General features: G+C 37.6%; 12 protein-coding genes, 2 long non-coding RNA genes and 2 pseudogenes across 16 annotated transcripts; 13 read left to right on the plus strand and 3 right to left on the minus strand.

Moving 5' to 3' along the window:
* The first annotated feature begins 4,122 nt into the window (after positions 1-4,122).
* Positions 4,123-7,985, plus strand: LOC125192022 (bicyclo-germacrene synthase-like). 2 transcript variants are annotated; one of them, XM_089069671.1, is made up of 8 exons: positions 4,123-4,134; positions 5,672-5,755; positions 5,836-6,112; positions 6,183-6,561; positions 6,654-6,869; positions 6,963-7,104; positions 7,275-7,523; positions 7,707-7,985. In XM_089069671.1, the coding sequence occupies exons 3-8, from the start codon at positions 5,893-5,895 to the stop codon at positions 7,983-7,985; spliced, it is 1,485 nt and encodes a 494-aa protein (XP_088925797.1). In that variant the 5' UTR covers positions 4,123-4,134; positions 5,672-5,755; positions 5,836-5,892. The 2 variants fall into 2 exon arrangements, with proteins under 2 accessions (XP_088925797.1, XP_088925796.1); XM_089069670.1 differs by lacking the exon at positions 4,123-4,134 and having other exon boundaries at positions 5,630-5,755.
* A 6,667-nt stretch (positions 7,986-14,652) lies between these two features.
* Positions 14,653-17,852, plus strand: LOC148929765 (putative disease resistance RPP13-like protein 3). The gene is made up of 2 exons (XM_089069669.1): positions 14,653-15,393; positions 15,856-17,852. Exons 1-2 carry the CDS (start codon positions 14,886-14,888, stop codon positions 17,610-17,612), a joined length of 2,265 nt encoding a protein of 754 aa, XP_088925795.1. The 5' UTR covers positions 14,653-14,885; the 3' UTR covers positions 17,613-17,852.
* A 4,084-nt stretch (positions 17,853-21,936) lies between these two features.
* On the plus strand, positions 21,937-28,508 carry LOC148929766 (uncharacterized; annotated as a pseudogene).
* Positions 28,509-28,554: 46 nt separating this feature from the next.
* On the plus strand, positions 28,555-31,518 carry LOC148929767 (disease resistance protein RPP8-like). The gene is made up of 2 exons (XM_089056215.1): positions 28,555-29,054; positions 29,476-31,518. Exons 1-2 carry the CDS (start codon positions 28,562-28,564, stop codon positions 31,233-31,235), a joined length of 2,253 nt encoding a protein of 750 aa, XP_088912341.1. The 5' UTR covers positions 28,555-28,561; the 3' UTR covers positions 31,236-31,518.
* Positions 31,519-40,664: 9,146 nt separating this feature from the next.
* On the plus strand, positions 40,665-43,507 carry LOC148929768 (putative disease resistance RPP13-like protein 3). The gene is made up of 3 exons (XM_089057017.1): positions 40,665-41,230; positions 41,307-41,465; positions 41,836-43,507. The coding sequence occupies exons 1-3, from the start codon at positions 40,665-40,667 to the stop codon at positions 43,505-43,507; spliced, it is 2,397 nt and encodes a 798-aa protein (XP_088913143.1).
* A 1,389-nt stretch (positions 43,508-44,896) lies between these two features.
* LOC148929769 (bicyclo-germacrene synthase-like) lies at positions 44,897-46,318 on the plus strand. The gene is made up of 5 exons (XM_089057018.1): positions 44,897-44,904; positions 45,008-45,202; positions 45,296-45,437; positions 45,608-45,856; positions 46,040-46,318. The coding sequence occupies exons 1-5, from the start codon at positions 44,897-44,899 to the stop codon at positions 46,316-46,318; spliced, it is 873 nt and encodes a 290-aa protein (XP_088913144.1).
* Positions 46,319-48,937: 2,619 nt separating this feature from the next.
* Positions 48,938-51,889, plus strand: LOC125193438 (putative disease resistance RPP13-like protein 3). Its single transcript, XM_089057019.1, has 2 exons — positions 48,938-49,730; positions 50,194-51,889. Exons 1-2 carry the CDS (start codon positions 48,938-48,940, stop codon positions 51,534-51,536), a joined length of 2,136 nt encoding a protein of 711 aa, XP_088913145.1. The 3' UTR covers positions 51,537-51,889.
* Positions 51,890-55,282: 3,393 nt separating this feature from the next.
* On the minus strand, positions 55,283-56,968 carry LOC125192905 (uncharacterized). Its single transcript, XR_007171493.2, has 2 exons — positions 55,648-56,968; positions 55,283-55,561 (listed from the first exon to the last, which is right to left on the minus strand). It is a non-coding gene; the product is annotated as an uncharacterized LOC125192905 (long non-coding RNA).
* A 3,797-nt stretch (positions 56,969-60,765) lies between these two features.
* On the plus strand, positions 60,766-64,977 carry LOC148929770 (uncharacterized; annotated as a pseudogene).
* Positions 64,978-65,227: 250 nt separating this feature from the next.
* Positions 65,228-66,869, minus strand: LOC148929771 (uncharacterized). The gene is made up of 2 exons (XR_016137818.1): positions 65,593-66,869; positions 65,228-65,506 (listed from the first exon to the last, which is right to left on the minus strand). It is a non-coding gene; the product is annotated as an uncharacterized LOC148929771 (long non-coding RNA).
* Positions 66,870-72,419: 5,550 nt separating this feature from the next.
* Positions 72,420-76,176, plus strand: LOC148929772 (bicyclo-germacrene synthase-like). Of its 2 annotated transcripts, XM_089069583.1 has the most exons (8): positions 72,420-72,431; positions 73,878-73,961; positions 74,042-74,318; positions 74,389-74,767; positions 74,860-75,075; positions 75,174-75,315; positions 75,477-75,725; positions 75,898-76,176. In XM_089069583.1, exons 3-8 carry the CDS (start codon positions 74,099-74,101, stop codon positions 76,174-76,176), a joined length of 1,485 nt encoding a protein of 494 aa, XP_088925709.1. In that variant the 5' UTR covers positions 72,420-72,431; positions 73,878-73,961; positions 74,042-74,098. The 2 variants fall into 2 exon arrangements, with proteins under 2 accessions (XP_088925709.1, XP_088925708.1); XM_089069582.1 differs by lacking the exon at positions 72,420-72,431 and having other exon boundaries at positions 73,836-73,961.
* A 6,238-nt stretch (positions 76,177-82,414) lies between these two features.
* Positions 82,415-86,875, plus strand: LOC148929773 (putative inactive disease susceptibility protein LOV1). The gene is made up of 2 exons (XM_089069595.1): positions 82,415-83,201; positions 85,102-86,875. The coding sequence occupies exons 1-2, from the start codon at positions 82,424-82,426 to the stop codon at positions 86,832-86,834; spliced, it is 2,511 nt and encodes an 836-aa protein (XP_088925721.1). The 5' UTR covers positions 82,415-82,423; the 3' UTR covers positions 86,835-86,875.
* Positions 86,876-91,337: 4,462 nt separating this feature from the next.
* LOC148929774 (putative inactive disease susceptibility protein LOV1) lies at positions 91,338-96,417 on the plus strand. Its single transcript, XM_089057020.1, has 6 exons — positions 91,338-91,550; positions 92,685-92,689; positions 93,189-93,993; positions 94,059-94,089; positions 94,369-95,064; positions 95,131-96,417. The coding sequence occupies exons 1-6, from the start codon at positions 91,338-91,340 to the stop codon at positions 96,168-96,170; spliced, it is 2,790 nt and encodes a 929-aa protein (XP_088913146.1). The 3' UTR covers positions 96,171-96,417.
* Positions 96,418-101,044: 4,627 nt separating this feature from the next.
* LOC148929775 (bicyclo-germacrene synthase-like) lies at positions 101,045-103,403 on the plus strand. Its single transcript, XM_089057310.1, has 7 exons — positions 101,045-101,170; positions 101,251-101,527; positions 101,601-101,979; positions 102,072-102,287; positions 102,386-102,527; positions 102,691-102,939; positions 103,125-103,403. The coding sequence occupies exons 1-7, from the start codon at positions 101,045-101,047 to the stop codon at positions 103,401-103,403; spliced, it is 1,668 nt and encodes a 555-aa protein (XP_088913436.1).
* A 2,385-nt stretch (positions 103,404-105,788) lies between these two features.
* On the minus strand, positions 105,789-106,776 carry LOC148929776 (uncharacterized). Its single transcript, XM_089057312.1, has one exon. It carries the CDS (start codon positions 106,691-106,693, stop codon positions 105,848-105,850), a length of 846 nt encoding a protein of 281 aa, XP_088913438.1. The 5' UTR covers positions 106,694-106,776; the 3' UTR covers positions 105,789-105,847.
* An 11,265-nt stretch (positions 106,777-118,041) lies between these two features.
* LOC148929777 (bicyclo-germacrene synthase-like) lies at positions 118,042-120,397 on the plus strand. The gene is made up of 7 exons (XM_089057311.1): positions 118,042-118,167; positions 118,248-118,524; positions 118,595-118,973; positions 119,066-119,281; positions 119,375-119,516; positions 119,687-119,935; positions 120,119-120,397. Exons 1-7 carry the CDS (start codon positions 118,042-118,044, stop codon positions 120,395-120,397), a joined length of 1,668 nt encoding a protein of 555 aa, XP_088913437.1.
* The last annotated feature ends 2,050 nt before the right edge of the window (positions 120,398-122,447 follow it).

The following is a 122,447-nucleotide window of genomic DNA, read 5'->3' on the forward strand; positions in this document are numbered from 1 at the left end:
TCAATGAAAAGTAGGAAATAATTATTTTTACCGAGGGAGCTTGGCTTGATTGGTCCACACACGTCTGCATGGATTAACTCCAATGGCTTTTGAGCTCTCGAACTTGACTCCTTTGGGAACGGCTTTCTGAAGTGCTTCCCAATTAAGCATCCTTCACAGAGTTGATCGGGGTGCTCAATGGGTGGTAATCCTCGTACCATTTCTTTATTTGATAGCAATTTCAAGCTACCAAAATTCAGGTGCCCAAATCGAAGATGCCATAGCCAAGACTTATCTTTATAACATGCTTGAAGGCACTTCACCACATCATTTTGAACATTTAATAAAAACATCCTATTCTTGGACATAGGCACTTTGGCAATTAATTCATTTTTGCCATCTCTTATTGAAAGGCTATAATCTTTCATGTGAATGTTATAACCTTTCTCTAAGAGTTGTCCAAGACTCAGTATATTGTTTCTCATGTTGGGCACGTAATATACGTTAGAAATAAAATCATGAGCTCCATTCTTCAAACGAATTAGAATCTTGCCTTTTCCTTTAACAGGAATTTTAGATTCATCACCAAAGGAGACGTTGCCACTTACTGATTCATCAAGCTCCACGAACATGCTCTGTTCCCGCACATATGATTGCTCGCTCCCGTGTCGAGGTACCACATATCATCTTTTCTTCCAGCATCTCCTTTATAAGCTAGAAGAACACATCCATTTTCTTCATTCGTATTCTCCACATAATTGGCATTCTCTTCAACTTTTGATTTTGTGTCTCTGCACTCGGAAGCATAGTGCCCATATCTATGACAATTATAACACTCTATAGAAGATTTATCGTATCTCGACTATGGATTGCTCCTTCCTCGTCCCATATTTGGGAACTCCTTTCTTTCTTCATTGTTTGAAAAATATCCTCGTCCACGTCCACGTCCACGTCCACGAGCATATCCTCGACCACGACCACGGCCTCGATCTTGTCTTTGTCCACGACCTCTTCCTTGTGGGCCACCACCATTGCTCGAGCTTTCTTCGTTCTCCTTTGGGCTTATTTGCAACTTCAAAAGTTGCTCCAATTTCTTGTTTCTTCTTTTGTTTCTCCTCATATGCTTGTAGCGAACCCAATAAGTGATCGATGGTCATTTCCTCCAAATCTTTTGTTTCTTCTATTGTAACTACTATGTGCTCAAAATTAGGGGTTAGAGAGCGCAATATTTTCTCCATGATTCTAACATCCTCCAATTTTTCACCATTTCTTTTCATTTGATTTGACACCGCCATGACTCTTGAAAAATAATCCGAAATTGATTCGGACTCTTTCACATGTAAAGATTCAAATTCCCCTCTTAAAGTTTGGAGGCGTACCTTCTTTACTCGCTCCGCACCAACACACGAGATTTGAAGCTTCTTCCACGCTTCTTTGGCGGTGCTTGCACTCGAGATCTTCTCAAAATCGTCGTCCCCTAGAGCTTGGTAGATGAGATAGAGAGCCTTCTTGTCTCTCTTTCTCGCATCTCGCAATCTATCCCTTTGTTGTTGGGATAGATCGGTTTCGTCTTGTGGTTCCTCGTAGCCATTCTCCACGATCTCCCTAACGTCGTGGGCTTCTAATAACGCTTTCATCTTGATACTCCAATTATCGAAACTGCTCTTATTGAGCATGGGGACTTGGAACGACGGCAAGTTAGCCATACTACAGGTAGGAACTTATGGCTCTGGTACCACTTTGTTGGAAATATATAGGATATATGTTGGAGGAATAATTTAGTTTGGAGGAAATATTTGAGAGGATGATGGGTGGAATATGTAGGAAATGGTTTAGGAGATGTTTTGATGTGGGGAAGGAAAGAACACTCAATATCTCAAACTTTCTCAACTTCACAACTTCTCAACTTATCCAAAATGTTACAACTCTCCCCTATTTATAGGGATTGATAAACACGGGATTTGCATGATTTTAAGGCCTAGATTTGGCTCGTTTTAAATGTCAATCTTGCAAATTATGTTCTTAAATTGCATATATTATATATTTTGGTATTTTGATGTGTTTGTTGATAAATGATAGAAAAAGATAGAAAAAATGGTGCAAAAAGGCCAAGGTACAACAGCCTCTGTTCGAGACCATCTGCCAACGAGTTTGAAGTCCAATCAGTACTTAATACATACCATTCTCTTTATCTTCGAAAGAGCTTCGCGTGGGTACCTTGAACATCTAAATCGAAGTTTTATGGAGAAAGTTATGGCCATTTTACGAACGTTGCGCAGTGCAGTCAAAATTAGGCGGAAATTAAGGAAGGAAAGAAATTGTTGCCAAATCTCTCCTATTAATTGGAGAATTCGAATTTACCATCTTTTCCATTACTTGGAGGATACTTTTTACCAATTATAAATCCTTTTCTAGCCTCTATATACCTCATAACCTAATTCATAATATTCATATCAGAACCTCCAATCTTTTCCCCTCTACACATTCTTCCATCTCATATTCCACATATTATTCTTCCATCTTCCATTGGAGCGGAGCTCTGCAGATCCAGGCAAGAGAAGACTGAAGACTGCATAATTCAACCTTGGGTTTTGTTTTGTTTTTCTTCATGTCTAGTATTCACTTCATGTTCTAGAATTCTCTATAATATTTTATATCTAGATTTTTTCTCCATAAAAATCTAGATATTTTCCTAACATTCTAGGAAATTCTACTAAAATATCTAAATATTTTAATACATCCTAATTCTAGAGAATTCTACAAAATATCTATAATCTAGAGAATTCTCTTAAAATATCTAGATATTTTAATACCCACTAATATCTAGATAATCGGGTGCGGGCTTATCGGGTTTTATTTTTACCGGGCTAGAAATTTTCGACCCTAACCCTATAAATTTAGCGGGCTATTCGGCCAGCCCACGGGTTGCGGGCTATATTGACATCCCTACTAATCACAATGAAACTTATTGAATCATCAAACGATGGCGGGCAGCGTGGCGGCGTCCAGGTGGTAAGCGGTGGCGTCTTTATCAATTAAAAACATTATACTGCATATCATTATAGAGAGGTATGATTTGTTGCTAACTTTTTTAAATTGCTAACTCTGTTAACTTAGTTCACATTTAAATACACTGTGTTAACATCGATATTTAAAATATTAACATAGTATATTAAAATGTCAACACAAAATTGTGTTAAGACATTTTAATGTCAACATGTTGATATATTAATACACTGCGTTGATGAATTAACAAAGTTAGCAATTTAAGAAAGTTAGCAATACAACGGTTTCCTTATTACAGATATACTAAAATAACATTTTTGGTGCAAATTTCTTCGTCCGGACGTATGCTATATAGATTTTGTTAGAATCCTTGTAAATATATATGGAATGTGAAAAAATAATTTGAATTGAGAAAGTTATATTCTTTCCGTTTGCTTAAAAATAGAAACTTTTGATACAACATGAGTTTTAATGCAAAATTAATGCAAAAGTAAGAGAGATAGAAACAAATTTGTTGGTGGAAAATGAGCCTCTTCTCATTAGATATTAAGAAGTTTTCTATAATGGAAAATTCTATTTTTAAGAGACGCATAGAAAAATAAATAATTTTTATTTTTAAAAGATGCATGGAGTATAAATTATACTCCCTCTGTCCCTTATAATTTTTCACCATTTGACCCGACACGGGTTTTAAGGAATGTAATAAAAAGTGAATTGAAAAAGTTAGTAGTATGTGGGTCCTACTTTTATATATTAGTTTTATAATAAAATGTGAATGAGAATGAGTTAGTGGAGTATGAGACCCACTATAAAAATGGTAAAAGCGAAAGGTGACAAATTTTTAGAAACGAACGGAAATGAAAATAAGTGGCAAATTTTCAGGGATGGAGGGTAAGTTTTTGAGAATTTTATGAATTGTCATTGAAAGTGATATGTGGCATTAAAGATTCAAAAATCATCAACATTATACTCAAAAGATTGATTCCCTAATTTTACTACTCCCTCCGTGCGCTATTAAATGTTCCATTTTTCCTTTTTCGTCAATCCGCCAATAAATGTCTTATTTTACTTTTACTATATTTGGTAAGTGGACCCTACGCTCCACTAACCCATAGCACCCATATTTTATTATTGAACCAATATATAAAAGTATGTCTCAGTCCGCTAACTTTAGGCCGTAAGTGGATTAAAAACACGAAGTTCAGATTGGGCTACAAGAATAAAAAACACATGTACATACGATTTATCAAGTCAATCCATCATTGAAGTCCTGGACCAGTACCAAGTAACCAAAGAAGTGAAAAGGTGTCGCATGAATATGATTACATGCTACAACCACACCTTTAATTTCTCGTTGAGAAATATGATTTCTAACTAGTTTACTTCAACAGATGTGTTTTGCAAATTCACTGACAGTGAAGGAAATTCTCTCCCCCTCACTATAAATCACACCTTTCCATGTATCGTATCTAGGTGTGCCAGATTCTATGGCACATTTAATGGATGATTTGATGAATGTTATAAGTGATCTCCCGACGGAAGGACATTCAATAGATTGAAATCCGAGTTCATGAATTGTGAGAATATGGATTCAACTGCAAAAGAGTTAGGATCGTCGACGGCAACATTAGTTTGATATTGTCTGCTTTGACGAATTTGCTTTTGGATCACTACAAAAAGGGATCAAACTAATTGGGGTTGGACATGAATTATATACACCTTCCAACTTTCCTCCAACACCCGATGTGAGATGAGTTTGTAACCCAACAGTTATCAGGCACGACTGCTTATGTCTCATTGCAAGAAGCAGTCCTTAGTAGAGAGATCTCATGTCAGAAAGAAGACAGTTTCTCCACCTTGATCATTCTCAAAATTATCGAAGAAAAGCTTCTTACTGATTTCACTCAATCAGATGATGCAATTTTGGTAGCAAATGGAGATCAAAATAGTTTAGAAAAGAAGACAACGTGTATTTATACATCATTAAAACAATAATTACATTGAATGTACATCATTATGGAAATGACCATAAAATAACTAACAAAATATTTTATTGTCCATTAGATTACAAGATCTCGTGGTTAAATTTGATCTTTGTTATACATCTAAATTCGGTTGAGACAAGAACAAGAATGACACATAATAATTTAGATAGTAATAAAACAGTCAATAAGATGGTGCTGGACCCCAAATAAACACCTGACAATGTAGTAATACTATAATGCTCCGACAGAGAGACGTGAACATATAAAAATTAAGGCATGGAACGCCAAAATAAACAGGTTTTTTTTTATCTAAACAATAATATCTTTACACATGCACCTAATTTATTGATAAATTAATAAGAAAGAACAATTCATCTGTTTTTTTTTTATCTAAACAATCATATCTTTTACACATGCACCTAATTTATTGATAAATTAATAAGAAAGAACGCCACAAAACTACCGCTAGCCAAGAAAGAAACACTATGAAAATAAGAATCTATTGAAGCAATAAAAAAAGTTAATTTGAGTAGAGTTTACACCGACGAAGACCTATAAATACCTTCACATTCTTCAAATGAAACACCAAATCATCGGCTATCTATCTATCTCTCTCACTCACACACACAAGCATTTTCTTAGAAACAAAGAGTAACACGATGGAAATGTGTTCACCACTTGTTCCAATCAAGAACGGCAAGAGCTTAGATGAAATTCGCAAATCTGCGACATTTCATCCTTCCATTTGGGGAGACTTCTTTCTTAAATATGATTCCGATAACACGGTATATATCTAAATACAAAACAATTGTTATTTCATATAGTGTGTTATAGTATAATTCTAATGTACTTATTATTTTTGTAGAAAATCACTGATGCTGAAAAAGAAGAGCTCGCAAAGCAGAAAGAACTGGTCAGAAAAATGCTAACTCAAACTCCAAATGATTCATCGTCTAAACTGGAACTCATCGATGAGATCCAGCGCTTGGGAGTGGAATATCATTTCGAAAAAGAAATTGAAGAATCCTTGAAATATATTCATGACAGTTACATGCAGCAAAATAGCAAAGACAATGATGATCTATGCATTGTGGCTCTTCGCTTTCGTTTGCTTAGACAACAAGGTTACAACGTCCCATGTGGTAAGATTCTTACATGCTACAACCACACCTTTCGTTGTGAAATATGATTACTGACAGTTTACTTCAACAGATGTGTTTCGCAAATTCACTGATGGTGAAGGAATTTATGGGGCGTCATTGAAAAACAACGTTGAAGGTTTGTTGAGCTTATACGAGGCGGCTCATCTTCTCAAACACGACGAGGAAATTCTGGACAAAGCAATAGGGTTTTGTTCGTCTCATCTTCATGCTTCACTCCAAAATATGGAGGCTGATGTGTCTCTCTCCAAACGTATTCACGAAGCTCTGAGGATGCCAAACCCCTTGAGTGTCACAAGATTAGGTGCCAGAAAGTTCATTTCCGTGTACCAAGAAGACGAGTCACATAATGAAATACTACTGAATTTTGCGAAATTGGATTTCAACCTAGTGCAGAAGATGCACCAGAGAGAGCTCAGTGATGCTACAAGGTACTTATATTTAATTATTGTGATTTCATTTTATTATAATTCTATAATTTGATTGCAGTTATTTAAATTTATATTCCATTTAATTGAAATAGGTGGTGGAAGAAATTGGACGTGAAGAATAAAATGCCTTATGCAAGAGATAGGGTTACAGAATTGTACCTGTGGATGGTAGGAGTCTTCTTTGAGCCAAGCTATGCTGAAGCAAGAAGAATATTACTGAAAGCCATTTGTATGGCTTCGATTCTTGACGACACATATGAATATGCAACGCTAGATGAACTACAGATTCTAACAGACAGTGTTCAATGGTTGGATGCAAATTTTCAGTTAGTTTTTACTTACTATTACAATTGTTTTGAATAAATTTGACCTAACAAATGTGTTTTATTTTCTTGTTTCAGTTGGGATGCTAATGAGACGTTGGAGGATTCACCACCATACATCCAAATGTGCTACCGAAGCCTTATTGATACTTATACTGAGATAGAAGATGAAATGGAGAAAATCGACGAATCATACCGCGTCCAATATGCAATACAAGAAGTATTCATCTTTCCATAGTAAACTAAACTGTCAAAAAGTCATGAAGTTTGGTCAAAATTTAACGAATCCCGCAACATTAATATTAAAAACAATATTCGTGACCAAATTTCATGGTTTTTCTGACAATTTACCCACATTTTATTTAACGAGTTTTTTGAATTTGTTTGCAGATGAAAAAGTTAGCAATGGCATATTTTGAGGAGGCGAAATGGTTGTATAACGATTATATTCCAACACTAGACGAGTATATGAAGGTGTCCCTCGAGTCCGCTGGTTACATGATGGCATCAACAACTTCTTTGGTGGGTATGGGAGATCAAGTTAGTCAAAGAGATTTCGATTGGATTACAACGGAACCTATGATAGTCCGAGCATCATCCGTAGTTGGTCGATTAATGGATGACTTAGTTGGAGACGAGGTATGTCGTACATATATATGTGTGTGTGTATCGTATATAAAATCAAAAAATTCTTATAGGTTGTGTTAAGCATGTGTGTGCGCGCTTTAGTGCTTAGGCGCTAAGCACGTACTATAACATATGCACGTGTTATGCATATGATACATTTGCATTGTCTCTTATTTATGGATTTAATTCATGTAGTATGAGGAGAAACCCTCAGCAATACATTGCTACATGAAACAATATGGCGTGTCGGAGGATGATGCTCGTGCTCAACTTAAACAACGAGTGAAGAACGCATGGAAAGATATGAATCAAGAATGCCTTGAGCCAACACCGGCATCCATGCCACTCCTCACGCGTGTTGTCAATCTTGCTCGTGTCGTACATCTTCTCTATTCGGACGCGGATTGCTATTCCGATCCCAACAAATGCAAAGAATGGGTAAAGATGGTGCTTGTCAAGGCCGTGACAATTTGAAGACATGAATCTTGGAGTTATTATGTAACCGCTTTCAATAAAAGATTATACAATTAAATGTACTACTGTGATTGGGGTTAATTTCATATATGGTTATCAAAGTATGACTCATGTATCATGTAGGGATCAAATCACTCGGGATTCACTAATTACCGTGACCTCTTTTATTGATATTGATCTGAGATGACTAATCTCAGAAATGCAAGCCAAGATACAAAGGGAAAACACGAATACAAGTCTACTTATTATAGAGCTGACTAATCGAAACCCTAGCTATTCTCAAGTCTTCTACCAGATTTGAGGCTCCAGCTCCTTCGACTATCTGCACACTAAGTAGAAGTATTAGTAAACCAAAAACAAGATCCTCTCGGATCTAAACAAGAGAAATAGACAACCAGTAACCAAGAAAGAACAAGTAAGGATATAGCTTAGGTCACAACAGTGACTACCAGGCCAAGGTGTGTTGGGGTTTGGAGCCCCTTGCACAGCGGAAGACTTGTGCAAAACAAATAAATCAGATAAGGATCCATTTGACCGATTATGGGATCAATCAATTCACATGTTAAACAGATAATTGCATGCTAGAACGCAAATAATTCATGCTCAAAGAAAGTAAATCCTAAACATGAATTCTACGGTTTAGAGTTACCGATTTGATTCTCCAAATAATCGATGATTGCTTGCGCCTTCTCCACGTGATGATTTTCAATACTAGACCACGGATCTTCTCTCTGGTTCCCAAACTGTGTTCCAATATTAGTGTGGGCTGATCTCACTAGAATACTAGGACTTAAATAAAGAAGACAGAAGAAATCCTTTTGGGAATAGGAGTAGAATTCGAAATCTCCTTCAGCTGGAGAGTTCAAAATTTTCGAAAATTTTGAGAATCAAAATTGTGATCATTCTGTCTCCTTTATTCTCCTATTTATATTAAGTTCCTTTTGGGCCCAGACAGGGATCTATGGAAGGTTTTGGATATAGGCTTGCCCAATTAGCTTTTTACTAATTAAATTGAACCCACAATTTAATACAAGCTTATATTGGAATATTACGAGCAGCCACTACAGAAGTAATATTGCACTCCCCATCCAAATCCGAAATTACAAGTAATCCGGGTTTCCATTATTTATATTATTTATTTCCCGCGCTTAAAATATAAATGTCCATTAATTAATTAATGTCTGCTATGGACTTAATTAATTAACATCTTATTAATTTCCAAGAGTGGACTTAGCAAGAAACACTTATTTATTATTCATAGAGTAATAAAACTCCAACTGGCCAGTTTTCCGAATAATAAAACCTTATTCAAGCTCCTCTTGAGGACATTATCAAATGAGACTCACCTCACGCACGATTCAACATAATAGCAATCCTAGCACCGCTACATATTAATCACCACTACCCAATATATCAGGATTATTGGGTTGCGAAAAACCCGCACCATTTGATAAGTCAAAGTAGTGCATAATCAATACCGTATGCTCAATGCTAACGTATGTAGATTAAGAAATAGTCATTTATCAAGACCTAGTCTTTCAGTAGATAACATAAAGACATGTCTTGCTGTTAGATCCATTCAGTGCTATACCACACCAACGTCATCTTATTTCAGAAAGGCTTAGAAATAATCGGACTGACATTGCAACCTTTCACGATAGGTAGTCTAAGCCTATCTGGGTTGTGAAATTCTTCTTTTTCTTTTGCAAAGTGATGAGTCTCGTTCTAGGCCTTGGTTACTGGTCAGTATAACGTGCTTTATTTGATAATATATGCAAAATAGTTGCTAAAGTGTGCAGGTTGAGGTACTAAATCAGGAGGAAAGGATCAGAAGGAATTGGCGTGAAAAAGCAGCAAAAAGTGTGCAACTGGCCAGTATGAGCAAAAAAAGTGCAAACTGGCAATTATGGGCAGAACAGGTGCAAACTGGCCAGGACGGATGCTACAGAACTGGACACGAGAAAGAAGGACTTGCTTGGAATAATCAACTACTAAAGAGGGGCAAAATTGTCATTTTGCATGAAGAGGCAGCCCTAGAAATTAGGGCAAGCCACCCTATAAATAGGAGTTGAACATAAGGAGGAATCACTTTTTTAAACTTTGGACTTGATCATCACTTTTGACTTATCACTTTGAAATCACTTTTTGGGAGAATAGCTCCATTAGCTCTAAGTTTCACTCTCTAAATCCAGCAGCCTGCCATGAAGATTCCGGCCACCAGCCGGCGGGGAGTCATCATGCCTGAATCATTCCAGCCGCCGTAGTCCAGTTCCAGTCTCAGAAGAAGCCATCAGCCATTTACATGCTTTCTTTAAATGCTTTCTTAGTTTAAGAACTTGTTTTACTTACATTTGTCTTAGATTTCAGTAGTTAATCTGTTTAAAGCATCTTTTGGTTTGAAAGTTTGAATGAAGTTAAGTTTTTATGGTTTTATTTGAGTTTCAGCTTTATTATTGCTTTAAATCTCTCTAGTTAGCTAGATCTGATAGTTTTATGTTGTTTAAGTGCTTGAATCTGCCTAGCTTAGTTAGATATAGTATTTCCAAAAGTGTTTACAAGTTTTAATATGGTTAAGTTTCTCAAAAATGCATGGAATTCGTTTCTGCTTGTTTCTGTCACTCTGTCCTGTTGACCAGTATGCGTAAATTTCAGTTTTTCTTGCTTTCGTTCTTAATTTCAAGTTAAATATTGCATTTACGAATTTTTGAGCTCGAGCATTCATCAATGGAGTTTGTTAGATCTGGTTAGTTTAGCTTGGTGAAGAAGAAAATGTCACAATCAAAGATATGTTGCTTTTGTTACTTTTTGCTTTTGTACTTGCACTTTTTCAGCTTTTCTGCAACCCAGCAGCCAGTCTGCCAGCATGTCCTTGATTCCCTTTACCTTTTGTCTAGCCATTTTTAGTAAGTTTTGTCTAGTAGCTTCTCATATGCACAACTAGGTGTCTAGCTTTCACAATCACGTACACATCCAGTAGCATTAAGCATTTAGTTACCTACTGGTCAGTATAGGTAGAGTCTCATTTTAATTTTACGCCTAGGTAGAACTCAACCCCAAAAGCGTGGTAGCTAACCAACCCTTCCAAAATGTCTTTGCAATTGCACTTCGTCTACATCCATCTCTGTGGGATCGACCCTTACTCGACTATATTAGCCAGTAGAAGTGGGTTGAGGTATTTTTGTTGACAAGAGGTTTTAGGCACAGACCCAACGACACAGCTAGGTCTAGGTACCCTCCTGGCCAGTTGACGCACACACATAGAGTCGCCGCCCCTAATAATATAGAACCTCTTCCGTCACAAAGCATTGCATAGAACCGACTGTGTTACCTTAAAGTGGACGACGCCCACAACCAGTCTACTAAGCAAAAGACTTAGACTTTGTTTGCTTCTTATATATTCAAATGTTTATAAAACATCTTCTAAATGCACAAGCAAACACAATGTAATAATATATTGATTCTATTCGTGCGAAACTGCTCGAATAATACTGAATCGGGTTAAAAGTGGATTATAGAGTTTTACGTATACAAGCAAGATTCTATTCGAGCGAAACTTGCTCGAAACATGCTTTTCAGTATACCAAACCTAACAAGGACCTCCCCACACGCTTCTACCACAAGTCACAAGATAGGAAACCGTCAAACTCTAGGTCAGAAACCCTAGCTACACCGACTGCCACCAAACCGCCTATTCAGCTCACAACCACCAGAATCTATCCGCCTATTCAGCTCACAACCCTAAACTCACAGAACTCACAAGGTCTTCACAAGTTCTCACTTCCTCAACACCAAACTTCGTCAGATTCCAACCCTAGGTTAGAATTGACCGAACACTCCGAAGGAAACTGAGAAAGTCTCCAAACTCAAGATCTATATCGATAGATCCTACTAAAACAAGGATTAATCGGAGGAAACTGAAGATTTGAGGAGTTCACCGGCGAAATAGCCTGATAAGTGAAGAGAGAGAACGAAGAGAGAATGCAGAGAGAGTCTCAGGAACGAGAGAGAGAGAGAGAAGTGTCTAGAATAAGTGACTGAAGTGAGGCGATGCTCACTTAATACACAACCCTGGATCCAACGGCCCCAACTCAAGATCCGGGTGAAACATCCATGTGGCAGCCATCGGTGCAGCTAGGTAAGTGATGGACCTCAAACATTGGGCCTCTGCATTAAATCAATCAGGGTCAGCCCAACTGAATAAATACACAAATCCAACAAAATATAGTCCACCAATATTCAACATCATAATGGCAGCAAAAGTTTAATTTGTATCAAAATTTGGACTTTATATCAATTTGGGATTTAATTTGATTACACATTATAAAATTATAAATCTATCTACTAATAACAATAGCAAGTGGCTGAATCTACTTGTCTAAGCCACCCATTTAACACTCCTTCCATCCCTTAAAAATAAAGCATATTTGTCATTTTAGAATGTCCCTTAAAAATAAATCAATTTTATTTTAAAAAATATTCTCCAATAATACTACAACCACTTTTTTTTCTATTTCTCTCTTACTTTATCAATTGTGCATTAAAACTCACATCTTTTCAAATATTGTCTCTTTTTTAGGAACAGATGGCATATTATTTTTGTATGCTAAACAATTAATAAAGCATATGAGGAAGTTAAAGATGGTAACAACCAAACTTAGCAAAAAGTTCATAATGTGATTTGAATTACAAGGTAGTAATATTTATATATACTCAACTTTCAAAACGAAGGCATCTTTAGAATTAATATTTGACATTTTTTTAATAATAGTACCCCTTTTATCCATCTCCTAAAAATAGAAATTTTCTTTTTTTATTCATCATAAAAATAAAAAAATTCTATTTTAAAATTTTCTCTCTCTAATAAGACATGAACCCATAATCTATTTTTCTTTTCTTCTATCAATCTCTTATTTGAATAATTTTATAATTTTAAAATTTTTGTCATTTCAAATTTTTTTTTTTTTTTTTGCGTGGAGTGAGTAATATTTTGTTTGAAAATATCTTCATCGAGATTATTCTTCTTGAAAGTTGGAGAGACAGGCATGCACCTTGATTCTGCATAGGAGTTTAAGATGATTGATACTCCAAGCTCCTCCCCTTCACACTTAATCCACCATAGTTATTATTTCGAGGCGACATTAGATTAAATTATGCCATCGAAAACCCCAATATAAGCTTACTAAACTTTTTTTTATTATTAGTTTATTGTTCTTTGTCAGTTAGTGGTTGATTGATTAATTTTTTATTGCTCCCAATTAATTAAATTATGCTGGGTTAGGTGTGGCTGAGTCATCTTAATTTGTTAATTTACGTAAAGTTAAAGAGACTAATTTATGTAAAGTCTGTGCCAATCAATTTTTTTTAATTTTCTTCCCAATCAATTTGACCATAAGTCCACGAATTTGAACTTGAAATCCCATCCAGAATCTGAAAGACCTCTCACACTTTCCCATTCAATTCACAGTCGCCGACGAAGATATTAATTTGACCAATCAATTTGACCAATATTAAGTCCACGAATTTGTAGTTGAAATCCCATCCAGATCTCAGACGAAGATAAGAAGAAATAATCGCAAAAGGTATTTTCTCTTCTTTGAATTGATTCATAATTAATTATATGTTGTTTTAAACAGATTTTTGAAATCCTTTCCTTCATATATTTGTGCTACATGATTGGGTGAAATGAGTTGAGGAGATTTACTATATTACATAGCATATAAATTTCAATCAAAAGCCTTTCAAGTTTGAGAACTTGCTTTATATTCTTAAGGTTTGTTATTTGTTGCTTCACTTTTAGGACCAAATTCAAATATGATTTGGATCTTGATTATAATTTTTGAGATCCAGATCCATTTAAATTTAGATTATATTTTTAATGTTGATTTGATTTGGAAGTAGAGTTATACCAAGGAATATGAGTGTATTAAAATATCTAATAAAATTAAAGGGAAAACTCTTAGATCAGTGCTTGGTTTGGAACATCATTTAATTTCGTTCACATCAACTGCTGTTTCTTAGATCACTGTCTTGTTACACCACTTTAAGTTTACTTATTCAATTTCAGTTTTATTCTAAGTAGATTATATGCTTTTGTGTTTCATTTCATGGTTGGAGTTTATATCATCAGTTTTCATTTTATGACATATTTTGGATTATGTAATTTGTATTGAATATAGTGTTAATAATGATCTAGTAACTGATAATTAATTAATTATGATATTATGCATATTTGTGTAAGATTAATTTTGAAATAGAAATAATCCGGATCTAGATCTGGATCTAATATATTCGTAGACCTTACATATTCATAAATTGTGTTCAAAAGTAGGAGAGATGGAGAGGGAGTAAATTAAAAGGTGAAATATAGTAGAATGATTGGATTTATTTTTATTTTTTTTTGTTAAATAAAGATATGATTCATTTTAGTTAGAACATCTCAAAAAGGATACGACTATCTTAGTTAGGACATCACATGTAGTACTAGTTTTGAATTTCTGTTTTAAATTTTTTGATTTTAGCTTCCTACATAATAGAATTGTTTTCGAATTTATCTTAGTGCTTTTCTTCAGAGTTAATATTACTAAAATATCCATTTGGTAAAAATGAAGCAAAATCTGAGATAACCATTTACATAGTAAATATTGTCAATTTTCGTACGTGCAGTTTGCCTATAAGCATGTCAGAGGCCATCATCTTAGGGGCGATAGGGGAACTGGAGAGCTTTCTGATTGAGTTACCGAGGACTGATGACTTTATTGATTACGAGCCTGAAACACTAGTAGCCCTGAAAGAGGTAATAGAAGAGCTCGGAATGATGTTGGACTTCTTCAGAGACAATAAATCTGAAGAGATGAGCCGGCTAAAAAATTTGCTAGCTGACTTTGCTGAGACACAAATCGCATGAGGGAGATAAAAAAGCGCATGATGGAGTTTGGAGTTGGTAAGGCGGTGAGTAGTTCACAAAGTGGTGGAGAAGAAGGAGACGAAGGTGTCGTGGTGGGCTTGGAGAAAGACGTGCAACAGCTTGTGTTTAAACTGATTCTTAGTGAAGAGGAGTGGCTTATTCATATGCCTATTCTTATCAAAGGCATGGTTGGTATGGGAAAGACAACTCTTGCGAGACAAGTATACAAGCATGCGGCCGTCATTGAAAAATTCAAGCGCGGCCGTGCTTGGGTAAGCCTTTCTAGTTACACAAGTAAACATGAGGTGCTTGTGGAACTGATACGCCAGTTGGTGACACTTGATGAAGATTCGTTGTTTCTGGAGGAGATGGACAACCAGAGTCTCCAACAGATGCTTCTCCGGCACCTGGAAGAAATGCCGCCATGGTTTATAGTTCTCGACAACGTGCGGCCAGAAATGCTCTACGAATCCTTGCTAGACCTTGCACGCCTCTCAAAGCCAAGTATGCTTCTTTACTTTTTATGTTAGAATTAATTCTGCATGCTTAAACTTATTCACCTTTATAGATAGAAATAGATTTTGAAATGCTTTTACAAGGCATAGAAATCTTTCAAACTAGATTATAATTTATGTTGTTTTAATATAATTCTACCTGTCACCCACAAAACTTATCATATTAGACATATAATTGGTTGAACTAATATATCAAAGACTAAACTCCAAAATTGGTCTCGTACAATTGCATAAAAAACCATTTTGGTCCTACACATTTAAAGTGTGTTAGCTTTTGGTTCTGACAATATGTTTCGGCCCATATTTAACTCAGTCAAAATACGTTACGAAACAAAAACTAATTCTTCAGAAGTATATGTACACGCTCAATGTAGGATTTCCTAATTTCACACTTCAACATCCTTCTTTGTCTCCCTTATTGCATTAAGTTCTTAACATGGTATATAATCAGGGCATGAATGTAGATTGTTGATCACCAGTTGCCATCAGATTGACTATGAAGAGATTTACACTCATGAGATGAATGCTTTGGATTATGATAAGAGCTGGCAATTGTTTTTGAAAACAGTTGATAAAATTACAAGTGTTGGGAACAAATTCACAAAGGAGTTGGAGAGGAAGGGCAAGGAGATGTTGAAAAAATGTGGGGGTTTGCCGCTTGCTATAATAGATGTTGGAAGGGAGAAAGCAAAGCAAAGAATTTTAGGGATTGAATGGGAAGAACTTTTTGATTCAATTGATTTGAGTAAAACAATGGAGAAATTGGAACCGATGTATCATGAATTAAATGAAGAACTGAAGGCATGTTTCTTGCATATGTCCTTTTTTAAGGAAAATGCAATAATGAGAGAAAAGAAGTTGCACCATATTTGGGCTGCAAATGGTGTAGAAACATATTTTGCACCATGTTCCAGATTAGCTGATCAATCCATTATTGAAGTTGTCCACCCGTACCCAGAAACTTATAGAGTGAAAAGGTGTCGCATGAATCCTCTACTACACATGCTATCCATCAAAAAAGCAGAGGAGGAAATAGGCCTTGAGATCTTAAGGAACAATGGAAATAATCGACCCTTAGAGAGCCCTCGTCATCGTGTTATTCAGTGTGGCAGAGCCATGTTTAATCACTCTACGAATCAAGACAAATTTTATCACTCTACGAATCAAGACAAGTATCTTGTTTCTCTCATCTTCCATGGAGGTGGTCGATACTTGGACGATGTAGGCCAGTCTTATTGGAAGAGTTTTGAACTCCTCAAAATACTCGACATGGAAGATTTTGGGGCGAAGACTTTATCAGAATCTATCGGGGCATTGACCGAGTTAAGGTATTTGGGATTGAGAAACAATTATGTGGAAGAGATCCCACACTCGTTGGGGGGCTTGAAAAGGCTTGAGGTTCTGGATATAGCTTTAAACTTTATGGTGGAGGTGCCGGATATTATCAAGGATATGAGCAGCCTTCGTCATCTCTACATGTCTGATGTGATTTACTGGAAGCCTTTGGAAGTAGATGCACTACAAAATCTTGAGACCCTGACCTTCATGTCTATATATTCTTGGACATATGAAGCCTTGAACTTGGAGAAGATGACTAGTCTATATAAATTGGGTATTGAAGAAATTGATGAAAACTCGGATGTAAGCGAGCTCTTTCCAGCACTAGATAAGTTGAGGGAACTTACTCACCTTATTTTGAGAGGGTTTCGCTTCAGAATGATGGCTTGTTTGGACGGGATTCGTGGTATATGTATGCTTACAAGGATACGCACTCTGAGGCTTGATGGATGCATAGCTACGCTACGAAGTACTGACAGTTTCCCTCGTTGGATAGAGTACTTGGCATTGGTAAATACTTGTCTTGATGAGGACCCCATGCCAATGCTAATGGAGTTGCCCAACCTAAGGCGCCTCAAACTGCGGAATGCATACAATGGTCGAGAATTGGTGTTCAATATGAGAAAACTTGAAATCTTGTGCATCAGTGAGTTGTGGAATCTGAGAAAAGTACGATTTGAAGGATATGAAATTGATTACCTCGAGCAACTGGAAATCATGAATTGTCCACATCTGGAGACACTCCCGCAAGAAATTCAGTCGATGCGTCGTCTGCAAAAGTTTAAGATGGTAACAACCAAACACATTGCAACAAAGATCAAAAATTCAGGCTTGCTCTCCAAAATAGTGGAAGTGGATATCAGTCCATAATTTGAAGTGGATATTTGTGTTAAAATGGAGGTCACTTCGCTTACACCACATCCAACAACCACAATCTCGCTCATCAGCTCTCACATCATGCCAGCAAATTCGACCCCAACGTCAAGCAAGAAGGCCGCTTTATCTTTCACAATTATGTTTAGCTGAAGCCAGTCCTTATTAGCTTAGGTTGGAGTCTGTTTTAGTTTCCTTATTTCATTTGTTAATCCTTTTCCTATTCCGGATTTTCTTTGTCGTTTTTTTTTTTGGATCTTGCTGTTTTAGGAAGCAAGAGACAAATAGATTCATACACGAGTAAAGGTCATATGACCAAAATATGAATTTGGTCAAATTAATTTACTTTTTGAAAAACAGGTTCACAACAAATGAAATCCTTGTCGAAGTGGTCCTTTTTCGATGATTCCGTAAAAAAACTAACTGTCATGCCTATGTGCAGTTAGCGTTGCCCATTAGTTTTTTGACGGAATCGTAAAAAAGAGGTTCTGCGACATTTTCATTTGTTATGGACCCGTTTTTAAAAAAAGTGAATGTTCTGTGCTAAATTTGTATTTTGGTCATATCTCCAACTTTATTTCATCTCTCTTATTTTTCAACACAATTTTATGAATGTCTGTGCCCAAAAGTTTTGACTCAATTTAATTGGATCGAGTGAGTATTTAAAAACCAAATTCTATTTGGGTCAGATGTAGATCTACTCTTGCAAAACTCAATCTAATACAATCTCAACCAAGAAACTTTCATTGTGCTTAAAGCAGAGTTCGATCTTAGAGAAACTTTATCAATGTGCTTAAAGCCTGCAACCAAGAATTTCATCTGAACTTGTGAAAATGGATACTCCCTCCGTCCACGAATAGGAGTCCCGGTTGGCCATTTTCATCCGTCCGCCATTAGGAGTCCCGGTTAGACATTTTATCTTGGGAGTATAAGAAATGACTCCACTTTTCCCTTAATTTACTTCCTCTCTCTTAATGTTAGATTTCATTATTCCAAAGAATAAAACAAATAATAATATAAATGGGTCCCACATTTCACTATCACACACTTAAATTATTACACTCAAACTTTTCTTAAAACCCGCACCCAACTCAACCGGGACTCCTATTCGCGGACGGAGGGAGTACAGACTTATTTTATTTTGTGGATGTTTGAACAAAAATACAAATTGACTTATCTCTTCCAAGCCAATTTCCATCTCCAATTCCATCACATCAGATACTGTTGATCGAGACCGCAAAGGATCGAAGACATATAGAATGCATTACAGCTAAATCATCCACCACTGGATAAGTTCTTGGTCCCTTCGCATGTCTCGATCCCATATTTCGAAAAGTCAGCTAATTTGATCCCTTAAAATCTCTCTAATTAGTAGGAGACGAGGGAGCATTAATTAACTCCTTTAGTTGGGCATTAATATACCCTTACGAGAAGCATAATATGAATTGATTCATTCATTGTTTCACAACAATAAATTAATTTACGATTTTCGAGAGCATTACAAAACTCTCCTCTAAATTATAATCATGCTGGATTAGGTGTGACAATCAATCTTATTTTATGACCATAAATTTGACTTTGATTATATGCACCGTCGAAATTCGTAAAAAGATTGTGGACACTAATTAATTGCTTGTTGGAAACGATGATTTAATTATATTATCACTATTTTCTAAGCCAGCCAGCTGCACTATTTAAAATTATTTCTCCATGTAATCCTAATTGGTTGACCATATTAAGTCTATGAATTAGTTTTTCAAAATTCCTACATATCTTTAAACTCACACTCATATGCGAAGACAAGGAAAAGAATTAAATCGGAAAATTGAATCCAGACCGCAAAGATAAGAAGAATAATTTACAAAAGGTATTTTCTTCTCTGTATATTTTCATAATTGTGTTGTTTTATTTGAATTCATTTGCTTCATAAAATTGAGCTTTCAAATTAAAGACTGTACAAAGAGCTTGGGTGAAACGAGTTAAGAAGATTTACCAACTTCAATAACATAGGAATCTTAACTACAATAGATAAATTAAAGGTTAAAAGCTTTTTAGATTTGGGAACTTTTTCTTCTTTTCTTTTTTCCTTCCCCATTATTTTTTTAGATTTTGATCCAGTTTCATTAATTGTTTAGAATTTGATTCTTCAAAAATTTGGACTATGATCAGATCTATGTAACTCTCCTTAAATTTTAGATTTTGAGTATTAATGGATCTTGGATATAGTACAAATCTGTGGATCCAGATTCATTATTAGAGCCAAATTAGATTTGATCTGATGCAGGATCGGAATCAGTATAAATATTTTGGTCCAGATTCCGATTATTTGGATCGGAATCTGGATCCATTCAGAGTCAATTTTTGTCCTAAATATATGAACAAAATTCGAATTTGGTAAAAAAACATTCACTTTTTGGAAAACAGGTACATAACAAATGAAATCCTTGACGTAGTGGTCTTTTTTTATGGTTCCGTCAAAAAACTAACGGTCATGCCATTGTGCAATTAGCGTTGACCGTTAGTTTTTTCACGGAACCATAAAAAATTGACTACTTTAGCCTTTTGGCCAAAAATTGACCCGTAAAAAACCGACATTTTCATGTGTTATGGACACGTTTTTTAAAAAGTAATATTTTTTGGCCAAATTCGTATTTTGGTCATATGTTTATGACCAAAATTAACCTTTCGTCTTTATTTTTTGACATATTGGATATGGATTATTGTAATGTTGCATTTGAGGATTCTATTGTTAAAAAGTTTTTCTGAAGATTGGATTTTTGGGGTGTTTCTTAAGGCCAAACAAATACATATTTCAGTGCTATTTCAAATTGTTCTATGTTTCGGTTCGCACATTGATGATCATTACATACATGGTAATAATGATCTATGGTTCTATGATTTGGTGTGCTGAAATAATGGTTATCATTTACCACAGTTTGTGTAATTGAATTTTATGGAAGTGTTGATCATTTAGGTACTTCAAATATTTTTTTCCCATATTTGTTAGCTTTTCTCAAAAGATTCTAACTCCTTATTCAACAATCCTCTGCACAGAGTCAAAAAACCGTATCCTCGCTCCTGCGGCGTAGTTTTCCAAACTCGAATGCCGAAATCAGTGCATCATAACCCAAGTCAATGGGTTGTGATCGGCGTTGGTGTTTGCGTTGCGGGAGTATTAATCGCTGCAGATGTCTATCGACGTCAGCTCAGAGCTAGGAGCACTGTCAAAAAAGATTGTGGACCGATGAATGTTGAGGACATCGCCACAGATGTCCATCCACGTGGAGATAGGAGCACTGTCAAAGAAGATCGTGGCGCGATGAATATCAAGTACGGTATATTACTATCATTATTTACCTACTGTATTCTCTTTTTATTTAACTGACAAAACAACATTGCAAAAATTCTCGTGCAATGTTAAATTTAATTAGGGCTTGTTTATTAGGAATGACTGTTTGAATGATAAGATGGTGAAGCTCAAAATTGATTAATTCTATCAAAGTAAACTAGTGGATTAATAGATTAGATCAATCTATTTGTCTACATATGCTAATTCTGAATTCTATGCAAATTCTTACAATTTTAATACGTACAGTTTGTCCCGAAACATGTCAGAGTCCATAATCTTAGTGGCGATACAGAAATTGGAGCGTGGTCTGGATGATGGTGGGTTGTATTATAATATGAGTTTAACATAAGACTTCTTTCTCTCCCCTTCAAAACTACTATTACAAACTACTATTTCATTTGGATCAAAGTCCACATTCATGGGGACACATGGTCATGGATATTTTGGATCTCGACCCGAGTCTTATTTTTTAAGACCCGGTAAATCTTAACCAAAACATAAAAGAGTTGTATTAGATTGAGTTTTGCAAGAGTAGATCTACATCTGACCCATTGTCATCCTGAGACTAATGGAGAGCTTGAGCACCCCAACGGAATTTGAGTCAAAACTTTTGGGCATAGATATTCAAGATATTCATAAATTGTGTTCAAAAGTAGGAGTGATGGAGAGGGAAAAGTAAATAATGAAATACAATAGAAGTGATTGGATGATTATTTTTTGTTAAAAAAAGAAATGATTCAGTTTAGTTAGAACATCTCAAAAAGGATATGACTATCTTAGTTGGGACGAAGACATGGAGTACTATTTTTTATTTTTTGTTTTAAAATATTTGATTTTAGCTTCCTACTTAGTAGAGTTGTTTTCGAATTTATCTTAGTGCTTTTGTACAATTCGGTAAAAATGAAGCAAAATCTGAGATAACCATTACAGAGTAAATATTTGTCAATTTTCGTACGTGCAGTTTGTATATAAGCATGTCAGAGCCCATCATCTTTGAGGTGATAGGGGAACTGCAGAGCTTTCTGATTGAGTTGCCAAGGACGGGTGACTTTATTGATTACGACCCTAGAACACTAGAAGCCCTGAAAGAGGTAATAAAAGAGCTCAGAATGATGTTGGACTTCTTCAGAGACAGTAAATCTGAAGAGATGAGCTGGTTTAAAAGTTTGCTAGCTGACTTTGCTGAGGTGGCTCAAGTTTCAGCGGAACACAAATCGTGGCTGGGCCCTTATGTTATCTCCGAGAACCTATATGCACTGAGGATGATAAAAAAGCGCATGATGGAGTTTGGAGTTGGTAAGGCGGCGGTGAGTAGCTCACAAAATGGTGGAGAAGGAGACGAAGATGTTGTGGTGGGCTTGGAGAAAGACGTGCAACAGCTTGTATTTAAAGTGATACTTAGTGAAGAGATGCGGCTTATTCATAAACCTATTCTTATCAAAGGGATGGTTGGTATGGGAAAGACAACTCTTGCAAGACAAGTATACAAGCATGCGGCCGTCTTTGAAGAATTCAAGCGCTGCCGCGCATGGGTAAGCCTTTCTAGTTTAACAAGTAGACGTGAGGTGCTTGTGGAACTGATACGCCAGTTGGGAACACTTGATGGAGATTCGTTGTGGCTAGAGGAGGAGGACAACCAGAGTCTCCAACAGATGCTTTTCTGGAAGCTGGAAGAAATGCCACCATGGTTTATAGTTCTCGACAACGTGATGCCAGAAATGCTCTTCGAATCCTTCTTGCTAGACCTTGCACGCCTCTCAAAGCCAAGTATGCTTCTTTATTTCTTATGTTAGAATCAATTCAGCATGCTTAAACTTATTTACCTTTTTAGATTGAAATTTATTTTAAAAGAGTAATGGTCAATTTTGGTCCTAAACATATGAACAAAATACGAATTTGGTCCAAAACATTGACTTTTTGAAAAACAGGTCTATAACAAATGAAATCCTTGTCAGAGTGGTCCTTTTTTGACGGTTACGTCAAAAAACTAATGGTCATGCCACTGTGCAATTAGCGTTGACCGTTAGTTTTTCGACGGAACCATAAATAAAAGGACTGCTTCGTCGACATTTTCATTTGTTATGGACCTATTTTTTAAAAATTGAATATTTTGGACCAAATTCGTATTTTGGTCATATATTTAGGACCTAAATTGACCTTTACACATTTTAAAATGCTATTACAAGGCATAGAAATCTTTCAAACTAGATTATAATTTAAGTTGTTTTAATTTAGTTCTACTTGTCACCCACAAAACTTATCATATCAGATAGTATATAATTGGTTGAACTAATATATCAAAGACTAAAGTTTAAAATTGGTACCGTGCAATTGAATATAAAACCATTTTGGTCCTATACATTTTAAATGTGTTAGCTTTTGATCCTGACAATATGTTACAATCCATATTTAACTCTATCAAAATACGTTGCGAAACAAAAACTAATTCTTTTGAAGTATATATACACGCACAATGTAGGACTTCCTAAGTTCACACCTCAATATCCTTCTATCTCCCTTATTGCACTAAGTTCTTAACCTGGTATATAATCAGGGCGTAGATGTAGATTGTTGATCACCAGTTGCCATCAGATTGACGAATTTTTTTACACTCATGAGATGAAAGCTTTGGATTCTGATAAGAGCTGGCAATTGTTTTTGAAAATAGTTGATAACTTCACAAGTAATGAGAACAAATTCTCAAAGGACTTGGAGAGGAAGGGCAGGGAGATGTTAAAAAAATGTGGGGGTTTGCCGGTTGCTATAGTAGATGTTGGAAGGGAGAAAGCAATGCAAAGACTTTCAGGGATTGAATGGGAAGAACTTTTTGATTCAATTGATTTGAGTAAAACATTGAAGTTGTTGGGACCGATGTATAATAGCTTGGATGAACAACTCAAGTCACAGTCGCCGACGAAGATAAGAAGAAATAATCGCAAAAGGTATTTTCTCTTCTTTGAATTGTTTCATAATTCAACATGTTTATGATTATATGTTGTTTTACATAGATTTTTAAAATCCTTTCCTTCATAAATTTGTGCTACATGATTGGGTGAAATGAGTTGAGGAGATTTACTATATTACATAGCATATAAATATCAATCAAAAGCCCTTCAAGTTTGGGAACTTGCTTTATATTCTTAAGGTTTTTTATTTGTTGCTTCATTTTTAGGACCAAAATCAAATATGATTCAGATCTTGATTATAATTTTTGAGATCCAGATCCATTTAAATTTAGATTATATTTTTAATGTTGAATTGATTTGGAAGTAGAGTTATACCAAGGATCATGAGTATATTAAAATATCTAACAAAATTAAAAGAAAAACTCTTAAATCTTAATTCAGTAAAGATAAGTGCTTGGTTTGGAACTTCATTCAATTTCGTTCACATCAAGTGCTGTTTCTTAGATCACTGTATTGTTACACTGTCTTTATTCAATTTCAATTTTATTTTAAGTAGATTATTTCATTTCATGGTTGGAGTTTATATCATCCGTTTTCATTTTATGACATATTTTGGATTATGTAATTTGAATGGAATATAGTGTTAATAATGATCTAACTGATAATTAATTAATTATGATATTATGTAGATTTGTGTAAGATTAATTTTGAAATAGAAATAATTAGGGGTGAGAATACGGATATCGTGTACTGGGTTTACCCGTACCCAACCGATATCTGCTGGATATCGGATACCCAAGATCCAATTTTATGGGATATGGGATTTGGTATTGAAATTTAAGATAAATCGGGTATTGGGTAACCCGAATGGGTATCGGGTATTATCCGAATATCCAATTTATTATTTAAAAGCATTTCTTTGGAATAATTATTTCGATTTTTGAGTTATATTATTGGTTGCTTCTACAATTTAATTAAATGTGTAACTTTTATTATTTTACTTACATATTGCATAACCAATTCCCATAAATATAATTGTATACATTGAAATAAAATTGAACCTTTTTTTTGTAGTTTTATACTATAAAATAAATTCCACATTAAAGATATTAGTCAATTTAAATATTTTTATATTTATATTAATATATAAAATTTTAATTTTTTTTATTACTCCCTCTGTCCCCGAAAGTTTGTCACACTTCTTTAGTTAGAGTGGAGAGAGGGTAAAGTAAGAGAAAAAATAATTTAGAAGTCTTTTCTCTACATTATTCTCTCTTATTTTACACTCCCTTCACTTTAAATATTTATTATTCCCTCCATTCCATGTTAATAGAGTCATTTTTCTATTTAGGGAAGTTCCAAGTTAATTGACTAATTTCTATTTTTGGCAAAAAGTGATTCTCCTTTTTTACTTTATTCTCTCATACTTTTTTCACCAACCATTTAACACATTATTCTTAAACTCCGTGCTGAAAAGAAATGTCTCTATTAACAAGGAACGAATGGATATTATTTTTACAAAACGAGTGCAAAAAAGAATATGACAAACTTTCAGGACAGCAGGAGTAGTTATTAAGACGAGACTGCATTGAGACGGCGAAGCAAAAATTTCCTCCCGTCTCGTTGCATCCCGTGTCTCGCCCGGGAGATGCAGTTGGCGAGCTCTAGCGCGAGGCGTGCGCCCACTCGCCGGCCCGCGAGTGGGCGTCGTCATGCTGGCGCAATAAATACTCCCATCCTCTTTCATTCTACACACAAACACACATCTCTTATCTATTTTTCTTCTCAAATCATCTCTCTTCCCTCTCCAATTTCTGTAAAAATGTCTGTGACGGAAACTCTGGCGGTTTCGACTTGAAGGCGTTTGGCGATTGGGGGGGGGCATGTACAATGTTTTGGGTGCTTACGGTTCCGGTTCGTCGCCAGCCACCCAAGGCTCGTCAACGCTGGCGGCGTACTAAACGCCATATTTTGATCTGGATGCATACTATCTTCCCTCCGCCCCGAGGTATGGGCAAATGCAAGGATTATCCCAAATTAGGTAGAATATTCCGGATGAACACACTTCGAAAAACCTTCCGACAGGAGCTAGAAGAGGAGGAGACGGAGGAGGACGAGGATCTGGGCCGTCATCCATACAGCTCCAAGGAGACGATGACTCTATTCAACGCTTGGGTCAACATATCGTACGATCCCATTGTCGGGAATCAACAAACCTGCAAGTGTTTTTGGGAAAAGGTCACCGACGCATACAACAAACAAAAGTCGATGGGGGGGCGCCGCCGCAACTTGAAGATGCTTCGCAGTAATTTTGACCGAACTGACAGAGATGTCAAAAAATTTTGCGGGATCTACAAGAATGAAGCGGTGAATTACCAAAGCGGAGCCAGTGGTGCCGACATTCTGAGAGCGGCTTTGCGAGTCATTAAAGACACAACAAAAAATAATTCAAACATGTCGATGTTTGGGAATCGGTCAAAGATGTTGAAAGGTGGCTGGCGGTGTCCAGTCCTACACGGGGTCAAGCTTGAAACGTACGAAGCACACGGCGGCGGGGCCAATACTCGTTTAGTGAGGGCGGCGAAGGCAACGCCTCAGAAGAGGTTAGGGGCCCGACAGCCGATGCAGGAGGCTCCTTCGATACACAACGTCGGCCGCAAGGGAACAAGGCGGCGAGGGCGGCTAGAGGGAGGGGTAGGGGCCGAGGCGAATCAAGCCAGACGGGCTCCCAAGGGTTGCCGTCCACCCTAATGTCCATGTACTTCACCGCCACGATGGCGGACACTTCCCGCATGACGCCTACCCAATTTCAAGCCCATCATGCCGGCATTGCGTATCTGGCGGCACAACTTGGTATTCCGCCACCACCACCGCCCACGGGGATGATTCGCCCGCGGAGTAGTTTTTTTTTATTTTTATAGGATCTTAAATTGTATTTTAAATTATATCTTTTTATTTTTTTTTTAGATTTTAATTATGTGTTTTTTGCTTTTTTTAAGATTTTAAATTGTAATTTTCTTTTATTTAATGAGGTGTGTTTTTATTAATTGAATTTGTTGGAAATAAAAATAAAAAATGAAATTTAATGAATAGTTAAGGGAAGAGATGGTTAAGAGATGGAGGGATACATGTGTTGTCTCTTAGTTAAGAGATAGAGTGAAAAGTACAATGGGGTCCATGAGTAGTGAAGGGATGAGACGATATTGAGATAGGGATGCGGATGACCTAACATATAAAGAGTCGGGTATTTGGGTACCCGATACGTTGGGTATGGATACCCTGGGCGGGTATTGGAGTACCTGAAAATATATCGGGTCGGGTTTCGAGTAGACATTTTAGATGATTTTTGGGTTTGGATACCCTATTTTTTCGACCGAGTATCCACCGATACCCGTATTCCCACCCCTAGAAATAATCCGAATCTAGATCTGGATCTGGATCTAATATATTCGTAGACCTTACAATCTTATGAGTCGGGATCTAATATAATTGAAACTTATAACTATAGTATTACAATACTTCATCCGTCCATGAAATGTTGTCCAGTTTTTTTTTTCAGTATTTGTAAATGTATCCCACTTTCCACTAACTCATTACACTCACATTTTATTAAAAAACCAATATATAAACATGGGTCCTACCTTCCACTAACTTTTTCCACCCACTTTTCTTCATATTTCTTAAAACTTGTGCCGAATCAAATATGGACAATATTTCGTGGACGGGGGGGAGTATGACTTTAACGTAAGAATTCTTTCTGTCCCCTTCAAAACTACTAGTACAAACTATTTCATTTGGATCCAAGTCCACATTCATGGGGACACATTGATATTTTGTATCTCGATCTGAATCTTATTTTTTAAGACCCGGTAAATCTTAACGAAAACATAAAAGACTTGTATTAGATTTTGTTTTGCAAGAGTAGATCTACATCTGACCCAAGTAGAGAGCTTGAGCACCTAAACGGAATTTGGTTTTTAAATACTTCCTCCGTCCCAACTAATTTGAGTCAAAACTTTTGGCACAAATATTCAAGATATTCATAAATTGTGTTGAAAAGTGGGAGTAGAATAAATGATGAAATACAGTAGAAGTGATTGAATGTTTTTTTTTTTGTTAAATAAAGAAATGATTCATTTTAGTTAGGACATCTCAAATAGGAATACGACTAACTTAGTTGGAACAGAGACATGGAGTACTAGTTTTGATTTTTTGTTTTAAAATTTTTTATTTTAGCTTCCTACTTAATAGAATTGTTTTCGAATTTATCTTAGTGCTTTTCTTCAGAGTTAATATTACTAAAATATCCATTTGGTAAAAATTGAAGCAAAATCTGAGATAACCCTTACAGAGTAAATATTGCCAAGTTTCGTACGTGCAGTTTGCCTACAAGCATGTCAGAGGCCATCATATTTGGGGTAATAGGGGAACTGGAGAGCTTTCGGATTAAGTTGCCGTGGATAGATCCTGGAACACGAGAAGCCATGAAAGAGGTAATAAAAGAGGTCATAAAAGAGATCGGAATGATGTTGGACTTCTTCAGAGACAATAAATCTGAAGAGACGAGCAGGCTAAAAAATTTGCTAGCTGACTTTGCTGAGATGGCTCAAGTTTCAGCGAGACATAAATCGCGGCTGAGGCCTTACGATATCTCTGAGGACCTACGTGCGCTGAGGGAGATAAAAAAGCGCATGATGAAGTTTGGAGTTGGTAAGGCGGCGGTGAGTAGCTCACAAAATGGTGGAGAAGAAGGAGACGAAGGAGTTGTGGTGGGCTTGGAGAAAGACGTGCAACAGCTTGTGTTTAAAGTGATTCTTAGTGAAGAAATGTGGCTTATTCATAAACCTATTCTTATCAAAGGGATGGTTGGTATGGGAAAGACAACTCTTGCAAGACAAGTATACAAGCATGCGACCGTCATTGAAAAATTCAAGCGCTGCCGCGCATGGGTAAGCCTTTCTAGTTACACAAGTAAACATGAGGTGCTTGTGGAACTGATACGCCAGTTGGTGACACTTGATGGAGATTCGTTGTTGCTAGAGGAGATGGACAACAAAAGTCTCGAACAGATGCTTCTCCGGCACCTGAAAGAAATGCCGCCATGGTTTATAGTTCTTGACAACGTGCGGCCAGAAATGCTCTTCGAATCCTTCTTGCTAGACCTTGCAGACCTCTCAATCCCAAGTATGCTTCTTTACTTTTTATGTTAGAATCAATTCTGCATGCTTAAACTTATTCACTTTTTTAGATAAGAAATAGATTTTAAAATGCTTTTACAATGCATAAATCTTTCAAACTAGATTATAATTTATGTTGTTTTAATATAATTCTACTTGTCACCCACAAAACTTATCATATTAGATATATAATTGATTGAACTAATATATCAAAGATTAAAGTTCAAAATTGGTCTCGTATAATTGCATAAAAACCATTTTGGTCCTACACATTTTAAGTGTGTTAGCTTTTGGTGTAACTCTATGAAATAAAAACTAATTCTTCACAAGTATATATACACGCACAATGTAGGACTTCCTAATTTCACACTTCAATATCCTTTTTGTCTCCCTTATTGCATTAAGTTCTTAACATGGTTTATAATCAGGGCATAGATGTAGATTGTTGATCACCAGTTGCCATCAGATTGAACAACTACGGTTTTACACTCATGAGATGAAAGCTTTGGATTCTGATAAGAGCTGGCAATTGTTTTTGAAAACAGTTGATAAATTTACAAGTGTTGAGAACAAATTCACAAAGGAGTTGGAGAGGAAGGGCAGGGAGATGTTAAAAAAATGTGGGGGTTTGCCGCTTGCTATAATAGATGCTGGAAGGGAGAAAGCAAAGAAAAGACTTTTAGGGTTTGAATGGGAAGAACTTTTTGATTCAATTGATTTGAGTAAAACATTGAAGTTTTTGGAACCGATGTATCTTGAATTGGATGAAGATCTGAAGCCTTGTTTCTTGCATATGTCCTTTTTTAAGGAAAATGCAATAATGAGAGAAGAGAAGTTGCACCATATTTGGGATGCAATTGGAGTAAGAACAGGAAGAATTACACCATGTGTCAGTTTAGCTGATCAATCCATTATTGAAGTCGTCCACCCGTACCCAGAATGGTATAGAGTGAAAAGGTGTCGCATGAATCCTCTACTACACATGCTATCCATAAAAAAAGCAGAGGAGGAAATAGGCCTTGAGATCTTAAGGAACAATGGAAATAATCGAACCTTAGAGAGCCCTCGTCATCGTGTTATTCATTGTGGCAGAGCCAAGTTTAATCACTCCATAAATCAAGACAAATTTTATCACTCTACGAATCAAGACAAGTATCTTGTTTCTCTCATCTTCCATGGAGGTGGTCGATACTTGGACGACGCACGCAAGTCTTATTGGAAGAGTTTTGAACTCCTCAAAATACTCGACGTGGAAGATTTTGGGGCGAAGACTTTATCTGAATCTATTGGGACATTGACCGAGTTAAGGTATTTGGGATTGAGAAACAATTATGCGGAAGAGATCCCACACTCGTTGGGGGGCTTGAAAAGGCTTGAGGTTCTCGATATAGCTTTAAACTTTATGGTGGAGGTGCCGGATATTATCAAGGATATGAGCAGCCTTCGTCATCTCTACATGTCTGATGTGATTTGCAGAAAGCCTTTGAAAGTAGATGCACTACAAAATCTTGAGACCCTGACCTTCATGTCTATATATTCTTGGAAATATAAAGCCTCGAACTTGAAGAAGATGACTAGTCTGAATAAATTGGGTATTGAAGAAATTGATGAAAACTCAGATGTAAACGAGCTCTTTCCATCACTAGCTAAGTTGGAGGAACTTAATCACCTTATTCTGAAAGGGTTTCGCTTCAGAATGATGTCTTGTTTGGACGAGATTCGTGTTCTACATAGGTGTAAAAAGATATGCACTCTGAGGCTTGATGGATGCATAGCTAGGCTACCAAGTGGCGATAGTTTCCCTCTAGAGATAGAGTACTTGGCTTTGGTAAATACTTGTCTTGATGAGGACCCTATGCCAATACTAATGGGGTTGCCCTACCTAAGGCGCCTCAAACTGCGGAATGCATACAATGGTCCAGAATTGTTGTTTAGGATGAGTGAACTTCAAATCTTGTGCATTAGTGAGTTGTGGAATCTGAGAAAAGTACGATTTGAAGAATGTAAAATTGCTCGCCTCAAGCAACTAGTAATCACGAATTGTCCACATCTGGAGACACTACCACAAGAAATTCAGTCGATGAGTTATCTGCAAAAGTTTAAGATGGTAACAACCAAACACATTGCAACAAAGATAAAAAATTCAGGCTTGCTCTCCAAAATAGTGGAAGTGGATATCAGTCCATAATTCAGTCGAAGTGCGCTGACACCACATCCAACAACCACAAGCTCTCTCATCAGCTCTCACATCAACTGCCAGAAAATTCGACCCCAACGTCAAGCAAGAAGGCCGCTTTATCTTTCAGAATTATGTTTACGTGAAGCAAGTCTTATTAGCTTAGGATGGAGTCTGTTTTAGTTTCCTTATTTCATTTGTTAATCCTTTTCCTGTTCTGGATTTTCTTTGTCGGTATTATTCCCTGCATCTTGTTGTTTTTTTCCCTCTACTTCGAAATTTACTTTAGAACTAGTATAACACTTAAAATACTACTCCCTCCGTTCTATAATAATAGAGTCATTTTGTCATTTTGGTACGTTCCATAATAATAAAATCATTTCCCTTTTTAGTAAAGGTCAACATTTTTTTCCACACCTACTTTACTCTCTCTTACTCTTTTTCTCTTCATCTTTCTACCTTTTTCATTTTCCACTTTATTCTCACTTTACTTAACTCACCTAACACAATTTTTCTTAATCTCCGTGCCAAAAAATTACTATGGAAAGGCGGGAGTATGAAAGTTGAAAGGGAACCTTTGATTGTTTGCTTAATAAGCAATTCAGTAGACCTTTGGCCAAAGCAGAATTTGATGTTAGAGAAACTTTCAATGTGCTTAAAGCCTGCAACCAAGAATTTCATCTTAACTTGTGATCACTGATACAAACTCATTTATTTTGTGGATGAATGGAACAAAAATACAAATTGACTTACCTCATTCAAGCCAATTTCCATCTCCAATGCCATCACATCAGATACAGGAATCATCTGTTTATCGAGACTGCAAAGGATCGAGGAAATATAGAATGTATTACAGCTATATCATCCATCACGTGATACGTTCTTGGTCCCTTGATAAAATTTCCCTGGCCTTCAGGAAAATCATCCGAAGAAGACGACGTTTGATAGGAACCAGCTGGTAAGTTTTCCTCAGTGTGAGGTAGAATCTGATTCATGGACAAATAACCAAGAGTAAGTGTAGTGTCAAGCTCATAATCAACCTCTATAGAGTTCATCTGTCTTGTTTTATTGAGTAAGATATCTGACAACGGAGTCTGGGAAATAATAGATGCCCTAAGCAAATCCATAATCTAACAAGAAACACTTATGAACAAGTAACCACAAAATTGATGGAAATTGAGATTGAGGCCCAAGAGAAACCTGTTTAAAGCTCCATAGTGTTTCTCCAAAACCTTCACGATTCACCCTAATGGCAATGTCAATAAGCTTAACAAAACATCTACGAAATCGCCATTGTGGATTCGGCAAATAGCACCCTAGTTTTCTCTTATTTATCATCACTTTCAGTGAGATCTTTGCTTCTTCAACATCAGACATTTTTGGTGATTCTACACATCTAAGAATCTTTTAGCAAAGCTAGGGTTGTAATATGAAAAGTAATACTTGGAGAATCGAATCGTTGTTAGTCTTCCTCTATCTAAGTTGTCTTGATGTTTTGGATCTTTAAAATAGATACTCCCTCCGCAAATTAATCCATAATCTAACAAGAAACACTAATGAACAAGTAACCACAAAATTGATGGAAATTGTCAAATGAAAGATTAAGATTCACCTCACCGAAACGTTCACGATTCGCCCTAATGGCAATGTCAAGAAGCTTAACAAAATATGTACGAAATCGCCATTGGATTCGGCAAATAGCACCTTTGTTTTCTCCTTATTTATCATCACTTTCATTGAGATCTTTACTTCTTCAACATTAGACATTTTTGGTGATTCTACACATCCAAGAATCTTTTAACAAAGCTAGGATTATAAAATGTAAAAGTAATAGTTAGAAATTTCATATGAATAACTAAGGGGGTGAATGCAATAAGGAAACCACTCATATCTTGAGCCATTTTTCACAAATGAAGCCATAAACATAAACGGATTATGATCACAATCATAATTATCAAAACAAGTACAATTGTGTATGGTTATTGTTGGTTAATTATGCTTAAAATATCTGAATCAGGATGTATCGATCAATTAATGATGTAGAACAAAGACTTACCTTATCACAATGAAATTTATTGTTTCCACAGATGATGCCGGAGTTCTGGTGGTGGTGCCTCCCCAAATAAGAATTATACTGTAAATTCCTTCATGTTTCTTCAAATAAAGCACCAATAATCTACTATCCTCTCTATGTCTCACACACAAGCACATTTGCTTAGAAGCTCTGAGTAAGATGGAAAGATGTTCACCATCGGTTCCGGTCAAGAATGGCAAGAGCTTAGATGAATTCGGGAATCCGCAAAAGTTCATCCATCCATTTGGGGAGACTTATTTCTCAATAATTCAGATATAACCGTGGATGTTTGGTACTTTGCTGTAGTTTTTGGTTTGTCGTGTGTTCCTTTTGGGCTGGCTTTGTTGCGGCGGTTGTTGGTTGTGATTGGTATGTTGTTTTGTGGCGTTTCTTTGCTTTTGGGGAGTTGTAGTTTTGTTCAAGTTTTGTACTCTTTTGCTCACCATGTTGAATGGTTTGAGCCTTTCTATTTATAAAAAAAAAAAAAAAATTTGTCATTCGTTACATTCTTAATTCTAAAGTTTTTGCATCATAATGTACGATATTTTGATAAAGAAAAAAAAAAAAAGAATTGAATGTAGAAAATAAAAGACACCTAAATACTAGTATTGTACCAACTTTGTTACATCCAATTCTCTTTATACTCACATTAAAGGGAAAGTAACTAATCTCTAATTGTAGTCTTGAATATTTCCTTCAATCATATCTATCTCTTCATTCCATTGTAGAAAATCACAGATGCTGAAAAAGAAGAGCTCACAAAGCAGAAAGAGCTTGTCAGAAAAATGCTAGCTCAAACTCCAGATGATTCAACGTATAAATTGGAACTCATCGATGTGATCCAGCGCATGGGAGTGGAATATCATTTCGAAAAAGAAATTGAAGAATCCTTGAAATATATTCATAACACTTACTTGCAACAAAATAGCAAAGACAATGATGATCTCCACATCGTGGCTCTTTGCTTTCATTTGCTTAGACAACAAGGTTACAACATCCCATGTGGTAAGATTCTTACATGCTACTATTGAGGAAAAGACTCCATCGACTTTGGTGAACATTGTGGTGAAATCAAGAAATATTAAAATATGTTAACTAGCTTTAAATATGACCGACTTAGTTAGAATTAGCTAGAATAATCTAGTTTTTGAAAGTCGGCAAAATAAACCGACTTGTAATCCTATATAAAGGCACTAAGCCTATTTTGTTAATGTACACAAGAGATGAGAAAAGTGTGTGTGTGAGTACACAAGAGAGTGAGTGAGTGCACTAGCTAAGTGTCATGAGTGTGTACGAGAGTTAGTGTGCGAGGTGTGTCCTCGTAGAGCTAGAGGTGTGTCCTCGGGTGTCTTGGTGAGGTGTGTCCTCCAAGAGTGTATTTTGGGGTGTGTCCTCAAAAGTGTTGTAATGTTGTGTTGGTGTTGTGTACACCATCGTGTTGTGTATCAGTGTTTCATACACCGACAGTGTCGGGTTTAATAAAATTCCGTTTGTGTGTTGATCCTGGAGTACTGCAACCACACCTTTCTCGCTGAGAAATACGATTACTAACTAGTTTACTTCAATAGATGTGTTTTGCAAATTCACCGACAGTGAAGGAAATTCTCTCCCTCTCACTATAAATCACACCTTTCCATGCATCGTATCTAGGTGTGCCAGATTCTATGGCACACTTAATGGATGATTTGATGAACTTTATATGTGATCTCCCGACGGAAGGACATACAATAGATTAAAATCCGAGTTCATATATTGTGAGAACTGCAACATTAGTTTGATATTGTCCGCTTTGACGAATTTGTTTTTGGGTCACTACAAAAAGGGATCAAACTAATTGGGGTTGGACAGGAATTATATACACCTTCCAACTTTCCTCCAACACCCGATGTGGGATGAGTTTGTAACCCGACAGTTATTTGGCACGACAATGAGTTGTCGCAAATGCTCATCAAGGCAATAGCCGATAACAGTATGGTGACTGTTTATGCCTCATTGCAAGAACCACTATTTCATGCTGTCGTTAGTATAGAGATCTCATGTAAGAAAGAAGACAACGTGTATTTCAACTATGGGAAGTTGATACGAATATATTTCAACAGATTCGAATTCGAAAATATATATCATTATAACATTGGCGGTACTTCATCAATTATTACATTGAATGTACATCATTATGGAAATGAGCACAAAATAACTAACAAAATATTTTAAACCGACAGACACTCCAATGGTTCAAAACCATGGACTGCAGATGAAAGAACAGGCAAAACAAACGGACAGAGGGAGAAACCAGAGGTTAGTAGGGAAGCTGATCTACCTATCCCATACCAGACCAGACCAGACATTGCGTGTGTTGTGGGAGTTGTAAGTCAGTTTATGCATGCACCGCAAGAAGATCACTGGGAGGCGGTTTTGCGCATAGTCTGAAGGGAACGGCCGAGCATGGACTACTTTTTGAGAAACATGGGCACTTGGAGATACATGGATTTACTGATGCGGATTGGGCTGGGAACCCAACTGACAGGATGTCAACTTCCGGGTACTTTACCTTCATAGGAGGCAACCTTGTGACATGGAGGAGTAAAAAATAGAAAGTGGTGGCGCTGTAAAGTGCAGAAGCAGAATTTCGAGGAATTAAGAGTGGGATGACTGAGATACTTTGGCTAAGGAAGCTTATGAAGGAGTTGGATTTGTATTCTTCTCAGACTTGCAAGCTATTTTGTGACAACAAGGCAGCGATTAGCATATCTGAGAACCCAGAACGAAGCATGTGGAAGTTAATAGACACTTCATAAAGGAGAACATTGAAGCAAAGATTGTTGAAATGCCATATGTCAAGTCCGAGGACCAGCTGGCTGATATACTGACAAAGGCGGTGAACTCGAAATCATTTCAAGGTGTACTATGCAAGTTGAGTATCGGGAATTCCGTTACTTAACTTGAGGGGGAGTGTTGAAAGAATATCACAAGAGATCTGGAGAAAGATTAGGAGTGATTATATCTTGCCAAGAAGATTTGGAATCAATGTAATTAATGTAAAATAAGTTTACCTTGTATAATATCTCCTAGTACCTATATAATGGTGCTGATTGTACAATTATCATATGAATGAAAATACATCCCCTTTTTACCTATCAGTTTAACAGTCTATACACATGGACTGCGACGTGTGACAAATTATATCAGTAGCCAAATCAGCAAAGGAAATCATGGTGAAGAGGATTGAAGATATCATGGTGCAGATTTGAACGAGACATTCTGGTGATTCTACACATGCAATAATCTTTTAGCAAAGCTAGCGTTGTACGAATTTTTGTACAATTGAAACCATAAGCATAAACGGATTATGATCATAATTATCTAAAAACATCTAACTTTAGAGGTATCATCGATCAATAAATGGTGTAGAATAAAGATTTACCTAATCACAATGAAATTTACTGTTTGATGAATTTATTCATGGTCGATGCCTCGATGGTATAATTATAATTATGTTGGCTTAGGTGTGGCTGAGTCATCTTGATTTGTTAATTTTAAAAGTCAAGGACTAATTAATGCACTCGATATTAGTTAATAAATATCGGTGGCTGCATTTATTTTCTTCCTTACACATGGTTTATAATATTATACTAATTGTCTGGTGTTGAATATTAATGGACCAATTGTGTATTGGCTTGTTACTTGAATTAAATTGGGCTTGTCCTGATTAAATTAATTCAATGGCCCAATTTTATTGCTGGCCCGTTATTTACCTGTTTACCCCGATGGCCGCCACGTGTGTAGTTCTACGCGGATCCTCAGTCTCAGCCGTTGGACTAGAAGTGTGTCTGTTAAGTGAGAGGTTGACCTCTCACCTCTCTCATTCTGTTCATTCGCTCTAGACTCTCTCTCTATCTTCGAACTTGCTCCAACTTCTCTCTAGATTTTCAGCGACTCTAGCTGGAGTTTTCCTTCAAGCTTGTGTTTCCACCGATGATTCTCAGTTCCTAAGAGATCTATCGGTTTAGTTTAAGTGTTAGGCAACTTCTTCGGTTTCCTTCTCAAACCCTAGTGTTTGGTCTTCCTTCTGTGACCGATCTCCTGAGCTTGGAGGTGTTGTGGTGAGAGATCCATGTGTGTAGTGAGGGATTTGTGGTGATCTGCGTGTTGAGCAGGCTCTCTGTGGTGGTAACCGGTGAAACCAAGGGTTTCTGGTGTCCTTATTCAGTGGTTCTTCCTTGTGATGGTTGGTTGAAGCTTTGGGGAGTTTCTTGGCCCGGTGTAGTCGCCTGTTGCGACCTGAGCCATATTCCAGTGCTTGTAACCTTGTCTTGGGTTGGTTCTTTGTGTGTTTAGATCCTACGAGATCATTTCTTGTGTTACTAACATCTCTAAGTGTGCAAGGTTATTGAAGAAGATGAAGACTCAAGTTATGTGTTACACTTGAACTTAGTCTAGGGTTCTTCAATTGTAATCTCTTGTACCAGATTAGTGTGTAATCTTAGTATCACACTTGTATTGGCTTGTACCTCTGAGATTAGCCATATCAGACCCAATCAATAAAAAGAGGTCCCGGTAATTAGTGAATCCTAAGTGATCTGATCCCTACACTGGTATCAGAGCCCTGGTTTAGGGGCTGGGCATGTGTGGCTCGGGGTTCGATGGTTGCGCTTGCAAGTTCTCCGATGTCTCTGCGTGAGCTCGACCAAGACCTGTGGTGACCTGTAACATGTGGTCTTGGTCTCGGGTCTTGGTTTGAGGGGGAGGATTGAGAGGGAGCAAACCCTATCCCACATCGGAGAATGAACAAGAGTTACAAGCATATATAAGGGCTACCCCAACTCTATTAGTACGAGGCCTTTTTGGAAGTACCCCAAGAGCAAAACCGTGAGGGCTTTGCCCAAAGAAGACAATATCATACTAATGTGGAGTTCGAGTGTACACCACCGGTACCCAACTGGGATCAATATCCTTAGGGATAGGAAGTCCTCTTCTCTAGTTCTTCATCGGGAACCTTATGTGCAAAAAATCCTTGAAAAATTTAATATGCTTGGTGGTAAAATTGTTTCTATTCCCTTAGCTGCTCATTTTATGCTGAGTAATGAACTTTGTCCTACAACTAAACATAAACAGATTATGATCATAATTATCTAAAATCTAAGTTTAGAGGTATCATCGATCAATAAATGGTGTAGAATAAAGATTTACCTAATCACAATTAAATTTACTGTTTGATGAATTAATTCATGGTCGATGGTATAATTATAATTATGCTGGCTTAGGTGTGGCTGAATTATCTTCATTTGTTAATATTTAAAGTCAAGGACTAATTAATGCACTCGATATTAGTTAATAAATAATGGTGCCTGCATTTATTTTCTTCCTTTCACATGGTTTATAATATTATACTTCTGAGATAATCAATTTTTTTTTATTCCCAATCAATTTGACCATATTAAGTCCACGAATTTGTAGTTGAAATCCCATCCAGAATCTCACAAACTTTTCCATTCAATTCACAGTCGCCGACGAAGATAAGAAGTAATAATCGCAAAAGGTATTTTCTCTTCTTTGAATTGTTTCATAATTCACCATGTTTATGATTATATATATGTTGTTTTACATAGATTTTTTAAATCCTTTCCTTCATATATTTGTACTATGTTTATGATTATATGTTGTTTTACATAGACTTTTTAAATCCTTTCCTTCATATATTTGTGCTGCATATAAAAAATCTCAATCAAAAGCCCTTCAAGTTTGGGAACTTGCTTTATATTCTTAAGGTTTTTTTTTTGTTGCTTCATTTTAAGGACCAAATTCAGGATACGGTTTGGATCCATATAGTTTAGATTATATTTTTAATGTTGATTTTATTTGGAAGTAGAGTTATACCAAGGAATATGGATCACAAAGCTTTTGATTAAGTGTATTAAAGTATCCAAAAAAATTAAAGGGAAACTCTAGAATCTTAATTCAGTAAAAAAATTATCAGTTTTATTTTAAGTAGATTATATGCTTTTGTGTTTCATTTCATAATTGGAGACTTGGAGTTTATATCATGAGTTTCATTTTATGACATATTTTGGATTATGTAATTTGTATGGAATATAGTGTTAATAATGATCTAACTGATAATTAATTAATTAATTATGATATTATGCATATTTGTGTAAGATTACTTTTGAAATAGAAATAATCCGGATCTAGATCTAGATCTGGATCTAATATATTCGTAGACCCTACAAATCTTATGAATCGGGATCTAATATATTTGAAACTTATAACTATAGTATTATAATACTCCCTCCGTCCTCGATTAAGAGCCACACTTGCGTTTTTGCTCTCGTTTTATAAAAATGATAATAAATAGTTAAAGTCAATAAATAGCAAAATAAGAGAAAGAATAAGGTAGAGAAGAGTCTCTTTTACATTATTCTCTCTCTTACTTTACTATTTTTACACTTTAACTATTTATTATCATTTTTAGAAGACGAATGCAAAAATAAGTGTGACACTTAATCGGGGGGACGGAGGGAGTATGACTTTAACGTAAGACTTCAAAACTACTAGTACAAACTATTTCATTGGGATCCATGTCCACATTTAGGGGGACACATGGATAAATTGGATCTCGACCCGAGTCTTATTTTTTAAGATCCGGTAAATCTTAACGAAAACATAAAAGACTTGTATTAGATTGAGTTTTGCAAGAGTAGATCTACATCTGACCCATTGTCATCCTGAGCCTAGTGGAGAGCTTGAGCACCCCAACCGAATTTGGTTTTTAAATACTCTTTTCATCCCAATTAATTTGAGTCAAAATTTTTGGGCATAGATATTCAAGATATTCATAATTTGTGTTGAATAGTAGGAGAGATGGAGAGGGAGTAAAGTAAATGATGAAATACAGTAGAAGTAGAAGTGATTGGATGTATCTTTTTTGTTTGTTAAAAAAGAAATGATTCAGTTTAGTTAGGATATCTCAAACAAGTATACAACCAACTTAGTTGGGACAGAGACATGGAGCAATAGTTTTGATTTTTTATTTTAAAATTTTTTATGTTAGCTGACAAAACAACATTGCAAAAATTCTCGTGCAATGTTAAATTTAATTAGGGCTCGTTTATTAGGAGTGAAGCTCAAAATTGATTAATTCTATCAAAGTAAACTAGTGGATTAATAGATTTAGATCAATCCATTTGTCTAGATATGCTAGTTCTGAATTCATTTCTATGCAAAATAGAGTAGTTTTCTAATTTATCTTAGTGCTTTTCTTCAGAGTTAATATCACTAAAATATCCAATTGGTAAAAATGAAGCAAAATCTGAGTTAACCACTGCAGAGTAAATGTTGTCAATTTTCGTACGTGCAGTTTGCCTATAAGCATGTCAGAGGCCATCATCTTAGGGGTGATAGGGGAACTGGAGAGCTTTCGGATTGAATTGTCGAGGACCGATGACTTAAATGATTACGAGACTAGAAGACTAGAAGCCCTGCAAGAGGTAATGAAAGAGCTCCGAATGATGTTGGACTTCTTCAGAGACAATAAATCTGAAGAGATGAGCCGGCTAAAAAATTTGCTAGCTGACTTTGCTGAGATAGCTCAAGATTCAGCGAATCACGGATACCAGCAGAGGCCTTATGCTATCTCCGGGGACCTAAGTGCACTGAGGATGATAAAAAAGCGCATGATGGAGTTTGGAGTTGGTAAGGCGGTGAGCAGTTCAGAAAGTGCTGGAGAAGGAGACGAAGGTGTCGTGGTGGACTTGGAGAAAGACGTGCAACAGCTTGTGTATAAAGTGATTCTTAGTGAAGAATCAAATGAGAGGAATATTAATATACATATTCTTATCATGCGGCCGTCATGGTTGGTGTGGGAAAGACAACTCTGGCTAGACAAGTATACAACCATGCGGCCGTCATTGAAAAATTCAAGGGCTGTCGCGCATGGGTAAGCATTTCTAGTTTTACAAGTAGACGTGAGGTGCTTGTGGAACTGATGCGCCAGTTGGTGACACTTGATGGAGATTCGTTGTTGCTGGAGGAGATGGACAACCAGAGTCTCCAAAAGATGCTTCTCCGGCACCTGGAAGAAATGCCGCCATGGTTTATAGTTCTCGACAACGTGATGCCAGATATGCGCTTCAAATCCTTCTTGCTAGACCTTGCACGCCTCTCAAAGCCAAGTATGCTTCTTTACTTTTTATGTTAGAATCAATTCTGCATGCTTAAACTTATTCACCCACAAAACTTATCATTTTAGATAGTACTATATAATTGGTTGAACTAATATAAAGTACAAAATTGGTCTCGTACAATTGCATTAAAAACCATGTTGGTCCTACACATTTTTAAGTGAGTTAGCTTTTGATTCTGACAATATGTTTCGGTCCATATATACACAATCAAGATACGTTATGAAACAAAAACTAATTCTTCAGAAGTATATATACACGCACAATGTAGAACTTCCTAATTTCAGACTTCAACATCCTTTGTTGTCTCCATTATTGCATTAAGTTCTTAACATGGTATATAATCAAGGCATAAATGTAGATTGTTGATCACCAGTTGCCATCAGATTCAACGGTATCTGTTTTACACTCATGAGATGAAAGTTTTGGATTCTGATAAGAGCTGGCAATTGTTTTTGCAAACAATTAACAAATTTACAAGTGATGACAACAAATTCTCAAAGGAGTTGGAGAAGAAGGCGAAAGAGATGTTGAAAAAATGTGGGGGTTTGCCGCTTGCTATAATAGATGTTGGAAGGGAGAAAGCAAAGCAAAGACTTTTAGGGATTGAATGGGAAGAACTTTTTGATTCAATTGATTTGAGTAAAACATTGAAGTTGTTGGAACCGATGTATAATGGCTTGGATGAACAACTCAAGTCGTGTTTCTTGCATATGTCCTTTTTTAAGGAAAATGCAATAATGAGAGAAGAGAAGTTGCACCATGTTTGGGCTGCAAATGGAGTAAGAACAGGAACTACACCATGTTCCAGTTTAGCTGATCGATCCATTATTGAAGTCGTCCACCCGTACCCAGAAAGGTATAGATTGAAAAGGTGTCGCATGAATCCTCTACTACATATGATATCCATCAAAAAAGCAGAGGAGGAAATAGGCCTTGAGATCTTAAGGAACAATGGAAATAATCGACCCTTAGAGAGCCCTCGTCATCGTGTTATTCATTGTGGCAGAGCCAAGTTTAATCACTCCCCAAACCAAGACAAATTTTATCACTCTACGAATCAAGACAAGTATCTTGTTTCTCTCATCTTCCATGGAGGTGGTCGATACATGGACGACGCAAGCCAGTCCTATTGGAAGAGTTTTGAACTCCTCAAAATACTCGACATGGAAGATTTTGGGGCGAAGACTTTATCAGAATCTATCGGGACATTGACCGAGTTAAGGTATTTGGGATTGAGAAACAATTATGTGGAAGAGATCCCACACTCGTTGGGGGGCTTGAAAAGGCTTGAGGTTCTCGATATAACTTTAAACTTTATGGTGGAGGTGCCGGATATTATCAAGGATATGAGCAGCCTTCGTCATCTCTACATGTCTGATGTGATTTATTGGAATCCTTTGGAAGTAGATGCACTACAAAATCTTGAGACCCTGACCTTCATGTCTATATATTCCTGGACATATGAAGCCTCGAACTTGGAGAAGATGACTAGTCTGTATAAATTGGGTGTTGAAGAAATTGATGAAAACTCGAATGTAAGTGAGCTCTTTCCATCACTAGCTAACTTGAAGAAACTTAAGCACCTTATTCTGAGAGGGTTTCAATTCAGAATGATGTCTTGTTTGGAAGAGATTCGTGTTCTACATATTCGTGAAGAGATACGCACTCTGAGGCTTGAAGGATGCATAGCTATGCTACCAAGTGCCGATAGTTTCCCTCTTAAGATAGAGTACTTGGCTTTGGTAAACACTTGTCTTGATGAAAACCCCATGCCAATACTAATGAAGTTGTATAGCCTAAGGCGCCTCAAACTACGGAATGCATACAATGGTCGAGAATTGGTGTTCAAGATGAGTAAACTTGAAATCTTGTGCATCAGTGAGTTGTGGAATCTGGAGACACTCCCACAAGAAATTCAGTCGATGAGTCTTCTGCAAAAGTTTAAGATGGTAACAACTAAACACATTGCAACAGATATAAAAAATTCAGGCTTGCTCTCCAAAATAGTGGAAGTGGATATCAGTCCATAATTTGAAGTTGATATTCGTGTTAATACGGAGGTCACTTCGCTCATCAACTACCAGCAAATTCGACCCCAACGTCAAGCATGAAGGCTGCTTTATCTTTCACAATTATGTTCAGCTGAGGCAAGTCCTTGTTAGCTTAGTATGGAGTCTGGTTTAGTTTCCTTATTGCATTTGTTAATCTTTTCCTATTCCGGATTTTCTTTGTCGGTTTTATTCCCTGGATCTTGTTTTTTTCCCTCTACTTCGAAATTTGCTTTAGAACTGGTATAACACTTGAAATACTATGAAAGTCGAAAGGGAACCTTTGTTTGTTTGCTTGGTAAGCAATTCAGTAGACCTTTGGTCAAAGCAGAATTTGATGTTAGAGAAACTTTCAATATGCTTAAAGCCTGCAACCAAGAATTTCATCTTAACTTGTGATCATAGATACAAACTCATTTTATTTTGTGGATTAATGTAACAATAGTACAAAATAAGCTTAACAAAATATCTATGAAATAGCCATTGGATTCGGCAAATAGCACCCTAGTTTTGTCCTTATTTAGCATCACATTCAGTGAGATCTTTACTTCTTCAACATCAGACATTTTTGGTGATTCTACGCATCCAAGAATCATTTAGCAAAGCTAGGATTGTAAAATGTAAAAGTAATAGTTAGAAATTTCATATGAATAACTAAGGGGGGTGAATGCATTAAGGAAACCACTCATTTCTTTAGCCATTTTTTACAAATGAAGCCATAAACATAAACGGTTTATGATCATAAACATAATTATCTAAACAAATACAATTGTGTATGCTTATTGTTGGTATAATTCTAGCTAGTTGGGCTTAGGCCATGATATAGGCCTAACCTGTTATGGATGGATTGCATAATAGTTAGAAATTAGAGAAACTTTCAATATGCTTAAAGCCTGCAACCAAGAATTTCATCTCCAATTCCATCACATCTATTTATTTTGTGGATGAATGGAACAAGAATACAAATTGACTTACCTCTTCCAAGCCAATTTCCATCTCCAATTCCATCACATCAGATACAGGAATCATCTGTTGATCAAGACTGCAAAGGATCGAGGAAACATAGAATGTATTACGGTTAAATCATCAATCACCTGAAACGTTCTTGGTCCCTTGACAAAATTTCCCTGCTCTTCAGGAAAATCATCCAAAGAAAACGACGTTTGATAGGACCAGCTGGTAAGTTTTCCTCAGTGTGAGGTAGAATCTGATTCATGGACAGATAACCAAGAGCAAGTGTAGTCTCAAGCTCATATTCTACTCTGTAGAGTTCATCTGTCTTGTTTTATTTTATTGAGTAAGACATCTGACAACGGAGTCTGGGATATCATAGATGCTCTGAGCAAATCCATAATCTAACAATAAACACTAATGAACAAGTAACCACAAAATTGATGGAAACTGTCAAATGAAAGATTGAGATTGATGGAAATTGACAAAGATTGAAATTGTCAAATGAAAGATTGAGAAATCCTATAACAGGTGTTCTCTTATGCCTTATGCAAGAGATAGGGTTACTGAATTGTACCTGTGGATGGTAGGAGTCTTCTTTGAGCCAAGATATGCTGAAGCAAGAACATTACTACTGAAAGCCATTTGTATGGCTTCGATTCTTGACGACACAAATGAATATGCAACGCTAGATGAACTACAGATTCTAACAGACAGTGTTCAATGGTTGGATGCAAAATTTCAGTTAGTTTTTACTTACTATTACAATTGTTTTGAATAAATTTGACCTAACAAATGTGTTTTCTTTTCTTGTTTCAGTTGGGATGCTAATGAGACGTTGGAGGATTCACCACCATACATCCAAATGTGCTACCGAAGCCTTATTGATACTTATACTGAGATAGAAGATGAAATGGAGAAAATCGAAGAATCATACCGCGTCCAATATGCAATACAAGAAGTATTCATCTTTCCATAGTAAACTAAACTGTCAAAAAGTCATGAAGTTTGGTCAAAATTTAACGAATCCCGCAACATTAATATTAAAAACAATATTCGTGACCAAATTTCATGGTTTTTCTGACAATTTACCCACATTTTATTTAACGAGTTTTTTGAATTTGTTTGCAGATGAAAAAGTTAGCAATGGCATATTTTGAGGAGGCGAAATGGTTGTATAACGATTATATTCCAACACTAGACGAGTATATGAAGGTGTCCCTCGAGTCCGCTGGTTACATGATGGCATCAACAACTTCTTTGGTGGGTATGGGAGATCAAGTTAGTCAAAGAGATTTCGATTGGATTACAACGGAACCTCTGATAGTCCGAGCATCATCCGTAGTTGGTCGATTAATGGATGACTTAGTTGGAGACGAGGTATGTCGTACATATATATGTGTGTGTGTATCGTATATAAAATCAAAAAATTCTTATAGGTTGTGTTAAGCATGTGTGTGCGCGCTTTAGTGCTTAGGCGCTAAGCACGTACTATAACATATGCACGTGTTATGCATATGTTACATTTGCATTGTCTCTTATTTATGGATTTAATTCATGTAGTATGAGGAGAAACCCTCAGCAATACATTGTTACATGAAACAATATGGCGTGTTGGAGGATGATGCTCGTGCCCAGCTTAAACAACGAGTGAAGAACGCATGGAAAGATATGAATCAAGAATGCCTTGAGCCAACACCGGTATCCATGCCAATCCTCACGCGCGTTGTCAATCTTGCTCGTGTCGTACACCTTCTTTATTCGGATGCGGATTGCTATTCCGATCCCAACAAAAGCAAAGAATGGGTAAAGATGGTGCTTGTCGAGGCGGTGACAATTTGAAGACATGAATCTTTGAGTTATTATGTAACCACTTTCAATAAAAGATTACACAAATAAATGTACTACTCTGATTGGGGTTAATTTCATAAATGGTTATCAAAGTATGACTCATGTATCGTAATGGTAACTAAAGTTTAATTTGTATCAAAATGAATTCCAAACTTTGTACTTTATATCAATTTGAGATTTAATTTGATTTTATGTTTAATTTTATTACTTGTATTCTCTTTTTCTTAAAGGAGAATGTTAATGATAATATCGACAAAATAATACGTGTATAAATAAAATTAATAATACTCGTAAAAATAAAACTCAAATGAATTGGGCTTGGGCTTGGCCATGATATAAGAAGGCCTAACCTGTTTTGTTGTATTTGGTATAATAAAACAACTCATGTGCCAATATACACCCAAAACATTTTTTAATAAAACTAGCTCTGTTGTAGTCCACCCTTTTCACCAACTAGGCCATAAATTGAGGCACATACCCTAAACCCTAAACCCTAGTAATGAGTATACCACTAAAAAAAGGAGTAGGATTTGCAACTTTAGCTCACTGCATTTCATTGCACCATTGTCTTCTTAATTTAAGAGCTATGAAAGTCAAAAGAATTTAGATAATAGTATGATTTGAATTAAAAGCTAGTAATATACTTATATCTACTCAACTTTCAAAACGAAGGAATCTTTGGAATTAATATTTGACACTTTTTTATAATAATAGTACCCCATAATAGTACCCCCATCGATCAATCTTCCTATTTTCTTTTCAGTTTGTCTCCTAAAAATAAATTATTTTTTTTTTTAATTTTTTTTTTCTCTAATGAAGTAGGACCTATAATCTACTATCCCACTTTTCTTTTTCTTGTCAGCTTATTTTATAAATTTTGTATTAAAATCTTTATTATTTCAAAAATCTTTATTTTTAGAGGCCGGAGTGAGTAATATTTTGTTTGAAAATATCTTCATTGAGATTCTTCTTGGAAGTTGAAGAGACTTGATCAAATCCTATTAGTGGTAATTAACTAGGATAAAATAATTAACAAAATAGCTGGCATACACCTTGATGCTGCATATACTTCATTAAGATGATTGATACTTCATACTTAATCCACAATAATTATTATTTCGAGGAGACTTTAGGTTAAATTATGCCATCGAAAACACCAATATAAGTTCACTAAACTTTTTATAATATTAGTTTATTGTTCTTCGTCAGGTAGTGGTTGATAGATTAATTTTTTATTACTCCCAATTAATTACTACTTGCTAAAACTCAACTATATTGTGTTTCAATCTCTTTCAACTCTAGAAAGATATACACTCTACCATTCAATTGCTCGAAGATAAGAAGAAAATTCGCAAAAAAGGTATTATCTTTTCCATTCAATTCACCATGTTTATGATTATGTTGTTTTACTTAGATTTGAAATCCTTTCCTTCATAAATTTGTGCTACAATTGGGTGAAATGTGTTGAGGAGATTTATTATTTTACATAGCATATAAATCTCAATCAAAAGCCCTTTTTAAGTTTGGGAACTTGCTTTATATTCTTAAGGTTTTTTATTTGTTGTTTCATTTTTAGGACCAAATTCAAATATGATTTGGATCTTCATTATCATTTTTGAGATCCAGATCCATTTAAATTTAGATTACATTTTTACTGTTGATTTGACTCCAAGTAGAGTTATACCAATGAATATGAGTGTATTAAAATATCTAACAAAATTAAAGGGAAAACTCTTAAATCTTAATTCAGTAAATTAAGATCAGTGCTTGGTTTGGAACTTCATTTAGTTTCGTTCACATCAACTGCTGTTAATTATGATATTATGCAGATTTGTGTAAGATTAATTTTGAAATATAAATAATCCGGATCTAGATCTGGATCTAATATATTCATAGACTCTACAAAATCTTATGAATCGGAATCTAATATATTTGAAACTTATACTCCCTCCCAAAGAATATGCACTTTGGGTTTGACACGAGTTTTAATGCAAAATTGGTAAAGTAAGAGAGAAGTAGAGAGAAAAAGTAAATAAAGTATTGTTAGTAGAGAATTGTTCTCACTTCATTAGAGAGAAAAGAGTTTCTAAATTAGAAAGTGCATATTCTTGTGGAAAGGACTAAAAAGGAAATAGTGCATATTCTTGTGGGGCGGAGGGAGTAAGTTATAGCTATAGTATTATAATATGAGTTTAACATAAGACTTCTTTCTCTCCCCTTCAAAACTACTAGTACAAACTATTTCATTTGGGCACAGATATTCAAGATATTCATAAAATTTGTTGTAAAGTAGGAGAGATGGAGAGGGAGTAAAGTAAATGATGAAATACAGTAGAAGTGATTGCATGTTTTTTTTGTTAAATAAAGAAATGATTCATTTTAGTTAGAACATCTCGAAAAGGATACGGCTATCTTAGTTGGGACGGAGACATGGAGTACTAGTTTTGATTTTTTTTTTAAAATTTTTTTATTTTAGATTCCTACTTAATAGAGTTGTTTTCGAATTGATCTTAGTGCTTTTCTTCCATTTGGTAAAAATGAAGCAAAATCTTAGATAACCATTACAGAGTAAATGTTGTCAATTTTCGTACGTGCAGTTTGCCTATAAGCATGTCAGAGGCCATCATCTTAGGGGTGATAGGGAAACTGGAGAGCTTTCTGATTGAGTTGCCGACGACCGATGAGTTTATTGATTACCATCCTGAAACACTAGAAGTCCTGAAAGAGGTTATAAAAGAGCTCAGAATGATGTTGGACTTCTTCAGAGACAATAAATCTGAAGAGATGAGCAGGCTAAAAAATTTGCTAGCTGACTTTGCTGAGATGGCTCAAGTTTCAGCGGAACACAAATCGGAGCCAAGGCCTTATTTTATCTCCAAGGACCTAGATGCGCTGAGGAAGATAAAAAAGCGCATGATGGAGATTGGAGCTGATAAGGCGGTGAGTAGTTCACAAGTTGCTGGAGAAGAAGTAGATGAAGGTGTCGTGGTGGGCTTGGAGAAAGACGTACAAAAGCTTGTGTTTAAAGTGACTCTTAGTGAAGAGACATGGCTTATTTTAAGAGTTACTCTTATCAAAGGGATGGTTGGTATGGGAAAGACAACTCTTGCGAGACAAGTATACAAGCATGCGGCCGTCGTTGAAAAATTCAAGCGCTGCCGCGCATGGGTAAGCCTTTCTAGTTTTACAAGTAGACATGAGGTGCTTGTGGAACTGATACGACAGTTGGTGACACTTGATGGAGATTCTATGTTGTTGGAGGAGATGGACAACCAGAGTCTCCGACAGATGCTTCTCCGGCACCTGGAAGAAATGCCGCCATGGTTTATAGTTCTCGACAACGTGTCTCCAGAAATGCGCTTCAGATCCTTCGTGGCAGACCTTGCATGCCTCTCATACATAAGTATGTTTCTTTATTTCTTATGTTGGAATCAATTCTGCATGCTTTAAACTTATTCACCTTTTTAGATAGAAATAGATTTTAATATGCTTTTACAATGCATAGAAATCTTTTAAACTAGATTATAATTTAAGTTGTTTTAATATAATTCTACTTGTCACCCACAAAACTTATCATATTAGATATATAATTGGTTGAACTAATATATCAAAGACGAAAGTTCAAAATTGGTCTTGTACAATTGCACAAAATACCATTTTGGTCCTACACATTTTAAGTGTGTTAGCTTTTGGTTCTGACAATATGTTTCGGCCCATATTTAACTCAATCAAAATACGTTACGAAACAAAAACTAATTCTTCAGAAGTATATGTACACGCACAATGTAGCACTTCCTAACTTCACACTTCAGTATCCTTCATTGTCTCCCTTATTGCATTAAGTTCTTAACATGGTATATAATCAGGGCATAAATGTAGATTGTTGATCACCAGTTGCCATCAGATTAAACAACAGTATTACACTCATGAGATGAAAGCTTTGGATTCTGATAAGAGCTGGCAATTGTTTTTGCAAACAATTAATAAATTTACAAGTGATGACAACAAATTCTCAAAGGAGTTGGAGAGGAAGGCGAAAGAGATGCTGAAGAAATGTGGGGGTTTGCCAATAGCTATAATAGATGTTGGAAAGGAGAAAGCAAAGCAAAGACTTTTAGGGATTGAATGGGAAGAACTTTTTGATTCAATTGATTTGAGTAAAACATTGAAATTGTTGGAACCGGTGTATCTTGAATTGGATGAAGAACTGAAGGCATGTTTCTTGCATATGTCCTTTTTTAAGGAAAATGCAATAATGAGAGAAGAGAAGTTGCACCATATTTGGGCTGCAAATGGACTAAGAACCGGAGATACACTATGTGCCATGTTAGCTGGTCAATCCATTATTGAAGTCGTCCACCCGTACCCAGAAATCTATAGAGTGAAAAGGTGTCGCATGAATCCTCTACTACACATGCTATCCATCAAAAAAGCAGAGGAGGAAATAGGCCTTGAGATCTTAAGGAACAATGGAAATAATCGACCCTTAGAGAGACCTTGCCATCGTGTTATTCATTGTGGCAGAGCCAAGTTTAATCACTCCACAAATCAAGACAAATTTAATCACTCTACGAATCAAGACAAGTATCTTGTTTCTCTCATCTTCCATGGAGGTGGTCGATACTTGGACGACGCAGGCCAGTCTTATTGGAAGAGTTTTGAACTCCTCAAAATACTCGACATGGAAGATTTTGGGGCGAAGACTTTATCAGAATCTATCGGGGCATTGACCGAGTTAAGGTATTTGGGATTGAGAAACAATTATGTGGAAGAGATCCCACACTCGTTGGGGGGCTTGAAAAGGCTTGAGGTTCTGGATATAGCTTTAAACTTTATGGTGGAGGTGCCGGATATTATCAAGGATATGAGCAGCCTTCGTCATCTCTACATGTCTGATGTAATTTACTGGAAGCCTTTGGAAGTAGATGCACTACAAAATCTTGAGACCCTGACCTTCATGTCTATATATTCTTGGACATATGAAGCCTCGAACTTGGAGAAGATGACTAGGCTGTATAAACTGGGTATTGAAGAAATTGATGAAAACTCGGATGTAAGCGAGCTCTTTCCAGCACTAGATAAGTTAAAGGAACTTACTCACCTTATTTTGAGAGGGTTTCGCTTCAGAATGATGTCTTGTTTGGACGAGATTCGTGTTCTACGTAGGCATTACAGCATGTGTGTGCGCGCTTTAGTGCTTAGGCGCTAAGCACGTACTATATAACATATGCACGTGTTATGCATATGTTACATTTGCATTGTCTCTTATTTATCGAATTAATTCATGTAGTATGAGGAGAAACCCTCAGCAATACATTGCTACATGAAACAATATGGCGTGTTGGAGGATGATGCTCGTGCTCAGCTTAAACAACGAGTGAAGAACGCATGGAAGGATATGAATCAAGAATGCCTTGAGCCAACACCGGCATCCATGCCAATCCTCACACGCGTTGTCAATCTTGCTCGTGTCGTACACCTTCTCTATTCGGACGCGGATTGCTATTCCGATCCCAACAAAAGCAAAGAATGGGTGAAGATGGTGCTTGTCGAGGCCGTGACAATTTGAAGACATGAATCTTGAAGTTATTATGTAACTGCTTTTCAATAAAAGATTACACAAATAAATGTACTACTATGATTGTGGTTAATTTCATAAATGGTTATCAAAGTATGACTCATGTATCATAATGGCAGCTGGAGTTTAATTTATATCAAAATGAATACCAAACTTTGGACTGTATATCAATTTGAGATTTAATTTGATTTTATGTTTAATTTTATTACTTGTATTCTCTTTTTCTTAAAGGAGAATGTTAATGATATATCGACTTACCTAACTATGTTAGGCTTCATCGTCTCTATGAACAATGTAATGTTTTAGACAACAAACCAAAACATGTCTCTATCTTTCTAACGACATACCTAATCACTAGGGATGTCAATCGGGCTGGCCCATCGGGTTTCGGGCCACCCCTACTCGGGTTGCGGGTCAATCGGGTGCGGGCTTGCCGGGTTGTGATTTCTTTCGGGTTGTAATAGTTCGGCCCTAACCCAAAAAGCTCGGGTTTCGGGCTAGCCCGACGGGTTAATCGGGTTGCTACCGATAAGGTTAAGGCTCGAACAATCCAATAAATCATGATGAAAATTAGTGATATTTATAAAATATAAAATATTTAATTATGATAAATTTGATATATATGCTTAAACTCAATCATAAAATACTAATATTTTTGATATTTCGTGAAATTTTAATGCATGTTAAAAATTTAAATATTCTTTTAGTGAGATTAATTTATTTAACAATTATTATATTAATAAAAATTCAATATATAATTTATATATTTACCATAAAATTGAAAGTTATCTTTTTTTAGTTATCTATGTCATACAATTAGTCAACGAAGTGTTGAATTAGGAGTAAAAAATTGAAAAATATAAATTTTAGCGGGTTATCGGGCCAGCCCATCGGGTTTTCGGGCCTGGCCCTAACGGGTCGCGGGTTAATCGGGTGCGGGCTTATCGGGTTTTATTTTTACCGGGCTAGAAATTTTCGACCCTAACCCTATAAATTTAGCGGGCTATTCGGGCCAGCCCACGGGTTGCGGGCTACATTGACATCTGTTGGAAATATATAGGATATATGTTGGAGGAATAATTTAGTTTGGAGGAAATATTTGAGAGGAGGATGGATGGAATATGTAGGAAATGGTTTAGGAGATGTTTTGATGTGGGGAAGGAAAGAACACTCAATTTTTCAAACTTTCTCAACTTCACAACTTCTCAACTTATCCAAAATGTTACAACTCTCCCCTATTTATAGGGATTCACTTCATATTCTAGAATTCTCTATAATATTTTATATCTAGATTTTTTCTCCATGAAAAAATCTAGATATTTTCCTAACATTCTAGGAAATTCTACTAAAATATCTAAATATTTTAATACATCCTAATTCTAGAGAATTCTACAAAATATCTATAATCTAGAGAATTCTCTTAAAATATCTAGATATTTTAATACTTACTAATATCTAGATAATTCTACTACAAAGTCAAGTTTAATTATTTATTCCAACACCCCCCTTAAACTTGATTTGTCATTCCGAGCAACGTCCTGATCTTGATAAAGTCTTCGTACTTGAGGGGCTTTGTGAAAATATCGGCAACTTGATCTTGTGATTTCACATACTCGACTTGGATCTCCTGATTTGCAACGCAGTCTCTGATGTAGTGGTAGCGGGTGTCGATGTGCTTGCTTCGGTTGTGGAACACTGGATTTTTGGATAGCGCAATCGCCGACTTGTTACCCACACAAATAGTTGTTGGCTCCTTTTGTGGCCACCCGAGCTCCGATAATAAACTTCTGAGCCATACTGTATGACAAACACTGAAGGTGGCTGCCACATATTCGGCTTCGCATGTTGATAATGTGACAATGGGCTGCTTCTTAGACATCCAAGTGAAGGTTGTGTCTCACATGTAAAACACATATCCACTTGTACTCTTTCGGTCATCGTTGTCTCCAGCCCAATCACTATCACTGTAGCCAACAAGTCTACAATCGTTAGCAGCTGAATATAATAGGCCATAGTCGATCGTACCTTTGAGATATCGGAGTTAAGTAGCGACTTATGAGTCCTGTAGCGTACAATATATCTGGCCTTGTGCAAGTTAAGTACCGTAGGCTTCCAACCAAGCTCTTGTATAGCGTCGGATCCACCTTTTCTTCTTTATCGTTCTTTGATAGCTTGATCCCGCATTCCACCGGTGTATTGATTGGTTTGCAGTCCTCCATTTTGGACTTCTTCAGGATCTCCTTTGCGTAGTGTTCTTGTGTAATGAATATTCCATCTTCTCGTTGCTTTACCTCCACTCCGAGGTAGTATGCCATCAGCCCGATGTCTGTCATCTTAAATTCTTTAGTCATGGCCTTCTTGAATTCCTCGAACATTTTTGGATTGTTTCCTGTAAAAATGAGATCATCCACATACAAGCACACTATTAAGATATTATTTCCTTTACTTTTCACATAGAGCGCGTGCTCATGTGGGCATTTGGTGAAGCCGTTATCTTCAAGATATTTGTCGATCCTGGTATTCCACGCTCTCGGTGCTTGCTTTAGCCCGTACAAGGCTTTCTTCAACCTCAACACTTTGTCTTCTTGGCCTTTCACCACATAACCATCAGGTTGCTTGATGTAGACTTCTTTATCAAGAAATCCATTCAAGAAAGCCGACTTTACATCCATTTGATAAATCTTCCATCTATTCTGGGCTGCAAGAGATAGTATTAGTCTAATAGTTTCTAAGCGAGCGACAGGAGCAAATACCTCGTCATAATCGATTCCAGCTCTTTGGCTATATCCTTTTGCGACGAGTCTAGCTTTATATCTTTCAACTTCACCATTAGAATTCTTCTTGATTTTATACACCCACTTGACTCCAATGGACTTGTGTCCCTTTGGTAGTGACACTAGCTCCCATGTGTCATTCTTCTCGATGGTTTTGATATCTTCATCCATCGCGACTCGTCAATTTTCACTTGTTGTAGCTTCTTCAAAGCTAACTGGTTCACAATTAGCAAATAGACAAAGTAAGGTGAGATCTTCTAACCTTTCTGTGTCGTCATACACTCCATCCAAACTTCGTGTGCGTTCTGTGGCTCTTTAATTCAAGAAAGATGGTGGCGAGTCTCTGACAGCTGATGTGGGAGATGTAGGTGGAGTTGTTTGTCTTGGTTCTCCTCTCCTGTAATATCCGCTCGTTGATTTTCGTTTCGGCTTAAGTTGTAAGGGTTCACCAACATGGAAATGTGTCACTCTCTTGTTACGATGAAATAAATAAGAACTCGTTACTTTGTGTTTACTTAAGTGCCGATTAGTTACAAAAAAAATAGTAAATAAATAGAGTTGGAATGAACCAAAACTACTCCATTTTTATTTACGAGCCATAACTAACGAGAAAGAAGATGAAGAGTTCGTTTTCTAGCTAAGAAAGTGCAACTACTATCAAAATACACTCTAGCTTACATAATGAAACACATGGGAAGTAAGAGTTTAAGAAAAAGGAAATTTGAATACTTATACAAAATATACAAGTATGGGCCTAAAGCTTAGAAGAGAAACTATATAGTGTAGCTTCTACTGTTGGACTTCCTCCTCAGGCCCCAAACCCTTCTCTCGGCCCCTTGGGTTGAAGTAAGTCAAGATCGAGCTAACACCTATTTTGAGCACCTGTAACATGAAGGAACAAGATCAAATAAGGACCCTGCAAATGCTGAGACTGACCGTCTCCTAAGTAAAGGGAAGGGAGCAGCAACCTTTCCAAAATAGACCAAATTTTCTTGCCAAAAAGGGCAAGGGCAGCTGCAGCTCCTGATTCCCCATTAAGCCTCTGCAAAAAGAAAAAGGAAAACAACAAATAACATGAATGCACAGTCCTTATACCCTTAGTATACCACCAAATTTCAGTTAAAGTTGCTGCAAAAGATCAAAGAAAAGGGAGATATTCTGCAGCATAACAACAAGAGTTTCAGCAGCCTCATTTAAGGCTCACGAGTACACCACAACCAATCTATAAAAATCCCCTCCACAACACATTCAACTCCCTTCTGCATACCATCAAAATTCAGCAAAAACAGAGAGTTAGAGGGTAGAGCAAGTAGTGAGCAGCAGCAAGTCAGCCACTCCTTCGAATTTCAGAGGTAATACACCTCCATCCTTTTCTCCCAATCAAATTCTCATGTCATCATATAGAGGCACCACAAATTAAGAACCACAATCAATATAACACAAGCACACCCTCTGCCCTTGTTAGAACATCATGCTAGCTCAAGAACATAGAACCATGGCTATAGGAATCTCATAACAGTAGTAGCCTTGTTAGAGCTTTAACACATAAATGGAACAAGAAGTACAATAGGCTGCCTTTATGCTCGAAACCAGTAGCACACATATGTAGAAATTCGTTCCAGGGAGCTAGTGTTCCCTCCAAAAATCAACTCAATTAAACACAACCAATCGAACAAACCAGATTGAACACCCCCACGGCGGTTAATTGAAAATACAGAAAAGAACGCAACTTGGAGTAGAGAACTTATCTTCGGGGTGAGTCGGGGCTGTTCGGAGTTGTTTTGGGGACTGCCGTGGCGGTTCGAGAGTGTCTCGGCGAAGGACGGTGGCTGCCGGCTTCGTACGGGCAGCAGGGGCTGACCACGCGATGGAGGCAGCAACCGTGGCTGGAACTGTGACGTCGATTGGACGCGACGATGGCAGAAGTAGACGCCCTATCTGGGGCGTTGAGATCCCGGCAGCGAGGCCTCGCGAAGCAGTGGCGGCGGCGCTCTTCTTCAAGGCGGACCAAGCAGCGTCTGCCTCAGCCGGAGATGCCGGCGACGACGCTGAGTCGCCGAGAACGAACGAGGGATGAACGGAGAGGGAATTGCGGAGGCGCTATTTTCCCCAAGTTCTCGCGCGACGACAGCAGCAAGGGCTCGCCGCCGGTCAATAATTGACGGCGAGACAGCGGCGTTGACAGCGAGACAGCGGCGACCCGACGAAGAGGCGGCGAACGGTGCTCCAGCGACCTGGTGGAGCGGCGATACCGCCGAGAGAGAAGAGGGAGAAGGTCTAGGGTTGTGTGTGTTGATTTGGGGATTGTGTTAGAGGGAGAGGCCGATGGTTTTGAGAAGAGGGAGTATTTGGGCCTCCCTTATTTTGTTTTTGTTGGGCCTCTTTAGTAATAGGTTGAGCCACTGATTAAAATAAAGTGTGGGCTAAGAATTTAAATCTTGGACTCTCCCATGTTATGGATTAAATAATAGTCCGCTAATTAATTCCACGAAGATAAGTCTAATTTTTCCGGAAAGTAGCAAGAGTGCTCAAATGATTAAATTTAAGAAAAAAAAAACGATACGCTAACGGTGAATAGACCTCGAGCTTAACTTAGTACCTTAAATGAATGGCTTAGGAGGTAGCACCCTCTAGTTAAGCAATTGTTTTAAATTAATTAAATCTACTGATTTAATTAATATTCAAGAATTCTAGAACTCTTCTAGAAAATTTTTAGAGGAAGAATAAAATGATCACGCACTTAGGATGCATTCATGTTTAAGCTTAACGGATATCTCAAAATCTAATTAAGTATCATTTTATTTCCTAAAGGGATGTCTTCGAACGTCATCCAAGACCAAGTTAAGGAAATTTCGAAAGGAGCTTTAGCTTTTGAGGTGGGCATTCTTTCAAAACGTGATTTTAGTATGAAAATGTGAATCTTTGCTCAAGTATGTTGTCATGCCATTTTTGTTTTATGATTACCTATCTGCTTGGCTATGCCAATTTAAGTTAAATCGAATTCGGGTCCAGTAGGGCCGCAAACCCTACTCGGACTAGTGTACACATAAGGGGATCGTGAGCTAACAAAGGAGTTGGCCGGTCCAGTGACCGTCGTGGAATGTGGCCACATTCCCGGTTCACATCAGTTTCAGATATGGTATATCTATGTTATGTGATTGCGCAATCAAATCTTTACTCAAGGAAAAGTATTTTAGTGACTCGGGTCTTTTAAGTAAAACCCCGTGATCACTCAACTGTGGCATTGACAATTAAAGATAGAACCATTTTTGGCAATGTGCCCACTGAGTATTTCAAATACTCAGCCCTGCATGTTATTTTCAAATGTGCAGGTTGAACGTGGACGAGCAGGCGAAGGTGTTGGGACAAGCTTTTCTTTTAAATAAGTAGTTAGGTAGCCCAAAGTAGCATGTCTTCATACGTGCTATTTTGTCTTGGACTCTTCCGCTGCAAATCTAGAATTTTGTGCTAGAAAGCTATGAACTTAGTCTTGATACTCTGAACACGTTTTGACTATGTACCCATATGCCTTTGATACTTTTGTTTTAAGTGATTTCATCCTTTTATTGTTGTCCCTTGATTATTGAGAATCGTTTAGTCGCGAAATAGCTACGCTCACTAGCACTAGGGAGTTGTGGTCGTGACAGAGTGGTATCAGAGCAACGTTCTTTCGCTCTGGACCCAAGAACCTTCTTTCAAGCCTTAGTCTAGAATGATAGCACTAGGCCAGAACATGACTTAAATGGAATGTTAAAGGACCCAACACCTCGACTCGTCACGTTCAACCACAGCAAAGCAAAGGAGGTAAATACCTATATTTCTTGATGAAGTTTCAAAAAAAAAAATGTATAGTAATGTTTTAGTCATGCAAAAGCTGTGCAATCTCTTTGAAAAAGATGTGTTTTTCATGAAACGTTATGAGTTGCTTTTGGACACTAAGTGTAATGAGCTACGCATGACCAGCTATGTGATCTTTGGACTTATGGTAATAGTGTTAATAGCTCACATCTGGGACTATGCATGCAAACCTAAAGCGCCTAAGGAGGTACATTAGGCTAGAGTATCTATGAACGAATAGTCGTGAATGACAACTCTTGCACCGCTTCCAAGAGCGATGAAATCAACGAAAAGATGCAAGATAGGGCGAACCCCTAACTTTTCTTGAAATATGGAACTTTAAATGCGAACTACGGCGTACTGTATTACGACCTTTACGTTTAAAAAGGAGAAAGAACGTCCAAAATTATGAGGGCCCACGTGTCACTCAAAACGAATACTAATACGATCTACCCCTATCAGGGAAAACCCTAACGGCTTATCGATACGATGGCTAGTACTATATAGTTCACTATGCATATTACTTCTACGTTATTTTCTCTTTTCGCGTTTTTGAGAGCCCATTCTTTCGTACAGATGGCACGACAGCGCTACACCCATCGTAGGCCGCTCCGAGCTGGCGCGGATTCCGAGGCAGTGGTTCGCTATTTCCGGTCCTACCGCCGCTGCCATGGGGATACGCTGGCAGAGTTCGTGGCACACTACGCAAAGTTATGGGACGAGGCCAACTGTCATGGGGTGAAGCCCTACGAGGGTATCATGAGGCTCGTCGGTTTGTTTCCCGAGGAGTGGCAGAGTTGGATGACGGCCACTGCCGAGTTGTACACGTCGTCCCCGCCTCCCACGTATGAGCCTATTGGGGATATGCCTGGTTTCCTGAGCGCGGTCTCAGCAGGGTGCTTCCACTTCGGTGATGGGCCCCCACCAGAGACACAAGCGCCCGGGAGCGAGAGATTTCGCAGGTTGCCACCCTTGGCCCTCATGCGGGGTGCAGGCGGAGTATTCGAGGAGGGGCAGTCGTCTCGAGCTCCCGCCCGTGAGAGGGGCCTTGTAGAGGTTACGCCCGACTCGAGTGATGAGACCGGGTCTATGGGGAGCAGCGCGGCGGTTGAGGATGACGACAAGGACTCAGAGGAGGAGGGCGCAGACGACGATGAGGTCAGTGAGGAGGACTCCGAGGGAGAGGACACGGATGAGGAGCCCGAGGAGGTTTTGGAGTGGAGCGAGATGAGGGAGGATGGTCCCGCTGAGGAGGAGCCACAGATTGGCGGCCTCGCTGATTTGGGGTTGGAGTTCGTTCCCCCACCACCGGCCGGACCACCACCAGAGATACCTCCACCCCCAGTGGAGCCCCACCCGGAGGTACTACAGCTGTTCCTCCACCCGGTGGACTTGGCTTCCTTCAATGAGCTGTACAACCGTACATGGCGGTTGCGCAGGGATTTGGCCGCTGGGACCGACATTCCCATTGCACCAGTAGCAGCCCCGGGGCCACCAGAGCCTGTGGCAGTGCCGGAGCACCCCGAGGAGCCGGTGCCTCCGACCGAGGCATTCCATCAGGGGACTAGTCATGGCGACCCGATGTGGATCAGCAGCGACTCTGAGTAGGGTTGATATGACGGGCCTCAGGCGTGTTTATCGTAGTAGCTTAGCATCATGTTTTCTCTTCTCATGTATCGAACCTTTTTAGGAGCTTTCTTATTTCCCTTATTGCCCTCACATGTATCAGATATTAAGTCCTCTCTAGAGGCAATTTTTCCCTTGACTTATGACATGTGATGTTTCTTGGCTATGTTATTCGATATTTGTTATTTTACTCCTTATGTTCAAAAGAATGGTGCATTTAATGAAGCTAGTGGGTACGATCATGACATTCGATGAGTATAAATCCATGTTAACCTTGTTATCCTTAGAACAGAATGCCACCAAGGAGACGTGCCGGACGGCCAAGAAGGAATGGCGAGGCGCCACAAAATGTACCACGAGGAAATGGAGCGGGAAGAGGGATGACCCCACCACCTCCTCCGCCGCCTCCACCTCCACAGGAGCGGCGAGTAGAGGAACTTTTTCTGAGACAGAACCCCCCAGTGTTCAATGGCTTAGGGGATCCGGCTACGGCCGAGAACTGGATACGTGCCATGGAGCGTATCTTCAACTTCCTGCACTGCAATGACCAGGAACGCTTGACTTGTGTGACCTTCCAACTGACAGGATCAGCTGATTTCTGGTGGGAAGCACGGAAGAAAACTATGACCCCGGAGCAGCTGGCTCAGATGACTTGGAATGAATTCAAGACTGGAATGTATGACAAGTACATCCCGAAGAGTTACCGAAAGAGCAAGGAAGTGGAGTTCTATAACCTGAAACAAGGATGGATGTCCGTTACTAAGTATGACCGAATGTTCTGTGACATGTCTCGCTATGCACCTGATCAAGTTGATACTGATGAAAAGATGGCTGATAAATTTTGTGCCGGTCTGAGGTCCGAAATAAGGATGGCCTTGGCAAGCCTTGGAGGGTTATCATACCCCGAATCACTGAGTCGAGCTTTGGATATTGAGGCAGCCATGCCCAAAGAGAGGTCAATTGTGCCTGTTGCCGCAACACCACCTCAACAACAGCACAACTTCCGAGAGAAAAGGAAGTGGGATGGAGATCGTGCCCCAAATGAGACTAAAAGGCAGCAAGTTGCTCTGAGGCCACCACAGAATGGTGGAAAGCAAGCCGCTCCGAACCAGGTGGTAGAGTACCGAACTAGAGCCCCTCCCTGTGCTAAGTGCTCAAGGAATCATCATGGGGAGTGCAAGGCTGGGACGGATAGGTGCATTCTACTGTGGCAAGGGTGGACATTTCTCCAGAGAATGCCCGGATAGGAACGCTGGAGTCAGAGGGGGACAGAACTATCAGGGGCAGCGTCCGCAACTGCGGGCACTTCAAGCTGAGCCGAAAGGAAAAGCGGCCCTACCCCAAGCTCCACAACACCAGCGGCAGTTACGGCAAAGGCTTCCCACTCAGGCCAGAGCTTTTGCACTGAGACAGAGGCAGCCTAAGACGGAGCCAGGGAACCAGGAGCAGGGCAATCTGGCAGGTATGGGAACTCTCCTCAACATACCTATTGCCATTTTGTTTGATACTGGTGCATCACACTCGTTCATATCAGCACCTTGCGTGGATACTTTAGAACTACCTACTGATGCAATCGAACATAAGATGAGGGTGTCCTCACCCGTAGGAGGCCTTATAGACATCACACGAACTTGCTCAAACGTAGAGTTCACTATGGGAAACCTTAAGTTAGTGGCTCACAATTTGCATGTGATGTTGATGTGGAGCGTCGACATCATATTGGGAATGGATTGGTTAGCCGAAAACTACGCTACCATTCTTTGTAAGGAAAGGCAGATCTCCCTGCAATACCCAGGGAAGGAACCCACAATCTTCCACGGAATCTTCATGAGGCGACGAAAGTCCATAATTTCTGCACTACAAGCAACCACTATGATAAGAAAAGGATACCCTGCATACCTCGTGTACCTGAATGGAGAAGAGAAAGAGGACCGTAAGATTGAAGATGTAGCAGTGGTACGAGAATTTCCAGATGTCTTCCCAGACGCACTACCTGGATTGCCGCCAGACAGGCAATTAGAATTCACAATCGATCTCGAACCAGGATCGGCCCCAGTATCGAAGGCACCATACAGAATGACGCCTAAAGAGTTAGAAGAACTCAAGATACAGTTACAGGAACTACTAGACCTAGGCTTCATCCGACCCAGTGTGTCACCATGGGGCGCACCAGTGCTCTTCGTAAAGAAGAAGGATGGAACACTGAGAATGTGTATCGACTACCGGAAGTTGAACAAGCTGACGCTCAAGAACAAGTATCCTCTACCGAGGATTGATGACCTTTTTGACCAACTTCGAGGGGCCGGTGTATTCTCAAAAATGGACTTGAGATCAGGCTATCACCAACTGAAGGTCCGACATGACGATGTACCCAAGACAGCATTCCGCACCAGATACGGCCATTACGAATTCACAGTGATGCCTTTCGGGCTCACAAATGCCCCGGCAGTGTTCATGGACTTAATGAACCGCGTGTTCCACCCATACTTGGACAAGTTCGTCCTAGTCTTTATTGATGTACTCATCTACTCGAAGAACGAGAAGGAACACGAGGAACATCTGAGAACCACCTTAGAGACGTTGAGAGCCGAGAAGCTCTATGCTAAGTTTAGCAAATGTGAGTTCTGGCTCAACGAGGTGAACTTCCTAGGACACATAGTAACGGCAGAAGGGATCCGAGTGGACCCTGCAAAAGTGGAAGCAGTACAACGTTGGCAGTCACCGACAACACCGAGTGAAATTCGAAGTTTCTTAGGTTTGGCTGGATACCATCGGAGGTTCATTGAAGGATTTTCTAAAATAGCCAGACCATTGACTCAGCAGCTCAAGAAAGGAGTTAAGGTCAATTGGACGCCGGAGTGCGAAGCAAGTTTCCAACTATTAAAAGAAAAGCTGACCATCGCACCAGTCCTAGCCGTGCCAGCACCAGAAGCAGGCTATGTAGTGTACACCGATGCTTCAAAAGTCGGACTTGGATGCGTATTGATGCAGAATGGCAAGGTGATCGCATACGCGTCACGCCAACTCAGGCCACACGAGTTAAACTACCCCACTCATGATTTGGAACTAGCGGCAGTGGTACATGCCTTGAAGATTTGGAGACATCACCTCTACGGAGTTCGATGTGAGATCTTCACGGACCACAAGAGCCTTAAGTACTTTTTCGAGCAGAAGGATTTAAATATGCGACAACGCAGATGGCTCGAGTTAGTCAAGGATTACGACTGTGGTATAAATTACCACCCAGGCAAGGTGAATGTAGTGGCAGATGCCTTGAGCAGGAAAACTACACCCCAAGTGGCCACCTTCCTTACACAAAATGAGGAACTCATACGGGAATTCGCTAAGATGCGATTGGAGGTAGTAAGAGCACCAGAGACGGTGGAAAGTAGAATCGCCACTCTAGTGATTGAGCCAGACTTAAGAGCCAGAATTGTTGAGGCTCAGAGGAGTGATGAAGCATTAGAGAAAATTCGACTTAAAGTGAGGACGGGAAAAGAGGTGAGTTACCGCGAAGAAGCGGATAACGCCCTCACTTTTGAAGGAAGATTATGTGTGCCCAATGACAAGGCTCTCAGAAATGAGATCATGAGTGAAGCACATGAGACACCCTATACCGCCCACCCAGGAGGTACGAAAATGTATCAAGATATGAAGAAGCATTTTTGGTGGGATGGCATGAAGAGGAGCATAGCGTCGTTTGTAGAAAGGTGCCTAGCATGTCAACAAGTGAAGGCTCTACATCAACGACCCTATGGGAAATTGCAACCCTGGAAATTCCCGAGTGGAAATGGGAGCACATTGCAATGGATTTCGTGACAGGATTGCCAAAGTCACAACGAGGGAATACTGCTATTTGGGTGATTATAGATCGCCTCACCAAGAGCGCCCACTTTGTACCAGTTCGTATCACTTACGGATCGGACAAGTTAGCTCAGATCTATGTGCAAGAGATCATACGGTTACATGGAATACCGGTGACGATCACATCAGACAGGGATCCAAAATTTACTTCCAGATTTTGGATAAGCCTGCAGCAAGAGCTAGGCACTAGATTGAATTTCAGTACTGCATTCCATCCACAGACAGATGGGCAGTCTGAGAGGACAATCCAAACCTTAGAAGATATGTTGAGGGCCGTAGTGCTCGACCGCGGAGGAAAATGGGAGCCAGTATTGCCACTTATAGAGTTTGCTTACAATAACAGTTATCAGGCGACTATAAACATGGCCCCATATGAAGCACTGTATGGGAGGAAATGTAGATCACCACTTTATTGGGATGAGGTCGGTGAGAGAAAGATGCTTGGACCGGATTCTGTAGAGGAAATGATAGAGATCGTTCGCCAGATCAAGGAAGCTCAAGACAGGCAGAAGTCTTACGCGGATGCTCGCTGAACCGACCTGCAGTTCAAGGCGGGAGACAAAGTTTTTCTAAAAGTATCTCCATCTAAAGGAATTACGAGATTTGGCGTCAAGGGCAAGCTAAGACCACGTTTCATCGGACCCTACGAAATTCTAGAAGAAGTGGGTCCTGTGGCGTACAGATTGGCACTCCCACCGAGTTTTGGGAACGTGCACAACGTTTTTCACGTGTCTCAATTGAGGAAATATGTGTTCGACCCAAAACACATAGTTCACCAAGAGGAGATGGTTTTGGAATCAGACTTAAGCTATGAAGAGAAGCCAGAGGCAATCTTGGATAGGAAGGTCAAGGAATTGAGGAATAAGTCCGTTGTAACAGTGAAAGTTTTATGGAAGCATCATGGTCACGAGGAAGCTACGTGGGAATTGGAAGACAAAATGAAGGAAAAGTACCCAGAACTGTTTGAGTAACATAAGCAAAATTTCGGGACGAAATTTTCGTTAAGGATGGTAGAATGTAATACCCGCTCGTTGATTTTCGTTTCGGCTTAAGTTGTAAGGGTTCACCAACATGGAAATGTGTCACTCTCTTGTTACGATGAAATAAATAAGAACTCGTTACTTTGTGTTTATTTAAGTGCCGATTAGTTACAAAAAAAATAGTAAATAAATAGAGTTGGAATGAACCAAAACTACTCCATTTTTATTTACGAGCCATAACTAACGAGAAAGAAGATGAAGAGTTCGTTTTCTAGCTAAGAAAGTGCAACTACTATCAAAATACACTCTAGCTTACATAATGAAACACATGGGAAGTAAGAGTTTAAGAAAAAGGAAATTTGAATACTTATACAAAATATACAAGTATGGGCCTAAAGCTTAGAAGAGAAACTATATAGTGTAGCTTCTACTGTTGGACTTCCTCCTCAGGCCCCAAACCCTTCTCTCGGCCCCTTGGGTTGAAGTAAGTCAAGATCGAGCTAACACCTATTTTGAGCACCTGTAACATGAAGGAACAAGATCAAATAAGGACCCTGCAAATGCTGAGACTGACCGTCTCCTAAGTAAAGGGAAGGGAGCAGCAACCTTTCCAAAATAGACCAAATTTTCTTGCCAAAAAGGGCAAGGGCAGCTGCAGCTCCTGATTCCCCATTAAGCCTCTGCAAAAAGAAAAGGGAAAACAACAAATAACATGAATGCACAGTCCTTATACCCTTAGTATACCACCAAATTTCAGTTAAAGTTGCTGCAAAAGATCAAAGAAAAGGGAGATATTCTGCAGCATAACAACAAGAGTTTCAGCAGCCTCATTTAACGCTCACGAGTACACCACAACCAATCTATAAAAATCCCCTCCACAACACATTCAACTCCCTTCTGCATACCATCAAAATTAAGCAAAAACAGAGAGTTAGAGGGTAGAGCAAGTAGTGAGCAGCAGCAAGTCAGCCACTCCTTCGAATTTCAGAGATAATACACCTCCATCCTTTTCTCCCAATCAAATTCTCATGTCATCATATAGAGGCACCACAAATTAAGAACCACAATCAATATAACACAAGCACACCCTCTGCCCTTGTTAGAACATCATGCTAGCTCAAGAACATAGAACCATGGCTATAGGAATCTCATAACAGTAGTAGCCTTGTTAGAGCTTTAACACATAAATGGAACAAGAAGTACAATAGGCTGCCTTTATGCTCGAAACCAGTAGCACACATATGTAGAAATTCGTTCCAGGGAGCTAGTGTTCCCTCCAAAAATCAACTCAATTAACCAATCGAACAAACCAGATTGAACACCCCCACGGCGGTTAATTGAAAATACAGAAAAGAACGCAACTTGGAGTAGAGAACTTATCTTCGGGGTTAGTCGGGGCTGTTTGGAGTTGTTTTGGGGACTGCCGTGGCGGTTCAAGAGTGTCTCGGCGAAGGACGGTGGCTGCCGGCTTCGTACGGGCAGCAGGGGCTGACCACGCGATGGAGGCAGCAACCGTGGCTGGAACTGTGACGTCGATTGGACGCGACGATGGCAGAAGTAGACGCCCTCTCTGGGGCGTTGAGATCCCGGCAGCGAGGCCTCGCGAAGCGGTGGCAGCGGCGCTGGTCTTCAAGGCGGACCAAGCAGCGTCTGCCTCAGCCGGAGATGCCGGCGACGACGCTGAGTCGCCGAGAACGAACGAGGGATGAACGGAGAGGGAATTGCGGAGGCGCTATTTTCCCCAAGTTCTCGCGCGACGACAGCAGCAAGGGCTCGCCGCCGGTCAATAATTGACGGCGAGACAGCAGCGTTGACAGCGAGACAGCGGCGACCCGACGAAGAGGCGGCGAACGGTGCTCCGGAGCGGCGATACCGCCGAGAGAGAAGAGGGAGAAGGTCTAGGGTTGTGTGTGTTGATTTGGGGATTGTGTTAGAGGGAGAGGCCGATGGTTTTGAGAAGAGGGAGTATTTGGGCCTCCCTTATTTTGTTTTTGTTGGGCCTCTTTAGTAATAGGTTGGGCCACTGATTAAAATAAAGTATGGGCTAAGAATTTAAATCTTGGACTCTCCCATGTTATGGATTAAATAATAGTCCGCTAATTAATTCCACGAAGATAAGTCTAATTTTTCCGGAAAGTAGCAAGAGTGCTCAAATGATTAAATTTAAGAAAAAAAAAACGATACGCTAACGGTGAATAGACCTCGAGCTTAACTTAGTACCTTAAATGAATGGCTTAGGAGGTAGCACCCTCTACTTAAGCAATTGTTTTAAATTAATTAAATCTACTGATTTAATTAATATTCAAGAATTCTAGAACTCTTCTAGAAAATTTTTAGAGGAAGAATAAAATGATCACGCACTTAGGATGCATTCATGTTTAAGCTTAACGGATATCTCAAAATCTAATTAAGTATCATTTTATTTCCTAAAGGGACGTCTTCGAACGTCATCTAAGACCAAGTTAAGGAAATTTCGAAAGGAGCTTTAGCTTTTGAGGTGGGCATTCTTTCAAAACGTGATTTTAGTATGAAAATGTGAATCTTTGCTCAAGTATGTTGTCATGCCATTTTTGTTTTATGATTACCTATCTGCTTGGCTATGCCAATTTAAGTTAAATCGAATTCGGGTCCCAGTAGGGCCGCAAACCCTACTCGGACTAGTGTACACATAAGGGGATCGTGAGCTAACAAAGGAGTTGGCCGGTCCAGTGACCGTCGTGGAATGTGGCCACATTCCCGGTTCACATCAGTTTCAGATATGGTATATCTATGTTATGTGATTGCGCAATCAAATCTTTACTCAAGGAAAAGTATTTTAGTGACTTGGGTCTTTTAAGTAAAACCCCGTGATCACTCAACTGTGGCATTGACAATTAAAGATAGAACCATTTTTGGCAATGTGCCCACTGAGTATATCAAATACTCAGCCCTGCATGTTATTTTCAAATGTGCAGGTTGAACGTGGACAAGCAGGCGAAGGTGTTGGGACAAGCTTTTCTTTTAAATAAGTAGTTAGGTAGCCCAAAGTAGCATGTCTTCATACGTGCTATTTTTTCTTGGACTCTTCCGCTGCAAATCTAGAATTTTGTGCTAGAAAGCTATGAACTTAGTCTTGATACTCTGAACACGTTTTGACTATGTACCCATATGCCTTTGATACTTTTGTTTTAAGTGATTTCATCCTTTTATTGTTGTCCCTTGATTATTGAGAATCGTTTAGTCGCGAAATAGCTACGCTCACTAGCACTAGGGAGTTGTGGTCGTGACATCTCCGGTCTGCTCACCTGTTCTTTGCTCTCCAAATGGTGGTATGAAGGTGAAGTCACTGTCTGAGCCGAAATCCCATACTCCTTCTTCATCGAACTCCACATCTCGGCTAATCATGGTTTTCTGCGAAGTTGGATCATATAACTTATAGCCTTTAGTGTTAGAGTCGTACCCGATGAAGATGAATGGCTTGCTTTTATCATCGAGTTTACTCCTCGTTTGATCCGGTACATGTGCATAAGCTTTGCTCCCGAACACTCTCAAGTGGGCGATCCCTGATTTTCTCCCGCTCCAAGCTTCTTGAGGAGTCATTCCCTAGACACTTTTTGTTGGAGACCTGTTAGACAGGTATACGGCGCACGCCACTGCTTCTGCCCATAGCTCTTTTGGCAAATTCTTCGTCTTCAGCATACTTCGAGTCATCTCGACGATAGTCCTGTTCTTTCGTTCGGCAACTCCATTCTGCTGGGGGATCTTGGAACCGTCAATAGCCGCCGAATTTTGTTTTCTTTGCAAAACTCTTGAAACTCCCTAGATGTGAATTCTCCACCTCGGTCGGTTCTCATTGCTTTGATTTGTAGACCGCTTTCTTTCTCGACGGCAGCCTTGAACTTCTTGAATGCGTCAAATGCTTCTGCTTCAAGAAGTATACCCACGTTTTTCTTGAAAAATCATCAATGAAAAGCAGGAAATAGTTATTTTTACCGAGGGAGGTTGGCTTGATTGGTCCACACACGTCTGCATGAATTAACTCTAATGGCTTCTGTGCTCTCGAACTTGACTCCTTTGGGAACGACTTTCTGAATTGCTTCCCAACTAAGCATCCTTCACAGAGTTGATCGGGGTGCTCGATGGGTGGTAATCCTCGTACCATTTCTTTATTTGATAGCAATTTCAAGCTACCAAAATTTAGGTGCCCAAATCGAAGATGCCATAGCCAAGACTTATCTTTATAACATGCTTCAAGGCACTTCACCACATCATTTTGAACATTTAATAGAAACATCCTATTCTTGGACATTGGCACTTTGACAATTAAATCATTTTTGCCATCTCTTATTGAAAGGCTATAATCTTTCATGTGAATGTTATAACCTTTCTCTAAGAGTTGTCCAAGACTCAATATATTGTTTCTCATATTGGGCACGTAATATACGTTTGAAATAAAATCATGAGCTCCATTTTTTAAACGAATTAGAATCTTGCCTTTTCCTTTAACTGGAATTTTAGATTCATCACCAAAGGAGACGTTGCCACTTACTGATTCATCAAGCTCCACGAACATGCTCTTGTTCCCGCACATATGATTGCTCGCTCCCGTGTCGAGGTACGACATATCATCTTTTCTTCCAGCATCTCCTTTATAAGCTAGAAGAACACATCCATTTTCTTCATTCGTATTCTCCACATAATTGGCCTTCTCTTCAACTTTTGATTTTGTGTCTCTGCACTCGGAAGCATAGTGCCCATATCTATGACAATTATAACACTCTATAGAAGATTTATCGTACCTCGACTGTGGATTGCTCCTTCCTCGTCCCATATTTGGGAACTCCTTTCTTTCTTCATTGTTTGAAAAATATCCTGGTCCTGGTCCTGGTCCACGTCCACGTCCACGTCCACGTCCACGAGCATATCCTCGACCACGACCACGGCCTCGATCTTGTCTTTGTCCACGACCTCTTCCTTGTGGGCCACCACCATTGCTCGAGCTTTCTTCGTTCTCCTTTGGGCTTACTTGCAACTTCAAAAGTTGCTCCACAATTTCTTGTTTCTTCTTTTGTTTCTCCTCATATGCTTATAGCGAACCCAATAAGTGATCGATGGTCATTTCCTCCAAATCTTTTGTTTCTTCTATTGTAACTACTATGTGCTCAAAATTAGGGGTTAGAGAGCGCAATATTTTCTCCATGATTTTAACATCCTCCAATTTTTCACCATTTCTTTTCATTTGATTTGACACCGCCATGACTCTTGAAAAATAATCCGAAATTGATTCGGACTCTTTCATATGTAAAGATTCAAATTCCCCTCTTAAAGTTTGGAGGCGTACCTTCTTTACTCGCTCCGCACCAACACACGAGATTTGAAGCTTCTTCCACGCTTCTTTGGCGGTGCTTGCACTCGAGATCTTCTCGAAATCGTCGTCTCCTAGAGCTTGGTAGATGAGATAGAGAGCCTTCTTGTCTCTCTTTCTCGCATCTCGCAATCTATCCCTTTGTTGTTGGGATAGATCGGTCTCGTTTTGTGGCTCCTCGTAGCCATTCTCCACGATCTCCCAAACGTCGTGGGCTCCTAATAACGCTTTCATCTTGATACTCCAATTATCGAAACTGCTCTTATTGAGCATGGGGACTTGGAACGACGGCAAGTTAGCCATACTATAGGTAGGAACTTATGGCTCTGGTACCACTTTGTTGGAAATATATAGGATATATATTGGAGGAATAATTTAGTTTGGAGGAAATATTTGAGAGGAGGATGGGTGGAATATGTAGGAAATGGTTTAGGAGATGTTTTGATGTGGGGAAGGAAAGAACACTCAATATCTCAAACTTTCTCAACTTCACAACTTCTCAACTTATCCAAAATGTTACAACTCTCCCCTATTTATAGGGATTCACTTCATATTCTAGAATTCTCTATAATATTTTATATCTAGATTTTTTCTCCATAAAAATCTAGATATTTTCCTAACATTCTAGGAAATTCTACTAAAATATCTAAATATTTTAATACATCCTAATTCTAGAGAATTATACAAAATATCTATAATCTAGAGAATTCTCTTAAAATATCTAGATATTTTAATACCTACTAATATCTAGATAATTGGGTGCGGGCTTATCGGGTTTTATTTTTACCGGGCTAGAAATTTTCGACCCTAACCCTATAAATTTAGCGGGCTATTCGGGCCAGCCCGCGGGTTGTGGGCTACATTGACATCCCTACTAATCACAATGAAACTTATTGAATCATCAAACGATGGTGGGCAGCGTGGCGGCGTCCAGGTGGTAAGCGGTGGCGTCTTTATCAATTAAAAACATTATACTGCATATCATTATAGAGAGGTATGATTTGTTGCTAACTTTTTTAAATTGCTAACTCTGTTAACTTAGTTCACATTTAAATACACTGTGTTAACATCGATATTTAAAATATTAACATAGTATATTAATATGTCAACACAAAATTGTGTTAAGACATTTTAATGTCAACACAAAATTGTGTTAAGACATTTTAATGTCAACATGTTCATATATTAATACACTGCGTTGATGAATTAACAAAGTTAGCAATTTAAGAAAGTTAGCAATACAACGCATTCCTTATTACAGATATACTAAAATAACATTTTTTGTGCAAATTTCTTCGTCCGGACGTATGCTATATAGATTTTGTTAGAATCCTTGTAAATATATATGGAATGTGAAAAAATAATTTGAATTGAGAAAGTTATATTCTTTCCGTTTGCTTAAAAATAGAAACTTTTGATGCAACATGAGTTTTAATGCAAAAGTAAGAGAGATAGAAACAAATGTGTTGGTGGAAAATGAGCCTCTTCTCATTAGATATTAAGAAGTTTTCTATAATGGAAAATTCTATTTTTAAGAGACGCATAGAAAAATAAATAATTTTTATTTTTAAAAGATGCATGGAGTATAAATTATACTCCCTCTGTCCCTTATAATTTTTCACCATTCGACCCGACACGGGTTTTAAGGAATGTAATAAAAAGTGAATTGAAAAAGTTAGTAGTATGCGGCTCCTACTTTTATATATTAATTTTATAATAAAATGTGAATGAGAATGAGTTAGTGGAGTATGAGACCCACTATAAAAATGGTAAAAGTGAAAGGTGACAAATTTTTAGGGACGAGCGGAAATGAAAATAAGTGGCAAATTTTCAGGGATGGAGGGTAAGTTTTTGAGAATTTTATGAATTGTCATTGAAAGTGATATGTGGCATTAAAGATTCAAAAATCATCAACATTATACTCAAAAGATTGATTCCCTAATTTTACTACTCCCTCCGTGCGCTATTAAATGTTCCATTTTTCCTTTTTCGTCCGTCCGCCAATAAATGTCTTATTTCACTTTTACTATATTTGGTAAGTGGACCCTACGCTCCACTAACCCATAGCACTCATATTTTATTATTAAACCAATATATAAAAGTAGGTTTCAGTCTGCTAACTTTAGGCCGTAAGTGGATTAAAAACACGAAGTTCAGATTGGGCTACAAGGGTTAAAAACACATGTAAATACGATTTATCAAGTCAATCCATCATTGAAGTCCTGGACCAGTACCAAGTAACCAAAGAAGTGCAAAGGTGTCGCATGAATATGATTACATGCTACAACCACACCTTTAATTTCTCGTTGAGAAATATGATTACTAACTAGTTTACTTCAACATATGTGCTTTGCAAATTCACTGACAGTGAAGGAAATTCTCTCCCCCTCACTATAAATTACACCTTTACATGTATCGTATCTAGGTGTGCCAGATTCTATGGCACATTTAATGGATGATTTAATGAACGTTATAAGTGATCTCCCGACGGAAGGACATACAACAGATTGAAATCCGAGTTCATGAATTGTGAGAATGTGGATTCAACTGCAAAAGAGTTAGTTGTTTCCTTGTTTCAACAACAAGGATGTTATTGTTAGGATCGTCGATATCAACATTAGTTTGATATTGTCCGCTTTGACGAATTTGTTTTTGGGTTACCACAAAAAGGGGATCAAACTAATTGGGGTTAGATAGGTATCATATACAACTTCACATTCTTCAAATGAAACACCAAATCAGATGATGCAATTTTGGTTGCAAATGGAGATCAAAATAGTTTAGAAAAGAAGACAACGTGTATTTATACATCATTATAACATTGACGGTACTTCATCATGCATTTGCATTACAACAATTATTACATTGAATGTACATCATTATGGAAATGAGCATAAAATAACTAACAAAATATTTTATTGTCCATTAGATTACAAGATCTTGTTGTTAAATTTGGTCTTTGTTATACATTTAAATTCGGTTGAGACAAGAATAAGAGAGACATATATAATAATTTAGATAGTAATAAAACAGTCAATAAGATGGTGCTGGACCCCAAATAAACACCTGACAATGTAGTAATACTATAATGCTCCGACAGGGACGTGAACATATAAAAATTAAGGCATGGAACGCCAAAAATCATCTGTTTTTTTTATCTAAACAATCATATCTTTACACATGCACCTAATTTATTGATAAATTAATAAGAAAGAACAAATCATCTGTTTTTTTTTTTTATCTAAACAATCATATCTTTTACACATGCACCTAATTTATTGATAAATTAATAAGAAAGAACGCCACAAAACTACCGCTAGCCAAGAAAGAAACACTATGAAAATAAGCATCTATTAAAGCAATAAAAAAAGTTATTTTGAGTAGAGTTTACACCAACGAAGACATATAAATACCTTCACATTCTTCTAATGAAACACCAAATCTATCTATCTATCTATCTCACTCACACACACACACATTTTCTTAGAAACATATATACAGTAAGATGGAAATGTGTTCACCACTTGTTCCAATCAAGAACGGCAAGAGCTTAGATGAAATTCGCAAATCTGCGACATTTCATCCTTCTATTTGGGGAGACTTCTTTCTTAAATATGATTCCGATAACACGGTATATATCTGATTACAAAACAATTGTTATTTCGTACAGTGTGTTATAGTATAATTCTAATGTACTTATTATTTTTGTAGAAAATCACTGATGCTGAAAAAGAAAAGCTCGCAAAGCAGAAAGAACTGGTCAGAAAAATGCTAACTCAAACTCCAAACGATTCATCGTCTAAACTGGAACTCATTGATGTGATCCAGCGCTTGGGAGTGGAATATCATTTTGAAAAAGAAATTGAAGAATCCTTGAAATATATTACTGACAGTCACATGCAGCAAAATAGCAAAGACAATGATGATCTACGCATTGTGGCTCTTCGCTTTCGTTTGCTTAGACAACAAGGTTACAACGTCCCATGTGGTAAGATTCTTACATGCTACAACCACACCTTTCGTTGAGAAATACAATTACTAACATTTTACTTCAACAGATGTGTTTTGCAAATTCACTGACGGTGAAGGAAATTATGGGGCGTCACTGAAAAACAACGTTGAAGATTTGTTGAGCTTATACGAGGCGGCTCATCTTCTCAAACACGACGAGGAAATTCTGGAAAAAGCAATAGGGTTTTGTTCGTCTTATCTTCATGCTTCACTACAAAATATGGAGGCTGATGTGTCTCTCTCCAAACGTATTAACGAAGCTCTAAGGATGCCAAACCGCTTGAGTGTCACAAGACTAGGTGCCAGAAAGTTCATTTCCGTGTACCAAGAAGACGAGTCACATAATGAAATACTTCTGAATTTCGCGAAATTGGATTTCAACCTAGTGCAAAAGATGCACCAGAGAGAGCTTAGTGATGCTACAAGGTACATATATTTAATTATTGTGATTTCATTTTATTATAATTCTATAATTTGATTTCAGTTATTTAAATTTATATTCCATTTAATTGAAATAGGTGGTGGAAGAAATTGGACGTGAAGAATAAAATGCCTTATGCAAGAGATAGGGTTACAGAATTGTACCTGTGGATGGTAGGAGTCTTCTTTGAGCCAAGCTATGCTAAAGCAAGAAGAATATTACTGAAAGCCATATGTATGGCTTCGATTCTTGACGACACATATGAATATGCAACGCTAGATGAACTACAGATTCTAACAGACAGTGTTCAATGGTTGGATGCAAATTTTCAGTTAGTTTTTACTTACTAGTACAATTGTTTTGAATAAATTTTACCTAATTAACAAATGTGTTTTTATTGTCTTCTTTCAGTTGGGATGTTAATGAGACCTTGGAGGGTTCACCACCATGCATCCAAATGTGCTACCGAAGCCTTATTGATACTTATACTGAAATAGAAGATGAAATGGAGAAAATCGAAGAATCATACCGCGTCCAATATGCGACACAAGAAGTATTCATCTTTCCATAGTAAACGAAACTGTCAAAAAAATCATGAAGTTTGGTCAAATTTTAACTAATCCCAAACCCTAAACAATATTCATGACCAAATTTCAGGTTTTTCGGACAATTTGCCCACATCTTATTTAACGAGTTTTTTGAATTTGTTTGCAGATGAAAAAGTTAGCAATGTCATATTTTGAGGAGGCAAAATGGTTGTATAATGATTATATTCCAACACTAGACGAGTATATGAAGGTGTCCCTCGAGTCTGCTGGTTACATGATGGCATCAACAACTTCTTTGGTGGGTATGGGAGATCAAGTTAGTCAAAAAGATTTCGATTGGATTACAAAGGAACCTCTAATAGTACGAGCATCATCCGTAGTTGGTCGACTAATGGATGACTTAGTTGGAGACGAGGTATATCGTGTATATATATATGAATTAAATCAAAATTTTCTTATTGGTTGTGTTAAGCATGTGTGTGCGCGCTTTAGTGCTTAGGCGCTAAGCACGTACTATATAACATATGCACGTGTTATGCATATGTTACATTTGCATTGTCTCTTATTTATCGAATTAATTCATGTAGTATGAGGAGAAACCCTCAGCAATACATTGCTACATGAAACAATATGGCGTGTTGGAGGATGATGCTCGTGCTCAGCTTAAACAACGAGTGAAGAACACATGGAAGGATATGAATCAAGAATGCCTTGAGCCAACACCGGCATCCATGCCAATCCTCACACGCGTTGTCAATCTTGCTCGTGTCGTGCACCTTCTCTATTCCGATGCGGATTGCTATTCCGATCCCAACAAAAGCAAAGAATGGGTAAAGATGGTGCTTGTTGAGGCCGTGCCAATTTGAAGACATGAATCTTGGAGTTATTATGTAACCGCTTTCAATAAAAGATTATACAATTAAATGTAATACTACGATTGGGGTTAATTTCATATATGGTTATCAAAGTATGACTCATGTATCATATAGGGATCAGATCACTCGGGATTCACTAATTACTGTAACCTCTTTTATTGATATTGATCTGAGGTGGCTAATCTCAGAAATGCAAGCCAAGATACAAAGGGAAAACACGAATACAAGTCTACTTATTACAGAGCTGACTAATCGAAACCCTAGCTATTCTCAAGTCTTCTACCAGATTTGAGGCTCCAGCTCATTCGACTATCTGCACACTAAGTAGAAGTATTAGTAAACCCAAAACAAGATCCTCTCGGATCTAAACAAGAGCAATAGACGACCAGTAACCAAGAAAGAACAAGTAAGGATATAACTTAGGTCACAACAGTGACTACCAGGCCAAGGACCTCCCCACACGCTTCTGCCACAAGTCAGAAGATGGGAAACCGTCGAACTCTAAGTCAGAAAACCTAGCTACACCGACTACCACCAAACCGCCTATTCAGCTCACAACCACTAGAAACTCACAGAACTCACAAGGTCTTCACAAGTTCTCACTTCTTCAACACCAAACTTCGTCAGATTCCAACGACCCTGGATCCAACGACCCCAACTCAAGGTCTTCACAAGGCGGAGAGAGTCTCAGGAATGAGAGAGAGATAGAAGTGTCTAGAATAAGTGACTAAAGTGAGGCGATGCTCACTTAATAAACAACCCTGGGTCCAACGACCCCAACTCAAGATCCGGGTGAAACATCTATGTGGCAGCCATCGGTGCAGCTAGGTAAGTGATGGACCTCAAACATTGGGCCTCTGCATTTAATCAATCAGGGTCAGCCCAACTGAATAAATACACAAGTCCAACAAAATATAGTCCACCAATATTCAACATATCATAATGGCAGCTAAAGTTTAATTTGTATCAAAATGAATACCAAACTTTGGACTTTATATCAATTTGGGATTTAATTTGATAACACATTATAAAATTATAAATCTATCTACTAATAACAATAGCAAGTGGCTGCATCTACTTGTCTAAGCCACCCATTTAACACTCCTTCCGTCCCTTAAAAGTAAAGCACATTTGTCATTTTAGAACGTCCCTTAAAAAATAAATCAATTTTATTTTAAAAAATATTTTTCTCTTTAATGAGATGGGTTCCATTCTCCAATAATACTCCAACCACTTTTTTTTCTATTTCTCTCTTACTTTATCAATTGTGCATTAAAACTCATATCGTGTTAAATGTTGTCTCTTTTTTAGGAACAGATGAAATATTATTTTTGTATGCTAAACAATTAATGAAGCATATGAGGAAGTTAAAGATGGTAACAACCAAACTTAGCAAAAAGTTAATAATGTGATTTGAATTACAAGGTAGTAATATTTATTTCCATTTTGCAACTTTAGCTCACTGCATTTCGTTGTACCATTGACTTCTTATTCAAAGAGCTGTGAAAGCCAAAGAATTTAGATAATAATAAGTCAACTTTCAAAATGAAGGAATCTTTAGAACTAATATTTGACACTTCTTATGTTAATAATAGTACTCCTTCGATTCGTCTATTAAAAATAGATATCTTTTCCTTTTTAATTTATCATAAAAAACTTTCTATTTTAAGAAAAAATTCTCTCCTATAAAGTAGAATCAATAATCTTTTAATACACTTTTCTTGCTATTAATTTTTTTTAATCGATTTACATTAAAATTACTGTCATTTTAAAATATTTCATTTTTAGAGGCTGGAGTGAGTAATATTTTGTTTGAAAATATCTTTATTGAGTGAGATTCTTCTTCGAAGTTGGAGAGACTTGATCAAATCCTACTAGTAGTACTTAATTAGGATAAAAGAATTAACAAAATAGCTGGCATGCAACTTGATGCCGCATATTTCATTAAGTTGATTAATCCTTCACACTTAATTCATTATAATTATTATTATTTCGAGGAGACTTTAGATTAAATTATGCCATCGAAAACCACAATATAAGCTGACTAAACTTTTTTTGTTATATTAGTTTATTGTTCTTCGTCAGGTAGTGGTTGATTGATTAAATTTTTATTACTCTCAAATAATTAACTTGCTAAAACTTGTCTAAATTGAGTTTAAATCTCTTTCAACTCTAGAAAGATTTACACTCTACCATTCAATTGAGTATATTTTCCTTGGAATTATTTGATCCATAATTTGAAGTTGTTGCTTGTATTTTATGCTTCTTTTTCCAATGTTGTGCGTCTTCAAATAACTCCTTTTTATTGCCGGGTCTTTCCTGAGTCGTATTAAGAGATGATTTCTTCCTCCACAGGTTTTTATAGCAATCAACCTTGGAAAGTCTATACAAATTATATCAGTAGCCAAATCAGCAAAGGATTGAGGAAATCATGGTGAAGAGGATTGAAGATATCATGGTACAAAGCTAGCGTTGTACAATGCAAAAGTAAAAGAGAGAAATTTTATGTAACAATCTAAGGAGAATGAACGCAATTATAAGGAAACTACTGATTTTCGAGCCAAGAATTCTTGTACAATTGAAACCATACACATAAACGGATTATGATCGTAATTATCTAAAAATATCTAAGTTTAGAGGTATCATCGATCAATTAATGGTGTAGAATAAAGATTTACCTAATCACAATTAAATTTACTGTTTGATGAATTAATTCATGGTCGATGGTATAATTATAATTATGCTGGCTTAGGTGTGGCTGAGTCATCTTCATTTGTTAATATTTAAAGTCAAGGACTGATTAATGCACTCGATATTAGTTAATAAATAATGGTGCCTGCATTTATTTTCTTCCTTTCACATGGTTTATAATATTATACTTCTGAGATAATCAATTTTTTTTTATTCCCAATCAATTTGACCATATTAAGCCCACGATTTTGTAGTTGAAATCCCATCCAGAATCTCACACACTTCTCCATTCAATTCACAGTCGCCGACGAAGATAAGAAGAAATAATCGCAAAAGGTAATTTCTCTTCTTTGAATTTGATGCAGTTTCAACATAGAAATCGAGCAAAAACCTACGGTGTCAGAATGATTTGAAATTCGCACGGTACATGCGGAACGCAATTTGGGATCGAACTAGTCGCGATGATGGACGATGGATTTTGGCCATCTGACATCGTTTAGGGGGCGAAAACTGCAATTTACTGTTTTTTCGGGTTTAATTTTAATTTTTAATTTTCTGTTTTATTTCCTTTTGAACTTCTAGGGTTTTTTAGACGCTTATAAATAGCGCTGCTTTTGTTTTGGGCCGCAGTTGAATTTTGATAATAATATTTCGTTTTTCATTGAAACTAGGGTTTCTCTGAATTTCTTCTCCGTTCAGTCAATTTTCTCTACACGTTTTGCATCAGAATTGTTTCATAATTCACCATGTTTATGATTTTATATGTTGTTTTACATAGATTTTTGAAATCCTTTCCTTCATAAATTTGTGCTGCATGATTGGGTGAAATGAGTTGAGGAGATTTACTATATTACATAGCATATAAATCTCAATCAAAGAACTTGGTTTATATTCTTAATGTTTTTTATTTGTTGCTTCATTTTTAGGACCAGATTCATTATATGGTTTGGATCTTGATTATAATTTTTTAGATCCCGATTCATATAGTTTAGATTATATTTTTTATGTTGATTTGATTTGGAAGTAGAGATACCAAGGAATATGGATCACAATGCTTTTAATTAAGTGTATTAAAGTATCTAATAAAATTAAAGGGAAACGGGTTACCCGCGGGTATCCGCACCCGACAAGTCGGGTACGCATACTCGATTTTAGCCAAATTTGTTGTCCCAATACCCGCCCCGAGACATACCGGGATTTCCCGATACCCGTGTAGGGTATCCCGTACCCGACCCTATATCCTAATAAAAAATTTAAAAACCATAATAGCCGTCAATGTTCTCTAATCTACTTTATTAATATCGATGGTAAGCTTTAAATAGATTGAGAATAAAAGTGAGGGGATATAGCTAGTTTCGCTGAGTTTTTAATTGTATGTTCGTTGGAATATAAAAACGTTTAAAAGAACTCTTAGATTATATAAAGTACTCCCACTGTTCTGTCTTAATAGAAGCGTTTCATTTTCTTTATTCATTTTGGAAAAATAATAATATAAATACTCTTTTCTACGTCATTATCTCTCTTACTTTACTTTTTCTCCATTTTAACTATTTATTTTTAATTTTCAAAATGAATGCGTATATGGCTTATTATTATTTAACTATTTATTTTTTTTCTCTACTTTAACTATTTGAAACGCCTCTATTAATATGGAACAGAGGTTGTATTAAAAGATGGTATATGACTAATACTAATAATAACGGGTATTATTGGGATTAACGGGTATATCCGGGCGGGTAACGGATATACCCGCTACCCGCAAAACTCTAAAACACACTATCCGATCCCGCTCCATTTCCCGTTATCATCGGGTACCTGCTACCCGATACCCGATGGGTAGCGGGTCGAGATGGGAATTACCCATTACCCGCTACCCATTTTACCACCCCTAGATTATATGCTTTTGTGTTTCATTTCATGGTTGGAGTTTATATCTATCAGTTTTCATTTTATGACTTATTTTAAATTATGTAATTTGTATGGAATACAGTGTAAATAATGATCTAACTGAATTAATTATGATATTATGCAGATTTGTATAAGATTAATTTTGAAATAGAAATATTCAGGATCTAGATCTGGATCTAATATATTCGTAGACCCTAAAATTCTTATGAATCGGGATCTAATATATCTGAAACTTATAACTAGGGGTGTGATCAATTGCTAACTTTCTTAAGTTGCTAACTTGCTAACTCATCAATGAAATGTATTAAAAATGTCAATACGATGACATTAAAATGTCAACACATAATTTTGTTGAACTTCAATATAATATGTTGATATTATGTGTTGACATTTTAATGTCACCGTGTTGACATTTTTAAAACACAACATTGATGAGTTAGCAGAGTTAGCAATTTAAATAGTTAGCAATATAATGTCACCCCTTATAACTATAGTATTATAATATGAGTTTAACATAAGACTTCTTTCTCTCCCCTTCAAGACTACTACTCCCTCCATCCCTGAAAATTTGTCACCTACTACCTTCGTCCCTAAAGGTTTGACACAGTTTACCATTTCGATCCGTCTCTGAAAGTTTGACACACTTCACTTTTTACCATTTTTGGTAGTAGATCTCATATTCCACTAACTATTTCTACTCATATTTTATTATAAAACTAATACTTAGGACCCACATCCCACCAACTTTTTCAACTCAATATTTGTCACCTTTCACTTTTTCAAAGTGTGTCAATATTTGGGGGACGGAGGTAGTATTTCCATTTTCGTCCGTCCCTAAAAATTTGTCACCTTTCACTTTTACCATTTTTGGTAGTGGTCATTACATTCCACTAACTCATTCACACTTACATTTTATTACAAAACATATAATAGTAGGACTCACATGCCACCAACTTTTTCAACTCATTTTCTATTACATTTCTTAAAACTCGTGCTGGGTCAAATGGTGATTAATTATTAGAGACGGAGGGAGTAGTACAAACTATTTCATTTGGATCCAAGTCCACATTCATGGGGACACGTGGATATTTTGGATCTCGATCCGAGTCTTATTTTTTAAGACCCCGTAGATCTTAATGAAAATATAAAAGATTGAGTTTTGCAAGAGTAGATCTACATCTGATCCATTGGCATCCTAAGCCTAGTGGAGAGCTTGAGCACCCCAATGCAATTCGATTTTTAAATGCTTCCTTCTTCTCAACTAATTTGAGTTAAAATTTTTGGGCACATATATTCAAGATATTCATAGATTGTATTGAAAAGTAGGAGAGATAGAGAGGAAGTAAAGTAAATGATGAAATATAGTTGAGATGATTGGATGTTTTTTTTTTTAAAAAAAGAAATGATTCAGTTTAGTTAGGACATCTCAAATCGGAATACGAGTACTAGTTTTGATTTTTGTTCAAATTTTTTTTATTTTAGCTTCCAACTTAATATAGTTGTTTTCAAATTTATCTTATTGCTTTTCTTCAGAGTTAATATTACTAAAATATCCAATTGGAAAAATTGAAGCAAAATCTGAGATAACCATTAAAGAGTAAATATTGTCAATTTTCGTACGTGCAGTTTGCCTATAAGCATGTCAGAGGCCATCATCTTAGGGGTGATAGGGGAAATGGAGAGCTTTCTGATTGAGTTGCCGAAGACCGATGACTTTATGGATTACAAGCCTGAAACACTAGAAGCCCTGAAAGAGGTAATAAAAGAGCTCAGAATGATGTCGGACTTCTTCAGAGACAATAAATCTGAAGAGATGAGCAGGCTAAAAAATTTGCTAGCTGACTTTGCTGAGATGGCTCGAGTTTCAGCGATACACGTGTGGCTGAAGAGCCCTTATGCTATCTCCAAGGACCTACGTGCTTTGAGGAATATAAAAAAGCGCATGATGGAGTTTAGTGTTGGTAAGGTGGGGAGTAGTTCACAAAGTGGTGGAGAAGAAGGAGATGAAGGTGTCGTGGTGGGCTTGGAGAAAGACGTGCAACAGCTTGTGTTTAAAGTGATTCTCAGTGAAGAGATGTGGCTTATTTATAAACCTATTCTTATCAAAGGGATGGTTGGTGTGGGAAAGACAACTCTCGCTAGACAAGCATACAAGCATCCGACCGTCATTGAAAAATTCAAGCGCTGCCGTGCATGGGTAAGCCTTTCTAGTTTTACAAGTAAACATGAGGTGCTTGTGGAATTGATACGCCAAATGGTGACACTTGATGGAGATTCGTTGTTGCTCGAGGAGATGGACAACCAGAGTCTCGAACAGATGCTTCTCCGGCACCTGGAAGAAATGCCGCCATGGTTTATAGTTCTCGACAACGTGATGCCAGAAATACACTTCAAATCCTTCTTGCTAGACCTTGCACGCTGCTCAAAGCCAAGTATGCTTCTTTACTTCTTATGTTTGAATCAATTTTGCATGTTTAAACTTTTTCAACTTTATAGATAGAAATAGATATTAAAATGCTTTTACAAGGCATAGAAATCTTTCAAACTAGATACCCCCGCAACAGTTGTTCTCACAACCGATGTGGGAATTGAGTCTGTAACATTGGACTCTCCTTTAAGGGCCAACGTCCTCGTTGGTCATGGCTGGTTCTTTCTCAGGCCACCACTCCGAGTCGGCCCCAAACGTACTCGTTGGTCACGGCGAGTTCGTTGCCCGGAAACCACTCCGAGCCATTTGGGCTCTCAATGAAAGCACCAATTGATACGGACCAAACATGAGAACTCAGCCCAAAAGACTAGCCTGTTAGGTGAGAGAGCCAATTTAGTCTATATACCCCACACCAGTTGTTCTCACAATCGATGTGGGAATTGAGTCCGTAACACTGGTGTAGCAATAAACAAGTAAGAGTATCGCATCCCACATAGACAAATTGTGCAAACTCAAGTACCACAAACCGACTTTAACTACTACCTAGACAATCCGGAAAGTTAGGTTTGATTTTGGAAAACAATTAAACATAAACAAGCTAAAAGCACGCACAAAAGATGAGTTTCAAATAAGAGAACAAGGTAGAGCCTTGGATCCAACTACAACAAACACAATGCGAACAATTCAACAACTTCGATTACCCAATTGAAGTCTCCAGGATTACTAGGAAAGCCGCTAGTCTAGGCTAAGCCCTCTCTTGAGTGCACTCAACCCGTTGATTAACCATTAATATTGAAGTCTCCTTCTAATACTTCACAAGTAACTCCGTAAAACAAAAGGCTCAAGCCCTCACGCTAGAATTCCTTCTCTCGAATGCAAATTATATAGATATTGTTTATTTTTTTATCAATCATAATTAGGTATCTCTCGATTACTCATAGGTCAACAAACCAAATTGGTAGCTAAGCAATTGAATTGAAAAAGCTCAAGAATGAAACAAAGAAATCACAAGAGCATAGGTAATCAAAAGTCCTTGAATTAATCAAAAGCGTTCATTGTAGTCTTCACCAAAACTCTACAAAAGATTTAGCTACTCATATTCAATGCAAATTCACAAGAAAAATCCATAGAAGATGAATTAAACATAGGAAAACTAATGAAGATACACCCAAGGGTGAATTGAATGGCAAATCGTCTTCATCTTCAAACCGTTGATGATTCCAACTCTTCGTCGCTTCAATTTTCTCTCAAATTGTCAAGACGGCTTCTGGGGCATGCGGAAAGTATGCTGAAGTCGAACCCTAGGTCCTATTTATACCCGGGGCGAAAAATAGGAAAACAACAGCGAATAGGTAAATTGCCTGGCCGGGCGATTTTAAGTGACAAAACGCCGGGCCCGGGCGTTTTCCCCGCCTCACGATCATGCTGCAAACGCCCGGTCTTCTGTACTGCAAACACCTGATCAAAGGTTTTTGGTGCCGTTTTCGTCCGTTTTCACCTATTGTGACTACAAAACTCGACAAAACTTATCAAAACACTAAAATAGGGGATAACAGATGAAAACTCAAGTAATGTGCTATAAAACACTAGAATATGTACTTTTAAACATCCAAAACACTTGCTAAACTAAGAGTTTATCACTACTAAAGTTCAAAATTGGACTCGTACAATTGCATAAAAAACCATTTTGGTCCTACACATTTTAAGTGTGTTAGCTTTTGGTTCTAAAAATATGTTTCGGTCCATATTTAACTCAATCAAAATACGTTACGAAACAATAACTAATTCTTCAGTAGTATATATACACGCACAATGTAGGACTTCCTAATTTCACACTTCAATATCCATTTTTGTTTCCCTTATTGCATTAAGTTCTTAACATGGTATATAATCAGGGCATAAATGTGGATTGTTGATCACCAGTTGCCATCAGATTCAACATCAACAGTTTTACACTCATGAGATAAAAGCTTTGGATTCTGATAAGAGCTGGCAATTGTTTTTGAAAATAGTTGATAAATTTACAAGTGAGGAGAACAAATTCACAAAGGAGTTGGAGAGGAAGGGCAGGGAGATGTTAAAAAAATGTGGGGGTTTGCCGCTTGCTATAATAGATGTTGGAAGGGAGAAAGCAAAGCAAAGACTTTCGGGGATTGGATGGGAAGAACTTTTTGATTCAATTGATTTGAGTAAAACATTGAAGTTGTTGGAACCGATGTATCTTGAATTGGATAAAGATATGAAGTCTTGTTTCTTGCATATGTCCTTTTTTAAGGAAAATGCAATAATGAGAGAAGATAAGTTGCACCATATTTGGGCTGTAAATGAATTAAAAACCGGAATGTCACCATGTGCCAGTTTAGCTGATCAATCCATTATTGAAGTCGTCCACCCGTACCCAGAAACTTATAGAGTGAAAAGGTGTCGCATGAATCCTCTACTACACATGCTATCCATCAAAAAAGCAGAGGAGGAAATAGGCCTTGAGATCTTAAGGAACAATGGAAATAATCGACCCTTAGAGAGCCCTCGTCATCGTGTTATTCATTGTGGCAGAGCCAAGTTTAGTCACTCTACGAATCAAGACAAGTATCTTATTTCTCTCATCTTCCATGGAGGTGGTCGATACTTGGACAACGCAGGCCAGTCTTATTGGAAGAGTTTTGAACTCCTCAAAATACTTGACATGGAAGATTTTGGGGCGAAGACTTTATCAGAATCTATCGGGACATTGACCGAGTTAAGGTATTTAGGATTGAGAAACAATTATGTGGAAGAGATCCCACACTCGTTGGGGGACATGAAAAGGCTTGAGGTTCTCGATATAGCTTTAAACTTTATGGTGGAGGTGCCAGATATTATCAAGGAAATGGGTGGCCTTCGTGTTCTCAACATGTCCGACGTGATTTGCAGAAAGCCTTTAAAAGTAGATGCACTACAAAATCTTGAGACCCTGACCTTCATGTCTATATATTCTTGGACATATGAAGCCTCGAACTTGGAGAAGATGACTAGACTGTATAAATTGGGTGTTGAAGAAATTGATGAAAACTCGGATGTAAGCGAGCTCTTTCCATCACTAGCTAACTTGATGAAACTTGATCACCTTATTCTGAGAGGGTTTCGGTTCAGAATGATGTCTTCTTTGGACGGGATTCGTGGTATATGTAGGCTTAAAAGGATACGCACTCTGAGGCTTGATGGATGCATAGCTACGCTACCAAGTGCTGATAGTTTCCCTCGTTGGATAGAGTGCTTGGCTTTGGTAAATACTTGTCTTGATGAGGACCCCATGCCAATACTAATGGAGTTGTCCAACCTAAGGCGCCTCAAACTGCGGAATGCATACAATGGTCGAGAATTGGTGTTCAAGATGAGAAAACTTAAAATCTTGTGCATCAGTGGGTTGTGGAATCTGAGAAGAGTACGATTTGAAGAATGTGAAATAGCTGACCTCGGGCATCTAGAAATCATGAATTGTCCACATGTGGAGACACTCCCACAAGAAATTCGGTCGATGAGTCTGCGAAAGTTTAAGATGGTAACAACCAAACACATTGCAACACAGATAAAAAATTCAGGCTTGCTCTCCAAAATAGTGGAAGTGGATATCAGTCCATAATTTGAAGTTGATATTCGTGTTAATACGGAGGTCACTTCGCTCATCAGCTCTCACATCAACTACCAGCAAATTCGACCCCAACGTCAAGCAAGAAGGCTGCTTTATCTTTCACAATTATGTTTAGCTGAAGCAAGTCCTTGTTAGCTTAGGATGGAGTCTGTTTTAGTTTCCTTATTGCATTTGTTAATCTTTTACATGTTCCGGATTTTCTTTGTCGGTTGTTTTATCTAGATCTAGTTGTTTCAGGAAGCAAGAGACAAATAGATTCATACACGAGTAAAGGTTAATTTTAGCCTAAACATATGAACAAACTAAGAATTTGGTCCAAAACACACTTTTTTAAAAACAGGTCCATAACAAATGAAATACTTGTCAGAGTGGTCCTATTTTTATGGTTCCGTCAAAAAACTAACGGTCATGCCACTGTGCAATTAGCGTTGACCGTTAGTTTTAAGACGTAACGGTAAAAAAAGGACTACTTCGACGATATTTTCATTTGTTATGGACCCGTTTTTTTCAAAAAGTGAATGTTTTTGGTCAAATTCATATTTTGGTCATATGTGTAATACCAAAATTGACTTTTACTCTTCATACAATCTTAACAATGTCTATCAATTTCACCATATTAGAAGATCCTGTTCACACTGTTCAACTCCAAGTAAGTAACTGTACAACATAAACCCAATTCAAATTAACTAATCTGAATTTAACAAGCTGAAGTACATGTCATCATCACTTTTCTCCTTCTCCTGAAAAGATTATAAAACACAATATAATTCGGCCTCAATTTACACAAAGAAGCACATTTATCTACAAATAAAGGGTAAAACAAACTAGAATCTACTTCGAAATTTGCTTTAGAACTAGTATAAGGCTTAAAATAATATGAAAGTCGATAGGAACCTTTGATTGTTTGCTTGGTAAGCAATTCAGTAGACCTTTGGTCAAAGCAATGTTCGATGTTAGAGAAACTTTCAATATGCTTAATGCCTGCAACCAAGAATTTCATCTTAACTTGTTATCATCGATACAAACTCATTTTAAAGGAAATAATCCGTTGCTACGATCCGCTTGAGATAGCATAGTAGTGATATAGGCCCAACCTGATATGGGTGGATTGCATAGAAGTGATAATTAGAGATCTTCATTAGATGGGCCCCATTTGAAATCAATCAGCCCTATTCGAATTGGGGCACAATCAAATTGAAATTTTATCGGGTTAAAAATTGTAATTCTATTACTATAATCACTTTAGTTTGAATTAAAATTATTGATTGCCAGCATATTCTTTAATATTTCCTAGTTTGTCACCTAGTTTTCGGGGTGATGTAATTCTATTAATAACACTGACAAAAATGACAATTGTGTTGGAATGACTATAAAATTGCATGTGTTTGCGAAATGGGTTGACAAGTCAAACTCATGGTTTTGACCGTTTGACATCATTTTAAGAGGCTCATCATTTTCTTGACTTTTTTCCATAATTTTCATAATTTTGTTATATTTTAAGTTCTTTTTCGTTGTATTTTTCTGTGAGTGAATAATCTATTGAGGACTGTACTAATGAATTTGATTGCCTATAGATGCGTTGTGATGTCGAGGAGAAAGAGGAGCACACGGTTGCTTGCTATTTTGGGGTGTTTTAAACTGAAATATAATTCCTTACATTGTCTAGTTGCATTAATATTCGAATTATGATGATGTGTGTTAGCTTGCTCTGAAAGTTGAGAGGCAATTGAAAGGAAAGAAAGACCAGTTGTATGAGAAAATATGTAACCATAACCTTGTGGCAGGCATTAATTAATTAGGTAATTTTGATTGTTCAATTATTTCATGCGAGTTGCAAAATTTTATTTGAGGGACAATAGTATATATAGTGATCCAATTGATGTTTGTCCTTTTCCAATTGATGCAACATAACATTTCAAACCTAGGTTGTTAAGACTACTAGTTTTAATCAATGTGGCAATTATTTTACACAATCACTTAGTCTACAACTTGTCGTTGGAAAGAGCCAAATGTTAACTGCAACTTTGCAAGAGTGCAAAGTAACACTTATACTCAAATCCAAGTAGACTTTAATTAGGATAGAACAATATTTTGGAACTCTTTATTCATGTTGTAAGTTTTTTTGAAAAAATGAGAATATAGTACTACTACTTCTCTTTATCACAAAATAGGTCTAGCTCTATCTTTCTAAAAAAATATTTTGGAACTCTTTATTCATGTTGTAAGTTTTTTTGAAAAAATGAGAATATAGTACTACTACTTCTCTTTATCACAAAATAGGTCTAGCTCTATCTTTCTAAAATGTTTTGGAAATTAATGGGGACGAATGAAGTATTAATTAAGTGATTTAGTTGGGCTTTAATATACCCTTATGAGAAGCATAATATGAATTGATTCATTCATCGTTGAGTAAAGGCCAAATGTGGTCCCTAACATATGACTATTTTATCAATTTGGTCCTTAATATTATCATTTTGATTATTTGGTCCCTCACAAATAAGCTCGGACCCGAATCGGTACTCACTTAACAGAACCGTCAAAAAATAGACGATAATTGCAATTTGACTATATTAAATTACTAATGGTAATTAATTATACTTAATTATAATTCTTAATTCCTATTAAATTATAAATTATTCATTTCATTTTGCAACTGATACTATCTTTTTTCCAATTTTTATAATAGGAAAAGAATTATAATTAGGTATAATTAATTACCATTAGTAATTTAATATAGTCAAATTTTGGTCATCGTCTATTTTTTGACGGTTCTGTTAAGTGAGGACCGATTCAGGTCCGAATTTATTTGTTAGGGACAAAATAATCAAAAAGTTAATGTTAAGGACCAAATTGATAAAACGACCATATGTTAGGGACCACATCTGACCTTTACTCTTTCTTTATTGTTTCACATCAACAAATTAATTTAAGATTTTCGAGAGCATTTCAAAACTCTCCTCTAAATTATAACTATGCTGGATTAGGTGTGACAATCAATCTTATTTTATGATCATAAAATTTGACTTTAATTAAATTGCCCCGTCGAAATTCGTAAAAGGATGCTATTAATGTGGACACTAATTAATTGCTTGTTGGAAACGATGATTTAATTATATTATCACTATTTTCTAAGCCAGCCAGCTGCACTATTTAAAATTATTTCTCCATGTAATCCTAATTGGGTTGACCATATTAAATCTATGAATTAGTTTTTCAAAATTCCTACATATCTTTAAACTCAAACTCATATGCGAAGACAAGGAAAAGAATTAAATCGGAAAATTGAATCCAGACCGCAAAGATAAGAAGAATAATTTACAAAAGGTACTTCTCTGTATATTTTCATAATTGTGTTGTTTTATTTGAATTCATTTGCTTCATAAAATTGAGCTTTCAACACAAAAAGCTTGGGTGAAATGAGTTAAGAAGATTTACCAACTTCAATAACATAGAAATCTTAACTACAATAAACCAAAAAAGGTTAAAAGCTTTTTATATTTGGGAACTTTTCTTCTTTACTGTTTTTCCCATTGTTTTTTTAGAATTTGATCCAGTTTCATTAATTGTTTAGAATTTGATTCTTCAAAAATTTGGACTATGATCAGATGATTCAGATCTAAGCACTCTCCTTAAATTTTAGATTTTGAGTATTAATGGATCTTGGATCTAGTACAAATAAGTGGATCCAGATTCATTATTAGAGCCAAATTAGATTTGATCTGCATTAGGATCGGAATCAGTATAAATATATAGGTCTAGATTCAGATTTTGATTGGAATCTGGATTAGATTTTGGATCCAAATTCATTGTTAGAGTCAATTTAGGTCCTAAATATATGAACAAAATACGAATTTGATCCAAAACATTCACTTGTCAGAGTGGTCTTTTTTTACGGTTCTGTCAAAGAACTAACGGTCATGCCATTGTGCAATTAGCGTTGCCCTTTAGTTTTTTGACGGAACTGTAAAAAAAGGACTATTTTGGCAACATTTTAATATGTTATGGACCCATTTTTTAAAATGTGTATTTTCAGCTAAATTCATATTTTGGTCATATGTTTATGACCAAAATTGACCTTTTTAACTATTTACTTTATGACATATTTTGGATATGGATTATTGTAATGTCGCCTTTTGAGGATCCTATTGTTAAAAGATTGTGTGAAGATTGGGTTTTTGGGGTGATTTTAAGGCCAAACTAATGCATACTCCTATTTCGAATTGTTCTATGTTTCATTTCACACATTGATGACTGGGACATACATGGTAATAATGATTTATGGTTGTATGACTTTGTGTGGTGAAATAATGGTTATCATTTACCACAGTTTGTGTAATTGAATTTTATTTAAGAGCTGATCATTTAGGTACTACAAATATTCTATTCCCATATTTTGTCGCTTTTCTTAAAAGGTTCTCACTCCTTACTTAACAATCCTCTGCACAGAGTCAAAAACTGTTTCCTCGCTCCTGCGGCGTAGTTTTCCAAACTCGAATGCCGATATCAGTGCATCTTAACGCTGAGAGCCCAAATCAATGGGTTGTGATCGGCGTTGGTGTTGGCGTTGCGGGAGTATTGATAGCCACATACTATGTACTTAAATTTATGCTTCTATGGGTGGTGATTGGAATCTGCATCGCCGCAGATGTCTATCGACGTCGTCTCAGAGCTAGGAGGACTGTCGAAGAAGATTGTGGAGCGATGAATGTTGAGGACATCACCACAGATGTCCATCCACTCCGAGCTAGGAGCACTGTCAACGAAGATTGTGGAGCGATGAATATCAAGTACGGTATATTACTATCATTATTCACCTATTTTATTCTCTTTTTATTTAACTGACAAGACAACATTGCAAAAATTCTCGTGCAGTGTTAAATTTAATTAGGGCTTGATTTATGATCATGTGGATATTTGATGTTGACACCACTACAAAAATACAAGATTGACTATTTGAATCTTTATTACATATATGTAGGGATCGTTTATTAGGAGTGATATGATAGATTGATAAAATATAAGATTTGACTGTTTGAATGACACTAAAAAAATGCTTAGTGACGGAATTAGTGACAACAGCGAAAATTTCAAGAAGTAGTGACGGCTAAGTGACTGAAAAGCGTTAATCACTAATTGGTGACAGAATAGTTCGTCACTGTCTTGTTACACCACTTAAAGTTTATTTATTCCATTTCAGTTTTGTTTTAAGTAGATTATATGCTTTTGTGTTTCATTTCGGTTGGAGATTATATCATCAGTTTTCTTTTATTACATATTTTGGATTATGTAATTTGTATGGAATATAGTGTTAATAATGATCTAACTGATAATTAATTAATTAATTATGATATTATGGAGATTTGTGTAAGATTAATTTTGAAATATAAATAATCCGGATCTAGATCTGGATCTAATATATTCGTAGACCCTACAAATCTTATGAATCAGAATCTAATATATTTGAAGCTTATATAAGTTATAACTATAGTACTCCCTCCGTCCAAAGATATTAGACCCCTTTCTTTTTGGGCACAAGAATTTAGGTGATAGTTGTTTAGTGGTTGGTAGTAGAGTAAATTTTTACTATAAATAGAAATGGTTCAAGTGTATTGGGACATCCCAAAGTGGAATAGGGGTCTAATATCTAGGGACGGAGGGAGTATAATAATATGAGTTTAACATAAGACTTCTTTCTCTCCCCTTCAAAACTACTAGTACAAACTATTTCATTAGGATCCAAGTCCACATTCATGGGGACACATGGATATTTTGGATCTCGACCCGACTCTTATTTTTTAAGACCCGGTAAATCTTAACAAAAACATAAAAGACTTGTATTAGATTGAGTTTTGCAAGAGTAGATCTACATCTGACCCATTGTCATCCTTAGCCTAGTGGAGAGCTTGAGCACCCCAACGGAATTTGGTTTTTAAATATTTCCTTTGTCCCAACTAATTTGAGTCAAAACTTTTGAACATAGATATTCAAGATATTCATAAATTGTGTTGAAAAGTAGGAGAGATAGAGAGGGAGTAAATTAAATGATGAAATACAGTAGAATTGATTGGATGTTTTTTTTTTGTTAAATAAAGAAATGATTCATTTTAGTTTGAACATCTCAAAAAGGATATGACTATCTTAGTTGGGACGGAGACATGGAGTACTATTTTTTATTTTTTGTTTTATAATTTTTTATTTTAGCTTCCTAGTTAATAGAGTTGTTTTCGAATTTATCTTAGTGCTTTTCTTCAGAGTTAATATTACTGAAATATCCATTAGGTAAAAATGAAGCAAAATCTGAGATAACCATTACAGAGTAAATGTTGTCAATTTTCGTACGTGCAGTTTGCCTATAAGCATGTCAGAGGCCATCATCTTAGGGGTGATAGGGGAACTGGAGAGCTTTCTGATTGAGTTGCCGAGGACCGATAATTTTATTCGTTACAAGCCTGAAACACTAGAAACCCTGAAAGAGTTAATAAAAGAGCTCAGAATGATGTCGGACTTCTTCAGAGACAATAAATCTGAAGAGACGAGCAGGCTAAAATATTTGCTAGCTGACTTTGCTGAGATAGCTCAAGGTTCCGCGAAACACAAATCGCGGATGGGGCCTTATGATATCTCCGAGAACCTCTATGCGCTGAGGATGATAAAAAAGCGCATGATGGAGTTTGGAGTTGGTAAGGCGGTGAGTAGTTCAGAAAGTGCTGGAGAAGAAGAAGACAAAGGTGTCGTGGTGGGCTTGGAGAAAGACGTGCAACAGCTGGTGTTTAAAGTGATTCTTACTGAAGAGATATGGCTTATTATGAAACTAATTCTTATCAAAGGCATGATTGGTATAGGAAAGACAACTCTTGCGAGACAAGCATACAACCATCCAGCCATCATTGAAAAATTCAAGCGCGGCCGTGCTTGGGTAAGCCTTTCTAGTGACACAAGTAAACATGAGGTGCTTGTGGAACTGATACGCCAGTTGGTGACACTTGATGGAGATTTGTTGTGGCTGGAGGAGATGGACAACCAGAGTCTCCAACAGATGCTTCTCCGGCACCTGGAACAAATGCCGCCATGGTTTATAGTTCTCGACAACGTGCGGCAGAAATGCGCTTCACATCCTTCTTGGAAGACCTTGCAATACTCTCAGCCACAAGTATGCTTCTTTAACTTTTTATGTTAGAATCAATTCTGCATGCTTAAACTTATTCAACTTTATAGATAGAAATAGATGTTAATATGCTTTTACAAGGCATAGAAATCTTTCAAACTAGATTATATGGAGTATAATCTTGGTCTCTTACAATTGCATAAAAAACCATTTAGGTCCTACACATTTAAAGTGTGTTAGATTTTGGTTTGAACAATATGTTTCGGCCCATATTTAACTCAGTCAAAATACATTACGAAACAAAAACTAATTCTTCAGAAGTATATGTACACGCACAATGTAGGACTTCCTAATTTCACACTTTAATATCCTTCTTTGTCTCCCTTATTGCATTAAGTCCTTAACATGGTATATAATCAGGGCATGGATGTAGATCGTTGATCACCAGTTGCCATCAGATTCAACATGGACAGTTTTACACTCATGAGATGAAAGCTTTGGATTCTGATAAGAGCTGGCAATTGTTTTTGAAAACAGTTGATAAAATTACAAGTGTTGAAAACAAATTCACAAAGGAGTTGGAGAGGAAGGGCAGAGAGATGTTAAAAAAATGTGGGGGTTTGCCGCTTGCTATAATAGATGTTGGAAAGGAGAAAGCAAAGCAAAGACTTTTAGGGATTGAATGGGAAGAACTTTTTGATTCAATTGATTTGAGTAAATCATTGAAGTTGTTGGAACCGATGTATAATGGCTTGGATGAACAACTTAAGTCTTGTTTCTTGCATATGTCCTTTTTTAAGGAAAATGCAATAATGAGAGAAGATAAGTTGCATCATATTTGGGCTGCCAATGGAGTAAATACAGGATTTACACCATGTGCCAGTTTAGTTGATCAATCCATTATTGAAGTCGTCCACCCGTACCCAGAAATGTATAGAGTGAAAAGGTGTCGCATGAATCCTCTACTACACATGCTATCCATCAAAAAAGCAGAGGAGGAAATAGGCCTTGAGATCTTAAGGAACAATGGAAATGATCGACCCATAGAGAGTCCTCGTCATCGTGTTATTCAATGTGGCAGAGCCAAGTTTAATCACTCCACAAATCAAGACAAAAGTCTTATTTCTCAAATCTTACACCTCATTTGTGGCATAGACAAATTTAATCACTCTACGAATCAAGACAAGTATCTTGTTTCTCTCATCTTCCATGGAGGTGGTCGATACTTGGACGACGCAGGCCAGTCTTTTTGGAGGAGTTTTGAACTCCTCAAAATACTTGACATGGAAGATTTTGGGGTGAAGACTTTATCAAAATCTATCGGGACATTGACTGAGTTAAGGTATTTGGGATTGAGAAACAATTATGTGGAAGAGATCCCACACTCATTGGGGGGCTTGAAAAGACTTGAGGTTCTCGATATAGGTTTAAACTTTATGGTGGAGGTCCCGGATATTATCAAGAAAATTGGTGGCCTTCGTCTTCTCAACATGTCTGATGTGATTTGCAGAAAGCCTTTAAAAGTAGATGCACTACAAAATCTTGAGACCCTGACCTTCATGTCTATATATTCTTGGACATATGAAGCCTCGAACTTGGAGAAGATGACTAGTCTATATAAATTGGGTATTGAAGAAATTGATGAATACTCGGATGTAAGCAAGCTCTTTCCAGCACTAGCTAACTTGAAGAAACTTGATCACCTTATTCTGAGAGGGTTTCGCTTCAGAATGATGTCTTGTTTGAACGAGATTCGTGTTCTACGTAGGCGTAACGAGATACGCACACTGAGGCTTGATGGATGCATAGCTAGGCTACCAAGTGCCGATAGTTTCCCTCGTGAGATAGAGTACTTGGCTTTGGTAAATACTTGTCTTGACGAGGACCCCATGCCAATACTAATGGAGTTGCCCAACCTAAGTCGCCTCAAACTGCGTAATGCATACAATGGTCGAAAATTGGTGTTCAAGATGAGTGAACTTGAAATCTTGTGCATCAGTGAGATGTGGAATCTGAGAAAAGTACGATTTGAAGACCTTACAACGGGTTACCTCAAGCAACTAGAAATCATGAATTGTCCACATCTAGAGACCCTCCCACAAGAAATTCGGTCGATGCATCGTCTGAAAAAGTTTAAGATGGTAACAACCAAACACATTGCAACAAAGATAAAAAATTCAGGCTTGGTCTCCAAAATAGTGGAAGTGGATATCAGTCCATAATTCGGTCGAAGTTCGCTGACATCACATCCAACAACCACGAGCTCTCTCATCAGCTCTCACATCAACTGCCAGCAAATTCGACCCCAACGTCAAGCAAGAAGGCCGCTTTATCTTTCACAGTTATGTTTAGCTGAAGCAAGTCCTTTTTAGCTTAGGATGGAGTCTGTTTTGGTTTCCTTATTTCATTTGTTAATCCTTTTCCTATTCCGGATTTTCTTTGTCGGTTTTATTCCCTGGATCTTGTTTATTTCCCTCTACTTTGAAATTTTCTTTAGAACTAGTATAAGGCTTAAAACACTATGAAAGTCGAAAGGGAACCTTAGATTGTTTGCTTGGAAAGCAATTCAGTAGACCTTTGGTCAAAGCAGAATTCGATGTTAGAGAAACTTTCAATATGCTTAAAGCCTGCAACCTAGAATTTCATCTCCAATTCCATCACATCTATTTATTTTTTGGATGAATGGAACAAAAATACAAATTGACATACCTCTTCCAAGCCGATTTCCATCTCCAATTCCATCACATCAGATACAGGTTGATCGAGACTGCAGAGGATCGAGGAAATATAGAATGTATTTATTGAGTAAGACATCTGACAACGGAGTCTGGGAATCATAGATGCCCTGAGCAAATCCAAATCTAACGAGAAACACTTATGAACAAGTAACCAAAAGAGAATTATACTGTAAATAAAAAATCAAGCAATGAGAACTACACGTGTATAATTCTAGTTGTAATATGGAGTGGGAGGCGGAAGTAAAACAAGAACTGGAATTCAATATAAAAGAAGAACAATCCTTCGAAGAGGCCAAGATAATCTTACAAAGAGGCCTTCGGTTGATACCGTCCTAATACACTTAATTTCCCGAGATATCTAGCTCTTTTAAAGAAGAGCTGTTTATAGGACTCATACGCACTCTAATCTAGGAAAGTGAATCAGCATACAACTAAACAAGGAAACAAATTGATAGGATTTGAATCCTATCGAAGCGATTCGAGCACACGAAATTGTGAAGAAAACGACAAAGAAACCTAGTTGCGTCAACTAGCGTTTCGAAACTTGGGTTTCAAGAAAAGATTTTTATTTCTTTGTTCTTGAATGATTTTCTGACTCTCTAATGGACTCTTTATTTATAGAGTCCGGACCCTGCTTAATTCGACTCTACGATTCGGGAAAGAATCAAGAAGAAAACCCGAAAAGATTTATATAAATCCTATGCTAAAATACGGTAGATATCTTGCTTGAGGAGCAAGGTTTGTGTTCCAAAAATACTATAGCTAGACAAGGAAATAAATAATAAGCTAACAATAAAAGATGTCGGGCCACGGCTTAGTTGGTCGTTTGGGCTTGGGGCTCGAGGTCCCTATCACAAATCCTCAACATTTAAAGTAATCTTTCATCAATCTCCACAACAATGAAAATGATCTCAAGAGATTATGGAGATCATGATCTCTATCTGGTTGGTTGGGCTTGGGCCATTATATAGGCCTAACCTGTTATGGGTGGATTGCATAGTAATGGTAGAAATTATTGATGTCAATTGGGATGGCCCATTTAAAATAGAGTCAGTCCTATTCGAATTGGGGCATAATCAGATTGGGACTTTACCAAGTCAAAAAATTAAATTCATCTCAAAATAAGTATAATCACTTTGTTTAAAATTAAAATAGTTAAATAGACAGTATATTCTTTAGTATTTCCTACATTGTCACCAAGTATAAGGGGGTGATACAAGTCCATCCATCGACACCGCCCAAAATGCAATTGTGTGGGAATGAATAAAAATTTGTACGGTGCTTGGAAAACGGGTTGACAAGCCAAACTCATGGTTTTGATCACCTGGCATCGTTTAACAACTCGTCATTTTTTCGAGTTTTTTTAATAATTTCCGTAATTTCACTATAGTATTTCTTTTTAATTTCTATTTCATTATATCTAATTTATCTGTTGAGGACTTTACGATATGCATTGTGATGTCGAGGAAAAAGAGGAGCAAACGATTTCTTGCTATTTGAGGCGTTTTGTACTGAAATTCCTTACATTGTCTAGCATGTAACAGTATTGGATTTATGAAGATGATCGTTAGCCTATACCATCACCTTGTTGCATGTTTGAATTAGGTAAATTTGATGGTTCAATTAATTCATGCGAGTTGCAAAATTATATATTGAGGGACAGTAGTTTATAAGTGATCCAATTGATGTACGTCACTTTCCAATTGATGGAATAACCTAATGGGAACCATTTCAAAACTAGGTTGTTACATAAAAGACTACTAATATTAATAAGGGTTTTTGGCTTTTTAAACCAAAACCTTTCCCCGAATTCCGGTTTTTCCCATGAACTATGAGATTTGTTTTTAAAACCACGAACTTTCATTTCGTTAGGATTTTCCCCGGGCGGGTCAACGACGAAACCCGGGTTGTCTACATGTCAATTTTAATCCTATTTGTCACTAAATTGTTTACTTGGATCCTATTTGACACAATAATACATACAGTCACAATTATTACATAACAAATGACAACTTTTGAATAAACAAAACACAACTTTAACATTTTGAATTATGCTATTCGGGTCGAAAATGTGCTATTCGGGTCGGGTTGGGAAAATCCTAACGAAATGAAAGTTCGTAGTTTTAAAAACAAATCTCATAGTTCATGGGAAAAACCGGAATTCGGGGAAAGGTTTTGATTTAAAAAGCCAAAAACCCTATTAATAAATGTAGCAATTTATTTTACACAATCAAGAGGAAAATTAAAAATAAAAGTCGCTATCTTCACTTAGTCAAAACTGAAGTTGCGCTACAACTTGTCGTTGGAAAGATTCCAATGGTTATAATGCTAATGTTCAAACCTTGTTTATTAATGCAAGTATGTTACATATTCAATTAACAATATATTGGAAGAACTATTGCAACTTAATATTATTTTTGCCGAAAATTCAAGTTTATGGATATTGCATCATGAAGCATTTGATAAATATTTGTTGGAAAACTCTGTTTATTTTTTGTTATATATTGAGAGAGTTTCTTTATATGATACTCTAATAGTCAAATCCAAATAGACTTTAATTAGTATAGAATAAATATTAAAAAAATAGTTAGCCTGCAATAAATAAACTCATTGTTTTCAATGAGAAGCAACGTCCGTTTTAGGAATTTCGATAACACACTTAATTGAATGTCAATTCAAATGCTAATGACCAAATAATTTATTGAGAAAATGGGATACATGCATAATTAACGTCCAAATAATTATCTTATTTAGGGTTATCTCGTGCTATACAATGTGATATTAATGATAATTTTGTTATAAGTGATTCACTTATGCATGTGGCATATTCCTTCCCAAGGATACTATGAGATGGAAATACGACAAACTAAGCATATGGATTTCGTGTTTTGGAATATTGTTAAGAGTGTTGAAAAAAAGTAGAGTTTGGGACAACAAAATCTTATAAATTTCTTCATGTTTTCTTCAAATAAAGCACCAATCATCTACTCTCCTCTCTATCTCTCACACACAAGCACATTTGCTTAGAAGCTCTGAGTAAGATGGAAAGATGTTCACCACCGGTTCCGGTCAAGAATGGCAAGAGCTTAGATGAAATTCGGAAATCCAACATTTGGGGAGAATTCTTTCTCAAATATAATTCAGATATAACGGTTGGTATATTCTTAAGAAAATTTGTCATTCGTTACATTCTTAATTCTAAAGTTTTTGCATCATAAGAAAAAGACACCTGAATACTACTATATTTTAATAAGAAAAAGAATTGAATGTAGAAAGTAAAAGACACCTAAATACTACTTCCTCCGTTGCATAGTAATAGAGTCATTTTGTCATTTTGGTACATTCCATAGTAATAAAATCATTTTCCTTTTTAGTAAAAGTCAACACATTTTTCCACACCAACAAGGATATTATTGTTAGGATCGTTGACTGTAACATTAGTTTGATACTGTCCGCTTTGACGAATTTGTTTTTAGGTCACTACAAAAAGGGATAAAAAGGGGACATGAATTATATACACCTTCTAACTTTCCTCCAACACCCTATGTGAGATCAAAATAGTTTAGAAAAGAAGACAACGTGTATTTCAACATTGGGAAGTTGATACGGATATATTTCAACAGATTCGAATTAATTCGAAGATATATAACATTGACAGTACTTCATCTTGCATTTGCATTACAACAATTATAACATTGAATGTACATCATTATGGAAATGACCATAAAATAACTAACAAAATATTTTATTGTCCATTAGATTACAAGATCTTGTGGTTAAATTTGGTCTTTGTTATACATCTAAATTCGGTTGAGACAAGAACAAGAAAGACACATAATAATTTAGATAGTAATAAAACAGTCAATAAGATGGTGCTGGACCCCAAATAAACACCTGACAATGTAGTAATACTATAATGCTCCGACAGAGAGACGTGAACATATAAAAATTAAGGCATGGAACGCCAAAATAAACAGGTTTTTTTTTATCTAAACAATAATATCATTACACATGCACCTAATTTATTGATAAATTAATAAGAAAGAACAAATCTTCTGTTTTTTATTTTATCTAAACAATCATATCTTTACACATGCACCTAATATATTGATAAATTAATAAGAAAGAACGCCACAAAACTACCGCTATCCAAGAAAGAAACACGATGAATATAAGCATCTATTGAGAAGGAGAACTAAGCAATAAAAAAAGTTATTTTGAGTAGAGTTTACACCAACGAAGACCTATAAATACCTTCACATTCTTCAAATGAAACACCAAATCATCGGCAATCTATCTATTTCTCTCTCTCTCACTCACACACACAAACATTTTCTTAGAAACATATATACAGTAAGATGGAAATGTGTTCACCACTTGTTCCAATCAAGAACGGCAAGAGCTTAGATGAAATTCGCAAATCTGCGACATTTCATCCTTCCATTTGGGGAGACTTCTTTCTTAAATATGATTCCGATAACACGGTATATATCTAATTACAAAACAATTGTTATTTCATACAGTTTGTTATAGTATAATTCTAATGTACTTATTATTTTTGTAGAAAATCACTGATGCTGAAAAAGAAGAGCTCGCAAAGCAGAAAGAACTGGTCAGAAAAATGCTAACTCAAACTCCAAACGATTCATCGTCTAAACTGGAACTCATCGATGAGATCCAGCGCCTGGGTGTGGAATACCATTTTGAAAAAGAAGTCGCGGAATCCTTGAAATATATTCATGACAGTTACATGCAGCAAAATAGCAAAGACAATGATGATCTACGCATTGTGGCACTTCGCTTTCGTTTGCTTAGACAACAAGGTTACAACAACCCATGTGGTAAGATTCTTACATGCTACAACCACACCTTTCTCGTTGAGAAATATGATTACTAACTAGTTTACTTCAACAGATGTGTTTTGCAAATTCATTGATGGAGAAGGAAATTATGGGGCGTCACTGAAAAACAACGTTGAAGGTTTGTTGAGCTTATACGAGGCGGCTCATCTTCTCAAACACGACGAGGAAATTCTGGACAAAGCAATAGGGTTTTGTTCGTCTCATCTTCATGCTTCACTCCAAAATATGGAGGCTGATGTGTCTCTCTCCAAACGTATTAACGAAGCTCTGAGGATGCCAAACCGCTTGAGTGTCACAAGACTAGGTGCCAGAAAGTTCATTTCCGTGTACCAAGAAGACGAGTCACATAATGAAATACTACTGAATTTCGCGAAATTGGATTTCAATCTAGTGCAAAAGATGCACCAGAGAGAGCTTAGTGATGCTACAAGGTACACATATTTAATTATTGTGATTTCATTTTATTATAATTCTATAATTTGATTGCAGTTATTTAAATTTATATTCCATTTAATTGAAATAGGTGGTGGAAGAAATTGGACGTGAAGAATAAAATGCCTTATGCAAGAGATAGGGTTACAGAATTGTACCTGTGGATGGTAGGAGTCTTCTTTGAGCCAAGCTATGCTAAAGCAAGAAGAATATTACTGAAAGCCATTTGTATGGCTTCGATTCTTGACGACACGTATGAATATGCAACGCTAGATGAACTACAGATTCTAACAGACAGTGTTCAATGGTTGGATGCAAATTTTCAGTTAGTTTTTACATACTAGTACAATTGTTTTGAATAAATTTGACCTAATTAACAAATGTGTTTTTATTATCTTCTTTCAGTTGGGATGTTAATGAGACCTTGGAGGGTTCACCACCATACATCCAAATGTGCTACCGAAGCCTTATTGATACTTATACTGAAATAGAAGATGAAATGGAGAAAATCGAAGAATCATACCGCGTCCAATATGCGTCACAAGAAGTATTCATCTTTCCATAGTAAACGAAACTGTCAAAAAAATCATGAAGTTTGGTCAAAATTTAACTAATCCCTAAACCCTAAACAATATTCATGACCAAATTTCATGGTTTTTCTGACAATTTGCCAACATTTTATTTAACGAGGTTTTTGAATTTGTTTGTAGATGAAAAAGTTAGCAATGGCATATTTTGAGGAGGCGAAATGGTTGTATAATAATTATATTCCAACACTAGACGAGTATATGAAAGTGTCCCTCGAGTCTGCTGGTTACATGATGGCATCAACAACTTCTTTGGTGGGTATGGGAGATCAAGTTAGTCAAAAAGATTTCGATTGGATTACAAAGGAACCTCTAATAGTGCGAGCATCATCCGTAGTTGGTCGATTAATGGATGACTTAGTTGGAGACGAGGTATGTCGTGTATATATATGTGTGTGTGTAGTATATAAACTAAACCAAAAATTTCTTATTGGTTGTGTTAAGCATGTGTGTGCGCGCTTTAGTGCTTAGGCGCTAAGCACGTACTATAACATATGCATGTGTTATGCATATGTTACATTTGCATTGTGTCTTATTTATGGATTTAATTCATGTAGTATGAGGAGAAACCCTCAGCAATACATTGCTACATGAAACAATATGGCGTGTCGGAGGATGATGCTCGTGCTCAGCTTAAACAACGAGTGAAGAACGCATGGAAAGATATGAATCAAGAATTCCTTGAGCCAACACCGGCATCCATTCCAATCCTCACGCGCGTTGTCAATCTTGCTCGTGTCGTACACCTTCTCTATTCGGACGCGGATTGCTATTCCGATCCCAACAAATGCAAAGAATGGGTAAAGCTAGTGCTTGTCGAGGCCGTGACAATTTGAAGACATGAATCTTGGAGTTATTATGTAACTGCTTTTCAATAAAAGATTACACAAATAAATGTACTACTATGATTGTGGTTAATTTCATAAATGGTTATCAAAGTATGACTCATGTATCATAATGGCAGCTGAAGTTTAATTTATATCAAAATGAATACCAAACTTTGGACTGTATATCAATTTGAGATTTAATTTGATTTTATGTTTAATTTTATTACTTGTATTCTCTTTTTCTTAAAGGAGAATGTTAATGATATATCGACCTACCTAACTATGTTAGGCTTCATCGTCTCTATGAACGATGTAATGTTTTAGACAACAAACCAAAACATGTCTCTATCTTTCTAACGACATACCTAATCACTAGGGATGTCAATCGGGCTGGCCCATCGGGTTTAGGGCCAACGCTACTCGGGTTGCAGGTCAATCGGTGCGGGCTTGCCGGGTTGTGATTTCTTTCGGGTTGTAAAAGTTCGGCCCTAACCCTAAAAGCTCGGGTTTCGGCTAGCCCGACGGGTTAATCGGGTTGCTACCGATAAGGTTAAGGCTCGAACAATCCAATAAATCATGATGAAAATTAGTTATATTTATAAAATATAAAATATTTAATTATGATAAATTTGATATATATGCTTAAACTCAATCATAAAATACTAATATTTTTGATATTTCGTGAAATTTTAATGCATGTTAAAAATTTAAATATTCTTTTAGTGAGATTAATTTATTTAACAATTATTATATTAATAAAAATTTAATATATAATTTATATATTTACCATAAAATTGAAAGTTATCTTTTTTTAGTTATCTATGTCATAAAATTAGTCAACGAAGTGTTGAATTAGGAGTAAAAAATTGAAAAATATAAATTTTAGCGGGTTATCAGGCCAGCCCATCGGGTTTTCAGGCCTGGCCCTAACGTGTTGCGGGTTAATCGGGTGCGGGCTTATCGGATTTTATTTTTACCGGGCTAAAAATTTTCGACCATAACCCTATAAATTTAGCGGGCTATTCGGGCCAGCCCACTGGTTGCGGGCTACATTGACATCTATTGGAAATATATAGGATATATGTTGGAGGAATAATTTAGTTTGGAGGAAATATTTGGGAGGAGGATGGGTGGAATATTTAGGAAATGGTTTAGGAGATGTTTTGATGTGGGGAAGGAAAGAACACTCAATTTCTCAAACTTTCTCAACTTCACAACTTCTCAACTTATCCAAAATGTTACAACTCTCCCCTATTTATAGGGATTCACTTCATATTCTAGAATTCTCTATAATATTTTATATCTAGATTTTTTCTCCATGAAAAATCCTAGATATTTTCCTAACATTCTAGGAAATTCTACTAAAATATCTAAATATTTTAATACATCCTAATTCTAGAGAATTCTACAAAATATCTATAATCTAGAGAATTCTCTTAAAATATCTAGATATTTTAATACTTACTAATATCTAGATAATTCTACTACAAAGTCAAGTTTAATTATTTATTCCAACACCCCCCTTAAACTTGATTTGTCATTCCGAGCAACGTCCTGATCTTGATAAAGTCTTCGTACTTGAGGGGCTTTGTGAAAATATCGGCAACTTGATCTTGCGATTTCACATACTCGACTTGGATCTCCTGATTTGCAACGCAGTCTCTGATGTAGTGGTAGCGGGTGTCGATGTGCTTGCTTCGGTTGTGGAATACTGGATTTTTGGATAGCGCAATCGCCGACTTGTTATCCACACAAATAGTTGTTGGCTCCTTTTGTGGCTACCCGAGCTCCGATAATAAACTTCTGAGCCATACTGCATGACAAACACTGAAGGTGGCTGCCACATATTCGGCTTCGCATGTTGATAATGTGACAATGGGCTGCTTCTTAGACATCCAAGTGAAGGCACTTCACCACATCATTTTGAACATTTAATAGAAACATCCTATTCTTGGACATTGGCACTTTGGCAATTAAATCATTTTTGTCATCTCTTATTGAAAGGCTATAATCTTTCATGTGAATGTTATAACCTTTCTCTAAGAGTTGTCCAAGACTCAATATATTGTTTCTCATATTGGGCACGTAATATACGTTTGAAATAAAATCATGAGCTCCATTTTTTAAACGAATTAGAATCTTGCCTTTTCCTTTAACAGGAATTTTAGATTCATCACCAAAGGAGACGTTGCCACTTACTGATTCATCAAGCTCCACGAACATGCTATGTTCCCGCACATATGATTGCTCGCTCCCGTGTCGAGGTACCACATATCATCTTTTCTTCCAGCATCTCCTTTATAAGCTAGAAGAATACATCCATTTTCTTCATCCGTATTCTCCACATAATTGGCATTCTCTTCAACTTTTGATTTTGTGTCTCTGCACTCGGAAGCATAGTGCCCATATCTATGACAATTATAACACTCTATAGAAGATTTATCGTACCTCGACTATGGATTGCTCCTTCCTCGTCCCATATTTGGGAACTCCTTTCTTTCTTCATTGTTTGAAAAATATCCTCGTCCTCGTCCACGTCCACGTCCACGAGCATATCCTCGACCACGACCACGGCCTCGATCTTGTCTTTGTCCACGACCTCTTCCTTGTGGGCCACCACCATTGCTCGAGCTTTCTTCGTTCTCCTTTGGGCTTACTTGCAACTTCAAAAGTTGCTCCACAATTTCTTGTTTCTTCTTTTGTTTCTCCTCATATGCTTGTAGCGAACCCAATAAGTGATCGATGGTCATTTCCTCCAAATCTTTTGTTTCTTCTATTGTAACTACTATGTGCTCAAAATTAGGGGTTAGAGAGCGCAATATTTTCTCCATGATTCTAACATCCTCCAATTTTTCACCATTTCTTTTCATTTGATTTGACACCGCCATGACTCTTGAAAAATAATCCGAAATTGATTCGGACTCTTTCACATGTAAAGATTCAAATTCCCCTCTTAAAGTTTGGAGGCGTACCTTCTTTACTCGCTCCGCACGAACACACGAGATTTGAAGCTTCTTCCACGCTTCTTTGGCGGTGCTTGCACTCGAGATCTTCTCGAAATCGTCGTCCCCTAGAGCTTGGTAGATGAGATAGAGAGCCTTCTTGTCTCTCTTTCTCGCATCTCGCAATCTATCCCTTTGTTGTTGGGATAGATCGGTCTCGTCTTGTGGCTCCTCGTAGCCATTCTCCACGATCTCCCAAACGTCGTGGGCTTCTAATAACGCTTTCATCTTGATACTCCAATTATCGAAACTGCTCTTATTGAGCATGGGGACTTGGAACGACCGCAAGTTAGCCATACTACAGGTAGGAACTTATGGCTCTGGTACCACTTTGTTGGAAATATGTAGGATATATGTTGGAGGAATAATTTAGTTTGGAGGAAATATTTGAGAGGAGGATGGGTGGAATATGTAGGAAATGGTTTAGGAGATGTTTTGATGTGGGGAAGGAAAGAACACTCAATATCTCAAACTTTCTCAACTTCACAACTTCTCAACTTATCCAAAATGTTACAACTCTCCCCTATTTATAGGGATTGATAAACACGGGATTTGCATGATTTTAAGGCCTAGATTTGGCTCGTTTTAAATGTCAATCTTGCAAATTATGTTCTTAAATTGCATATATTATATATTTTGGTATTTTAATGTGTTTGTTGATAAATGATAGAAAAAGATAGAAAAAGGGGTACAAAAAGGCCAAGGTACAACAGCCTCTGTTCGAGACCATCTGCCAACGAGTTTGAGGTCCAATCAGTACTTAATACATACCATTCTCTTCATCTTCGAAAGAGCTTCGCGTGGGTACCTTGAACATCTAAATCGAAGTTTTGTAGAGAAAGTTATGGCCATTTTACGAGCGTTGCGCAGTGCAGTCAAAATTAGGCGGAAATTAAGGAAGGAAAGAAATTGTTGCCAAATCTCTCCTATTAATTGGAGAATTCGAATTTACCATCTTTTCCATTACTTGGAGGATACTTTTTACCAATTATAAATCCTTTTCTAGCCTCTATATACCCCATAACCTAATTCATAATATTCATCTCAGAACCTCCAATCTTTTCCCCTCTACACATTCTTCCATCTCATATTCCACATACTATTCTTCCATCTTCCATTGGAGCGGAGCTCTGCAGATTCAGGCAAGAGAAGACTGAAGACTGCATAATTCAACCTTGGGTTTTGTTTTGTTTTTCTTCATGTCTAGTATTCACTTCATGTTCTAGAATTCTCTATAATATTTTATATCTAGATTTTTTCTCCATAAAAATCTAGATATTTTCCTAACATTCTAGGAAATTCTACTAAAATATCTAAATATTTTAATACATCCTAATTCTAGAGAATTCTACAAAATATCTATAATCTAGAGAATTCTCTTAAAATATCTAGATATTTTAATACCTACTAATATCTAGATAATTGGGTGCGGGCTTATCGGGTTTTATTTTTACCGGGCTAGAAATTTTCAACCCTAACCCTATAAATTAGCGGGCTATTCAGGCCAACCCACGGGTTGCGGGCTACATTGACATCCCTACTAATCACAATGAAACTTATTGAATCATCAAACGATGGCGGGCAGCGTCCAGGTGGTAAGCGGTGGCGTCTTTATCAATTAAAAACATTATACTGCATATCATTATAGAGAGGTATGATTTGTTGCTAACTTTTTTAAATTGCTAACTCTGTTAACTTAGTTCACATTTAAATACACTGTGTTAACATCGATATTTAAAATATTAACATAGTATATTAAAATGTCAACACAAAATTGTGTTAAGACATTTTAATGTCAACATGTTGATATATTAATACACTGCGTTGATGAATTAACAAAGTTAGCAATTTAAGAAAGTTAGCAATACAACGCATTCCTTATTACAGATATACTAAAATAACATTTTTCGTGCAAATTTCTTCGTCCGGACGTATGCTATATAGATTTTGTTAGAATCCTTGTAAATATATATGGAATGTGAAAAAATAATTTGAATTGAGAAAGTTATATTCTTTCCGTTTGCTTAAAAATAGAAACTTTTGATACAACATGAGTTTTAATGCAAAATTAATGCAAAAGTAAGAGAGATAGAAACAAATGTGTTGGTGGAAAATGAGCCTCTTCTCATTAGATATTAAGAAGTTTTCTATAATGGAAAATTCTATTTTTAAGAGACGCATAGAAAAATAAATAATTTTTATTTTTAAAAGATGCATGGAGTATAAATTATACTCCCTCTGTCCCTTATAATTTTTCACCATTTGACCCGACACGGGTTTTAAGGAATGTAATAAAAAGTGAATTGAAAAAGTTAGTAGTATGTGGGTCCTACTTTTATATATTAGTTTTATAATAAAATGTGAATGAGAATGAGTTAGTGGAGTATGAGACCCACTATAAAAATGGTAAAAGCGAAAGGTGACAAATTTTTAGGAACGAACGGAAATGAAAATAAGTGGCAAATTTTCAGGGATGGAGGGTAAGTTTTTGAGAATTTTATGAATTGTCATTGAAAGTGATATGTGGCATTAAAGATTCAAAAATCATCAACATTATACTCAAAAGATTGATTCCCTAATTTTACTACTCCCTCCGTGCGCTATTAAATGTTCCATTTTTCCTTTTTTATCCGTCCGCCAATAAATGTCTTATTTCACTTTTACTATATTTGGTAAGTGGACCCTACGCTCCACTAACCCATAGCACTCATATTTTATTATTGAACCAATATATAAAAGTATGTCTCAGTCCGCTAACTTTAGGCCGTAAGTGGATTAAAAACACGAAGTTCAGATTGGGCTACAAGAATAAGAAACACATGTACATACGATTTATCAAGTCAATCCATCATTGAAGTCCTGGACCAGTACCAAGTAACCAAAGAAGTGAAAAGGTGTCGCATGAATATGATTACATGCTACAACCACACCTTTAATTTCTCGTTGAGAAATATGATTTCTAACTAGTTTACTTCAACAGATGTGTTTTGCAAATTCACTGACAGTGAAGGAAATTCTCTCCCCCTCACTATAAATCACACCTTTCCATGTATCGTATCTAGGTGTGCCAGATTCTATGGCACATTTAATGGATGATTTGATGAATGTTATAAGTGATCTCCCGACGGAAGGACATTCAATAGATTGAAATCCGAGTTCATGAATTGTGAGAATATGGATTCAACTGCAAAAGAGTTAGGATCGTCGACGGCAACATTAGTTTGATATTGTCTGCTTTGACGAATTTGCTTTTGGATCACTACAAAAAGGGATCAAACTAATTGGGGTTGGATATGAATTATATACACCTTCCAACTTTCCTCCAACACCCGATGTGAGATGAGTTTGTAACCCAACAGTTAACAGGCACGACTGCTTATGTCTCATTGCAAGAAGCAGTCCTTAGTAGAGAGATCTCATGTCAGAAAGAAGACAGTTTCTCCACCTTGATCATTCTCAAAATTTTCGAAGAAAAGCTTCTTACTGATTTCACTCAATCAGATGATGCAATTTTGGTAGCAAATGGAGATCAAAATAGTTTAGAAAAGAAGACAACGTGTATTTATACATCAGTAAAACAATAATTACATTGAATGTACATCATTATGGAAATGACCATAAAATAACTAACAAAATATTTTATTGTCCATTAGATTACAAAATCTTGTGGTTAAATTTGTGTTGGAATCTATGTCCGGTCAATGGACTTTGACCAATTATAATTTCAACGAGACATTTAATTTTGTAAAATTAAATGATATAGTGTCGATCTACGTTCGGAGTAGATGACCGTGGTATATTTATTTTCTCAAATCCGATTCCCGGTGAGTGAGAAATAATTGTTTAAAGTTGTGCAAAAATTACAAACTTAATGAGCTATGAGAGGAGATTAGGGAATAATTAAGAGAGTTAATTATCCCACATTGAAAGTTTCAACCTTATTAAACTAGTATTTAATAAGAAGGATTATTACATGTAATAATTATAGTGGACTAAGATGGGCTGTAAGAGCCCACACGCGCGCACACGCGCGCCGCCCGCCCCGCCGCGAGCCGCGTGCCGCGAGCCCGAACCCGTGCCCTTGTCCTTGTCCTTGGACTGTGCCCTTGTCCTTGGACTTGGATCTTGGCAATTGGTATTTGGGCTGTTCTTTGGGCCTGGTCGTGGGCTTGGTGCTTGGGCCTAGTGGCGGGCTTAGCCCAAGTCTAGTGGGTCTAGTTCTTTTTAGACCACCACCGTTTCCACGTCAGCGAGCCAAGCGGGATGCCACCTCGTCAGTATGACGCGGTAAGCCAACGTGGCTGACACGTGAGAGTCCACGTCGTGAACGAATCTAGAAGCTTCTAGACTCAGCCTCTCTAGCTCTAAGCGCGTAACGGCTCGTAACCGACGACCGTTACGGTCTAGCTTTAATGACGACCATTATGGCCGTTGACCCCCTGCAGTGGACCGAGCCTATAAATAGGCTAGCCATTCCATGCATTCTACACACTAAAAACACTAGAAAGCATTCTGCATCATAAGCTCTCTCTCTCTGCATTGTTCTTCTGTCGAAGCTCTGCCCTCTCCTCCATCCAGTTCGCCGGAGCTCTGCTGATAGCGGTGCTGCTTCATCAGAGACGTAGCCATTTTATCTTTGGGGACGAAACGCCAATCCGAAGAGCACTACCAGGGCGTATCTCGTCTTGCGGAAAGAGGCCTCCTCGACTCGGCTATTTCCTTTTACGGTTCATTAGTTTCGAATTTTCCGTTGTAATTTTCGTTTCAGTTCTTCTTGTATTCCTTCTTGTAATCCCTAAATCACCAACAATCGCAAGACGAGATATAACTTGCTTTTGAAGGGATCTGGACCTAAAACTGAAACTAATACTTTCGAAACTATAATCACCTTTGCTGGAGATGTCAACTGAATCCAACACCGCCGCTTCCACCACTCCGGCCACCACCGCCGCCATCATTTCCTCCACCATGGCATCCACCACGATGATGCCAACTTCCGGGCTCTATCCATCTTCATCAACAACCCCTTGGGTGCATACTACTACCCAGGGGCTCACTGGTGGATCTACCTCGAGTGGGTCGGTTGGTTCCATATTTAGTGGTTCCTTCGGATCCTTTAATGGATCGAGTGTTGGGGCCTTCGGGTCTCACATGAATGCGGGGACCTTCGAGTCTCACGCGACTGCTGGGGCGTTCGGGTCTCATGCGAGTGTTGGAACCTTCGGGTTCAACACGGGCTTTGGTTCCTTCGGGACCAATGCGACCATGGCGGGCTCTACGCCCAACATGAATGGTGGGGGCTCTATGCCCAACCATGTTGTTGGCTCCTTCGGGGGCAACGGAATTGGTTCCTTCCAAGGACCAAGTGCGGCACCTTTGGCACCAAGAATGATGCCACCCGCCGAAAAACCACCTAAGTTTGGAGGAGCTGACTTCAAGAGGTGGTACCAAAAGATGTTGTTCTACTTGACAACATTGGGCATCGCCAACTTCCTCACGGAGAACGAGCCGCCCGCGCCAAGTGATCAAGAGACAAGTGTTGAGGTCATGGCGGACTATGAAGCATGGCGCAAAGGAGATTATCTTTGTAAAAATTTTATTCTAAGTGCATTAGATGATAGTTTGTACAATGTATACTCCCTTGTAACCACATCAAAAGAGATGTGGGAAAGCCTAGAAAAGAAGTATAGTGTAGACAATGCTGCCGGTACGGAACATGTTGTAGTATCCAAGTTCATGGACTACAAAATGGTCGACTCTAGACCGGTCATGGAACAAGTTCAAGAGTTCCAAATGATCATCCACGGACTCGTGGCTGAAGGGATGAATTTGCCCGACAACTTTGTGCGGTGCATACTCATTGAGAAGCTTCCTCCTAGTTGGAAGGATTTCAAGCACTACCTCAAGCACAAGCGAAAGAAGATGAGTCTTGAAGATTTGATCGTGAAGCTGCGCATTGAAGCGGATGTGCGCAAGATCGACCAAAAGGCTAAGGGCTTTAGCCCACTTGATGCCAAAGCCAACTTGTTGGAGCGGGGCGGACCCTCCAACAAACGCCCCCGCCCAAATCAGAAAGACAAAGGGAAGGGAAAGTAGCCTGCAAAGAAATTTGAAGGCGAGTGCTACAAGTGTGGCAAAGTTGGCCACTTTGCCAAAGACTGCCGCAGCAAGAAGAAGAAGCCGGCAGCCCACGTCGTTGAGAAAGAGTTCAAGGACTGGAATGAAGATGACCTCGTTGCCGTGGTCACTGAAGAAGTCAACATTGTTGACAACAAGGGCGGCTGGTACATCGACACCGGCGCTACTGCTCATGTTTGCTCCGATAGGAGCAAGTTTGCCTCCTACACTGCTGTTGAAGGGAGGAAGATCAACATGGGGAATCAAGCATCGTCCAAGGTCCTCGGCATTGGCAATGTGATACTCATGATGACATCTGGAGTCACGATCACTTTGAAGGATGTGCTACATGTCCCGGACATCCGCAAGAACCTAGTGTCAGGATCAATACTAGTTAATAAGGGGTTTAAACTTGTATTCGAGTCTGATAGGTTTGTTTTGTACAAGTTTGGGAAGTCCCTCGGAAAAGGTTATGTAACCGACGGACTTTTCAAGCTTAGTGTGGCTACGCGCCTTGTTCCAAAGCCTTTGGCTAACAATAATAATAAAGCATCTACTTCATCTTATTTGACCGAGTCTTCAAATTTGTGGCATTGTAGATTGGGACATGTAAATTCAAAAGCCGTAAAAAGATTAGTAAATTTAGATTTACTAAAGGCAATTGAAGTAGATACCCAAGACAAATGTGAAATATGTCTTGAGGCAAAAATGACTAAGTTACCGTTTCACTCAGTTGAACGAAAAACAAAACCCCTTGAATTAATTCACACGGATGTATGTGATTTAAAGATGGTGCAAACTAGAGGTGGTAAAAAGTACTTTATCACTTTTATAGATGATTGCACAAGATATTGCTATATTTATCTTTTAAGAAGTAAAGATGAAGCAATCGAAGCGTTCAAAAAGTATAAGAACGAAGTTGAGAATCAACTTGGTTGTAAAATCAAAGCGATTCGAAGTGATAGAGGAGGCGAGTATGTAGCCCCGTTTGAGGAGTTATGCAACGCAAGTGGTATAATTCATCAAACAACTGCTCCATACTCACCACAATCTAATGGTGTAGCGGAACGCAAAAATTGAACTCTAAAAGAGATGATGAATGCGTTACTACTAAGTTCAGGATTACCCCAGAACATGTGGGGGGAGGCTATTTTGACAGCCAACTATATCCTAAACAAAATTCCACTCAAAGGAAAAGACATCACTCCTTATGAATTGTGGAAAGGTAGGAAACCATCCTACAAATACCTCAAAGTGTGGGGGTGTTTGGCCAAGGTGATGGTTCCCCCGCCCAAAGAAGTTACAATTGGCCCTAAAACAATCGATTGTATCTTCATTGGATATGCACTTAACAGTAGTGCATATAGATTTGTTGTTCACAAGTCTGAAATATCGACTATTACAGTAGGAACAACAATCGAGTCAAGGAATGCCGTATTTCTCGAAAATACATTTCCTTGCAAGGACAAAGAAGAAGTCCCAATCAATTCCGAGACAAGAATTGAAGATGAGGCCACTAGTTCTAAAACAGTGGATGAAGCCACTAGTTCTAAATCCGCGGATGAAGAGCCTAAATCGCGCAAGCGAGTGAGGCATGATCCAAGTGATGCAGTACTAAGACGTGGTAGTATGGTCAGAACACCAAAAACATTTGGTCCTGACTACATTGCTTTTATGTTGGATGAAGAGCCAACGTCAATAAAAGTAGCATTCGATGGCCCAGACGGGTTACATTGGAGAGAAGCTGTTCAAAGCGAAATTGACTCAATTTTGCTAAACCACACTTGGGTGTTGGTTGATTTGCCCGAAGGTGCCAAACCTTTAGGGTGCAAATGGGTGCTTAAAAGAAAATTTAAGGCCGATGGAACAGTGGATAAGTATAAAGCCCGATTGGTAGTAAAGGGTTTTAAACAAAAGGAAGGACATGACTTCTTCGATACCTATTCACCTGTAACGAGGATTACATCTATCCGAGTGCTTCTCGCGATTGCTGCATTGCACAACCTTGAGATTCATCAAATGGATGTCAAGACTGCGTTTCTAAATGGTGAACTAGAAGATGAAATCTATATGGAACAACCCGAAGGGTTTGTAGTGCCCGGACAAGAAAAGAAGGTATGCAAACTGGTTAAGTCCCTCTATGGATTAAAACAAGCGCCGTTGCAATGGCACTTGAAGTTTGATAATGTGATGTTATCAAATGGGTTTAAAATCAACGAGTGTGACAAATGTGTCTATATTAAGAGCACTAATAATGGGTACGTTATAGTGTGTCTCTACGTTGATGACATGTTAATCATGGGGAGTACCACTCAAGTGATTAACGAGACAAAAGCCATGTTAAAGAGAAACTTTGACATGAAAGACATGGGTCTAGCCGATGTAATTCTTGGAATGAAAATTCTAAGAACATCCGATGGAATCATCTTAACCCAATCTCATTATATTGAGAAGATATTGAAGAAATTCAATGCCTATGATGGCGCGCCGGTTAAGACTCCAATTGAACTCAATGTTCACTTGAGCAAAAACAAGGGCGAACCCGTTGCACAAGAAGAATATGCACGGGTCATTGGGTGCATTATGTACTTAACTAATTGCACTCGACCGGACATTGCCTGAGCCGTGAACAAGTTGAGTCGCTACACGAGTAATCCAAGCAAAGAGCATTGGAGAGCTCTTGTAAGGGTTTTGAGATATCTAAAACATACTCAAAATCATGGGCTACACTTTTCGAGATACCCCCCGGTACTTGAAGGGTACTGTGATGCGAATTGGATATCCGACAATAAGGACTCACTTTCAACAAGTAAATACGTCTTTACTATTGGGGGTGGTGTTGTCTCGTGGAAATCCACGAAACAGACATGTATAGCCCGTTCAACTATGGAATCAGAATTCATAGCTTTAGATAAAGCTGGGGAAGAAGCCGAATGGCTTAAGAACTTCCGTGAGGATATTCCAGGTTGGTGTAAGCCGGTGCCTCCAGTGTTGATTCACTGTGATAGCCAAGCCGCTATCGGGAGGGCGAACAATGGCTTCTATAACGGCAAGTCTCGACATATTCGACGACGACATAATACCGTGAGACATTTGATCACAACAGGCGTGATTACAATTGACTACGTGAAGTCAATAGATAATCTAGCGGATCCGCTAACCAAAGGGTTAAATCGTGATCAAATGAATAAGTTGCTAGAGGGAATGGGTTTGAAATCCACAAACTAAAGAATTGTCATAGTGGTAACCCAACCATGATGACTGGAGATCCCAAGAACTTGGTTCAATGGGAAAACTAAGCTATGAGAGTTCGTGTGAAACACTCATCTACATCTATTCCCTAAAGAGCAATAGAGTGTTGAAAACTTGCCTTGTGGTGAGGATAAGTCTATGACTTTTAATGATTTCTAAGGATCTCAAGGAGATTGAGTTCTCTAAGAGACCGAGTAGGGCAAGATACTCGAGTAGGAATCACCTATGTAAGTGTGAAGTGTGGCCGCTTCAAATTACACACTTATGAATCCAAAGTGGTGTCCAAGGCCGCAAAGGACACAAAACGTGAGAACGGATGAGGTTGAGGTGTTTAAGTGTTAACACCATTGTCTCGGTGCACGCCGTGGAGGACTAGTTCAAAGCATCGCGCTACTAGGCCACCTGTGTATCCGATGGCGTTGACTATGGAAGGTTCAAAGCTAAAAGCTACCTATCCTTATGCTTATATACCTCTCGAGGGTTGAGCTTGTGTCTGCATGCATTTGCATTTGGCTATTTCCACTCATGTGGGGGATTGTTGGAATCTATGTCCGGTCAATGGACTTTGACCAATTATAATTTCAAGGAGACATTTAATTTTGTAAAATTAAATGATATAGTGTCGATCTACGTTCGGAGTAGATGACCGTGGTATATTTATTTTCTCAAATTCGATTCCCGGTGAGTGAGAAATAATTGTTTAAAATTGTGCAAAAATTGCAAACTTAATGAGCTATGAGAGGAGATTAGGGAATAATTAAGAGAGTTAATTATCCCACATTGAAAGTTTCAACCTTATTAAACTAGTATTTAATAAGAAGGATTATTACATGTAATAATTATAGTGGACTAAGATGGGCTGTAAGAGCCCACACGCGCGCACACGCGCGCGCCGCCCGCCCCGCCGTGAGCCGCGTGCCGAGAGCCTCGAGCCTCGAGCCCGAGCCCGCGCCCGCGCCCGTGCTCGTGCTCGTGCCCGTGCCCGTGCCCTTGTCCTTGTCATTGGACTTGGATCTTGGATCTTGGCAACTGTTCTTTGGGCCTGGTCGTGGGCTTGGTGCTTGGGCCTAGTTGCGGGCTTGGCCCAAGTCTAGTGGGTCTAGTTCTTTTTAGACCACCACCGTTTCCACGTCAGCGAGCCAAGCGGGATGCCACCTCGTCAGTATGACGCGGTAAGCCAACGTGGCTGACACGTGAGAGTCCACGTCGTGAACGAATCTAGAAGCTTCTAGACTCAGCCTCTCTAGCTCTAAGCGCGTAACGGCTTGTAACGCCCGAACGTTACAGCTCGTAACCGACGACCGTTACGGTCTAGCTTTAATGACGACCATTATGGCCGTTGACCCCTTGCAGTGGACCGAGCCTATAAATAGGCTAGCCATTCCATGCATTCTACACACTAAAAACACTAGAAAGCATTCTGCATCATAAGCTCTCTCTCTCTGCATTGTTCTTCTGTCGAAGCTCTGCCCTCTCCTCCATCCAGTTCACCGGAGCTCTGCTGATAGCGGTGCTGCTTCATCAGAGACGTAGCCGTTTTATCTTTGGGGACGAAACGCCAATCCGAAGAGCACTACCGGGGCGTATCTCGTCTTGCGGAAAGAGGCCTCCTCGACTCGGCTATTTCCTTTTACGGTTCATTAGTTTCGAATTTTCCGTTGTAATTTTCGTTTCAGTTCTTCTTGTATTCCTTCTTGTAATCCCTAAATCACCAACAATTTGATCTTTGTTATACATCTAAATTCGGTTGAGACAAGAACAAGAATGACACATAATAATTTAGATAGTAATAAAACAGTCAATAAGATGGTGCTGGACCCCAAATAAACACCTGACAATGTAGTAATACTATAATGCTCCGACAGAGAGACGTGAACATATAAAAATTAAGGCATGGAACGCCAAAATAAACAGGTTTTTTTTTATCTAAACAATAATATCTTTACACATGCACCTAATTTATTGATAAATTAATAAGAAAGAACAATTCATCTGTTTTTTTTTTATCTAAACAATCATATCTTTTACACATGCACCTAATTTATTGATAAATTAATAAGAAAGAACGCCACAAAACTACCGCTAGCCAAGAAAGAAACACTATGAAAATAAGCATCTATTGAAGCAATAAAAAAAGTTATTTTGAGTAGAGTTTACGCCGACGAAGACCTATAAATACCTTCACATTCTTCAAATGAAACACCAAATCATCGGCTATCTATCTATCTCTCTCACTCACACACACAAGCATTTTCTTAGAAACAAAGAGTAACACGATGGAAATGTGTTCACCACTTGTTCCAATCAAGAACGGCAAGAGCTTAGATGAAATTCGTAAATCTGCGACATTTCATCCTTCCATTTGGGGAGACTTCTTTCTTAAATATGATTCCAATAACACGGTATATATCTAAATACAAAACAATTGTTATTTCATATAGTGTGTTATAGTATAATTCTAATGTACTTATTATTTTTGTAGAAAATCACTGATGCTGAAAAAGAAGAGCTCGCAAAGCAGAAAGAACTGGTCAGAAAAATGCTAACTCAAACTCCAAATGATTCATCGTCTAAACTGGAACTCATCGATGAGATCCAGCGCTTGGGAGTGGAATATCATTTCGAAAAAGAAATTGAAGAATCCTTGAAATATATTCATGACAGTTACATGCAGCAAAATAGCAAAGACAATGATGATCTATGCATTGTGGCTCTTCGCTTTCGTTTGCTTAGACAACAAGGTTACAACGTCCCATGTGGTAAGATTCTTACATGCTACAACCACACCTTTCGTTGTGAAATATGATTACTGACAGTTTACTTCAACAGATGTGTTTCGCAAATTCACTGATGGTGAAGGAAATTATGGGGCGTCATTGAAAAACAACGTTGAAGGTTTGTTGAGCTTATACGAGGCGGCTCATCTTCTCAAACACGACGAGGAAATTCTGGACAAAGCAATAGGGTTTTGTTCATCTCATCTTCATGCTTCACTCCAAAATATGGAGGCTGATGTGTCTCTCTCCAAACGTATTCACGAAGCTCTGAGGATTCCAAACCCCTTGAGTGTCACAAGATTAGGTGCCAGAAAGTTCATTTCCGGGTACCAAGAAGACGAGTCACATAATGAAATACTACTGAATTTTGCGAAATTGGATTTCAACCTAGTGCAGAAGATGCACCAGAGAGAGCTCAGTGATGCTACAAGGTACTTATATTTAATTATTGTGATTTCATTTTATTATAATTCTATAATTTGATTGCAGTTATTTAAATTTATATTCCATTTAATTGAAATAGGTGGTGGAAGAAATTGGACGTGAAGAATAAAATGCCTTATGCAAGAGATAGGGTTACAGAATTGTACCTGTGGATGGTAGGAGTCTTCTTTGAGCCAAGCTATGCTGAAGCAAGAAGAATATTACTGAAAGCCATTTGTATGGCTTCGATTCTTGACGACACATATGAATATGCAACGCTAGATGAACTACAGATTCTAACAGACAGTGTTCAATGGTTGGATGCAAATTTTCAGTTAGTTTTTACTTACTATTACAATTGTTTTGAATAAATTTGACCTAACAAATGTGTTTTATTTTCTTGTTTCAGTTGGGATGCTAATGAGACGTTGGAGGATTCACCACCATACATCCAAATGTGCTACCGAAGCCTTATTGATACTTATACTGAGATAGAAGATGAAATGGAGAAAATCGAAGAATCATACCGCGTCCAATATGCAATACAAGAAGTATTCATCTTTCCATAGTAAACTAAACTGTCAAAAAGTCATGAAGTTTGGTCAAAATTTAACGAATCCCGCAACATTAATATTAAAAACAATATTCGTGACCAAATTTCATGGTTTTTCTGACAATTTACCCACATTTTATTTAACGAGTTTTTTGAATTTGTTTGCAGATGAAAAAGTTAGCAATGGCATATTTTGAGGAGGCGAAATGGTTGTATAACGATTATATTCCAACACTAGACGAGTATATGAAGGTGTCCCTCGAGTCCGCTGGTTACATGATGGCATCAACAACTTCTTTGGTGGGTATGGGAGATCAAGTTAGTCAAAGAGATTTCGATTGGATTACAACGGAACCTCTGATAGTCCGAGCATCATCCGTAGTTGGTCGATTAATGGATGACTTAGTTGGAGACGAGGTATGTCGTACATATATATGTGTGTGTGTATCGTATATAAAATCAAAAAATTCTTATAGGTTGTGTTAAGCATGTGTGTGCGCGCTTTAGTGCTTAGGCGCTAAGCACGTACTATAACATATGCACGTGTTATGCATATGTTACATTTGCATTGTCTCTTATTTATGGATTTAATTCATGTAGTATGAGGAGAAACCCTCAGCAATACATTGCTACATGAAACAATATGGCGTGTCGGAGGATGATGGTCGTGCTCAACTTAAACAACGAGTGAAGAACGCATGGAAAGATATGAATCAAGAATGCCTTGAGCCAACACCGGCATCCATGCCAATCCTCACGCGTGTTGTCAATCTTGCTCGTGTCGTACATCTTCTCTATTCGGACACGGATTGCTATTCCGATCCCAACAAATGCAAAGAATGGGTAAAGATGGTGCTTGTCGAGGCCGTGACAATTTGAAGACATGAATCTTGGAGTTATTATGTAACCGCTTTCAATAAAAGATTATACAATTAAATGTACTACTGTGATTGGGGTTAATTTCATATATGGTTATCAAAGTATGACTCATGTATCGGGATCAAATCACTCGGGATTCACTAATTACCGTGACCTCTTTTATTGATATTGATCTGAGATGACTAATCTCAGAAATGCAAGCCAAGATACAAAGGAAAAACACGAATACAAGTCTACTTATTATAGAGCTGACTAATCGAAACCCTAGCTATTCTCAAGTCTTCTACCAGATTTGAGGCTCCAGCTCTTTCGACTATCTGCACACTAAGTAGAAGTATTAGTAAACCAAAAACAAGATCCTCTCGGATCTAAACAAGAGAAATAGACAACCAGTAACCAAGAAAGAACAAGTAAGGATATAGCTTAGGTCACAACAGTGACTACCAGGCCAAGGACTGTTGGGGTTTGGAGCCCCTTGCACAGCGGAAGACTTGTACAAAACAAATAAATCAGATAAGGATCTATTTGACCGATTATGGGATCAATCAATTCACATGTTAAACAGATAATTGCATGCTAGAACGCAAATAATTCATGCTCAAATAAAGTAAATCCTAAACATGAATTCTACGGTTTAGAGTTACCGATTTGATTCTCCAAATAATCGACGATTGCTTGCGCCTTCTCCACGTGATGATTTTCAATACTAGACCACGGATCTTCTCTCTGGTTCCCAAACTGTATTCCAATATCAGTGTGGGCTGATCTCACTAGAATACTAGGACTTAAATAAAGAAGACAGAAGAAATTCTTTTGGGAATAGTAGTAGAATTCGAAATCTCCTTCAGCTGGAGAGTTCAAAATTTTCGAAAATTTTGAGAATCAAAATTGTGATCATTCTGTCTCCTTTATTCTCCTATTTATATTAAGTTCCTTTTGGGCCCAGACAGGAATCTATAGAAGGTTTTGGATATGGGCTTGCCCAATTAGCTTTTTACTAATTAAATTGAACCCACAATTTAATACAAGCTTATATTGGAATATTACGAGCAGCCACTACAGAAGTAATATTGCACTCCCCATCCAAATCCGAAATTACAAGTAATCCGGGTTTCCATTATTTATATTATTTATTTCCCGCGCTTAAAATATAAATGTCCATTAATTAATTAATGTCTGCTATGGACTTAATTAATTAACATCTTATTAATTTCCAAGAGTGGACTTAGCAAGAAACACTTATTTATTATTCATAGAGTAATAAAACTCCAACTGGCCAGTTTTCCGAATAATAAAACCTTGTTCAAGCTCCTCTTGAGGACATTATCAAATGAGACTCACCTCACGCACGATTCAACACAATAGCAATCCTAGCACCGGTACATATTAATCACCACTACCCAATATATCAGGATTATTGGGTTGCGAAAAACCCGCACCATTTGATAAGTCAAAGTAGTGCATAATCAATACCGTATGCTCAATGCTAACGTATGTAGATTAAGAAATAGTCATTTATCAAGACCTAGTCTTTCAGTAGATAGCATAAAGACACGTCTTGCTGTTAGATCCATTCAGTGCTTTACCACACCAACGTCATCTTATTTCAGAAAGGCTTAGAAATAATCGGACTGACATTGCAACCTTTCACGATAGGTAGTCTAAGCCTATCTGGGTTGTGAAATTCTTCTTTTTCTTTTGCAAAGCATTGCATAGAACCGACTGTGTTACCTTAAAGTGGACGACGCCCACAACCAGTCTACTAAGCAAAAGACTTAGACTTTGTTTGCTTCTTATACATTCAAATGTTTATAAAACATCTTCTAAATGCACAAGCAAACACAATGTAATAATATATTGATTCTATTCGTGCGAAACTGCTCGAATAATACTGAATCGGGTTAAAAGTGGATTATAGAGTTTTACGTATACAAGCAAGATTCTATTCGAGCGAAACTTGCTCGAAACATGCTTTTCAGTATACCAAACCTAACAAGGACCTCCCCACACGCTTCTACCACAAGTCACAAGATGGGAAACCGTCAAACTC

Source organism: Salvia hispanica, chromosome 4 (assembly GCF_029641045.1).
Source record: "Salvia hispanica isolate PSC_SH4W2 chromosome 4, Shi_PSC_v1, whole genome shotgun sequence".
NCBI lineage: Eukaryota > Viridiplantae > Streptophyta > Magnoliopsida > Lamiales > Lamiaceae > Salvia > Salvia hispanica.

What these genes read in the sequence shown, in the direction of transcription:
- LOC125192022 (XM_089069670.1), top strand. Translation starts at nt 5,630, where the DNA reads ATGGAAATGTGTTCACCACTTGTTCCAATCAAGAACGGCAAGAGCTTA. An exon ending in AATATGATTCCGATAACACG is followed by an intron (nt 5,756 to 5,835) that starts GTATATATCTAA and finishes TTATTTTTGTAG; the next exon opens with AAAATCACTGATGCTGAAAA. An exon ending in GAGCTCAGTGATGCTACAAG is followed by an intron (nt 6,562 to 6,653) that starts GTACTTATATTT and finishes TAATTGAAATAG; the next exon opens with GTGGTGGAAGAAATTGGACG.
- LOC148929765 (XM_089069669.1), top strand. Translation starts at nt 14,886, where the DNA reads ATGAGGGAGATAAAAAAGCGCATGATGGAGTTTGGAGTTGGTAAGGCG. An exon ending in TGCACGCCTCTCAAAGCCAA is followed by an intron (nt 15,394 to 15,855) that starts GTATGCTTCTTT and finishes GTATATAATCAG; the next exon opens with GGCATGAATGTAGATTGTTG.
- LOC148929767 (XM_089056215.1), top strand. Translation starts at nt 28,562, where the DNA reads ATGATGAAGTTTGGAGTTGGTAAGGCGGCGGTGAGTAGCTCACAAAAT. An exon ending in TGCAGACCTCTCAATCCCAA is followed by an intron (nt 29,055 to 29,475) that starts GTATGCTTCTTT and finishes GTTTATAATCAG; the next exon opens with GGCATAGATGTAGATTGTTG.
- LOC148929768 (XM_089057017.1), top strand. Translation starts at nt 40,665, where the DNA reads ATGTCAGAGGCCATCATCTTAGGGGTGATAGGGGAACTGGAGAGCTTT. An exon ending in TCAAGGGCTGTCGCGCATGG is followed by an intron (nt 41,231 to 41,306) that starts GTAAGCATTTCT and finishes CACTTGATGGAG; the next exon opens with ATTCGTTGTTGCTGGAGGAG. An exon ending in TGCACGCCTCTCAAAGCCAA is followed by an intron (nt 41,466 to 41,835) that starts GTATGCTTCTTT and finishes GCATAAATGTAG; the next exon opens with ATTGTTGATCACCAGTTGCC.
- LOC148929769 (XM_089057018.1), top strand. An exon ending in TCCAATATGCAATACAAGAA is followed by an intron (nt 45,438 to 45,607) that starts GTATTCATCTTT and finishes ATTTGTTTGCAG; the next exon opens with ATGAAAAAGTTAGCAATGGC. An exon ending in ATGACTTAGTTGGAGACGAG is followed by an intron (nt 45,857 to 46,039) that starts GTATGTCGTACA and finishes TAATTCATGTAG; the next exon opens with TATGAGGAGAAACCCTCAGC.
- LOC125193438 (XM_089057019.1), top strand. Translation starts at nt 48,938, where the DNA reads ATGTCAGAGGCCATCATCTTAGGGGTGATAGGGAAACTGGAGAGCTTT. An exon ending in TGCATGCCTCTCATACATAA is followed by an intron (nt 49,731 to 50,193) that starts GTATGTTTCTTT and finishes GTATATAATCAG; the next exon opens with GGCATAAATGTAGATTGTTG.
- LOC148929772 (XM_089069582.1), top strand. Translation starts at nt 73,836, where the DNA reads ATGGAAATGTGTTCACCACTTGTTCCAATCAAGAACGGCAAGAGCTTA. An exon ending in AGGTTACAACGTCCCATGTG is followed by an intron (nt 74,319 to 74,388) that starts GTAAGATTCTTA and finishes TTACTTCAACAG; the next exon opens with ATGTGTTTTGCAAATTCACT. An exon ending in GAGCTTAGTGATGCTACAAG is followed by an intron (nt 74,768 to 74,859) that starts GTACATATATTT and finishes TAATTGAAATAG; the next exon opens with GTGGTGGAAGAAATTGGACG.
- LOC148929773 (XM_089069595.1), top strand. Translation starts at nt 82,424, where the DNA reads ATGTCAGAGGCCATCATCTTAGGGGTGATAGGGGAAATGGAGAGCTTT. An exon ending in CTTCTTGCTAGACCTTGCAC is followed by an intron (nt 83,202 to 85,101) that starts GCTGCTCAAAGC and finishes AACATGGTATAT; the next exon opens with AATCAGGGCATAAATGTGGA.
- LOC148929774 (XM_089057020.1), top strand. Translation starts at nt 91,338, where the DNA reads ATGCCGATATCAGTGCATCTTAACGCTGAGAGCCCAAATCAATGGGTT. An exon ending in TGCAATACTCTCAGCCACAA is followed by an intron (nt 93,994 to 94,058) that starts GTATGCTTCTTT and finishes TCAACTTTATAG; the next exon opens with ATAGAAATAGATGTTAATAT. An exon ending in CTCCACAAATCAAGACAAAA is followed by an intron (nt 95,065 to 95,130) that starts GTCTTATTTCTC and finishes CTACGAATCAAG; the next exon opens with ACAAGTATCTTGTTTCTCTC.
- LOC148929775 (XM_089057310.1), top strand. Translation starts at nt 101,045, where the DNA reads ATGGAAATGTGTTCACCACTTGTTCCAATCAAGAACGGCAAGAGCTTA. An exon ending in AGGTTACAACAACCCATGTG is followed by an intron (nt 101,528 to 101,600) that starts GTAAGATTCTTA and finishes TTACTTCAACAG; the next exon opens with ATGTGTTTTGCAAATTCATT. An exon ending in ATGACTTAGTTGGAGACGAG is followed by an intron (nt 102,940 to 103,124) that starts GTATGTCGTGTA and finishes TAATTCATGTAG; the next exon opens with TATGAGGAGAAACCCTCAGC.
- LOC148929776 (XM_089057312.1), bottom strand. Translation starts at nt 106,693, where the DNA reads ATGGCTAACTTGCGGTCGTTCCAAGTCCCCATGCTCAATAAGAGCAGT.
- LOC148929777 (XM_089057311.1), top strand. Translation starts at nt 118,042, where the DNA reads ATGGAAATGTGTTCACCACTTGTTCCAATCAAGAACGGCAAGAGCTTA. An exon ending in AATATGATTCCAATAACACG is followed by an intron (nt 118,168 to 118,247) that starts GTATATATCTAA and finishes TTATTTTTGTAG; the next exon opens with AAAATCACTGATGCTGAAAA. An exon ending in TCCAATATGCAATACAAGAA is followed by an intron (nt 119,517 to 119,686) that starts GTATTCATCTTT and finishes ATTTGTTTGCAG; the next exon opens with ATGAAAAAGTTAGCAATGGC.